The 119643-nt window shown below is 41.9% G+C and overlaps 8 protein-coding genes and 1 pseudogene across 11 annotated transcripts; 5 read left to right on the top strand and 4 right to left on the bottom strand.

Annotated features, from left to right (window-relative positions):
* The first annotated feature begins 2450 nt into the window (after positions 1-2450).
* LOC311499336 (G-protein coupled receptor family C group 6 member A-like) lies at positions 2451-8652 on the top strand. 2 transcript variants are annotated; one of them, XM_084560287.1, is made up of 8 exons: positions 2451-2784; positions 2977-3143; positions 4058-4173; positions 4538-5308; positions 5398-5616; positions 5777-5903; positions 6063-7188; positions 7352-8652. In XM_084560287.1, exons 1-8 carry the CDS (start codon positions 2603-2605, stop codon positions 7380-7382), a joined length of 2739 nt encoding a protein of 912 aa, XP_084416413.1. In that variant the 5' UTR covers positions 2451-2602; the 3' UTR covers positions 7383-8652. The 2 variants fall into 2 exon arrangements, with proteins under 2 accessions (XP_084416413.1, XP_084416414.1); XM_084560288.1 differs by lacking the exon at positions 2451-2784 and having other exon boundaries at positions 2946-3143.
* Positions 8653-39659: 31007 nt separating this feature from the next.
* On the top strand, positions 39660-40841 carry pou3f2a (POU class 3 homeobox 2a; the record flags this gene model as incomplete). The annotated part of the gene is made up of 1 exon (XM_084560042.1): positions 39660-40841. Exon 1 carries the CDS (start codon positions 39675-39677, stop codon positions 40839-40841), a length of 1167 nt encoding a protein of 388 aa, XP_084416168.1. The 5' UTR covers positions 39660-39674.
* A 7800-nt stretch (positions 40842-48641) lies between these two features.
* faxca (failed axon connections homolog, metaxin like GST domain containing a) lies at positions 48642-54091 on the bottom strand. Its single transcript, XM_084559658.1, has 6 exons — positions 53577-54091; positions 51170-51305; positions 50720-50916; positions 50302-50519; positions 49602-49718; positions 48642-49006 (listed from the first exon to the last, which is right to left on the bottom strand). Exons 1-6 carry the CDS (start codon positions 53834-53836, stop codon positions 48690-48692), a joined length of 1245 nt encoding a protein of 414 aa, XP_084415784.1. The 5' UTR covers positions 53837-54091; the 3' UTR covers positions 48642-48689.
* Positions 54092-54841: 750 nt separating this feature from the next.
* ccnc (cyclin C) lies at positions 54842-64182 on the bottom strand. The gene is made up of 12 exons (XM_084559689.1): positions 63898-64182; positions 63428-63534; positions 63161-63245; positions 61555-61624; positions 61322-61373; positions 61151-61206; positions 59336-59371; positions 59157-59248; positions 58975-59042; positions 58781-58860; positions 57787-57905; positions 54842-56763 (listed from the first exon to the last, which is right to left on the bottom strand). Exons 1-12 carry the CDS (start codon positions 63927-63929, stop codon positions 56709-56711), a joined length of 852 nt encoding a protein of 283 aa, XP_084415815.1. The 5' UTR covers positions 63930-64182; the 3' UTR covers positions 54842-56708.
* Positions 64183-64479: 297 nt separating this feature from the next.
* On the top strand, positions 64480-68443 carry ngs (notochord granular surface). The gene is made up of 11 exons (XM_084560504.1): positions 64480-64733; positions 64912-65077; positions 65285-65434; positions 65563-65682; positions 65789-65884; positions 66778-66912; positions 67045-67155; positions 67234-67344; positions 67431-67555; positions 67643-67933; positions 68067-68443. The coding sequence occupies exons 1-11, from the start codon at positions 64543-64545 to the stop codon at positions 68158-68160; spliced, it is 1590 nt and encodes a 529-aa protein (XP_084416630.1). The 5' UTR covers positions 64480-64542; the 3' UTR covers positions 68161-68443.
* A 72-nt stretch (positions 68444-68515) lies between these two features.
* On the bottom strand, positions 68516-73628 carry pgm3 (phosphoglucomutase 3). Its single transcript, XM_084560503.1, has 13 exons — positions 73283-73628; positions 72334-72542; positions 71968-72152; positions 71805-71872; positions 71562-71695; positions 71251-71446; positions 70648-70805; positions 70485-70568; positions 70305-70403; positions 70098-70217; positions 69838-69960; positions 69221-69394; positions 68516-69096 (listed from the first exon to the last, which is right to left on the bottom strand). The coding sequence occupies exons 2-13, from the start codon at positions 72538-72540 to the stop codon at positions 69007-69009; spliced, it is 1638 nt and encodes a 545-aa protein (XP_084416629.1). The 5' UTR covers positions 72541-72542; positions 73283-73628; the 3' UTR covers positions 68516-69006.
* A 203-nt stretch (positions 73629-73831) lies between these two features.
* Positions 73832-96755, top strand: LOC311499335 (clathrin coat assembly protein AP180-like; annotated as a pseudogene). Its single transcript has 22 exons — positions 73832-74924; positions 80803-80945; positions 81278-81353; positions 82201-82303; positions 82472-82565; positions 82663-82774; positions 82865-82971; positions 83292-83333; positions 84212-84285; positions 85059-85071; positions 85181-85314; positions 85808-85881; positions 86048-86062; positions 86650-86820; positions 88586-88678; positions 90243-90823; positions 91163-91249; positions 91827-91898; positions 93770-93856; positions 94924-94985; positions 95991-96074; positions 96175-96755. The product of its transcript is annotated as a clathrin coat assembly protein AP180-like (transcript).
* Positions 96756-98007: 1252 nt separating this feature from the next.
* LOC311499023 (inactive serine protease 35-like) lies at positions 98008-101833 on the bottom strand. 2 transcript variants are annotated; one of them, XM_084559845.1, is made up of 3 exons: positions 101678-101829; positions 101332-101370; positions 98008-101141 (listed from the first exon to the last, which is right to left on the bottom strand). In XM_084559845.1, exon 3 carries the CDS (start codon positions 101135-101137, stop codon positions 99710-99712), a length of 1428 nt encoding a protein of 475 aa, XP_084415971.1. In that variant the 5' UTR covers positions 101138-101141; positions 101332-101370; positions 101678-101829; the 3' UTR covers positions 98008-99709. The 2 variants fall into 2 exon arrangements, with proteins under 2 accessions (XP_084415971.1, XP_084415970.1); XM_084559844.1 differs by lacking the exon at positions 101332-101370 and having other exon boundaries at positions 98009-101141; positions 101678-101833.
* Positions 101834-102016: 183 nt separating this feature from the next.
* On the top strand, positions 102017-108508 carry LOC311499024 (leukotriene B4 receptor 1-like). Its single transcript, XM_084559846.1, has one exon. It carries the CDS (start codon positions 102881-102883, stop codon positions 103859-103861), a length of 981 nt encoding a protein of 326 aa, XP_084415972.1. The 5' UTR covers positions 102017-102880; the 3' UTR covers positions 103862-108508.
* The last annotated feature ends 11135 nt before the right edge of the window (positions 108509-119643 follow it).

Genomic DNA, 119643 nt, shown 5'->3' with positions numbered 1-119643 from the left:
ACAACTCAGCAGCTTTTAAAAAATGTTTCACAACTGCAACTAGAGGATGCTGCCACTTATCACACTTTGCAATCAGATGATCTTGTCTTTGAAGAGAAAGCTGAAACTTTTTCTTGTGGCGGGAATTATTATTATTTAAACAGATGCATTAATGAGTGTGTAAACTGCTTTTCCATACTGCAAAGCTAACTGTGTATGCTGTATGTGGCTGGGTAGTTTGTCCTGTAACAATGTACACTGATTAACATTATGACCACTGATAGGAGAAGTAAATAACATTGATGATCTTGTGACAATACAATGTTCAGATGGGAAACTTTTGGACCTGGGATTCATGTGGGTGTTACTTAGGCATGTACCACCCACCTAGAGCCGAGCAGGCACCCCCACCACACATAAAAACGGTTTAGGGACAACTAAAAAAAAAACAAAAAAAAAAAAACAGGAAGAACAGCACAAGGTGTTGACCTGGCCTTCAAATTCAGATCCCAAACTGATCAAATATCTGTGGGATGATCCACAGGCCCCTCTCAACCCATACAGGACCCATATAATACGATCTAACTTTTGTCTGTAAAAGCTGTCATGAAAACGTATGAGTACAAAAAGTACAGCAGCGCAGAAAATACCCTGCTCTTAGTTTGCACCGAAGCACAAAGCGAAACTAAAGTCTCTTTCTTAAAGAACTTTTTTGTTACTGAACGCGCCATGACAAACAACTAATATTGTCATATCTTTAAGCTGAACGTCAAACAAACGCTTACTATAGTGTAGTGAACAGGCTCACTGAATCAGTGGCTGAAATTGTTATACAGGAGTTTGCTAATGACGTAAACAAAAAGTTTGCTTACCTCTACCAGCTGCCTCGATTCCGCCTCAAGTTATTTAACATTTGCTTGTATAATAACTTGATTTACAGGAAAGAGACTTTTGGCTGCGACGGGTATGCCGTAAGCCTGTCTCTCCTTTTTACCAAGAAGTTGGCCAAACTTCCTCCTACTGTAATTAAGAGTTCGTAATGTCGAGGTCCGTTCCTCCTCTCCTTCCCGTTCACAAACGTTCCGCGTATGCGCAGACGCCTCAGCGCCGCCGTCTCGTGCCAGGGTTCCATCGGCCCTCGGGCCTCCAGAGTGAAGCTCCTGGAATCTCGTCGTGTTAACTTGCTTTCACGCCAGAGCTGGGCGTGAACTGAAGCCGCCACAGTTATGAATGGAATCCAGAACGTAAATAATGACAGTAAAAACCTCACCCAAAATAAATATTAATAAAATAATAATAAAAAATAAAAATAAAAAAACACACAAAAAAGAACTTCCCTTCTCAAACGTCACATACTGGGATTAATTAATTAATTTATTTGTCAGTTCATTAATTAGCTACCTCCGTTTTGCATTTTAAGTTTTTCTGGGAAATCTGCAACTGACTAAACTGGCTAGTACTCTAAAATAATGCGACCATACATGTGTAACTAACAGGTCATGCAGGTCTGACAAATCCAGTAGTTAAAACTACATTACTTTTCAAATATAGTGGAGTAGTGTGTATGAAGACAAAAAACATGTAAAATAATCGAATGAAGTAGTACCTCGATACTATAGTTAGTATGGTACTTCTGTGCACTGGTCAGCCATAACATTATGACTGGTAATAATCACTGGTCAAGTGTATAATACTGATTATTTCCTTGTCATAACACCTGTCAGTGGGTGGGATATGTTATGCAGTACGTGAACATTTTGTCCACAAAGTTGATGTGTTTTAAGCAGAAAAATGGACAAATGGACTTTGACAAGGGCCAAATTGTGATAGCTAGACGACTGGGTCTCTTGTAGGTTTTGCAGAATGGTCAGTATACCTATCAAAAGTTGCCCAAAGAAGGAAAAGCACTGAACCAGCAACAGGGTCATGGGTGCTCCTGGCTCACTGATGCATGTGAGGAGCAAAGGCTGACCTGTGTGGTCCAGTCCAACAGACAAGCTACCATAGCTCAAACTGTTGAAAAAGTTTTTGCTGATTCTGACAAGAAAGGTGTCAGAACAGACAGTGCATCACGGTTTATTTAGTATGGGGCTGCATAGCCACAGACTTGTCAGGTTGCCCATGCTCACCCCTGTCCATTCCCCAAAGCCCCTACAATGGGCAAGGGAGCATCAGAACAGGACCACGGAGCAATGGAAAAAGGTGGCCTGGTCTGATGTGTCACATTTTCTTTTACATCACATAGCTGGCTGCCATAGAGCAGGGTTTCACAAAACTGTCACCAAAGTTGTCTTTCCAGAAAACGGACAGGATCACATCAAGGTACAGGTGGCCAGTTAGTTTAGATACTTTAGTATTGATAAGTCTAACCGCAGTCACCTTATCAAAACAATACCAAAACACCAGGAAGAGAGCCAACATTTTTCACATTTCATGTGAAGGCTAACACGAGTGAAACAAACCACAAGACAATGGAAAATATAAGGAAAATGGTGAGTAGTATTTCAAGTTTAGGAAGTTTATCGGCAATGCTGTCTTGTCTTGTCTCTGAACACACTTGTGAGACGAGATGTAGACAATTGTGCACAAGGCAGAATAGGACGGACAGCAATACGAGAAAGCAATGACGCATTTTTTCAGTTTCTACATATTTTTCTCCGTGTTTTTCTACCTATTTTTTAGTGCAGAATGCACATATGAGGCCATAGCTCCAGGTGACATTATGATTGGTGGTCTTTTCCCAATACATGAAAGTGTTAAGGTTACCTATAATGCGGATGGCAGTGATAACCGGACCTGTGACAGGTAATATTTATTTCTGATGACTGTGGTCATGTGGTCATTCTATTTGGTTTTATGTTTTGATGCATTTTGTCTGTAAAAAGGTTGTACAGTTTCAGTTGTAGCAATAATATGTTTTTCTATTGTACTCTATTCTCTTCTGTGTGTGTTAAAGAAGGGTATTTTTGTGTTTAATTACTGTGACTGGATCATTAGGTTCAGTGTAGCTCGGCTGGTCCAGTCTCTAATAATGGTTCGGGCAGTGGAGGAGATAAACCAGAATCATGAGTTGGGAAACCTCACCATGGGATACCACATAGTGGACTCCTGCTCCGATGTTACCACCGCCCTGAGAAACACCATGGTCTTCACAAAGAGAAATGGTGAGTACTCTCAGGACCATACGTATACCTCATTGATTTAGAAATCTGACAATATAGACATTCATTGGTAATTGTTTTTAAAAGACATTTTTAAGATCAGTGGGAAACATAGTTGCAACACAACATGAGATGGCAATATTTAGCTTGTTTTTTTAAATGTTATGTTTGACTTTTAGTCTTAGAATGTGCATTCACACTGCAAAGACTGACATTTTTAACAGTGCTTTGGTTAAGACCACCCTTACAGTTTGAATGCAAGGAATTGTCAGTGGGTTATGACTACATTATCTAATGTCAAATAGAGATTAAATCACATGCTTTCATTCAAATAGTCTAGTAAACTGTAATAGTATATGCTGAATTCTTGAAATCAAATTTAATCCAGTGTAATACATCTAATTTTTAAGCATGACTTAACCACTGAGAAAAATCTTGTGTGCCAGTTTTATACAGCAGATCTTGTCAACACGTCTAACATGTCACATGATTTCCTGATCTCTTTTGTTGACTTTACCCAGTGACACATGGTTCATTAAATCGCTCTTATTGAAGCTGCAACAGCTTGCTAACTCACCAACTGCAATTAGCTTTGCAGCAAACAGCACTCGTACAGTATTAAAAGGCACATGCATATTGTCTTTTGCAGACTGCCAGTCACCTACCAGGCACTACAATTTATCTTCCACTGAATTATCTTGGATTAAAAAGGTTAAAAAATGCACAGGTCACATGTAGTAGACTTGCAATTTTGCAAGTACTTTGTAGAGTTCTATGAACTAACCTTATTTCAAAACATATAAGACACATTTCTCATTAGACACGATTTATATTTCAGTATTTGCAATATTAACACGTTGAACATTAAAAAAATTGTGTGTGAATTAAATAAAAATAAAATGTAAATAAATTTACAGGTAACTCTACAGGTGGACAGCAATCCTCCCCTTCTGTGCTGGCTGTCGTTGGTGGCTACCACTCAGAAATATCCATAGCTGTTACTAGGCAACTTGACCTGGAGTACATCCCTGAGGTCAGTTTAAAAACTAAAAAGTTTGAAGTGTCACCAGCAGTCATTCAGCTTAAATTCTCATAAAGATTGGAAGGCAGGAGAGATAACTAGACTGGCTTTGTCTGAAAATTAGCGTGGAAAAACGCACCTCATTCTAGACAATCAGAGACAGGAGCGAGTAATTTCCCAGAGTCTGACAGGAAATTGTCTTTATTTTTGCAATTAGGTGGTTACACAGATAACATGGATACTGTTAGCTTTAGACAGTGCCAGGCTACCTGTTCCCCATTTTGCCATATTTAAATCAGTGCAGACAGAATTTGATATATTGCCGCTGTACTGTACATGTCACATGTCTAAGTGATGTTCCGTAATCTTTACACAGATCAGTTATGGTTCAACAGCTGGTTTTCTGAGTGATGAAGTCCGTTTTCCAAGTTTTTTGAGGACAGTACCAGAGGACGATCACCAAGCACGTGCCATTGTCGAGATTCTAAGAAGTTACCAGTGGAACTGGATTGGTGTAGTAACAACTGACAGTGATTATGGTCGCTATGCAGTTGAGCGCCTGCGGTACCATGCAGACAAGAACAACATCTGCTTTGCCTACACCCGTATTCTTTCAGGTGTTCTGAATCACCACTCAATTCATGACAATATTGACTCTACGATCAGAACCATCACTGAAAACAGAAATGTCTCGGTCATCGTGTCCTTCGCCAGATCTTATCATATGATGTATCTTTTTAGAAGTCTTCTAAACAAACCCGAAGGCAGGGGGAAAGTTTGGGTGGCCAGTGATAGCTGGTCGCAATCAACTGATGTCCTGAATCTCACAAAATTCAGTTTGAAGGACGTTGGAAGAATCTTTGGGATCACTCTGAAATCTGGTAACCCAAGCAAGATAAAGCAGTATCTCAATAATCTTGATGTAAACCCTGATCATCACAAGAACAACGCATTCCTGTATGAGTTCTTACAAGAAAACTGGAAGGATGACTCTAGTAATACTTCCAGTGCCACTGAGAAGTTAATAAGCATGATCTATCCATATGCTGTGTTGAGCATTGATTTGGCATTTAAAGCAATAGTCCAGGCCATTGCTGACCTCTGCATGGACAGGGACTGTAGGACAAGAAGGTTACAACCCTTGGAGGTAAACACACACACAGACACATATAGTGTAGCTTTACAGCATCTTTAATTGTTATCATAATCACAGTTTTCGCAACTTTGGAATTTCAGTTACGGGCAGCCTTACGGAAAGCAGTGTTTGTCATGGATGGGAAGAAATATTCCTTTGATGGCCGGGGTGACCTCGACACAGGATACGATGTTATCCTATGGAAGCAGACTTCACCAGATTTTCTGGACATGAGCTACACTGTAGCTCAATATAGTATAGAAGACAAGAAACTGATTTTCACCTCAAAAGAAGCACGAAATGTTGTCCTAGAACAGACGGTAAAGACTATATTTCTGCTACTGCTGAGTTATTTTAATCCTTTATCTAATATTTGTCACTGTTTCATATCTGTGTATTCTCATTCTCTGCTGTCCGTGTTTGTATGTGTAAAAGTAAAACTGACATCACTTGTCTGATGAGGTTATGTTCTCTTCTCAGGAAAATGTGACTTCCAGGTGCTCACGCAGCTGTCCTCCAGGCTACTACAAGAAGTCAGCGGATGGTCAGCCTGTTTGTTGCTATGAGTGCATCCGCTGTCCTGAGAACTACTATACCAATGACACTGGTGTGTATTTGACTAAACTCCAGTCACATTGATTAACTATACAGGTACATATTGGTTTGTCATAAACCAATATGTACCTTAATGCTGATATTGTGATAACTGAAAGATATAAGATAAATACAACAAAGATTATAGTGAGTATTTGTCCTCTGTTTACAGATTCCACTGAGTGTCTAGAGTGTAATACCACCACTGAATACTCCTCCCCAGATAGATCTATGTGTCTCCCTAAAAGAAATCTCTTCATGGACTGGCGTAATACGTATCACATTGTGCTGCTGGCATTAACTGCTCTAGGAATATTGCTTACCCTTGCCGTTAGTATCATCTTCCTTGTGAGCTGGAAAACCCCTGTTGTGCGCTCATCCGTGGGCCCCATTTCCATCTTGCTTCTCCTCTCTCTTATGGGCACATTTGGGAGTGTCATTTTATTTGGTGGTAGACCCAGCAAATGGCAGTGTCAAGCACGACAGGTGGTTTTTGGCTTGACTTTCACCTTGTGCATCTCCTGCATCTTGGTCAAGTCCTTTAAAATCATCTTGGCCTTTGAATTTGACCCCAACACTAAACGTGTCCTGGAGAAACTCTACAAACCGTACGTCATTATTGCAGTGTGCATGGCTTGTCAAGTGCTGATCTGTGCCCTGTGGCTTGCACTCTGGCCTCCAGAGCCCAAATGGCAGTTACAGCCAAATAAAAGTGAACGTGTGATGATGTGCGATGAGAATTTTTTTCCCATATTCGGAACCATGCTGGGCTTTATTGGGCTTTTGGCCCTTATCTGCTTGGTTCTTGCTTTCAAGGGAAGAAAGCTACCTCAGTGTTATAATGAATCAAAGTTCATCACCTTTTCCATGCTGATTTATTTCATCGCCTGGATCATCTTTGCTCCAGTTTATGTCAATGTCACAGGCCCGTACGTCCCAGCAGTGGAGATGGTCGTCATCCTCATCTCAGCTTACGGCATCCTGTTTTGCCAGTACTTGACAAAATGTTACATTATCCTGTTCAGGCGGGAAGAAAACACAGAGAAAGCATTCATCCATGATGTTAGGGAGTATTCCTTGCGTAAAAACAGAAAGGATAGTTCAGAGAGTTCAGAGAGTTCAGAGAGTTCTGACGGAATCGAAAACCCCGCTTTACCCATGGAATCATCGCCAGCTGACCTGTCACCAAAGCCGCTGACTAATCGGAGCCCCTCCATGGAATCAGATGTGTCATCATCCTCTTTTACTCCAGTCCCAACACCACAGCCCACCGTGCTGCAGAACGACCTCAGTAAAATGTAGGTACCAAGATATTTAAGCTTGTTGTCATCAAAATGATTTACAGTAGTTTACAGAATCATTAAAACGTTTACCACTGCTGCACAAAATGGAAACGCGGAAATGTTATTAGAACTGCCACTAACCTTATATATATTTCACCTGACATGATATTCTGTGCAGGGATTCATCACCAGTGGATGAAGTCAGCTGACTTTGGTGATCTTGTGACGCTAGCACCACCGTGAAGTTGGCTCTTTGTATCTGACATCAACTTTATTACATCAATTGGATGGATTGCCATGAATGCTTATACCACTGTAGCATTTATCTTTCTCTCAGGATGTAATCTTTTTGGGTGACCTTAACTTTCGGGATACATTTATATTATGGAGTACAAAACAAATGATATTCCTGTTAGCCTCAGCTGTATGTGGGTTTTTTGTGTGATAAACATGTTACTTATTAAAAACAAAGATGGTGGACGTGCTAAAGATCAACATCCTAGCACTGAGTTATTGTTAGCATATTAGCACTCAAGGCACCATAGAGCCCTATTACATTGTCAGTTTACTGGCTCGTTAAACAAACTGACTTTCAGTTTTAAATGCCAGAGGATTAAAGGTCAGAATGAAAAGACAACCCACAACAAAAGAATAAAATGAGAGTTGAAACACCTGTATGGATAAAACCCACAGTGGAGATACTACACCAGATTGTCCATCAAACAAAATCTGAACTGATGTAGGCATCTTGCTGTCACTGTTAATATATATATATATATATTTTTTTTATCATATTTTTGTAGTTTGTAACATTATGACATTTTTTTGGAACCACTTTGGCTTTCTCTGTCAATTCTTTGTAAGTAAAAGAGCTCTTTGTAGCAGTTGAGATCATGTCACACAAACCTTAGGGAAACCTTCTGAGTTGCAGCCTAACAAGTCAATTTTCCAGTCTCATATAAGACAAAATGATTAATAAATTACAGGCCTTCTGAAATCCATTTTTTATCTCACCCCTTGCTGTAATTACCTTGTGTGTGTGAAAGGTGAAAGGGAAATGTAGGCTGATTATTCAGGGTTTAAAACAAGTGTGTCCTGCTTGGGATCTTCTGATTGTAATAAGGAAACTAATGATGACTCAGCTCCTGATAAACAAATGGAAAAAATATTTCTTCCTCGTTTGTGTCTTTCTGGGTAATGAAGGAAGTACTCGTTTAATTACGGGTGCAAGTGGGTTAGAGTTCCAGGAATCACTCGTGTAGCGGGAACTAAAATATACTGTCACTGTCAGGTTCTATGGACAAAACGCAAGTCACATCATCACATCATCACACATCATTGGCTATAGTTAGGTTTAAGTTCAGGTCTGGGTGAGGCAAGAAATCTTTATATGGTTATGGGTAGTCCGCAAGAAATTCCTGTCAGACTAGTCAAAGTAACGTCCTGAAGTTCTAGATACACGCTAGGGAAGGGAATGCATTATCTTAATGGGTGTGCCTCTTAAAACTTGCACAGCTATTTCTGTGATGTCCATTGTAAAGGGGGCATTTTCTCACACAGGTTTAGGGTGCTAGTGGTCAGGATAAGGTCAGGATGAGAAGCTGGAGATTATGTCCTCACAAATGTAGCCATCACAAAAGTGTTTGTGTGCTTGTAAAAGACAGAAACAGTGCAGATAAGATTGGGGCATGCAAGGTTTAAGCATTCAAAACTGAACGAATGAACAAGAAACAACAAAAACAGACTTTTGTCTCAATGATCACACCCACAGAAGTCAGCTACACTGTCATAAACACCGGAACAGATCGGTGTGTATTCTCCGCCTCCAATCCTGCAAAGAGGAACCAAGAATAGATAGTCTTTGAGACTTCTCCAATTTCTTGTGAACGGTGACTGGTCAGTGCTGCTCTTTACTGATATTTGAACCAGAATTAGCATAACATCAGACACAGCAGAGCGAATCTGGATTGTTCCACATTTGAGACATCACAAGAGATGAGTTGTCGTGGTTTGTAGGACAGAGCGTTCCTAACCAATGTCATGGGCTCCTATCAGATGTGCCAGTGTTCAAATTAACGAATCCAATGCAATTAGTCACTCAATTTGCTGTGAGATTCTGTGGTTGCTCTGAGTCTCTCTTTCTCTCCCTCTCTCTGTTTTCTCTGCTTTTCCATTATGGGATTTTCTGTTTATCTGTCGTGGTCTTGACTGTTCATTTCTGCTTCCTATGTCTTGCTGTGTGTATTTGTGTGGGTTTCTTGACTCAGTGTGAATGTGTACACACACAGAGGTAAGTGTTGTCAGTGTGTGAACACCAACATCTATCTGCTCGTGTGTGTGTCCATGTGTGTGTATGGTGACTGTTCATGCCTCACTGTGGGACGCGTTGATTAGCGCTCACTGCGGCTCAGCTCCCAGCTGTCCTTGCGGCTGGCCGCTGATTGAAACCAATCAGGCTTGCGATGGCCCCATCGCAGTGACCCCTCACCCCACCCACCCCCGGCCTAATCACCTGCTGATTGGCCCACGCAGGGCCCCCTCCCGTCGGCACGGAAGGTTAATTTGACCGGCGGATGAAGGCTCCAGGAGGGAATAGGAACGTGCGCTGGGTGATATTGCATGGATATAGCCCACCTGTCAATCACAGCCACTTAAAGAGGAGCAGCTAGGGAAACACTGACAACCAGGGAGGAAGAGAGAAACAGAAATGTAGGAAGGAAAGGAAAGAAGGATCGGTGACGCTGGTTAAAAACTGTTTAGATAGAGACTGTCTTTCACCTTATACCAGGTGGAGTTTTCTCAGTTGTAAAATGTTAAAGATGGCAGACTGATAGAGGCAGAGAAAAAAAGTATGTGGAGGTTTTGGTCAGGATCAGAGTTAAGTCACTTTAACAATAAATAAATGGATATTAGGTGGTAGTGTTTTTATTTATGAAGGTATGGCAGCCTATAATCTTATTGGAAGACTGTATATGTTTATTCATAAATGGTCTTCAGAAATAGATCAGCTGGAATTCTTAAATAACCCTTTGGTTAATTTAAGTTGTTGTTTTTTTCTTTTTCTTTTCAGCCAAGTCAATATACACCGACCAGCCATAACATTATGGCAGGAGAAATAAATAACATTGACCTTCTTGTGACAATACAATGTTCTGCTGGGAAACTTTTACACCTGGTATTCATGTGGATGTTACTTAGACATGTAGCAGCCACCTAGACTAGACCAGACACCCCCACCCCATAGCAATGACACTCCTTGATGGCAGCAGCCATCCCCAGCAGGATGCAGCCTGACACACACACACACACAAAAACGCTTTAGGAACAACTAAAAAAAAAAAAAAAAACAGGAAGAACAGCACAAGGTGTTGACCTGGCCTCCAAATTCACTAGATCCCAAACTGATCAAGTATCTGTAGGATGATCCACAGAGGGCCCTCCCCTCAAAGGCCCCCACTAACAACATTCTGTTGCCAGACACCACAGGACACCCTCAGAAGGCCCATGTCCATTCTCTGATGAGTCACAGCTGTTTTAGAGACACAAGGGAGACCTACACAATATTAGGAAGGTGGTCATAATGTTATGCCTGATCGGTGTACAGTATTGTATGCAATGTACTGTACAGTGTAGATGTTGTAGTGTGAAAGTTTGTCCAGAGGGTGGCAGTGTTGTATTCAGTGTGGAATGTTGCACACACTGTAGTAAAGAGTCTTCTATGGCCATCTTCCTTACTGTGATGCTTTTATTTCTTTACCACTTCCATGTGTATGTTTATAAATATAAATCATATATATGCATTTATGATAATGATTCTCAACCTTGGAAATTGTAGCCTTGTGAAAACGTACTTCACGATCTTCCAGCATGACTCCTCTTTATAAGTAGCTGCAGGAGTTTTCAGGAGTTGTCGTCGCAGGTAATTAGACTAAAAAGCTGAAAGAAACCTAGTAAATGGACCTTGAGTTAAGATTTGTTTGTGTTCAGTTGCACGGCACTGATTCGTATTCATGCGTTTTGAAAAACCGTGCGCTCCGCAGTCAGTTAGATTACAGCTTAGGGGTAAAGATCTCATGCGTAATTAACAAAGTAGGAGCACACCTGAGACACTTCCTTTCACCATCAACAATTTGACAACATCACACACCTTCCCCCACATTGGTCTAACTCTCCTCAGCCATGTCAGTCCATGGACCTCTCCTTATCCCGTGTCTGTGTCTGTCTGTGCGCATGTGTGTGTGTGTGTGTGTGTGTATGTGTGTGCGCGCGCGTGTTTGTGCGCGCAGTTTGTGGCAGGTTCCTCTCCCTCCTAGTCTCTGGTGGGCAGAATAATGTTGCCAGATTACCATATCATTACCATATCATTTCCATGTCATTATCGCTCTGCTGCCTGCGATATGTTTCTGTGTGTTTGTGTGTGCACGTGTGCGCGCATGCGTGCATGCGTCTGAACTTTTCCATCAGATCTTCAACTGTTTCTCTTTCCGAAGGCTCACAAACATACATGTTCACGCGCGCGCAGACACACACACACACACACACACACACACAACCTCCCAGAGGAATACACACATCCCTCTGACACGCTCCCTCTGTTTTCACTGTCATAGACTCTATCTCTCTATCCGTGTCCCACACCCATGTAAGAACATCATAATCTGCCATTCATAATCCTTGCATGCGTGTTTGTTTGTGTTAATCTAAATGCCAATTAGAGCTAACCTGTTGGTCACATATCAAACAATTATTTTTAGATAAAAATGACCTGTAGGCATAGAAATAACTTATTTTTAAGAAAATGTGTGCCGTCTTATTGATGCTAAGCTACTTCTGAGAACTGAATCTGATTAAGTTATTGATGGAGTTGCCACTTAAACTACTATTTAATATTTTTTTAGGAGGTAATCCTAAAAAAATTAAATGGTTGTGGCCTTGCAAATGTAAACATTCACTGGTATTACTATTTTTTTTATGATTTTAAGTTTTCTATGCATGGATTTTGAACTTTTGGTTCGACAATACAAGTTATTTGCAGACTCTTTAAGTCTTTAACTAACTGAGAAATCAGAAGCGGATTAAAATTACTGAAGAAACCCTCCCACATAGTGTGCAGCTGTTATGATGATCTGACCACCTTTCGGATCCATACTGCATAAAAAAAAAACAATAAATCTAATTAGATTTCACCTTTAAACCATGTTGATTTAATTTTAACAAATAAAAAATAACTGGCTAATTCATTCTGCATTTTAAATAGCTATGAGTTGTGTCCTCTAATCCGACACATTCTAACTTATCTTTCCCATTTGACTGCAGACCGAAGCAAATATCAAATTCAATTTAACCTGACGCCATGTTTCTTCTTGTCGTCAACAATACCCGCGCTGCGAGCGTTGGAGCACTAATCGCAGTGCTATTAACGTATTTTGGAAAAACGTCAACTTCCCATCTTTTGCACAGAGTCAAATGCTGCCGTAATAACGGACAGAACCCCCCTCCCGTGTAAAACAGTCAGTCAGTCATACTGGCTCCAGTTCTCGCCCCACAAAGTCAGCCATTTTGGGGTCTGCAGATGCCAGAATGAGCCCATTTAGTGAGAGGAGCATGTTTGGGGTCGTGCCCTTGTTTACATGGGGAGCCAGAGCTGATGGTTTTAAAATGGCGTCCAGATGGTGACAGAGGCTTGATTGCAGCAGAGGGGGCTTCTGTGTCCCGCCCACTCCTGCTGTCCAGCTACTTTAGCTAAAGCTGCATCTCTCTATCTGCTCCCTCTTCCTCTTATCATCAAGCCACCACTCCTGTTTTATCACTCCCTCCTCTGCCCAGCACTGCTCACAGCCATCATTGTGTGTTTCCTCTGCTCATGTGACTCTATACACTTGTCTTTATGTTATCTCTGCCATTGTTTCCTACCCTTTATCTGTCTGTCACCCCTTCTTTTTTCCTCCCGTGCCGCTTTTGATTCTCACTCATTTAATTTTTTGCCTTTTTCACTCAAACAAACACTGCAGGTGAGGCATGGCAGCAGTGTATGTACATTATCTGCATGATGGATTGGATAACAGTGTCGCCCCCCTCCTCAAATCACAAGCTTAACTAAGGGTGCTCTGTGTTAAGACAGAAAGGAGAGGACAGATAGGACGCGCAGGAGAGTAGACTAAGAAGGGTGTCAGTCTCTAGCTTTTTATCTCAGAGGATTCAATGCCTGCTTGATCATTTCAGAAAGAAAACAAAATGACACAAGAAAGGGACGGGGGAGAAAAGAAGTGGGAACCGAGGATGGGGAGGCAGGGGTGAAAGATGCGAGGGGGAGGAGAGGGGGAGGCGAGCTCACTGGAAGTGCAGTGGAGGAGGAAAGGGGTTTCGGTGGGGAGAGGAATGAGAGGGCGGGCCACAGTAGATACAGATGTTATGATTGTGTTTGTGTCAGTGTGAAATATGATTAGTGTTCTCTCTCATTAGGGAGCTGATCACCCTCGTGCCTGCCACAAACAACCACACACACAGTTACAGGGGGGAAGCAAAGCCGCTAAATGGCTACAGAACAAGCATCAGGGTGTCTTGACTATGACCTGTGTGTGTGTGTGTGTGTGTTTGTGTGCATCCCTGCGTCCAACATAATGCACGTGTGTGGGATTTGTTGCGCTTCGGTGTGTGTGCCGACAAGTGTACCTTCTCTTCCCCCCCCGTCGTGGTGGCTGGTAAGTGATTCCACAGGCTGTTGGCGGAGCTCCAGCCCAGCTCGGAGTGAGTGAGGAAGAGAGAGAGAAGTGAAGGGAGAGGAAAGGAGGACCGAGCAAACAGAAGGAAGAAGGAGAGCGGGAGAGAGAGCGAGCGAGGGAGGCAGCGGCTGTGTAATTAGTAGCAGGTTTTCGCAGCCCTCCGCTTCTGTTTAATTAAAAACTGAAAGAGGGAGAGAGGAGACAGGGAAGGAGAGGGGAATCTGCAAGAGTGAAAGAGAGTTTTGCATAGTTATTCTGTTTTTGCCAGGAGCAGGTGCGACGCTGGCGCTGGGAGAGATGCCCAATAGCTCCAGGCGTCTCCTACCAGAAGAATAGTTAAAGGGATGAAGTCCACCAACAGTTTGATTCATTTAGAAAGTGCTTTAAAAGTGAATATTTAGTATTTCATTGAATGATGCACTTTTATGATGTGTAGTGATAACGACAGGGTGATGTGTGATAACGGAGGTGATAGTGATAGATGCCTTTTTTATTTAATTTTTTTATCCTGCAGCTGTGTATTAGGGGCGATGATGACTCAGCAATATTGGCAGCGGTGAAGATGCTGATGAAGAGTTCTCTCTGTCTTCTCTAACCCAGGGCTATGGATCCATATTGCTGAGCAAGCTCTTTCTCTTCCACAACAAACTCCTTCCTTTGTCTCCACCTCAGCTTTATTGCCAACTTTGTTGCTGTCATTTGTCTCGTCTTGTTGGGGATCACTGCCCTGTTTTTTCTGTTTTGTCAATTTCTGTTTATCCCCTTCTCCTCCCCTCTCTGGTCCCCGCCGCATCTCTCTCTTTATCTTCTCTCCCTCTGGCCCGCCTCATACACAGAAGCTTCCGCTATCGGGATTGTTTTTGTCGCGCACTGTTTTCTCACTTTCACACAATCCTCACCTTAATGAAACGCAGTGCCAGGAGCTGCTGTGGTGTTGGTTTCCCAGCCACACGCTGACGTTGAAATAGATTTATCCGACCCAGCATTTTTCAGTCACTTAAAGCTGCACTAGTTGATTTGCTTAGGCCGCTTAGGGGTAGCGCAAGGAGCTGTCGACGTATAATTGACATAAAGTTGTTTTTTGGTGAGCAGTCCTATTCACGTTTACGGCACAAAGCAGCGGTAGCATTCATTTGAAGTTTGTGTTTCTGTGGATCTGAGAAAGTCAAGTATTAGTAGAAAATAGCTGCTTAGTGAATCTCGAAAAAACTCTAATGAAAGTAGAAAGAATGTTCTGAAACAGTACAAGGTGCACACTATAAAACCACAACAATGAGCTTAAAGATGCTAAAATGCTCCATGCTCCTGTCTGGAAGGCAACTGTGGAGTCATAATAATAGTGTTATAATTAACTATGAGTCTTCCGGTTCACATTGTTAGATTCATCATTAAAGACATAAAGAAATATTGTTTCTGCCTTAGTATGTAAATAAGCACAGGATTGGTTCACTGACTCAAAACAAATTCAAATACTTTTTTAGTCTTGCAAATATCCTTTTGATTTATTTGACGTTCACGCTATAGTGCATATAAGAGGTTGCTGTAGAAAGTCAAACACTGGGAGCTGCACAGTATAACCAGTTTTGAGCTGCTGGCGATGGATTATTACTGTATGTTCGCTGCATCCCAGTGATACAGCCTTGACACACACAAAAAGTGTACAGCTACGAGCACGGCCTTTTATCTGCTCCTCCACCCCGTCCTCACCTCCTATTCCCTCTGTTTTCCTTTTGGTGCATGCAATGCATTTCCTCAACAAACCGTGTTTTTTCTCAGTTCCATACAGTACTTTCTTCTTTTATTTTCTTTCACAAAATGCCTTTGCAGGCAGCCTCTGTGACGTGCGCTGTCTCCCTTTCATTCTCTTTGCTTTTTCTCTTTCATCTTTTGCTAAGTCTTCCTGTCTTGGGGAGTAAATGAGAGAGGGGATGAACTGACATTTGGTCAGGTAGGAAAATAAAGACAGGAGGAAATAGAAATGGCGTGGGGGGGGGGGAGTGGGGGGGGGATAAAAGAGGGGAACAGAGAAAAGGGGTGGGGAGTTTGGGGAGTGAAGAGCAGCTGCCAAAGCCAGTCAGTTGGAGGAGAGCGAGGAGTAGGGAGATAAGGGGACAGCCAGAGAGAGGGAGCTAGCAGGCACCCGAAAGAAAGACACTGATACCCTCTCTCTCTCTCTCTCTCTCTCTCTCTCTCTCTCTCTCTCTCTCTCTCTCTTACTGCCTCACCGCCACCTCCCCCTTCTCTCCCTCCTCCCTTCCTCCCTTCACTCCCAGCCTCCTCTCCTCCTTTGTGCAGTGTCTCAACGGAGCTGCGTTTGAGTGGCAGGCCGTCACAGATCAGCTAGCAGCTAAAGCAGAGGGCTCTCTCTCTCTCTGCGTGTGTGTGTGTGTGTGTCAGCCAAGGCAGGGGGCTGCCAGCCCAGAGCGAACAGATCAGGGAAGAGTCTAAGTGGGTTTATCAGTGCCGCCAAGAGCCAACACACACACACACACACACCCGTACACGCACACACTCCTCACATGTCATAAACATGAACGCACACTGTCGCACACAAACAGAAAGTAAAGAAACAAAGAAGTAAGGAGTACAAGACACACATGGAGTCAGATTTAGGCATATGCTCGCGTGCACACACACTCTCTCTCTCACACACACACATACAGAGAGAGAAAGGGGTATTAGACCCAACCAAAGCAAACCTGTGAGCGTGAAAGCGCCTTACTGCCTGCCTGCTAGCAAGAGATGTGACTGGATTCTTAAGCAGCCAGCTAGAGAGTGAGGGCTGCTAAATACACACACACACACACACACACACACTCACACTGCCTCTATCTCAAGGTTCAGACGAAGGCTGGTGCCTCATTCCTCTTGTAGCTCGGTGCCTCGGAGCCCCACCATGCTTGTTGAGGTAACGATTAGGTGTGTCTGTGATTTCCCAGGGCGTCATATCTTTATTTTGATCGCATTTATTGACTTTTATAGTTATCTTTAAGGCAGTGGCGTTTTTATTAGATGTTGTGGTTTAGGCAGAATGAACACGGGGTGAAGGAGGGAACACTAAGTGAGATGTCAGAAGTGTAAAGTACGCCTTAAGCTCAGGAAACGCAAGGACATACTGGCGGATGCAATATATTGCGGTGGCTAAAAGAGCTAAATTTGCTGAACTTCACATTTGTTTCAATCAATATATTAAGATCTGTACTAGTTGAAATGAGTATGCGTGAAGTGAAAGGGGCAGCTGATGAGATACATCCCATAACTCAACAGATTCTCTCAGCTCTCTGGAGCGTTTTAGCACCTTTCAGCTCATTATTTTGGTTTTTAGGATCTGCAACTTAAATATCTGCTTGGGCTTTACTGCGTCCCTCAGCGTCATTTAAGTACACATTTGCTACCTGCCCAATGCCAAGCAATGACTACAAAACACTATACTGCATTTCCTAACTGTTTTTTAAGGTGATGATAGCTACAAATATATTTTTTGTTTGTTTCTGCTTCCCACAAATGTTAATCTCATGTAAAAAAAAATAAATAATCTAAATAAATAATACGAAGAGATGGTTAAAACTGAAACATCATTGCCTCATTTTCCAACATCAGTGATGCACCTTCATCACATCTGATGTTTCTTTGTCTCGTGTGAAGTTTCTAATTCATATTTTGTGACTTTTTTATTTTTTTTGCATGATTTTATAATTAGAGCACGTCAAGCTCTCTCTGCCGCCCAGACCCACAGCGCACAAAGCAAACCAAACCGTAGCATTTGTTTGCAAATTGTTTGTCATATACGTTGGGTCTGCACAGTTAATATCTTCATTAACATGCATGTGTGTACGCATATTTGCTTGGCCATGTGTGAACCTTCTCTCCCCACCGAGTGCCTTGCTTGGCGTACTGTGTGATATCTCTTTGTGTAGCAATGGAACAAGCGGGCCTAATTACATCTTTAAGTGTGTAATTAGAAGCAAGTTAAATTGGTGGTTTGCACACACAGCACACTCCTGACTGGAAAACACAAATCATGTCTGACACTGTTCCTAACATGGCTATTTACTGCAAAGACGACAGGTGGTGCGGGCACCCTTGAGGAGATTCTATACGAGCACATTCACAGAGTGGTGCACGCAAACATGAAGTATTTATTTCTGTTAAAATAAAATAAAAGCTTTTTCTGGTTGGCAGCATATTGGCATTAATTTGATAGCCGGTAGTATGGAGAAAGAAAGAGGACTGTGGCATGGAGCAATCTTATTTTGTGTCCGAACCACTAAACCACCCAAACTATGAATTTAGGTTAATCTACTTTTTAATTTTTACTTTTTACTCAATTTTTACTTTTGGTTTGAAAGTAATGGTAAATCCTCATCCAAATTTCTATGTCCAAAATGTCTTACAATGCGATAGTGAGGGCTAAGAGTGTTTTCAAGACTGGACATGGAGTGTCACTTATACAGGTTTATGCTGTGTTCATTCTACAGGTAAAAAAGAAATAAGTTATAAGGCATTCTCAGTGGAAGATCCGGCAATTGGCAGACAGACAGACAGACAGATAGATAGATAGATAGATAGATAGATAGATAGATAGATAGATAGATAGATAGATAGATAGATAGATAGATAGATAGATAGATAGATACTTTATTCCATGAGTAATTCTGTATCCAGTAGCATCATTATGCAGACAGGGTAATCACAGTCAATAAAATATATGTGAATGTATAAAATATACTAGAATGTATATTATTTATGCAATGTAATAAACAAGGACATGGAAATATGTGGTAATATAAAATGGACAAACTTTGTACACAATATTTAATGACAGAAAAATACTAGGCAAATGATGTATGTGTGTGTGGTCTATAGAGAGCTTACATCGTTGGGGGCTACACCAGTGAAAGAAATTACACCTATGCACTGGTATGATGGCAATGTTCTGTTATTACGCCACTAAAATGCTAATCCATGTCTTGTCAGCTGTGTTTAGTTTCACTCTGTACTTCACACAGTGGCGAGTGGAACTCATGCAGGGTTTGAGGTTAATAAACATGGATCAACAGTAACGTTCACTGAAATCACTGCAGCACAGGACACAGAGAAGACATCTGAGTAGACGGTGTGTAGGAGGCCGAACGAGGGACGGGCCAGGAAATGCTCTTTGGACCAAACACAGCATTCACGTTCCATTTCTGGGGAGGGTCACGTCAGGTAACGGTGTATGCTATGGCGTAGAAGTGACACGCGACTATAAACCATGCTTTATGCTTGCGGCTACATTATGGGTGTGACTTGTTGCATATCAAAGTCTGATATGTTTGTTTCAGCTCTTCATTTTTAAATGGATGATAATTCAATGAAGGTTTGAGACACTTGGCTGACCGCGCTGTTTGTCGCTCATAGTGTGATCACAGCATTTGAAAATACCAGGTTATGTTTTCCACCTAATTACCCCAAACCCAAATCTAGCAACAAATGTTCATATTTGAGAAACAGTAAACTGTGAACGTTTAGTATTTTTGCTTGAGAAACGCCTCACTAGGCGTTCGGACTAAAAACAGTTGCTTTGGTGGGGGTCTTGTTGTTACAGGTAGTAATGAGACAATGAAATATGAGCCAGACAAGCACCAAAACTGTGCACAGCAGTTTTCCCCGACATGCTAATGCTGTAGTCACTTTTTCATTTACAGCATTCATACACACAACTCACGTACACACACACAGAGACACATAGGGGAGCTAGAGGAGGACAGAGGGAGGCAGAGGAGAGGAGAGGGAGATTGACAGGGCAGGCCTTCAGCCTCTCTCCTGTCCACAGAAGGGCTGTTTGTTTAGAGGAAATGACACGTGCTGCCGAGGAGGAAATGATCTGCTTGGCCCCATGTAAGATTCTCCCTGGCACCAAGACCACTGCACTCAGCTCTTTTCTCTCCTCCAACACACCCTCACACACACACATGCACCCCCAACCCCCCGCCCCCCCTTGTCCCCTTCTTCCCCTTCATCTTCTCAGCTCTCCATCCATCGCTCGTCTGTCACGGCAGGAGTGCAGCCAATCCATCACGGGTCGGAGCTAGGCGAGCCGTTAGGGCGTGTGTGTGTGAATGACTGAATATGTGAGTCGTGTTTGTGTATCAAAGTATCACTGTAGCGCAACACACCGAGCACCCGGCTGTGCTCAAGTCCATTTTGTGTTTGTATGCAAGCTTCTGCAAACACACACACACACACGCACACACCTTTCCTCGCTCTTTCACCTTTAATAAACAGTGTGAGTGCTGTGTGTGTGTTTGTGCGTGACACCAAGGGAAGTGGATTGGCCCTGCCTTCCCTGCTCTCTGCTGACAGATTGTTGGACCACGGCTGGCTGAAAAGAACCACACCACGCTGGGATAGAGACTTGTGATGAAATATCAAATTATGTAGCGGAAGAGTGTGTCTGTGTGGGGGCTTGCCAGCACACACACTCACACTTACGCATGCACAGCAACACACCTAATCGAACTGTTGCCGTATTCAACTAAAAGTCTCCCACTGAGTCATTATGATCTGGTGCTAGCAACAAGCCAGTATTACTGATGGCGTGTTGTTTTATTTACATAATACATCTCCTTTAGTCCGCTGATGTGGTCTCTGTAAAACCACTTTGGATTTATGAGGCCATTTTCATGCTTGTTACCGCAGGAAATATGAGTGTCTATCAGCATGTGTTAGAGAGGAAAAGAGTCCTAGCTACGAGCAGCACTGACAGCTTCACACACACGCACAGGTCGCCGTGCTTTGTTTTTCTGACACTGACTTGTGGCTCTGTGCCGAAAGCCAAATTCAGGCCTATAAAACATACTGAGTGCTGAAGCTGCACAGGTTGCTATAGGAAGCATGTGTCCACATTATGTGTTTCTAAATGTGTGCGTGTGTATATGTGTTGCAGGTTAACCATGGAGTAGGTCTTCAGAGTAGCAAAGCCATGAGGGGCAGCACTGGGATCAAGCTAAGCCCAGCAGGAAGCTCTTGGCTGGGCATCAGTATGCACCACCACAGCCTCTCTGCACTGGCTTTCATCAATTGAATGCGTGTAAGCATGTGTGTGTTGGTAAGTACCTGAGCACAGATCTTAAATTTTTTATTTATTTATTTATTTATTTATTTATTTTTTAAATGGAAAAAACATTAGTCTGTGTTTTTGACTCTCAAAGTGATTTTTGTCTGTTGACTCCGGGCACCGTGTGAGCGTAACAAGGTTGTGAGAGACAGTGATGCTCTTTGTCCAGAGCGGGGATAGTGTTAAGTCGTCAGCTTGGAGCATTCATCGTGTCCAGCAACACAAATCCCATTAAACATTTCATCCGATCACGTGTCACAGTCTCAAAACGATCTAGACAAGAGTGTGACACTTGTGTGCAAGAGGTGACCAAATTTAGTTTTTAAGATCAGAAGGGAAAGTAACATGTTACAGCAGCACACGGGAAGCCTAGGACCAAGGAAAATGGATTAAAACTGAATAATAAATAAATACATACAATCAATTACATATTACCTAAAGAAAAATGATATTTGTGTGAAGAACTGCAGCCATGTTGTGTAAGCTTTAGTATTATAATAGTATTACAATTACAGATAATTACGCAGTATATATTATAAAGTATTATTATAAATAAGACACACTTCCCACTTTATTAGGTACACTAGTGAAAATGAATGTCTTCTATATAGCCCTGCCCTGCATCTTAGCTTCATGAAGATTATGGTGTTCAGTATTTGTTTCAGATAACTCAGAGAGCTGTTGATTCAACTGTGTTTTCATTTTGGAGGCTGTGGTTTGTAGCACTATTGAATTGCATTGCGTTGTACTGACGCATATTTCTATTATTTTGACAACCCCATTTCAGTCCGTGGTGTAGGCTAAATAACAGAAATACCTCGGTGTTTAAATCAATACAGTTTAACAGCGACACAAACTACATCCTCCAAAATGATCATATAATTGAATTATCACTTTTCTGACACTGTTTCAACACAAAGTGAACATTATAGTCATGAAGGGGGTTTTGGTGCAAGACTGTTTTAATAGAACGCATTGGTTTTCATTAATGTACCTAATGTTTTGGCAAGTGAGTGTGCATACTTTAATAATTCATGATATAGGTACAGATTACACACATTCAATAGAAATACAGTTCAAGAACACATGGGTATACTATGAGATATAATATAACAATACAATATTAAATATAATATAATAACACCATAGATTCAAAACCAGATTCTCAAAATGTATCATTAACTGTAAGCTCTTATATTTCAAACAATCAGGAGGGGCTTCCTTCAAACTGAACTGCAAAGATTTTACTTAATAACGTGTACAGTTAGAGTCTTCGATTAGACCCAGTCGTGCCATCGTCGTATTTAAGGGTCGTGCTTAGTGTAGGGAAGGCCCCGAGTCTAGACACTGGTGGTGATGATGACAAGAACCGAATGCTTTTCAAAAACTAGCCAAAAATATTAGATCAATATTTTGTTTAGTACTTTAACCACCCAGATTGCTTAGGTTAGTGTGTCATAAAACCAACCACCACAACACACACACAAAGTCTTGGAAAGAGATAAAGCATTTTGTTTCAGATCAGCTTTAAAAAGTAATACAAAAAACATCAAAATGATTCAAGACCAGCCTAAATATTATTCGACCGCCCAACTCCATTTTTAAATTTCAAAATTTTAAAAATAAAATTCAAAAGCACACAGTTGGGTGTGAAACAGCTCAATCTGGCATCAATGAATGCTCCAGATCTGTATGGGTTGAGGAGTAGACTCTGTTGAGCTGGGCCCTGGAAGTGAAGGCAGGAGGTGAAAGAGGTGGAGGATGGTCACTGTAGTTTGCAACTGAAATGACACCTGACAGCAGCAGAGGAGACCATATTTAGATGTTCACAGCAATAATGCGATTGGCTGACTGAGATTGTGATTGGCTGATGTCTAAGCTGGAAACTCCCATTGTTAGCTGATTAGAGAAGCATGAAGAGAGCGAGAGTTGTGTGTAAGTGAGGATGAATATAGTTTGGGGTTGCTTTCAGTAGCTGTTCTGATCTTACACAATCTGCAAACGGAATTCGTTCAACTGCAGCTTTCGTTTATATAAGTTGTGCGTATGATACTTGTTCAATTTCTCTAATTATCATATACATTTAATGAAGAGCCAGAAGTAATGAAAAGGGGAAGATAGTATGTTAAATGATTAAAGCGCTCTGCAAAGGATGAAATTGGAACATCGAGATTTACATGACATAGTTCAAAGTGTACCTGCTAATAACGTCCATGTGATATGATTGAAAGCTCTAAAATAACGACTAAATGGACTTTAAGGTGTGACAGTTTTGTCTGTTGCTGTTTCTGATGTCAAGAATACTTAAAATCTCAGTTTTGTTCGGTTATTTAATATGAAGGAATGGGTGAATTAGTTACTGAAAATAATTGCACAAGGCCGATAAATAATACCTTTATTAACTCGGTTGATGGAAGTCAAATTCCATTATTTTTTCTTTCAGAATAATAGCTTTTATCGCCGAAACCCGAGCCAATTTATTTTGAAAATATCTGATATTCATTTGTATAAAATGAAACAATTTCTCCAGTATAATCCAGCAGGTGCGGGATTTATTTGTGTGCGCCACCACTGAAATTACAACAACAAGATGACTTAAATGACAATCAGACCAGATCACCGGGGAAACAGACACGCGGGGTCAGAAACCCTGCGAATCAAAAGCAATTTCGGTATCGATGGCTCATGTTTCAATAAAAATCAATGGTGCTTGCCTTGTGTCAGGCAGGGTCAACTCTCCAATTCAATTTCCTCCTGAGGTAGAGCTGCTCACACAGGGGTTAGAGGGAGCAGCGTGTGTGTCTGTGTGTGTGTGGGTTTGGTGTATGAGTATGTGTGATGCTCTGACAACAAACCTGGAATAGCTACAGCTGCGTCACGTGAAACGCTCATTAAAGCTTCAATGGAGCTCTTGGAGTCAGCGGTAAGCCACGCAGTTTTACTCAAATGAACAGTTATACTTTCATCCTCTGTAAGAATCATATATTAAAGTACCCTCAGAGATTTATTATAGCTTATACCTTTTGTTAGGGGTTTAACAACTGAGATAATTGTACAGTACTGCTCTCAGTTTTTTTGCTCCTGGGGCTATAGGACTGATTTCATTTTAAGCAGCATGCACAGAACACGACAGACTTTTCTCTTCTTCACTTGGACATCAACGTCTCATTGGCTGTCGTCACTGGTAATTTGAAAAATGCAGACATTTCTGAAATCAAACTATATTTTTATAAACTTAGTTTCCACATGCTTAACAGGTAAAAATACAGACATGGGGCACACATACACGGATCAGCCACAACGTTATGACCACTGACAGATTAAGTGAATGACATTGACCATCTTGTGACAATTCAGTGTTCTGCTGGGAAACATCTGGACCTTTACATGACTGTAAGTGATTATACCGATAACATAAATACGTCAGTTAGTGTTGAATATGTTGAAATACGTGGACTATGTTAGACATCTTAACTGACGCTAACAAACTTTGCCAGGCAGCTCGCCTAATCATTAGACTTTATCTGAAAAAGCCAAAATCCAGCGTGTTAAGAATTCTGATTACATAGACCTGATTAAAAAAATGGGTCTACTAGAGCAGCTCAACCACTACGCACGAGCCCGTGGGCTTTCCAACCTCAAAACAATGGTTACCCGGTAACAGTGAGTTACAGTGAATTCTGTCTGATTGTTGGTTGATGGTCAGTGCCTGGGAGTTGTAGTTGCGTCCTCATCTGTTGTGTTTCAGACAAGGACTGAGTAAAGAATCCGAGGAGCAGATGCTAATTGCTAGCATAGCAATGCTGCTTTTGCAAGTTGTTAACATTGTATTTATGCACATATAATACTCTAGGGACTAAACAACGTGCGTTTCAAAAGTCGGTGCAAAAATCCTTTTGCAGATAAATAATACAGGTGCTCTTCCAATTACCATTTGCACAAGTCAATGAATTAAATAATACTCAACACTGTCTACACTAATTAGTAACAACACACTAAAGAACATCGTTCCTAATTAGGTCTACACTGAATCTTAAGGTTAAAGCTCAAAAAGCTTTCTTCATTCTAAGATTTAATATTAAAATGTGTTATTGTGAGAAATAGTTTGAGCGAAAGACTGAAGGTTAAGGGTAGAAGTTACAGTTATTATATAGCAATAGGTCACTGAGGGATTAATCATCTAACAACAAATAAAAACAATTAACTGATGTATTCATTGATTGGAAAAATAATAGTTTGGGGCAACCCTAGAACTTTTTCAGTTTTATTTGTGAACACACTCACAAATAGGATGACCACTGTTTTTGATGCATAAAATATCCACAGACTCTTTATTTAGAATGACGATGAGGTTGATTTAAAAAAAGTAAATGTAGTGAAGTAATGATGAGGATAAGATGAAAACTGTTCCTCATCCTTAAAAGCAGCTACTTGGTATGATTTGTACATTATCAAAGCTGTCGGCACACATCTTTAGAACTGCCTGTCAGATGGTTGAACAGCCTTTAAAGCACCTTTGGGGACCATTTCTATAAATTTCTGAAACCAACTATCTCACTTTCACACCCTCTCCGAACCATGATTGGTCAACTGTGCAGAGGTCATGTTTCATGTGAACAACCGTGCGCAGCACTGCGAATGAATTCGAGTGCAGTCTTTCCTGTGTGTAAAGGCTCCAAACAATCGTCACATCTCCGTTCCCTCTATGACAACCTGCTTTTCCCTTTTGCCGACTTTGCCGGGAAGCAACAAACCACATTTATTCATTAATGAGTCTTCCTTTCTGATATTTTTCTTCGAGCTTGAGATTTTGTTTTTACAGACATCCAGGTATAAAATGGAGAGTGGGCTTCACCGTCTCCTCCATCGTTATCTTCAGTAAATCACACATTTTACTGCCTGTCTTTGCTGGATCAGACTGTCGGTGCAGGCGGGTCATCAAAGTAACTTTTGATTTGAGTTGGTTTTGTGGAGTTCTGTGAAGTCACCTTTCTGCAACGTTTATTAAACACAATATCACGAATAATTAGTTGCTGAAACTCTGACATCTTGTAATTAGGTGTGACTGAAATAAATGAAAAAATTTGAGAATTAATCATTTATTGGAGCAAGTCTGGATTTTACCTTTTCATGAGGCTGGAGTGAATAAGTAGCTATTTCCCCTCAAAACCCACGGCTGTATCATGTGTGTGTTGACGGATAAAATGCAGAAACCAAACACAAGGACAAATAATTTTCCCCTTATGAATTTAGGTAATATGAACCGTACCAGTGAAGGACTTTTGTTTTGTTTTTTGCAGCATTGGACACAATCATGAAAGTCAGTATATTCGGGGGTCAAAGTTTAGTTTAAAATCTACGGCAGCGAGCACAGAAACACTTGGCACAGATGGTGCGTCCCCACTCTCTCTCACTGGAAATAACACCCTTGTCCGGCACACTGTTGCTCTTGAATGTTTGGTGTGGACGCCATATACTCGGTTCTCTTTAATTAAATGTAAAATTTGGGGTTTAATTATTTCCACACGTGAGCAAACTAGCAAATGTGGTTCGTTGTCCCCGGGCTCACACTCATGACATGCTGTACAATATTCACGGGCTGTATATTCACATACAAAAGAGATAACAGATGAAATATAGCCCTTCAAAAAGAAGGCAGAAGATCACCTCCCACCTTTACTCGTAGCCCCTTCTCTCTCTCTTCCACACTGGCTACGTGCTGATTGGATGCGGGCAGGGGTTTGCAAACAGAACTGCCAGTGACAGGAACTACACACAGAGAGAGAGATGAGAGGAGCCCCTGCAGTGCTGAGGATTGGTCCGCAGTCCTTCATACTCTTAACGATGAAAACATCAAAAAACAAGACAAGGCACACAGGCGAGGACACAGACAGCAAACGTCTCGACACACACATAAAGAAATACTGTCAGTGGCCTTGAGGCTGGCTTTTTATGGGTTTTTATGTCCACCTTGTAAACTGGCTGCACATCTCTCTGGTCGTGTGAGTTTATGAATGTGGAGGTGCTTTGCAAAAGAAAGAAAAAGAGCAAAGGCAGGGGCGGGTGGCAACAGGAATGTGGATCACTGACCCCCCAAGCTTCCCATTCCATTCAGATTGTGTTGCTATTTCCCGACTGATCTATGCCATCTGGCTGTGGATCTAAATTTTGGCACCCCATCCGTGTGGAATGCCCCGACACACGGCTCAGCTCGCGGTGAAATGAAGGGAAAATGAAAATGAAATGAGCTGAGCTTCTCTCCTGATCCCGGTCTCAGCTCTGTCCTCTGCTCAATCTCATCACCCCCTCCCCTAGTCTTCTCCTATACCCCCCCTCCCCTCCCCTCCTCTCCTCCCCTCCCCTCTGTATCATCGTCCTCCTCCTCCATCCTCTCACCCCTCCTTCACCCACCTCCTCCCCTCCCTCCTGCCACCCCTGGGTAATCAGTGTGCTCTCTCATTCTGTGGCACACGGAGACACATTGATCTGGCAGCGCGCGCTCGCGCTGGTGGACACGCACCTGCGCACACACTCAGCGGGATTGTGTCTCACTCACATAAACACACACACACATGCATTGATCTGGCCCGCAGGTCAAGTTCAATAGGAACAGCCAAGCGGCCTTTTTTTTTTTTTTTTTTTTTTTTTTTTACTGACTAGCTCTGCGGTATACTGCAAGGAGCTCTCACTCCTTATCTATCTTTCTCACACACACACACACACACACTCATGCATGCACCCACATTCTTTCTTTTCTTTTTACACATTCAGACACCTGAATCTAAAATGAAATGCCATTCTCAAGCATCACCTTTAATTTAAACCTTTTCTGTGCCAAAGAATAAACTAATTCTCATGGTCTTACAGCCGACTTCTGCTTAAAGGTTAAAATTAGATACAAATATTTAGTGTACATATAAAAAAAATCCCACCACGGTCGAGCCCTCTTGGTCTCATTCTTTTTGTACACATCAGATACAAAACATGACATAAATGTTAATACAAATAAGCATGAATTTTCCTGTGATATCCAGCTCTCAGAGATGCACAAATACTATAAATACATGCGCTGTACCACCAAAGACACAGAGGGAAACATGCAGAGAGAAAATCAGAGAGACTCTCCTAACACGCTGGAAACACATAATCCAACATGTCAGTGAGCAAAAGCATGCTGGGATTGTTTGAGAGAGGGAATCCCACTTGACTGAAATCTCACTTTTCCTCTCTCGCTGTGTAATTCTTTTTTTTTTTTTACTCTTTTATGATTCTGGAGTAATTTATCCCTCAGAGAGAGAAGGAGACAGACAGACGGTCATACAGAGAGGGAGAGACAGCGGGAGAGATAGTGAAAGAGAGAGAGAGAGTCCCACATTTGGCACTACACTTTGATTTAGCGAAGCAAATTTAATTTTGTTTGCTTTATGCAAAAATGCAGCATCGGCCTCGACTTCTGTTGATTTCCACTGGAAGCAGAAACACCGCTAATGGGAGCTAGCGCCGCACTCACCACAGCTACAGGGCTACGACACTAACCGAATTAGCCTCATGCATATATTTAATACAGACCTGCTACACAAATTAGCCTGGTGGTATGTAGCCTAGCACCTCTCCAGCGAGGCTTTGAGATCTGAGCTGCAAATTAATTGGCTAGGTTGCCTCCAAGAGTAGCTCCTCTGTTTTTCCTCCACCCCGAATTATGCTTTTCAATTGCAGACACATATTTGATATGCACGGGAGGAATGAGCGTGTAAAGCAGTGTTCCTCCACAAAAAGCAATGTTTGCTTTCATTCCTCCACTTTTGGAGACAGACATGTGCATCTGCCACTCATGTAATGAGACTATAGTTGTGTTTGTGTGCGAGTGATTGTCTCAACATATAAGGCAGAAACGTGCAGGCGTACAGCGCTGAATATTACTCCAGTAGAAACATTTCCTTTTGGCACATACTGAACAACATCGATGTTTTATTTGAAGGTGAATTTGTCTCTTCATTACGAGTCACACAAATTCCACATGCTGAGAGACACTGTAATGAACTTGAGCACATCTGTATCCCATGGTAACTAGGGGCTGGAAATACTGGGGGACTATTCCTTTGAAGATCTGATACTCAGAAAAACTGTTACAGCAAAGTAAAGGTACTTTCAGAGAAGGCAGCGAAGAAAACTCCCCTTAAGGAAATGAGATACTCTGTTAGTGCTTGTGTGTTAGAGACAGAAAACAAGTAAGAGAACAAGACAGAGATTAGTTTGATTACCACTCTGAGAACAGCAATTATTGGTCCCTGAAGTCTCTCCCCTATCCATCTTGGTTCGATCCCCGGACATACATCTTGGCTGAGCTTCAGGATGGGATCTTTAAATGTAGTCATAGTGTAAGTCACGCCTCACACCACATCTATCAAGAGGCATTCATTGCATCTTACATTTTGACCTTGAACTTAACCTTGTAAACAGCTTCTTTTTTATATAGAAATAATGCTTTGATTAATGTCTTGAAGAAAGTACACAAATACTTTCAATCATTTATAAACAGGTAGGCCTGCTCACGTTATTCTATAGAAGAATAATGCTACACGGGTTTCCACGTTTTAACACGTGCACGTTTTTAGTGCCCTTATAAATTTGGGGGAACATATGCTCCTTTCTCCAAACGCCAGCCTTTGCATTCGTCAGTAGCCGGCAGTGGGTGCAGCAGCGGAGGGGGGTCTGTGTGTGTTTGGTGGGGTGTTTAAAAAGGGGACACAAAAGTAAAAGGTCCACTGAATAGGCTTCCCTCTGCCCTGCCCCCCAGCCTGTAGGAGTGATGAAGTACGCCAGGGTGGAAGGGAGGTGCTGGGGAGGAACAGCCGGGGCTCTCTGGTGAAGAGATGGAGGAGTCACAAAGCACGGCAAGAAGTGACAATAAAAGCTCACTGATGAATTAAAAAATAAAACTAAGTACATAAGGTTTGGCATGGGCAAGCATTTACTTCATTTATATGCCATATTTTACAGCAATTGCAACTTTTTTCCCAGATAATACTGAAGACCTTTTTGCCTAGCTGTAAAGTATAAACGTTACTATATAAAAGCTGTACGTATACTATATAAAAAATGAAATGCCAAAAATAGAAATGCCTATCTACTCAACAACATGAAGTTCCCAAGACCTTTTCAAAAATGCAGCTTCTTCTATTATATACTATTTTCTTCCTACTCTTCCACTGACTACGCCTCCAGCCATATCTCTGCAGCGTTGCCGTCCATTGATCTCCAAAACAGGAGAACTCACCTTCACCCCCTCTCCTCTGATTTATAATTGACCAATTTAGTAACTAGTGTTTGCACCTGTGAGTCATCACTGCGCCCAACCGATCATAGCTTTTTGAAAGACAATGCTGTCCACACGAACACGAGAGGCCGTGCCAAAGTCGGTCAATTGTGCGTCGTGTATGTGGAAAAGAAAAAAAGTGTGATTTGGAATTGCCATCTGAGTGAAAAGCGACTTTTCATTCACTCTTGTTTTGAACTGGTGTTGAGGGTTTGGGACGCAGTGGTCAGTTTTTTTGTTTGTGAGTGTCAAGTTCAGTTGTTCACATGTAAACAAAAAAAAATTATGAAAGCACCACTAAAAAATTAAATAGTTAAAATCATAGCTTGGTCAAAACAATATCTATATTTACAGACACTTTTTTACAACCTGGACCTTATTTCTGGCATAAAATACGTTTACTCACCCATATAACTTTGGTGTTATTTGAAGTCCTTCGGGAGATATTTAGCTCCAGCAGAGCGCCACATATATCTTTATAATGTGAGTGACTGGGGCACCGAAACGCAGCTCTAAATAACGCATTATCTGGCATGGAACTCGTTCATTTCACCAATATTGCTATGATACGCTAGTGCTATTCCCCGTTGAGTCCGGAGTTACCTGTTATCATCTGTAGATTAATTACTGTTCATATAAATTACAGGTAAATAAGCCGACCGTTGGGGGTGCGCGCAGCGCTTAGAGATGACATCATTCAGGTCGGAGGTTAGTAGATCAATCTACAGACCCCAGATGATGATAACAGGTAACTCCGGACTCAACGGGGAATAGCACAAGCATATCATAACAAATATTATATAGTTTTGCGGCAGATAATGCGTTATTTAGAGGCTGCGTTTCATGCCCCAGTCACTCCCACTACACGGATATATGCGGCGCTCTGCTGGAGCTAAATATCTCCTGAAGGACTTCAAATAACACCAAAGTTATGTGGGTGAGTAAACGATCGTATTTTATGCCAGAAATAAGCTCCAGGTTGTAAAAAAAAATGCTATTTCCCCTTTAAAGCAATGTTTTGTTTTTTGTTTTGTTTTGTTTTTTTATCAGTTCTCTACATTTACAGCTAGCAGCTAGCATGGCTCTGGATGAAGCTAACAAAATTCACGTAACAGCTCTGAATCTCACTATCAAATAACAAGTTGTATATATATATATATTATTTTTTTTCCAAAAAACGTCTTAATAGTTTTTTAATATTAATAGTTACAGTTCTATACAAGGCTAACTTTCCTAAACATCTTTAAGTTACGCTAAGCTAACTGACTGTAGGCCTCAACTTTATGTTTAGACATGAGTGTGAAATCAGTCTTTTTATCTAACTCTTTGTATAAAGATTTTTTTTTAAAAAAAGCTTATTGCTGCTTTCAAATGGAACTCGCGAGCTTGTGATTGCAACATGGGAAGTTGTGAACACAAATTCATGTGGTGCGGAGACACAATTGAGACCAATGGGAGTGACTGATACAGTTGAACATATGTCCAAAAATTTAGGCTACTGCGTGAAAACATCATCTATAACTTTGATTTCTACCACCAAAATCACAGTACTGCTAGTGGGCTTTGAAAGCGGTGACAGCAGGTAGCGCTAGCTCTGTCCATATTTGTTTGGACACAGCAATATTTGTTTGTTCTGTTTGTTTTACTCAAAGATGTTTCTGGTGGGAAATACCATACAATAAGGTTACTTAAGCTGGAATGTCTCCATGTGACCAACTTTCAGCTACACAGTAATGGGCAACAAGCAAAACACTTTATATGTGGACAGGGCAACTGTTTGTTGAGTGGTGTCTAGAAGCCAGAGAGACTAACAGTTAGCAAGCTAACACACATGAAATGTAAAGGCATAGTAAAAAGACGAGCCATTAACCCTCCAAATTTTTCTACTCTCAGTGTTATGAATCCTACAAGATATGGCTTCTTCTGACAAACAAGATTAACGCAACAACTCCATTTGAAGACACCATATTTCCCAAACTACTCGTATTATCCTAACCAGTATCAATTTTATCATTTTTTTTTTTACCTCTGTCTGTTTTGTGGTCAGAAATCTGTCCTTGATGATTACAGAAAACAGATAACCATTTAAGAAAGCGACATAAATCTGCTCTGGAAAAATTAGCTGATTGGAATGTACACGTTCAACAGCTTTTCAATGCTGCTGTCTGTCCTTATAGCGACATTGATCAGTATTGGTAATTGATACGCAGACCCGCGCTTGTAGGATCGATCCGAGCGTTGATGCCGGGTGTGAAGCAGTCAATCATGCATGTCAGCTCTTTGTCTATAAGTTATTCTCTCCTCCATTGCTGCTTTATTGTGTGTGTTTGCACAAACAGAGAAACAAAAAAATGACTGTTTGTTTCTCACTGCTCACACAGCCCGCACCTCCTCAAACACATTTACGAGAGCTTTACTCACTCTGCTCATCTGCATCGATGAATTCAAATTTACTGCCTCGATCTTGTAGCTAGACAGAGTACATTCAAATAGATACAACCAGATATGTTGCTACTGAAGGCTTATACAGCAGTCATTCATATCGACTCCACTCGTGCTGTAACCCATTATGCGTCCATTTGCATGGAAAGCTGTAGATTTATCTGTACTGTAGGCCATAGTGCAGACTTGTGTATGGACATGTATGGAGATTTACTCCTGTTTTAACCCCAGGGTTAGCCATCAGTATTGATTGGAACAGACTTAGCCCAATTTTAATCCCTGCTTGGCCCAAGCCTATCGATCAGGGCGCTGAGCTTTCAAGTGGGTTTAACGACCTACCTGCCCCCTTCTCGCGTCCCTCTCTCCCCTTTTCCTGATGCTCTCTTTTTCTGCTCGAGAAAGAAAGCGAGAGGTGTGTTATCACGCTCCAAACCAGAAGTGACGTGAGGGACCGAGCGTGTACCCGCTAGGCCACACACGCTCCACTAGCACTGCCCTCCAACACCAGACCTATAGAGCGGGATGTGACAGCGAGCTGCCAGTAAAATATGACTGCACTCATGCTTCTCCTATCTGGAGTTTGTGTAGGACATTATAAAGCAGGAGACGAGATGAATCTGTGCACCTCGACAGCAATGTCACGGTAAAAATACCTGCTGGTGAATTATGACCACTCAGCTAGGAGGTAGGAGCGTCCCTTTATGTCTTTATGGGTTCTCTGAAGACATTTATATGGGGCAACATGGGAAGTCTTATAGGAGCCCTGGTGCCTTGGGACTTGGGGAGTGTTGTGAATTTATAGTTCTACAGAATGGTCAGTACTCTGATTGGTCCGGCACAGTAACGCTGGATGTGGAGACCTGGGTTTTAGAGGTATTCGAATATGTGTGTGTTTGTGTGTGTGCGCGTCTATGCAGAAATGTGACTTTGAGTGCATTTCTACTCCTGGAAATGTTTGTCACGATGCGTGTGTGAGTTGGTGTGGGTGTGCGTGTGTGTGTGTGCTGTGGAGGGATAGTTGCTCTGCTTGGCGTTTCTCCTCCATTTGTCCTCCCAGAGGCAGATCAGGCGAAGGGGAAATAAATTGGAGAAAGAGAATAAATCAATGCTAAACTGAGCACCAGCGAGACCTCCTAACCCTGACACTGTCACTCACACGCATACGCACACACCGCACACACACACACACAATGTGAAACGTGTCCAGGGAAATTGGTGTATAGGTCCATATATCTATACAAACCTCATACATATAATCTAAGAGAGGAGAAAGTGACTGGTTAGATGCGCAAAAAAAACCCCAGCTCTACAGGGGGTGATATCATAACTCTTCAATCTTTCCCGCATTCAACGACAACTGGGAACTGGACATTTCTAATATCTGACTGGGAAAAGACAAGGAAAATGCTACCAGAGATTGGATTTCATTTTTAATTTAGGAAATGCTTCTTAACTCCAACTTCCACAGTTTACATCGACCCCTGAAATAGCAGCTTATACAGTAAATGATTTGTAAACTTCTCTGCTTTTCATGAGATTAGTTGATACACATGTACACAAAATCATTAGCTTTCTCTCTATGCCAAAGTTAACAGCTGTTTGTCTATAAAACGCTAGACACGGTAGCTTTTGTGCCTTTTTTAAACTTTGTATTCTTAAGTTAAGTACAGTGGCGATCCTAGGTTCTCAGGGGCCACAGGCAAAAACGTATGTATGCCATGCCCTAAATCCAAATTAACAAAATCTGTCAAAGAGAAGATAGAAGGGGTACCCTCGGGGGGGATTGTGGAGTATTATCAATGCACTGTAGAACCTTCATACGTTTAAGGGATTTATGATTGTCTTTGCGAAATATTACAGGGGAAGCATCAACATTTTTTTTTTTTATACGGTGCCTCAAACAATTGCTTGGTTTGCCTGTCCTGTCCTGTCCTGATGGTGCACTCCTATGTCCTGTGTCAACTGACAGTTCAACAGCCCTCAATGCTAAACTGAACTTAAATTGGAACTACCGTTTTTTACAACCTGGACCTTATTTCTAGCATAAAATACGCTCCAGACTCAACGGGGGAATAGCACTAGCGTATCATAACAAAATATTGGTGAAATGAACAAGTTTTGCGGCAGATAATGCGTTATTTAGAGGCTGCGTTGCGGTGCCCCAGTCACTCCCACTATATGGATATACGCGGATCTAAATATCTGCTCACGTCATCTGTTTTTGTATCGCCTAATTTATCATCTGCCATCTCCTCTATTGTAAATTATGTTATGCTAGTTCCTGTTTATAGTCTACTCACACTTAACGAACAAATCCATCTGTATAATATGTTCATAGTACCTCACTCAGTCGTTATGTATATCTTGCTCATTAACCTGTATATATGGTCTCACCTGTACATAGGTTCTGATCTGTAAATATTGTCCATATGCTGTAAAAAACAACCTGTACCATACTTATTTACCATAATATTTATGCCACGTGCACTTACTGCCTATTGCACTTCTGGTTAGATGCTAAACTGCATTTCGTTGCTCTGTACATGTACATGTGTAATGACAATAAAGTTGAATCTAATCTAATCTAATCTGACGAACGACTCAGAATAACACCAAAGTTATATGGGTGAGTAAACAATCGTATTTTATGCCAGAAATAAGGTCCAGGTTGTAAAAAAACGGTAGTTCCCCTTCAAAATTTCAATACATTTACTCCTTCCATCTCTTAGGCCAGAAATATACTTAGTTTCTAACAGCACATTTTTGCAGCTAGTTGTGCTGTAAACATGATTGTTCACGTATTTGACTATGTAAAATGCATGTTACTGGAGGGTTCCTCACTAGGGATCTCAGCAAGGTAGAACTTTAACATGATTTACTTAGTTTCAGAAGACCAAGCTGACAACATTTCCTACTGTGCATGAACATATAAGTATGGGACTTGAATGTTTATTTTGAATTTTATTTATCGATTTATTTTTCTGTTGTTTTCAAGACAGATTCTAAAATGGTGCTGACAATTACACATTGCACACATGAGGATAATGCAGACTTGGTCTCCAAGCTTGTCTTCAGAACTTTCATATATACTGTTCCCACGTTGCCCCATTCATGTGAGTATTGCATCGTTGGTACACATAGATGAGCAAAACCGATGCTCAAAACAGATGCAGAATATGTGATGCAGCCATGTGAACACTTTAGATCATACACTTTAAATCTTTAAAACTTTCAGTGCTCCAACCTAAAATGCAACTTCAGCATTTCTGACGCAAGCATTCAACAGTTTAAAACATTTCGCCATTTTCATCTCAAGTGAGGAGACACTGATTTAAAGTTTTTCCAGTATGTCTTCAGGAATGTCTCACATCAATCTCTTTCTGTCTTGAACATGCGCACCAATGAAAAAGATATCAGCGTATCAGAACGCGAGGAAACAAGCTGAATGTATTCTCTGGCACAAAACCTGCAGATAGAGTACTAAGGCGTTCTGACATCAACAAGCAGTTTTTACAGACGCTGAGTGCACTGTGCGGCGCTGAGGCTGCCTAGTTCAGGCTGCAGATGGAGTCGAGCACTGGCGGTTGGGGGCCAGAGGGAGTGTATAGATTGGGATTATGGGGGTGCATTGGGGAAAGGCTCTTCACTGTGTTTTCTATTCAACCTAAGTCCTCTAAGACCTCCTCATCTCTTCTGAGAGCAGCAAGCTGAGATCTGATCTAATGCTGAGTGCCACATGTGAGGCTGTGTGAGCGAGAGAGACACAACACTTTGATGAGAGTCTGCTGGGGATGGCAGCAGTGTGTATGAGTAATGAACAAGTCCGGAGTGTGTGTGAGAGAGTTTGTGTGCTTACATCTAGGGGTATTGAATTAGTCCAGGGTTTATATATTTCTGCGTGCGTGTGCCCCGTGTCTGCGCTCTCTCCCTCATCTCTGAAGGGTTGTTTGGGGTATTCTGCGCAGGTTTTTGCTCAGGGGGGAGGTGGGATCTCGGGGTCTTGCATTCAGATGTAATTAGCCCAGACAATGGCCTGGTTAAAGCTGGAATCCTCCGAGCCCCCTCTTCCTTTGATTGTGTGGGCCAGCTGTGGAGGAATGGCCATTATCTCGCTGTGTCCGGCAGCATAAAGAAGCCCCCCCTGCCCCAGTTACCCCAGTGTTAGGGTTCCCACAGGGGGAGGGACATGAGCCGGTCACATACTGGACTGGAGAAAGTGAAAGCGGCAAGAATACTGGTCGCTTGCAAACGTTTAAATGGCTTCACCTCGCACTTGAACCATTCCAGAGCAATGTGGAAGAGTGTTTGGCACTATTTGAACTGGAGCAACAGCTTTTCACATCTGGATTTGAATAGTGGTGATCTTTTATACATGTATACGCTAGAACAATCCTCAACCCTACATGTAAAAAATCTACAGGTGCATTTCTTTTAGAGGTGTTACGTTGTGTGTTTGTTTTCCTTCTCTCGGTGTGTGTTTCAATCATAAATATCTCATACAGCCTTCTTCTTGCGCATAGGGACACTTAGGCCCATTAGACTTGCGAAGAAATTGAATCTTTACAGCACTGGGGCCATATAATTACTGTTAATTTAACGCTCAGAATCTCCGTCATTAACTCTCTCTCTTGAATACAGACAGGGAAACTGAGATGTGTGTGAAGCGGCTGCTGGTGTTGACAGCATACCCAGGCCTTTGACTGAATTAACAGCGACCTCTCCGTCTTGTAAGAACAGGACTCGCATCGTTTATGCGTTATTAAGTCCCGTAATTGGGCAGCCAGTAGTTTGCATATTAGTCTATTAGGGTAATATGTTTTGCTTCTCTCAACACACGGCTTGCCAGAGCCCCTGGCGACACATTTGGTAATTCTCCGAATTACACCCTAATCATAAGGTAGTGTTCTTTCGATCCCAATAATTCAGTGTGCGTCAATTCATGTCTACGCATCCTCAGCTTGATACATCAAAGGATTTATTGATTAACCTATCACTTATGCGTAATTTTATTGTACTATATTTAATAAAAGATCGCCTATAAATGTTATGCTCGTTGTGTGCAGCAAATGCTTTGAATTTGAAAAAAAAAAAATGTAGACACATCACATGCAACATACATTGGTGCCCACGATATTGCATGGCATCCCCGTTTGAAGGTGAAACACTGATATCCTTTTGTCCTTTGAGGTTCTTTTAACCTCCTAATAGCTGCAATGTTTTATTGCCAGTGCCCCACTTTGAGCCAATAAAATCACATCTCCTAAATACCAGTAGTTTCCAAAGTAGGTCCAGGGCCCCCCCAGGGGTGTAAGGGGGTTTCAGGGGGACTCAGCAGAATGAAGAATAGTTTAATTTCAACATTGTTGCATTAATTTAAACACAGGACCAGCAGAAAAGTGCAAAATTAGTGCTTTGATGAATTTTTACAAACTCCACTGCTATTTTCTCACCATTTGTTCTGTCGCCTTTTGTCATCCTGTGCTGCAATGATGGAAGAACTATTGAGAACCTTAAGTTTGGGGAAACTACTGCAGTTTTCATTACAGGCAAAACTCCTTCATTCATGTAAAAGCATGAACTTATTATATGATACACTGAAAAATGTTAATTCCATCTATATTATATACAAACAACAAAGAATTTTTTTTTGTTTCTACCATCTTAAGTAACCTTTAACAGTCAAAAAATGTAGATGAGGAGGAGTGGAAATAAAATTTGCATGTAAAACGCCTGAAGGTGTAATTAACTATGACTTATTTACTTCCACCATGCTGTGTTGTAAGGAGAAACGTGTTTATTGAATGCTTGACGTGGAAAAATTGGACATCCTAGTCAGCTGTTACTATTTTTGCCGAAGTTGGATATATGTTGTTCCTCGTCCAAGTAATAAAATTTAAAGCCTGCTGTTTTGGAAAGAGGTTTGGGGGAACCATGAGCCTCGCGTGCCACTGTGGGTGCATCCATCTCAAAGTTTACCCAACAAGCAGGTGGACTGGGGCTCGGCGTGCGCAGAGCAGCCTGAAGGATCCATTCTTGCAGCCTCTCTCTCTTTGGCCCCGGGTTGCCCTCTCCGCTCGCCCCCCATTATTTGTCCCGGCGGCCGAGCGCGCGGCCCCAATGAGCCCTTTGGAACGGAACGAAAAGAAGGAGCGAATTGCAGCTGTGACGTGGGCGTTGTTGTTCCATTCACCGCGTTCGCCATGGCAACGGGGCAGAAGCTGGAAGCACGCAGCCCCTCTCTCTGGACAGCGTCCTGAGGGCAGAGAGGCAGCTGGAAGTTTCTCCTCCAGATCACTGCTTACTGCTTCACGGAGCAAAGTCTCCTCCAAACATTCAACTGCAAATGGAAATCAGACAAGAATGAGATTGGGCAATTTTGTGTAATTTCACCTCGAAAGTTCTATTCTTGAACGCACAAATGGGGTCACTAGCCTACATCAATTAATGTGTATCAAATGCAACTTTTACGCAGCGTTTTTTACGCACGAAACTAATAAATGTGACACACTAACCCAGATCATGGTTAATAAACTACTTTCAATGAAAAGAAATACGTTCTTTTACTTTTGTCCGAGCTTGTTCTGTCTGTGCTGTGTTTACACTCGGCAGCCCGATCTTTCCCTCCACTTTGTACTCTTGCATGCTGCAGGACTGCTAGTATTGTTGGGCAGAGTGATAGGGGTTTCTGTACAATCTCCCGTGACCAATGAGCGGGGTGCTGTCAGGGGTAACCACATCTGTCAACCATTCTTGGCCAATAAAGAGCGGAGCGAGGCGGACCACAGGTGCGCGCCTCTGCGTCCCCTTGGCACAGCGCCCGGGAGATGCTGGAGAGAGACGCCTAGCTGCCCCGTGGCGCAAAAGAGTTACTGTCAAAGGCAGCCTCCTTTTAACTCCAGCTATCACTCTGGCTCCGATAGTTATGGCGACCGCAACGTCCAACCACTACAGCGTCCTCACCACCCCCAGCAGCGCGCCGCCGCCGCACTCGGAGTCCGGGAGCATGCAGCAGGCGGCAGCGTACAGGGACGCGCACACCCTGCTCCAGAACGACTATAGCACGTTACCGGGCGGTGGACATCCGCTCAGCCACGCGCACCAGTGGTTAACGGCGCTGTCTCACGGTGACAGCGGGGCGCCCTGGCCATCTAGTCCCCTCGGAGAACAGGACGTGAAGCCCGTACTGCATGACAGTGACCGAGAGGAGCTGCAGAACTCCAGCAGTCTGCAGCAGCAGCAGCAGCAACAGCGACACCCTCACCTAGCGCACCAGCAGGCGCATCACGACGCCAGAGCATGGCGAACCAGCACAGCCACCACGCACATCTCCGGTATGGCGACATCTGAGGGCCAGAGCCTGGTGTACTCCCAGTCCGGCTTCGGTCTCATGCCGGGGGGAGAGCAAGGGGGGATGCATCACCATCCCCTGCGGGACGAGGACCACCACAGCCACAGCCCGCACCTCAGTGAACATGGAGGCGGCCCAGGGGCCCACCAGCAGTCTCTTTCACACCATCACCAGCACGGGGGCCATCAGGACCAGTCAGACGAGGACACACCGACCTCCGACGAGTTGGAGCAGTTTGCCAAGCAGTTCAAGCAGCGACGAATCAAGCTGGGCTTCACCCAGGCGGATGTGGGACTGGCTCTTGGGACGCTGTATGGAAACGTTTTTTCTCAGACCACCATTTGCAGGTTTGAGGCGCTTCAACTCAGCTTCAAAAACATGTGTAAACTCAAACCGCTGTTGAACAAGTGGCTGGAGGAGGCGGACTCCACCTCGGGAAGCCCCACCAGCCTGGATAAAATCGCGGCACAAGGAAGGAAAAGGAAAAAGAGAACCTCCATTGAGGTGGGCGTCAAAGGGGCTCTGGAGAGCCATTTTCTCAAATGTCCAAAACCAGGAGCAGCGGAGATCAACTCCCTAGCGGACAGCCTGCAGCTGGAGAAGGAGGTGGTGAGGGTTTGGTTTTGCAACCGGCGGCAGAAGGAGAAGCGGATGACACCCATTGGGGGACAGATACCAGGTGGAGAGGACATGTACGGGGACACCCCTCCTCACCACGGAGGACAAACTCCTGTGCAGTGACCCCAGTCCGTCATTCTGAGCAAAACGCGGACCCCTGAAGGAGGAATAATCCCTCCTATTTGTTTAATTCTCTGTGCTGGAACGCTCGGAACTGGACCTCGGCCAGTTTAGATGTTGGACCCACGGACAGACACGGTGGGGACGCACAGTGGCACCCGAGCACTAAAATAGTCACAGCAGAGCGGCATGGAAAGGTTCCATGCCGCGGAACTGCCGGGCGTGTTGGGCTGGCGTGTGCTAACCAAAAAAAGAAAAAAGAAAAAAAAAAAAAAACGAGAAAAAACGAGAAAAAAAGAAAACAAAAAAAAAAACAGCGACGTTGAAACGCTTTTCTATATCTTTGACCTAGGCGCCGGTGTGTCATTATGTAATGTGTCATTAAAGAAAGGCAGTGTGTGGCAGAGAGGTGTCCGCAGGGGGAAAAATACCTATAAAAACAAGCTTCGGGCATGATGATTTAGTCGCAGTCAGTGTGGGTAAATAAACGCCATCTTTCCATCATAACAAAAGCAACAGGGGTTCTTCGCAGCTTGTGGCAAGGAGAGGGCTGAAATGGCAGACACCTGCTGTACAATGTTAAAAATTAAAGCCAATACCAGCCAACTTATTATTATTATTATTATTATTATTATTATTATAGAATTTGCGTGATTTAATTATTTGAATTTATTATGGGGTATTGGCTGTGAATGGATCTATAATTATATTTAAAAGAAAATAAAAAAAACACACATTATAAATTCATAACAGCAAATCCTAAATTAATATAATATTAGGAATATTAATATTAATAATAACAACAATAATAATAATGTGGCCACAGAGACTGAGTATTGGTTGTCTTTAATGCTTTTCTTTCTGTGCAGACATTTCTGTGCGCCTGTTTACAGTGTGTTTTTGCTGTTTGTTATTTCTGTACTTTTCCAAAAATGCTGTGACGAGAAAGACCGAGACTGTCCGGCTGGAAACACTCAAAGCAATCCAGCCCATTTTGCCTTCCTTTCCTAAGAAGAAAATTTAAAACACACACACACACACAGAGACAGAAACTGAATATATCCTGGTACCAGCTCTGGCCACAGTGGCTACAACTACTACTACTGTATGAGTCATTCATTCACGGAGACGACGATTTGTGGGATGTATCTCCATTCGTTTTTGTATTGCTTCGTTTGTTTGTTTGTTCAGATTTATTTTATTTTTTCCTGTCAGTCTGTGCCAAAGCACTTAACACAAACACGTGTTCTTGTGCCGCTTAAATCCTGTGATTAATAACCTGACCTGATCTGAGGAGTTTGTGTGTTGGAGGTAAATTCTCTGACTAAATTCTAAAGAAAAAAAAAAATACAGAAACTCAAATACAGCTGAGGAACTCAAATGACCCAGGAAGAGCCAATATTTTAATACAACCATAATTTCCAAGAGACTTTTTTTGCATCTCAAAAACTTCCTGGATTTAATAATCACGTCAATAGTACCAATGCTCTCCAAATACGCACATTGTGTGTTCTCGTTATCTGTGGGTTTATTGCATAATAATTCGCCTTTCATTTAAATAAGGCCCGATATGTGTTTAACCTAAAAATCTTACCGTAATTCTGACTACACCATATGTGATCCTCCAGTTGAATTTGAGTTTCTGAGGTGGATGGAGAAAAAAAAAAAAAAAACAACAACAACAAAACCAAAACAAAACAGCATTGACCTGAAATCTGTGATCACACGAAGAGGAAAAAGAAAACAACGATTGCACAATTTCTACATGCTTTTTGTCATTAAATCGTATTTGTTTTCTATAACCCTGCAGTCTCTCACGTTTATTGAGCCCCCAGGAGAAAGTCTCCACACTGGCAACAAGCTGTTTTTTTAGTTAACTATTATTATGGCGCGCGGCCTCGCATTATAATTATGGATTTTATCCATTCGTCTCGGTTGCTTTAAATTGTCCTTCAGCTGCGTCGGTAAAGTGTTTACTACCGCTGATGTGCACTGATCCTCAGATATCCGTGAAGATGCTCAGGCAGGCCACCAATGAGTGGTCTCAAATTAAAATGCAGAGCATCAGTTCATATTTTTATCAGGATAAATATGAAAACTAATTGGCAGCCAGGGCGAGGCCTAATTTAGAATATCAAAACAATTAAAGCAGATTTGTTTGCTCACAGACAAATGGTAGTCATCTCTGTATAGGCTACTGTAGCAAAAATACCACATGATACTGCAGGTTTAACAACAGCTGATGGAACAATAGGTGTGTTATCAACCGGGCCTGTTGCAATCCTTTAACTTATAGGCTAATGAAATGATTCTGCCTCGTGTATAATTTTAACAACTGGTGACATTGAAAAAAAAAAAGGGTGCAAATATGTAAAACAGAAATATTGTGTGAAAATGAAAATTATGAACTATGTTTTTGAATTAGGCTACAAATCTGACGCCTGCGAGCGTAGCGTAGAGTTAGAGTGAGACTCGCTTTAAAGTAACCTCATTGAGGTTTTCACACACTTAGGAGTATTCGTCATCTAGAGAGGTTTTGCCTATTTAAAAAGCAAATATGTCAAACCTCATGGCAAATATACAGTATGTTTTGCTGGATCCCGGTTTATCAATGAGCAAATCAGAAACAGAGTTCTGATGCCACCTAGTGGTTAAAGGCAGCATTGCGTTGAGTGTCAGGTTATCGATTCATGGACTGTGAATATTGCTTAAATCATTAAAAATATATATATATATATTCCATTATTATTATTATTATTATTATTATTATTATTATTATTATTTTGAAACTGCTCCTTAGCATTTAGCAAACTGTATTTCAGTGCAGCTTAATTGATTTCTTTTTCCTTCAAATGTCTTTCGATCCAAAGTTATCTCACCACACTGCAGTTTATATCCTGAACAGTTTAAAAATATATATATATATATTTTACAGCTTTGCAGTTGTTAATGATATATGTATTTTTAATTCATATGAAAGTTTCTGAAAGAACATGTAGCAGATATTATCTATGGAGGAAACCAAGACAACGTTTTGTCAGTTGTGTTGAATTCAATTGTTGGACTTTGAATTTCCATGTAATTACTCCATGTAAATAAATTTAGCTGAATATATATATACATATGTATATATTCAGCTAAATTTAAAACAAACAACCAAAAAACTGCTTATACTGCAGCTTACACGAATCTCTCCAAATAACAAGGCAGGACAAGTTCAGTCGATAAAAATCATCTCACCCAAAATAACAAGGTTGTCCATTGAAGAAATACATGAATAATACATTTAACAACATCAGAAAAAGCATTCCATCTCCAAGTTTTTATTTTCAATCAGCCTCATTGAAGTCTCCACTTTGCTTATTGACAATTGTGTTATTTTATCATCTCAACTATTAATACAAATGCTTTTATTTTGAAATGTCAAATCTGAAAATCTGGCAAAAAAAAAAAAAGAAAGAAAGAAAAGAAAATGTGACAAAAAAGAAAAAGAGAGAAAGAGTGAATATTTTCTGTGTGTGAAAGAGTGCGAGTGTGTGTGTGTGTGTGTGTGTGTGTGTGTGTGTGCATTAAGCCAGGTCTAAACCCAGCTCTCTGGAGGACCCTGTTGCCTGGATTCTGTCCTATCAGCTTGCGACCATCTGCCCTCCTCGCGGCCCTCACGCTCCTACAGGCATCCTCTGCATTATTCATATTTTTACACACACAAACACACACACACACACACACACACACACACACACACACACACTTACTCGCCACCTCACACCTCATGCATACAGCCACGTGTTAGACAGCCACACACATACACACAGCTGCCACCTCTGACACTGTATGCCATCTCTGACTCACCAGAGATGGTTTACACTCTGGTGTCATTGTCGGTCCTGAATTGTCTCTCTGCCTTCTTGTGTGGAGGGGGATCTCTCAGGGATTTTGCACAATGGTCTCAGAAACGCGACCAGCCAAATCCATCAAATATCATTCGTCCGTTCACGACTGTTTGTCTCTTCCCCTTTTCATGCCCTTTCCTCACCCGCACCCACGCTCCGTCTTTACAGTGGTGCTCCCTCAACTTGCCTTTTATCTTCGCCTGTCCTTCTTTTTTCACTCGGTTCCTCCAGAGCTCCAGCACAGGCACAAAGGAAAGGGCAGAGAGCTAATCCGTCAGCATTGTTGGGTGGGCTTAGTATTGTCATATGGTAGCAAGCACAGAGGGAGAGGGATTATGAGACAGATATGTGCCAGAATATACCCACCTCTAAATGTTGATACCCACCAGATTTTATGCAGCAAGATTCACCTTTTTCTAATTTCATGCACAATAACGGAAACAAAACCAGAGGAAAATATCACAGCTATATTTAATGAAATATTCTATCCATCCTCATACAGCTTTTTATCTCTATATGATACATTCATAAGAATTATTTTTTTTTAAACTTACACAGCATTATCTTTTAAGTTTGCACTTTACATCTTTTTTTAGCTCTCTTATTTACAGTCTGATGAAAATCCACAAATGTTTCAGCACAAACAACACCAAGAGACGATGCAATATGGCTTCTAGTCTACAAGCAGGAATCGTGATGGGAGAGTGACACACGAGGGCAGGGCTGAAAACCTGACCCCTGACCTTTAAATGCTGAGGAACATTGAGACGAATGGTCAGTTTTTTGTCCTGGAATGGGTGAACTCACGAAAGAGAGGGAGAGAGAGAGGAGACACCGACGATCAGCTGATCTGCAGGACGCTTCACATGCCTCTGCTGATCTGAGATCTGGTCATCGGTTTGGTACAAAGTCCCTGCTTCTCTTCAGACGGAAGGAACATTTGATGCTCGACGCACCTTAACACGATGATGCTGTCTCCGTGATATGGACATTTATCAAATCTCAAAGGGTGGACGCACATGCAACTACAGCAATGACAATATGCTTGGTGTCACGTCAGCAGAAGTCGGAAGAGAATCTACAGTATTGCACTAATACACAGATCAATAATCAATAACCAGTGATGTTCATTCTCAGCCATAGAACGAAAAAACACCTGTAAACATAAGAAGAAAAGTGCAAAATCATACCATCGCTGCCTTAACTCAAGCACATCAACCGTCAAAATCAACAGAAAATAGATATATAATAAATAAATAAATAAATAAATAGTACATATAAAAAAGCATAAGTCATTTGCTGGCACTGGTATAAAGTAAACAGTTTAGCTTCAGTTCCCATAAGGCTAAATCTGACTGTTGATGAGAGAAGGCAATAGCATGCAGGCTAGGGTTCTGAAGACAAAGAAAATCACAAACACACAAACAAGGCTTCACTTTCTGCTGCCTCCCTCCTGAAGGCCTCGCTCAGACTCTGATTACAGCCCAAGGTATTTTTAGCCTCAAAGTAAAGGAGCCTCACAGCGGTGAACGTTTCCATCACTGACTTGTCACCTTTATCTGTCACACTTTCATTTTGTGGTGCCATATTGTTACTTCTTATTTCACTATGTGCTGCTACATGCTAATGCTACATATTACCAACTCGGTGTAAGCATCTTCATAAAAAGAGCCAGATACATTTCTGGGGCTCGAGTTGGACATTAGAACGTTCCAAAAAAATATATATATATATAACATATAGAAATGATTTTCATAAGGATGTCTTAAAATAGGTTGTTTAAAATTGTGTCCAATGTTCTAGTTGTCAGATATCTCTGGTGAACTAATATCATTGTAATTCAATTGCCTCAAATGTATTTTTAGCATTTCTGTATTAGTTTCGTGGAGCCCACCGGCTGATGTCCGCTACATGTCCACAGAAATATTTCTCCATTAAAGCCTGGTTCCGTTTAAAATGGTAAAAACTTACAGCAACTTCAAATCATTCCAATAAAAGCTTGCTTGTGGGTGCAAAACACCTGAGCTCATTAGCTCCGAAAGGCTTTAGTTTCTCTCTTCTGCAACTTTTTAATCAACAACACCGAGCAGAACCGAGAGAATTTCTGGGAGCTGCTGCGTTTGATGAGCTCTAGTACAGACGACTTGCGATTTAGAAGTTAGCCCACCAGCTGCAGCAGTCCGCCGCCTAGCTCTGCAAGTATTGACATTACTGTATATCACCGAAATGACACGGCGATTGAATTTAGCGAACCATTTCCTGGTGTGACCGGGCCTTTAAACTAAACAGACTTGAGGCTGACACCAGCCAACAAATTCACTGATTGATCAGCCAGTTGGGCGCTGTAAAGATTCCTCTTTATTCCTAACATGATTTCTACTTTAAACTAGATAAAGAATAAGAAGCGCCATCAATATAAACCACCACACTTCCTTTTCTCCGGCCTAAAACTGGAATCATTACTGTGCGTTTGTGTGTATACTAGGAGGAGAGGTTCAGCTGTGAAGCCTCACCAGTGTGCCATCATTCATTCACAGAGGGTGACTCCATGTGCAACAAGAACCAAACCATACACTATACAGTATATATATATGTGTGTACTCCTTGCTTGCATCCATTCTGCATGTGCAGCCTTGACACAGAAAATGTTGTTGGTACGTGCATTTGCTGAACGACAAACACACATAGAAATCTGCCGTCACACGCCCCGTAATAACCCGCAGCCTGGCACACAATCAAAACTGCGTCTTCTCTTATTGCTTCTTTAAGATGCACTTTCAGAGCAATCAATCATGTTGATTATGGGATGTTGGTCACACACATAAAAAAAAAAAAAAAACTATAAGAAAGAAATGAATTGTTCAGATGTTTCCATCGGCTGCGTCTTCATGATTTGGACAGAGGCACCAACATCAAATTTAAATAGAGCTAAGACATGTGGGTAACATTACGATGAGTAAAGGGACGTTTTCCTCGGGCACGTACCAGCCATGCTCTTTTATCCAGACTAAACATCTATTCAGTCTACGTGATTGTTTCACTCGCTCTCAATGCTTTGCATGTCCACACAGGAGGCTGATGATGTGAACTCTACTTTTCTTTTTGGCAAAATAACCGTCTTAATAAGACAAAAGATAGTTTCAAAGTGCTCATGGAAGAATCATTATCTGCTATGAAATTTTACTGCACTACTTAAACATGGGCAGCAGGCATTAATGTAATATCCCTAGTGTAAACGAGGGGCCCTCTTGCTGATCCTAAACCAGCAGAGTGGGTATTCATTGAGACTACTACAAGACAGTTTTTGTGTCCAACACAAGGGCTACAGTATTTACACCTTAAGACAGAGGAGATGCTATCTATACTATTTATACTCATGTATAATCAGATATTCCATCCATTACATCTGAGAATCCAATCAGATTCATTCGTATATTTACACTGAATTGTCTTCATTCACATGAATCCTGTACAGTTCCCTAAGTATCAGTGTCACGAGGTGGTGAAACACACACAAGGCCGGGTGGTGCAAACTGCTACAAGGAACATAGGAGCAGGGTGGGGCATAGTTGCAGAAACAGGACAACATTTAGAAGGTTGTGACTGCAGATGATGTCGACCTCGTGGAGGAGTTTCTCGGCAACGGCGTCATTTACTCCTGGTTTTGATGCTTCTTACTTTTTAACTTTTGCCTGCTTTTTCTTTTTCTTCTTCTTCTCCCTCCACTGCGACTGTTCTGCCTTTCCTTTCCTCTCTCACCCATGTTGTACTCCTTTTCCTTTGACTGCGATATCTCTTCCTCTAAAGTTAACTCTCCGCCACCACAGGCAACACCAGAAATACTCCCCGGTTGTTTTTCTGATCTGAGAGGTAGGGAGCGTGTGCACAGGTAGGGTGCAGCTCCCTCCTGTGGTGTGCGTACGTACATGTGGTGTGCACTGTCTGGGTATGTGTTTTGTCAACACTTGAGCTGGTCCATTTCAGAGCACTCCGTGTCCATGTCAGAGTCGTACAGCGAGTGGCCCGTGGGGTCGCTGACCGGCGACGGTGGGTCTTGTGGCGTGTGAGCGTGCGGCGGCGTGTGGGGGGGGTGTGAGTGTGTGTCGTCCTGGAAAGTGCCCGTTCCGGAGAAGAGGCCCAGGTCGAGGAGTTTGGAGGCCGAGTCGCTGTCCTCTTTGGTGTCGCCGTAGCGGAGGTCCTCCAGGTCCACGAACCACTCGGGCCAGAAACGCCGGCGGATGCGCTCACAGTACATGGCCAGGTTGATCAGCTCACCTGAGGGAGATGAACAACTATCAAGCAACCCCACTGATAATATGTGAAACTCAAGCTGGGTTGAAGTGATGGTATTTTAAAAAAGCATCTCTTCTTCCCTTTTCTTGTCAACCATTAACTGCCTTTATCCTCAGCAGACAATAAAGCTTAACTGAATTACAGTAAAGTAAATTTAATTTCCATTTTGGTTTTGCACAGTTTGATATTTTCAGCCCAATGAACCTCTCCGCAACACACACTTAAAGGACGCAGGTTGGAGTATTTCCCTCTCATGCAGAGCAGAGTTCATAACTTGAACATTGATTCATTCAGTCAGTAAGTGGTAGCACACAAAGGCAACTTTACATGCAAAATTCTTTCATCACTATCAAATTATACCTGTTATTACTCGGGAAGAAAAAGGCTCACATAGTAGTAAAAGATATTGCAATAAATCAACTGAAGTTTTATACATTTAAACAAAAAACAACTCTTCCTGTGATTGTCAAGTATAACAGTCAAATACTGTATAATATTGTGAAACTGAAACAGTATGCAGATCTAGAAATGACAAGACAAATTTGGGACCCTAACGTTGTCTTTCTTGCGAACTCACCTTTGATTAGCTGCTCCGGCCGTGATCCTGGCAGCGTCCACATAGCAGGGGCCAGGTGGCTGAAAACTGCAGCATCTACTGTTGAAAGCTTGGAGCCCATGATGTATTTCTTGTCACCTTAAAGCGGCACAGCAACACAAAAGATCGGTCAAATTACAACACAAAAATACAACAAACATACAAAAACGGTCATGTGATCGTGCACATCCTTTGAAAACGTCTGCAAGCTCTGTTTATGATGGCCAAACAACCCTTCTCAGCATAACTATATCATCCATCATAAACCGCAAGCATTTGAAAGTGATTCTACGCTGCAATGCTCAAAGCAACCACCGGAGGTCAGTGCTGAGTTATCTTACGTTATCCTTTTTCTTTTTTTTGCAGACTCTGCCATCACTTGACAACACAAGCCTGATGTCTCAAGTTTCAGCTCTCTTGGAAAACACTGAAAAACTGAAGTAGTTCTTTTACTTTGCTGATAGACCTACTGATCCACTTCCAGGGTAAGCTATGTGAACAAACAGGTGGTTCGCCACAGATTTTCCACTTAGAAAGTGAAAAACTTCAACTTCAATTGTGCACCACTTGATTCTGACTGAGTTGCTTTGTGTTCTTCTTTGGAAGAATATACATCTCCTCCTTTTATAGATTAAATTTGCCCTACCAAGCATTATAATCTATAATAATAAAAAACCCTCACCTAGCAGAGTGGCCAGAGTGCGCATGTCCTTCTCCATCAGGGCGTAAACCTCCTCTTTGGAGAACCGCCCGATCCCGTGCCCGTACATCTCCCTCTTGACGATCCCACCGGTCAGGTGACTCAGTATCCACTTGAGCAGGTCACTCAGCGGTCCGCTCACCGACAGCATCTTCTGGGTCTCCTCCAGGTTGTCCACCCACTGACAGTAAGCTATAGTCCTGGAACACAAATCGGAAGACTCAACCTTCCAATATTTAATATTTAAGAGTAATAACTGCAGAGTTAAAACTCAATAAAATGGATCTAATGCATTTATTTAGCTTTCTCTGTCCTATTTTCCTCCTTTGAACCCTCCTCTGAATAAGTAATTACTCTCATGGAAAGAAAAGAAGCAGTTTGAACTTCAGTAGTCACCCACCAATAAAAATGTTCCTCCACCATTTTGGTAATGGCGCGAGACATGGCCTTCTCCTGCAGCGTCAGGCTCTTGTTGAGGCTCACACCCAGCCTCTCCTCCAGGAAGTCAATGATGAATTCGGTGCCGCACACCTGCTCCTGGTTGTACTCGATCCATGGCATCTTTCCCTGCGGTGAAAGCTTCCCATCAAAGTAGTTCTGCAAGAGAGGATCAGTGGAAAAGTGGTTGGTGATTTATTAAGGGAACTGGGTCAGACTTCAAGTTCTAAGAATAATGACTCAGAGAGAAAGAAACAACAACAACAGTAAGTTTTTTAGGGACTCATTTAGACATTTGTCAGTCAACAAAATGTAAAGAGGTCTATTAGCTAGTCATGTTTGAAGAACAAAAGAAGAACATTAAGTAATAGTGTGTTTTCTTTCTATTGCAGACACACAGGCGCAGTCATACCTGGTAGGGCAGGTCAACCATACGGAGGTAGGTCTCCAGTTTAAGGCAGAAAGGGGACAGGGACGGGGCGCCAGTTTTGGGCCTGGAGAACTGGTGGAGTATGATGGAATCTTTAGAGTCCAGCTCTTCCTCCTTTCTGGATGGTGCAAAGAGGGACAAAGATGTGTGTCATGCAGAAGATGAAACTTGCAAGAAAAAAAAACTGCGAGTGAGTGTGTACTGTACTGTTTCAGTCTCAGTACTGTTATCAGTCAAATCCTAATTCAGGCTTTAAATTTAGGGTAGTGTTTAAGGTAAGGGTTGTTAGCTGGTGTTGGGCCATCAGTGAGCATCTGTTGCCCTATTTTTGGGTCAAACACCGTTGGCACTGGTTTGACCCCATCAGAGGCTTTTCAACCATTACAATATGTTGAATGTTGTCAACAAAAGTGCAACTTTTTGGTGTAGAAACAGGCAATCTGAGTTTGTTAGTTCTTAGATGTCAGTTTGGTGTGTATGGGCCTTTAGGCTCTATTGCCAACCAGACAAAGCCCCTGCTTCACTGCATGTCAGTCTGGTTCGATAACATGGTTTTCAGCTGTCCCGGTTGTAATTTACTTAAATAAAAATGAATAATTCTCCCTTCAACAATATTGTTCACTGAGATGAAGACACTGATTCTCACATCTGTCCATTAACAGTCTGCTTTGCACTACACTACTGGGCTTATATCACACCTTAGACCAAGGTTAGGTTAAGGTTAGGCTGAGCCAAGTAATGCTTGTGATTGTGGCTGGCATGCATCTGCAGGAAATTAATATGAGTCAATGCAATGTCTCTTATGTAATCCACACACATTGTGATGGGTAAAAGGGTCCCCACAAAGATAGATGTGATGTAAAAATACAATATGTGTGTGAATGATTACCTTTAGGGTGAAGACTCAGTTGCTTAAGTTAGATTACACAAAGAATGACTTATGAAAGTAGTGGCCACGGTTAGGAATGTCCTCAGATGTAAAGCAAGCACGCCTATATTATGTACATGTATGTGTGTGTTTGTGGGATACAGAGAGAGAGCGACTAGTGCGTGGACTACGCTATAAAATGATTGACTGAATAAATCAACTGGCCCTGAGTGACTGTCAGCCCACGGCCATCTCTACTAGCCAAGAAGACTGCAGTGCCAAAGTAGTGAAGCATCCCCTTGTGATACATTCCCATGTATTCGCGTGGATAATGAGGATGGCACCAGGCTACTTCCTGGGTAAACACGGACTTACTAATGGACACTAATTCGCACGGACACGGTGCAGGGTCACAGGGAGCTGTCCACTGTGTGTGGTGCTGAAACGTATCGACCAAACAAGAGCACAGAGGCAGAGGAGCTGTCTATTCCAGTGTGGTGCTGAAATGCCCCTTGACTCCAACGGAGGCTGCTTTTAATAGAACAACCTAAAGGACGCATTATTTGATACAGAGACACAGTGGATGGTAACATGAAGCCGTGCACACAGGCAGGCGGACAGAGAGAGAGAGAGAGAGAGAGAGCTGCAGTGTTGTAACGTCGCGCTGGAAAAAAACAACCGCAGAAGAAGAAAAACATGGAAAGCTGCTCTAGAGACTGTATTTCTGCCCTGAACGTGTATAACTTCAATTCTCTAAACGACAACAACAATGCATCTTGATGGTGAGTGTCCATCCGTGACGTTTGTAGGCCTTTACATGTTTAAGGAGAATACTCCCACTCGAGTCCTACCAATGAATAATAAATGCAAACATATATTCACATCTATCTACGTACAGCAGTCACTCCTGCAGCTGTAAATGCTCACCAAACTGTGTGTGTGTGTGTGTGGAGGGGGGATAAACATGACCCTGTAGGAATTATGTCGCCTCGTCCTTGATATACAAGACAACTGAAAGTGACCCGCAGTCTATAAAGTCAGTTTGTGTGGCGGCAGAGGCCTTCAGGCCGGCCGACTATCTCCAGCATACAGCGTGCCAAATTAGGCGTTTTGTAACCGTTGTTCTTTTGAACGGCCAAGGACAAATTAGAAGCCGTGACCCTCGCTGCGGGTCGCCGGTGTCATTCATCCGTAAAACGCAGAGGAAGATGGAAACCTCCTAATGTGTGTGTTTGTGAGTTGGGGGTGGGGGTTCCGTTACATCACAACCCACCCACTCACGACTCCTTTTTGACTCTCACCCCGCCCAGTCAGACGAGATTAAGTAATATCAGGCGCCAGTGTAAATACAGCAGAGCCTGGAGGGTTTGTTTTTTTTGTTGTTGTTTTTTTTTGGAATGAAGCATATTATATAGATTTAAAGCACTCTGATCGATTATGTTTTGGCCAGGGAGGCCGCGCTGCGGGAGTGTCGAGCTCTGCAGCTTCTCCCGTGACAGCCCCTGTCAGTGTTGTCGGTACCTGATGGCCAGCAGTTCGTGCAGCAAATAGGCAGCAGCAGCGAGCAGAGCCCCTCCGGTCAAATACAGCGTCTTCCGCCACCACGAGTCCGAGCCCAAAGCTGACATGATCCCGCCGTAGTCCTGCAGTGGGTAGGCGATGATGTACCCATAAAACGAGAGCTGCTCATCGGGGCCCACCAGGCCGGAGGAGAAGCTCTGGTTCTGGCCAAGATCAACCACACACGACCGCGTCCAGGCGAACCCGACGCGCCAGTACATGCTCTCTGTCTCCGGCCACTTTCCGCCTCACTCTGGCAGCTCGGGGCTTCATCAGCGGGGGCTTCATGGGTGCCGACGGGCGCTGGTGCGAGGCGACTGGACGAGGAGCAGCCGGCTGGACACAAGCATTCTGCCCGGAGCTTGTCCCCGTAGCGGGGTGGACATCCTCCGAAGCCCGCTCGGAGCTCTCTGCCCTTCTCCACAGACTGTCAAGTCAGACTAATAGACCACACCGCTTCCTGTTATCCCCTTCAAAATAGTGCGTCTGCAGTCATTGTTGTGCAACATTGTTAGTCAGTATCAAACTGCCGAACAAAAAGCTATGAATAAATCTAAAGGTAAATGCATTTACTTGTCACTGCCACAAAGCTCTTACTGCACATTTATGAGTGAAAACTAAACACTACCAGTAGCCTACTGTAGTTAATGAATAGTAGAACACATACACAGATATAATAGACAGAATACATAATGACAGAGGTCAAGGGTCATAACTTATTTTGTTAGGTTCCTTATTGGGTTAAAATGACCAGTACTGAACATAATAGCACCAAAGTAAAGGTCAGAGATACATAATACTATAAATGTTGTTTGAGTAAAATAAAAGGCATGGTCCCAATAAAAATATCCTGCTCTTATTACAAGCAAGAACTTGGTATAATAATATAAATATATAAAAGGGGTCCATCTTTAACCTAATGGCCTGTCGGTTGGACAAACATTGCTACGCTAAGAAATTTGGCTTGTTACATTCCTCTGCATATGCCTGTTGTACCCACACATAAAAGGGTATTTTTTATGAAATATGTTTACTTCAGTTCAACGCTGATAATTCTGATTATACTGCTTTTTTATATATTTTCGTCAGTCGTAACCAGAATTAGTTTCCAAAAAGAGCCAATTAGGAGTTTTATTTTGAAGGAGACATGATGCATCTCGTGGCGCTACTTCCGCTGCCCTCTGTGGGCTTCATGCAGCTAAAGTGACGTCACGAGGACTGACTGTACCCCAAGGCCAGCACTGGTAAACACATCCTCATTCATTACATTAATTACTTTAAAGTTTTTAAATCAGCACAAGCTATCATTTATTTAGTTTACTCTGGCCTCCTTATACTCTCTTTACTTTTAAGGATAAGTGCAGACATCCTTTTTGTCAAAACACTCTGTGGTCGTCACCACCAGGGGTCCTAGCACAGCCACTGCATTGAGCTGACATTGAAGTTAGGTAAAAGGGCTGTGTGGGACTTTTGTAACAAGCTGGACACTTCCTCCATTACATGACCATAACAGCTTGAATAACAGCAAGGAGCCGCTTTGCTCAGCACACCATACATTTTATTATGATAACCGATATTCAAGTAATATTTAACAAAAGTTCAGGAAATGTTATTTTGTCTTTCACCAGGAGTAGGAAGAATATTTGGACGGAATGAAGCCCTTTTGTTCTCACACCCATTCATGTGAATGGCAGCAACAGATGGAGCCTGCCGAAGGGGTGGAAAGTGCCAGAAGGCAAAGCAGAACGAGGCTGCATCCAATTTCTCTCAGAGGACTGACTGTCGATGTCACTCAGTAAGAAAAGGCCATGGGAGACGCCTTGAATATTTTCGTACCTCCTCAGTTATTTTTCCTTTGTGGCCACACAGAAAATAAATCAGATGCATCCAAGTAATGCAACAATACCAACCCCTTAAATACACCTGAATGTGCTTTTATGAAGGGATTTCTCTATAACCAGCAGCTTTTATATCGTAAGGCTGTCAAGCACCTTGTTTAGCCACACACACAACTGTATTACATCACAAAAATAGAGACACATTTCAGCGATTCAATAGATGGCAGTAGGCGGAAAAACATACTAACAATTTATGATCAAAACATTGCAGACAAATCTAGAAGGCCTATGATTTCCATTTACTCAAAGAAAAAGCTCCAAATTAAAAGTTTACATAAAACATAATTACAATAAAATGAGTAAGCTTTGGAACAGGCAAACTGAATTGTGACAGTGAAACAAACAGGGCTACTTTCAACTGAAGCACAAATCTAAACCAGCTACTGATTTCAATCGGTTTCCTTACATGAAAGATAAAAAGAATCATAATGCTATTTACAAAAGGGATGAGGGAATGGGAGGGAGGAGGTGGAGCTGTCATGATTCAAAACAGTAAAATCTTGTATTCAAAGAGCACATTTCTATCTTAAAGAGGATCTTTCCTGCCTCAGTTCTTTGATCAACTGGAACAGACTCTAGAGGGCAGGTGAATCCCAGCACATCACAGTTGCACATCCAACCAGATCCACGCTCTCACAGCACAGAGAAGACTACTGCAATCCCTGAGGAACTGAAACCCGCCCAGACTGGCCGCTCACATGTAGCACATACGCACAAACACACCCACGCCCACAGTACTTGTGATCAAGTTTTGTCGAATCCCACGGAGCCCTAAAGACTTGCTCCGCTGGGCTGTTCAAGGATGTCAGGATCATCACAATGACAGGTTTCTACTGAACCCTCACATCTGTTCTCCCCTCAGTTGTTCTCCCCCCTCCTCCTCCAATGTTCCTCAGTTTTAGTTTATTTCAAGTCTGAAGCCGAGTAGAGAGCCTCATCGAGACAACGTCACAGCCTGTTGTCGCCGATCGGCTGTTCACTCTAGTTTTTTCAGTGGCCTCCTCCGCAATCCATAAACCCACAATGATCAGAGGAGTGAAGATGTGTCTTTGCTGGGGTGTTGGCCAAAGATGAATCTGGAAATGTGTGTTTTTCTTTCAGCTGGCATTGCAAAGGTCGTGCTGTGTGACAGTTTAAAAAGATCCACTCCTCTCTACATTGACATTATGGATTCCCGTAGAATGCAGACACACTGCTAAGACTGGCTGTAGGAGTTGCTCTGGTTCCCGTTGGAGCTCTGGTCATTCTCACTGTAGAAAAAGAGAAAATATTATTACATTCAGCTCATGGTCAAACTGAATTTCTCAGTGCACCATATTGCTGGGAATGCTGGGAAGCACAGATGTGAAACACCTGCAACATATACAACTTTACAGACTTGTACTACACCTACACTCAGAGAGTCTAAGGTTACAATACCTAGAAGACATTCAGGAGCAGCTCAACAAGCCTCAACATCATAATATTGTACATGCTACAATCTCTCAATGATAAGAATTACATTTTGGTCTGAATGTAAGTTCCATACAATCTCAGTTTCTGGGAGAGACCCTTTGTTCTGGGGTTCTGTTTCCAGAAAAGTGAGCTGCTTTGTCATCATTCTTGGTATGGCCAAACTTCAGAGACTATCTTTGTCATCTTCTTCTATTGAATTAATTTGGAGACGTAAATAAAGTTGGGAAAAAATTCTTCCACAAGACTCAACAAATAATAAATGCTACAACGCAAGAAGAACGAGTCTGTGCACGTGAAAAACACAATATTCTGACTGATGTTTTGGGGTTTGTAAATGCGTATCTTATCAGATCATTTCATTTACCATCCATGATACCGCATGGGATAATTCTGACTGGGATGAAGAAATAATGTCCATGTAAACATAGCCATGGTGTGTTTGCTGGCAATGTGTAAGAGATTGATAAAAACTAAGCTTCATCCGTCGATATAAAAACTAACTTTGACCACAATACCATCCATTCCAACCTTGACCGTTATTATTTTCTCTGCTTTAGATAATTATTGCTCAGTGACAGAGCAGGTGCCAGCAGATCCCGAACATCTGATATAAATATGTTTCAAAAATGTTTAGTTAAAACTGTGGAAATGTTTTGAAGTACTTATATCGGTACACCCTGTATCAGTTACTCACTGTGCTCGATATTATACTCCTTAAAAAATAAATAATTTGCAAATCATAATATTAAAATATGTATGTAAAAAATAAATAAATAATAATAAAAAAAAAAAAAAAACATGAACCAGGTCAGACATACCTGTTAGGAGGCGGTTTGGGTTTTGGCATCTTGTTTAAGACAGCAGCTATCTCCTTCCGGTCATCAAAGTTTTTCCACTGGTCGTAGAGTTTCAGAATGACACGGATAATCTCCAGGATCTTAACAGACACATAAATTAAATTTAACATATTGCAAAGCAGCTCAGTTCAAATGAATGTCAAAACAGTAAAAGGCGTTCTCTTCCTGTATATAATGTTCAAAGGTGTTTATGAAATGCAGTTCTGATGTGTCTGTGTGGTACATGGCTTCATTCCTACTGAAACTGGCAGTTTAGTTAATTTTGTCTGACAAGAGGCTTTCCTGCCCTCCTGCCTGAGATGAGCGTCACTTTACCTCCATAATGATTTTAATAATTAGCACAACTTCATGCTGGATGCTACTTAAAGACAGACAAGATGCATCCGATTAGTAGTTTATGAAGTGAGCAGATGAATAAATAAAGAGATAATGGAGGGGCCTTTTGTTTTTGTTACACGGATAGATCTTAATGGGTTTCAATGCAACATCAATGTGATGCTTCTATCACAGTTTTAATGCACAGAAATAAAAAAATGACTGAACAGATTCTTAACTTCCTATAACACCTTAGGCCACATTTCAATTAAAAACTTGGCCTGTGAGCTATTGCAACTCATATTTCCTTATCTCCCTTGAGACAGTAGTCTACCATAATGTCCTGTAAGTGGTCTGAAAATTCAACCAATCAAAAGAATCATTTCTCACTACAAATTAACCGCAATATGGCTTAGTTTGATCCAGACCGAGACCACCTCAGATTAGAAACCTAAACATCCCCCTCTGCCACCTCAAAAGCAAAAACCTGAATAGTGTAACTAAAGACCAAGGGTAGCACAAAAATAATGTATAAGAATATGAAGCCGCTATTTGTGATGAAGATGTGTATTATTATGTCATAAGTTTAGTTAATCCAGGCTCTAAAACACCAAAATGTTTAAACAGATCTTAGTCTAACTTTGTCCATGTCGACTGAGAGCTCTGCAAACCACTGCCTGGCGTCCTTCTGCTGCACCACACAGGCAACGTGTAAACAGGCTGTGGGAGGAAAAGAAGAAGAAGAAGTGATCTGGTTAAATCAAAGAAAACCAAGTTAATGCCAGTAACTACGTTATATAGCTGCAATTAGAAATGCATGGGGACGACTCTTACCCAGGGCAATCATGAAGGGAGGGTAGAGGAGACAGAGATCTGTCCTGTACGTGTCATTCACTATTCGCCTGTTGAAGACAGATCACAGGATAAACAGTGAGAAAACGGTTAATGTTAGAAACTGAAAAAGGCAAAATCATATGTGTTCAAACGAGCACAAATATCTACAGCAGGACTCATACCAGGCCAGAGGCAGCAGCATGTCCTCCTGTCCCATATCCTGTACATACTGCAACAGAGGTCTGTAGGGGTGGTAGACGATCAGGCAGCAGTCCTGAAACACAAATCACATTCATGATAAGTCAGACAAATCAAGTCAAACAAATCCTAGTAACAAGGCCACTATTTGTCGTCTACTCACCATCAACTCCAAAAGGTAGAACTCACATTCTAATATCTGTAAAGACAAACATTAGGACTGTATGAAGTACGCAGCACATCAGACTGAGTTAACCAGAAATCACATACCTTAATTACCTAAACTAAATTGTAAAACTAGATGCCAAAGTTTTTTGTTATAACAAAAACTAGACGTAAAAGAAGAAAGCTGAAACTGTGTACTTACAAACCTGAACTAACTAAAATAAAAACATACAGGCATTGTATTTAATGTTTGTTTTTGTAAGTTTGGTCAATTGTGGCAATGGGAGACATGATATATGTTTGAGGCTGGGATGACTACATGGCTGAATCGTTGTGGTGTGGCACATTACAACCAATAAAAACTATACTGAACATAGCAAACCCACTCTGGAAACTAACAGAAACTAAAGTGCAGTGCAAACAAATATTAATAAGTAAATAACTATAACAACTAAATGAAAATAGAAAACAATAATAACTCGACACAATAATTCGAATTCCATCTTTCGACTCGAATCGACCTTGCCAGCACTAGGGCTATTGTCTTCCCTTTGTTTGTCCTTGTGCCACCATCACTCTCTTTTACTACGTCTATAGAGTGGACTTGAAAAATGATGTTTTGGAGTCGCAGCACCACACTAACTCATTCTCTGAGGTGTGAACCACTCCCTCCTTTTATGGTTCCATGGTCGCCCACTATAAATAATAGTTTACACAGCTTTCTAGACAGGCAGCGTGTCACAACGGCCCTGCTGACGTCCTGGCAACCCGCTGGTGATGCAGGATAAATAAAATGCCGCCGGCACACAGCACTTGCCGCCACAGTGAGAGATGCTGCGCAGAACAAATGTGGGCACCCATGCACATGGCACAAAGCTATCTCTCACAGACGCTCAGTTTTCATCAGAGGGGTGCGAACATTAGCTGAGGAATCTGACATATTCATAGACAGTGATGTGGCAACACTGTGAGACAGTGTAAGGAGTTCTCGGTATTGTGTCATGCAACATGGCAGTGCATAAATGACTGTGTAGAGGAAGCAGGAGAGCAATTATGTTTGACGCATGGCATAGCACATCTACTAGATAGAATGTATTCATCTGTTTAAGTGGAATATACTTTATATACTAGTCTGCATTCCAAGTTAAATCTTTCAAGGAGACAACAACCTCCTTCAACTCCGTGATGCTCCCCGATATGCAGCTGTACTTTACCCAGATATGATGAACTGCCACCTTGAAAACATATGATCTGATCTGCCAACTTTAAATATCACACTGACATTAATTGGCTCCCAGTTCAATCTCGCATCCAATTTAAAGTCCTCCTGCTTACTTTCAAGGCCATTCACAACCTCACTCCCCCATATTTGTCTGATCTCCTCCATGTTCCCACTCCCTCCCGCTCTCTACGATCATCTTCCTCCGTACATCTGTCTGTCCCTACTGCCCGTCTTACCACCACGGGGAGCAGAGCATTCAGCCGCTCTGCTCCCCGTCTCTGGAATTCACTACCACCCCAACTCAGAAATACTGATTCATTTCCCCATTTCAAATCTCAACTCAAAACATATCTGTTTAAAACTGCCTACTCCACTTGATGACAATTACTCTGCCCCCCCCCCCATATTTTATTCTCTGCTGTTTCTTTTATGAATTGCTGTTTCGTTTTATGAATTGCTGTTTCTTTTATGAATTACTGTTTCTTTTATGAATGTATGTACGGTGTCCTTGAGTGCCAAGAAAGGCGCCTATAAATAAAATGCATTATTATTATTATTATTATTAAATACTTAAGAAGAAGTTTTACTCACATGATTCATTCTATAAGGGAACTCCTTTGGGAAAGCATAGGAAAATCTGGTCTTCACTGTTTTAGGAAAGCAAAACATGATTATAATATAGTCTCCACCGCAGGAGAAAAAACATTTAAGAAAGTTCTATGACACTTAAATATAGGGAATATGTTCCTGAACTTCACTTACACACTGATGTTGCTGCAGAGATCAGCCTGGTATTGGAAACAACTCCAAATTCCTGAAAGAACATGAACTGTCAGGCTCTGACAAATGTATTACAACCAAGGCTATTAAAAAAAAAAAAAGATACACAAAAACAGTATAGAAAAAACAAAATGTACATTTTGCTCATTGATAACCTTAAGATGAGACGCTGGAATGTGCCAGTATAAGATTCTCGCCAAGAGAAACAGACATACCTCAACTTTAGAAGCCAGGAAAACACAAGTAGGAGCCATGAGCACCGGATCTATACTTTTCAGTGAATACCTGCAAACATGTGGAGATAAATAATATGAAAATAGTGTCTGGTGAACTTTAAGCACAAAATAAAATATGGAGTGGAAGCACACTGTTCCAAAAGTTTTCCTCTGGAGAGGTGAAAAAAAAGAGAGGCTTAGACTGCAGTAACCGAGGCAGTGAATGCAATGTAGCAAACTACACACTCTGTGAGCGCACACCTTGTTCATTCGGTTTAAATCCGAAATGTTCCCACACTGGGGCTGTGGCATTCTTCTTTGAAATCATCCCTTTTATTCCTACAAATTTCTACTCGCGTTACTCTTTAGTCCTACCGAGGCTCACCTGCTGCACTCTCTGTGTATGCTAGCGGCCCCGCCTCCCCCCCCACTGAGACAAAGACTGGATGACTGACAGGAGGGTTCACTCCATTCATTATCCTATGGAACCAACGAGACCGATGCATAGAGTGAACCCTCTTGTCATCCAGCCTGTTTGGTAGAGAGGGACGAGGAAAACAAACACGTGTGCACATGGCAATATATCGAGGCCGGCAAAAATGATCGAGTTTGTTTTCATTTATCGTACGATTAATTGATTTATTGATTATCGCGACAGGCCTAGCTGTGGACTTCGGCTGAGGTAAATTAGAAATGTTTCTTCATTAAAAATGACACAAACATTGTGAAATAGGCCATAGAGAAACATGGAAACTGGTGGAAGACAAGAAAAATCTGGTTTTGAGTCCAAGATGAGAGATATGGGCAAACATCCACAAGTGGAATACTTCAAATAAATGAATGAGATCACTTTCCACCGATAAGTAATTTCATTTTGTCAAATGATCTTACCAACACTTGTGTTTTTTGACGAGCCAGATGAAACCAGAGTAACATTTCTATTTTAATTCAAGGACAATAGCAACGGTGACAATTTTTATAGTTGACTATATTAAAAACGATAACTCTCTTTTCTGTCTGTACCCGGCTGGCCTTAGGCAGATGGGTCCCTCCATATGAGCTGGGTTCTGCTCAAGGTTTCTTCCTGTTAAAAGGGAGTTTTTCCTTGCCACCGTCGCCTTCAGGCTTGCTCTGGGGGTTTCAGGCCGGGTTTTGTAAAGCGCCTTGAGACGATTTGTATTGTTATTGTCGCTACATAAAAAAATAAAATTAAAATAACTATTACAACAAATAGTTTGAAGTATGCTATTTTAATACGCTCTGTACACAGTTTACACCTGTGTGTTTACATTTTCTAACCCAGCTGGAGCTTCCTCATTGGTGTGTATGCATGGACCATTCAGAGTGCAAATAAATTCAGGAAAGAAACAGAATCCCTGATTTGTTCATATAATGTTTTTACCGCAGACTATACATTTTTATGTATAGTCTGTGGTTTGACTGCACGTTTAATGACGGTTTGAATGAGGCACAATAAAGTTCCTACCAGACTTTAGGTAAAATGTCTGTAAGTAGCTAAAGGTTCACATTTGTTTATGTATACATACATGTAGCTAATAATGTATTTAATTTAAGCTAATTCAGCTTTATGCTGACATTTTCTTACCTGGCGTAGAAGCGTTTAAAGTATACAGTTGCAGTAGCAATGACCTGCTGCCGAAGCTTCAGGTGTTCACCCAAAGCCTGGATCACTGAAATACAGAATCAAAAAAACTAAATAACTTAAAAGTGACCTACGACTGACTTTAATATCTAGTTTAACTTAGATGGCTAGTGAATATTTATAGTACTCACAATTTAAAAAAGGCAAACACTGCAAAAATATTAGTTTACATGGTGAGAAATACAATTAAACAAAATGAACTATCATTACCATTGGCAAAGAAAATCTGCAGCTTCCAATACTCCTCTTCTGTGAGGAACTTCAGGTCCTTCTGGCGCTCTTTCATCAGATCCTGTTTGTCCAGGACCCACTGCAGACTTTGATGTACAAAATAAATGTTATTTCAACACACTCATGAGAGTTGATTTGTCAAACTGCGAGCAACCAAGCTAGCGGGAAGCAAAACAGTAACAACACAAAGCGCTGCGTTAGCCACCTACATTTCGGTCGTCGAAAACATATAAGGAGGCATACATAATTAAGTTTTTATTAGCTTTTATTTTAAACTGTTTTGTTCCCTATGTGTATTCATATAGCTGTTTTATATCGTAGCAACAGTTAAGTAGAAACTGTTAGCGCTGTCGTACAATTCAGCCGTAAAGACTCGGCTAGGCCTCACAACAAAGACGGCGAAATGCAAAATAAACACGTATCACGTCGAAATATTCATGTTAACTTACTAATGAGAGCTCTGCCAGAAGTTCCCCGCCATGTCGAAGCCGCTGAGGTAGAGAAATATACTTTAAATTGATATTTATAGCCTACTCAGAAGTGGTTATCGCAAGAAAGTAGTTGTGCTAATGAGACGCTGGAGTAACGTTAAAAGCCTTCCGAGGAACTCGGTTGATGGTTCCGGATTTTTTGTTCCACCTCTGAAACTTCAAAACAGATTTGCTCTTTCTCTTCAGCAACTTTACTTCTATAGAAAAGCTGCTACTCATTTTAATACAAGAGAAAAAAGTGTGCTTCACTGACTAATTTGATATAACATTAAAACACATTGAGGAAACAGAAATGTATAGTAATATGTGGATTCATTGTTGATGTCCATATGACATTACTTTAACTCATGCATTAAATTTTATCATCAGAGTCTTAAAAGCAATATTCTTTCAACAGCCAATAGGCCTAATAAATTACTTGGCGTAACCTTGACAGATGTTTGAGGAGACATTCATGCTTGGGTTGGGAAGGTTCAACATTCCTCTGTAGTGTTAAGGGAAGGGCTGAGGAGGATATAAACACCTCATCACAGGCTGAGAGACAAAGTGAGTGACCGGTTTCCAGTCTTCAGCTGAAGTTGCGCCAGTTTTAGGACCGTCAACATGAGCCGCAGTCCAGAGAGGATGTCTTCATACCGCCGTCATTTTGAGGGCACTTTGGCAGCTGGTTGCCAGCTTCGGGTGTCCAGTCCATCTCCAACCCGCAGGGAGACCCGCCACCGGTCTGTCAGCTTCACCCGAAGTGGTGGGACGATGGGGCGCAGGGCAGGTGCCTCCAAGACTCGCATGACCAGGTGGGCCACCTGTACTCAATATAAAAATTGTCAAACCAAATTAAACCATATATTAATAACAGAATTTCAGTTTTAATAAGAAAAATCAAAGTGTAATTATATCAGAGAATGGCAGATCAGTAAATCTTTTCCAAGACTGCAAAAAATCTTCACTGAATATACTTTTCTTCTCAAGCAGCAGCGCCAGTATGGGAGCGTTGTGCTTTGGTATGTCCATGGGTCTTGGGCCAAAACTGGACTTGGATGCGGCCGCTGCAGAGAACCAGGCCTTTATGTTGACTCGCACCAATGAAAGGCAGGAGATGGTTGCCCTCAATGACCGCCTGGCATTGTATATTGAAAAGGCAAGAAGAAATCTAGCCATGCACACATAGACACAGATTAATATAAACTCATAAATTAAAAATAAAAGTTCAGACACATATACATGAACCCTTCATCTCTCAATAATTCTCTAGGTTTGAATGGACAAACATAATGACTACTGAGTTTTTTTCTTTTTCACTTTCACCTTGTGAGAATCAAGCACATCCTGTGCTCCATCCTTGTAGGTGCGAACTCTGGAGTCTGAAAACAAGCTGCTGGAGGCTGAGATTGAGACCCTGAAAAGCCGCCATGTAAGACCATCGGGCCTCAGGCAGCTATACGAGTCTCAGCTAAGGGAACTCAACAGAGAAGCTGAACAAATGAGTGTGCAGAGGGTGAGAGTGATAGGTTATTGCTCATGAACCTCTAATACATTAAGATGTTAGCATCTAAATGTGGCAAGTTGAGAGACCGGATGTAGGTCATTATTCCACTTTGACTATATCACCCCTGCTCTGTACAGAATTTGTCTCTGGCAGCCAAAGAGGCGATGCTGGGCCAGCTGGACATGGTGAAGGCCAAATATGATGAAGCTGTGGAGGCCAGGAAAAAGACGGAGCTTGACATTGAGGCTTTACGTCCGGTAAAACACAATGAAAAGTCTTGAAAAAAATCTGAAGCTGTAATTTACTCTTAAGAACAAAAATAACATTTATTTCACCTAACCATCCAAGCCCTGTGTATTTCAGGACGTGGACAAAGCCACCTCAGCCCGGATTGCACTGGAGAAGCAGTTGGAAAACCTGGAAGCCGAACTGATCTTCTTGCAGAGAGTTCACAAGGAGGTGACATATGTTAACGCATACTGTATATATGAGTCAGTGGCTTGTGGCTGGCATGCTCCTCATTTTATCATTAGTGGTTTAATGGGCTGGTAATTACAGAAGCACATTGCTGCCACTCCAAAAAAAAAAAAAAAAAAAGGATCAGTATCACTTTATAATGTGACAAGTTTCACATTTTAACGTGATAAGTTTCACGTTAAAACACAATAACTTGCTATCACAGTTAAGTTTTGTCATATTGTAGGGATGCAATGGCCCCAGACTGAGAGAGTGAAACCACTGAGGGGTTGCCTGATATGAGATGAGCTTGTCTGAACCAAACAACAGATAAATGTATCACTTCATAATGGGTCCACTAAAGAATATGAGACAAGTTGTTTGCCATGGTACTGTATTTCAAAATGTACAAGTGTGTGTTGGTGTAGTTTTCATTCACCAATACCAAATCGTTTTATTTCTTGGGCCATTGTGATGCCACCAAACTCAAAGTCCACCTCGGCCCAAGACCAACTTATCCACCAATATAAGTTGTCACGTTATAATGTGACATCAAGTTATCATGTTGTTACGTGATAGCAAGTTATCACGATATAATGTGATATGGATCTGTTATTCTTTCTAGTGTGGCAGCAATGAGCTTCCATAGGTAATTATCACTGTCACTGGTTTTAGTCGAGTCCTTGTTGATGGATGGAGTGAGTAAGACCGTTGACGTGGCTGTTATCAGTCAGGTGTGAGGGAAGCTGAAGGGGCAGCATAGTGGAGTGAATATAATATAAAATATGACTTCATCTACATACCAGTTGTTTCCATTTAACAAGAAAAGTGTGTTTTTGTTTTTTTGCATCTTATTTAGCATTTTGTTTCTGTGACCGTTTGTGATCCAATAAAAGGAAGTCGAGGACCTGATGCAGCACATCTTCTCATCGGCCGCGAAAGTGGACATGACCTTTGGCCTCCCGGACCTCTCCTCTGCTCTGAGACAGATTCAGTCTCAGTACGACAGCATTGCTGCCAAAAACCTACAGGTACAGTATGATGATGAAGCTGAAGTATGCTCTGACCTCACCCTGAAGGACCCTGATGACATTAATTGTGTTGATTTAACATCAAGGCAACAAGAAAAAGATATGTAAGGCGATATGTTTGTTCTCCTCCAGGAAATGGATGCTTGGTACAAAACTAAATTTCAGGACCTGAACAACGCCTCAACCAAACACACCCATAGTGTTCGGAGTCTGAGAGAGGAAATTGCCAGTTATAAAAAAGATGTGAGTATGATTTTCTTTTCTTGTTGTGTGGTTGCTTCTACTATTTCTGCCTGAAAACTACTTTGTGTTTATGTTTAGATCCTTAACAAGGAACGCGAACTGGACTCACTGAAGACAAGGAATGAGTATTTGGAGGCTCAGATTCGTGATTTAGTGGAGAAATACAAGAAGGAAGAAGAAGACATGCAGGTAATTGACTGAGTCATTTTCAAAACTGTCTAGACTATTTCTAGTCATCCAGAACCTCCTCAAAATGTTCTGGTCTACTGTAACAGGAGCGTGTAGAGGCGATTAAGCTCGATTTGAAGGTTACCAAGGAGAAGATTGCTCTGCTGCTGAGGGAATATCAGGACCTACTGAATGTTAAGATGGCTCTGGAGCTTGAGATCACCACCTACAGGTGCACTGACTATATTTAAGTTTGACTTGTGTTTTGTACATGACATGTTTTCATTTTAACATCATTCCCTTCTGTTTACTTTGTTAGGAAGCTGATCGAAGGGGAAGACAGTCGTCTGAGCACCATGGTCCAAAACCTGTCCCTGACTGGAGGCCTGCATCTGACTTCAAGTGTCAGCATGAGCGCCTCTTCAGTTTCAGCTTCATCCCCTGCAGCGACTTCCAAGCTGGATGGGCCCCCCAGTGAAAAGAGCAGCAGCAAGACCGAGAAAGCTCCAGGAGAGGGTCGAGTGGAGATGGCCTCATCGGACACCCAGACTGATGGTAACTTGGAGGAGCAGGCAACTGAGACATCTGAGAGGAAGACGCTCCTCATCAGGTAGAGGGTGACACTGGCGCAGGATGTGGACTACATGAGATCTGAAATAGTTTTCAGTCATATCAGTAAGCGGCCAACAAAGACAGTAAATTTTCTCACTCGTATTCTTTTACCTGTCCTCCCTTTGTCCCAGAACAGTTAAGACAGACGTCGACACTTATGAGAGCAACACACAGGAGTGCACCATCATTATTTCTGGAGCAGCTGAAGACATGGATGAAGAATGAACCCTTTACCAAGCAACATTACAGACTATGTACAGTATACACTGTACACCAGAAGTTCTGTCATGTTCGTCAGATTGTTAAATCCTGAAAGTCTGAATACAATTTCAGAGAAACCACACAACTCTCATTTATAAGGATAGTGATTATCTTTCATAAAGACTTTAGACTATGTCCTGTCACTCTGCTCTGCTTGCTCCTGTCAGCCTTCCTGCTTATTTAATCCTTCTGTGCGCCAGGAACGTGTCTTTAAAAGCAACAAAATAAACATTAAGCAAGCATAGTTGTGGTTTTCATTTAAATCAACAGATGGCATCATTGTTACTTCACTGTTATACTAAAAAGACTCAGACACTCATTTCATTTTCACCTTTTCCATTATTTAATTAAAATGAGGACAGTCTTTCAGCTGACATGTAAACTTATGATTTCACCTTTTCAAAAAGAAAAATAATTACTTACAATTAAAAAAGGTTCAATTTAATGGGAAGTTCCATTAACACGTAGTTAATTAGAACTTTCATTAAAAAAGTATTGGATGTTTTAATCATGACCGACATAATAACATGATAGTAGCTTATTTATATCACATAGAAGCCCAATTAGGAATATGGAAACCTCATTGAGATATAATAACATCCCTTGATTGTCTCCCCCAGAGTGTCCCATCATCACAGTGATAGAAAAGTACAGAGAAAAAAAACAAGATTGAGTACCAAGTGTACCGACTAGCCAAAATAAATTGGCACTTCTTAGCAAATTCATACATAGCAACCTCAACAAATTATCTTATCAACCTCGGATTGACCTCAAAAGACTGATGGGTCAATATTGTGTGCTTCTGCGCTTCTAGTGCAACGGTTTGGGTTCACCCCCGACTCCCCCAGCAAGCTGATAAACCGCAAGGCTGACTTCATGTGCCAGGGCATCAGCACTCTCCTAAAACAGACAACAGAGAGCGTTACGCACAACGCAACCCCATACATATGTTTTTTTGCACAGTGATGCCGGAATAAAATAACAGAAAAATCTCCCAGAGGGCAGGTAAAGAAAGATGTCTCACCTGCGTGTCTGCCTCTGCATAAACTCTCACCACATCCTCGGTGCCGGAAGGCCTCACAAAGGAGCGTGCCTGTCTGTACTTCTTCACTAAACTGTCGATGGCGTCCTGCAGTCCTGCTGGGCTCACCGCCCGTCTCTCTGCGTCTGTTGTGTCTATCACTCTGCGGTCTGACACCTATAGAATAAAACATGAATCAATCTCAAGTAGAGCTTCCTGTAACTGCTTGTGTGGAACATATTTGTGTGTCCTGAAAACACACGACACTATGCTCTCCTAAAGTGTTTGAAAGAGAGCCAAACACAGAAACCCAGTCAGGTCTAATATTACTGTTGTCACAAGATGGTCAGTAAAAACTGAAGCACTACTTATTGACCATGGAGATTGTTCACAATCATGTCAGTTCAAGTGAAAGTAACCTTGTAAAATGTCAAACATAGAGAAGTAAAAGTATGCATCTGGTGTGATTCAGCATGGAGAGAATGGAAGAGAAATATTAATTTCTAAAGAATTAAGTCTATCTTTTCAACACCGGTCATTGAATTGAATATTTTTAAGGTCAGCCTATTTTAGTAGCTGTTCCTGCAGTGTCTGACTTGTAATGCAGTACATATGTGTACCTTGACTTTGAGCTGCCTGTTTGGCAGGTCGCTGTAGATGGCATCCCACTGCTGGACTGTCAGCCCTTTGATGGCCAATATGGCTTCAATCAGCAGCATGTCAGAAATGGCATCTCCCACAGTCTTTAAAGGAAACAAAGGTGGAAATATCAACATACACTAACTAATGCCAGCATATTTGTCTCTTCAGCATCTAGTGTTTGCATAACCTTTCATTACATGCCTCTCTTCAACATGGGAGTGTGTGTGTGATTGTGTACTTGGTTAATGACGTTGACGGTGCTCTGCAGCAGGAGAGCGGCTCTCTTCCTATCATCGTTGGCGCCGGCATCCTCAGCTAACTGCTGGACTTTCTCTTCAGCTGCTTTACTGAACAACACCTGAACACAACACAAACACACTATGACATAGGTCTAGGTAACGGAAAGGTTTTTTTGTTTGTTTTATTAACACTCTTGTTTACTCACCGTTCCATGGCCATTGGCCTCGAAGTACACGCCAATATCAAACTCCTGGGCTGCATGGTGAAGGTGCTTTACTCCAGTTTTAGTGCACCTCACTATTACCTAAGTGGCATCAAATATGTGAGAACTAACATCACATAATTATATAAATAATAGGACTGAAATCTGTGTGTGTTTTCTCACCTTCATTGTGTCCTCCAGATAGTGTGTTGAGCTTCCGTTAGCATAAGCAGTTTGCACCACTGCTATCTTCAAGTCTAGTCCAGCCTGTGTGTCCAAAGAGGAACTATTTGGCAAATGTGTGTGTCTCTTATTGTCGTTTAGATGCTTGTTTGTAGGGGTATACCTGTGTGAGCAGCTCTTTAAGAAAGGTGCTGATGAGAGTAGCGATCTTGTCCCCATCCAGCAGGTGAAAGTGTCCTTCACAGTCGGTGTAGTAATAAACTATTCGGTCGGCATCACCGTCAAAGGAACAGCAACGCTCTCCTGAGTTAATCTCAACGCCTTCACACGGAAGGGAATGAGATGCAAGACAGAGGGAGCGCATTAAAAACAACACCCATCTTTAAAATGCCCATCTTTTATTTTCCAGACACATTTCTATGTATGAGCGATACTTAAAGCCAAATAAACTTACTGAATTTGTATTTGATCACTGCACCTCAGTCTAGATGCAAACCTCAGAAAAAGGCTCACACTTAAATACTGTGGACGTATTTGTCTTTATTTGTCTATGTGTATCTGTGCAAAGTCTCCATCTTGTGGTGAAGCTCTGCACTGTTTTGTGTTTTTGTGATTTATGACATTTATGACACACACTTGATACACACTTGATTTATGATACACACTTATCTCTTCTTATCGACCTACATTGTCTGATCATTGCTCCACACTTAGTGTACTGTATTAGTGTTGCTTCTACCAAATGGTATATTAAGTAAAGTCTCACCCGTTGGAGGTTTTTGTTGCACTTTAACAAAGTCAGCTCCACACTGGTGGTTTAGCTTTCCTTTGCTGCCGTCATTGAAGAGGGAAATCTGCAGCTCCTTCTTCAGGTGACTCTCCATCTCACGCACCTTCAGGGCCCCAATACCATTAGCTCCATCTACACAGAGGTGCTTCTGGTCATCTGTGCGGTTGGTTGCCTACAAGAGAGAGAGAGAGAGAGAGGAGAAGACAGAAACGATTTCTAAATTGACGATAACAAATACTGCAAAAACAGACTCACATAGGCCCAGGTAAACATATACATTTACTTACATTCTTGGTGAGCTGAATGAAAGCTTGACAGAGTTTGTTGTAGTATCCTTCCACTGTGGCAACTCCATATTTACCCTGTGTGTTTTGACAGCAAACCATGTAGTGGAGCTGAGGAGTCGTCACCAAGCCGTAATCTGACAGGACCGGTGGAGAGAATAAGAAGGCAGATAAAGAGTGAGAAGAGGAGGGAAGGCAAACAAACAAACACTCTTTATATGGGGATATACTTTAAATTAACCCTACCTTTGCTTCGACCGCCCAGAGCAGAAACTCCATCCAGTACTGCTTGTGAAAGGCTGGCACTGCTGCTTCTACAGGCAGAGGGTACAATGCGAAGGATCAATGACAGCACTGCGGCAGGTTTCTGTTTGATCTCTTTGTGTAAACAGTAATCAAAGTCATATACCTGGTATCTTTTCCCACAAACACGTTAGCTTCTTGGCTCATGTTTATGGCCTCCTTTTCTATAATGTCCTTCAGAGCTGAGAGCAAATCTTCCTGCTCTGCATTGGCCAGCTGAGTGGCATAGCCCTCCCATGCCACTGTCACCATCTCCCCCATTGGGTCAATCAGTTTCACCCCATTGTCCTCCTGTGCAGATATAAAGAGAGAGATGGGAGTGTTAAAACTGTTATGGTGTGGACACACCCAGGACGCATTGAGAATGCATTTGAAAGATCCGATCTCAGACCACATTTGGAGGTGGTCTGGGACATGTTTGACTGCATTCCTTTGGTGGTGTGATTCAGATTTCTGTGAATCACTGTCTCACCTCAGGGTTGTGTGATGCGGTCACCATGACTCCGATTGTAGCTTTAGTCTTTTTGGAGCGGAGTGTGGCCAGTAAACCCATCCTGAACATGATGTGGTCCAGCTGTTTGGCATTGGTCCTGAAGCCAGCGGTGCCATACTGTAAAACCAACCCTGCAGGCTTAGGGTGCAAACTGGACTGCTTTGATACTTCTTGAAACTGGGCCATCGCTGAAAAACGTCATAAAACCATAACAGAGAGAATAGTCAGTGGAGGAGGAATTTCCTTTAATAAGGAAAAATAGCAATACAACAATGTACGATACTTTATTATAAGTAAAAGCCTTGCAGTCATAATTAAACTTAAAAATTGCACCAGTTACATTACTAGATTAAGGTTAAAAACTATTGATGCATGTGTAAAGATGCTGATAGTGTAGCTAGTGGGCTGTATTTTGCAGCAACAATGCTGGACAACAGCTTGAGTGGAAGTGAAATAAAATGCTTACTAAAAAATTCATATTTGCACCAGTTTTACTAAATGCATTTAAATGCATTCTACTGCTGTTTAGGTATTTTAAGTCTTTAAGTGATCACGAGAAAAAAAAAAAAATCAGGACTCTATATGATTACTATATATAACAATATTGATGTTTATTGAAATATAGTTAAAAAACAAAGAAAATGGTAATTAAAAACACCACAATAACTTAACTTTTCAAGCGCTAGAAGACGGCAACATATGCGGTCAACCACCGCAGTCAGTGATTCGTCGTCTGCTTAAAGCTCAATATACTGAATCATGGAAACTGAATGACTGACCAACTTACTTAGACCTTCCTACAAGTTACCCGAATTTCTATCAAACCACAGCACAAATCCTGTTTCCGGCGCTAAACATTAAGGGCGCCACGTTAAATATAAAGGAGAAAAAACATATTAGTGCATTATGTATCTTTTTATTCACTTACTGTTTTATTTTCTTCAGTACCAGTGTTGTCAATGAACGCTTCCTGTTTCCCCGGTTCCGCCTTCTCGTTTGACGACGTGGCCAAACTTCCGCGTACGTCACGTGACGTAAGTACGCCGAGCGTGCCTGTCAGAGCGTCTTTCTTCGTGGATGAATGTCTAATGCTTTACTCTGATGCAGGGACACCGCAAACACCAAAGCACCATTTGGAATTCGATGTATTTAAAACTGCAGTTCTTAAAAATAAAAGGTTACTTTATTTAAGACTCGTTTATCATCCCGAACAAAAGCATTAAAACGACATTTTAGTTCCAAATATTAAGCCAGGACCTGATAAAAGACTGTTTGTCGGTATAAAAATATTATTCAGGCTCATCATTTTATATTAAGTTACCTTAGCTGATCACACATCTCAACTGTGCAACCCATACTACAATTCGAGGGTGTGCTTAGATCTGTGTTTCACCTTCATCATCTGTCATCTGCATGCTGTGCGTGCAAACCTGTGTGATGCACAGCCTGCATGTAGCGGCGCAGTCACGCTCATATACTATTAACCCTTTGGTGCATAGTGATAACCGTTTCTGTACATTGGCCCCACGTCGACACCCCTTTAAGAGACGTGAGATGCGACGTGTGTCGTCCAACCCTGTCCAAGAACTCGCTGGGGGAGGAGGAGAGTCTAGATGGGCATATAGATAGGCCAAATAAATAAACAAACGGTAGGGGGAAGGAGAAGAGGAAATTCCCCTCTGTCTTTTCCTGTTCCCGAGCACCTTGCGCTGCGCAGTGCTGGCGACACCACCGGAGAGCGGTGCGCATTTTCTGTCGGTGTGAAGGAGAGGATCGCAAGCGGCCTTTCTTAACCGATCACAGAGGAAAGAAAACCCGCAGTCTAACAGGACATTGCGGCTTCTTCTCTTATTTTGAAAGCTTCTTTTAACGCACTGACGCGGGAGGAAAGGCGGCCAAACCTGATGCCCCCTCCAACCGGAATATTTGACCGACCTATGGAGTGTTGATTCACGTTCCGTCATTTTCTAAAAATATTATCTGTCCATCAGAGGAGCCGTGCTTTTTTATTCTGCCTATCTTTTTTAAATAATTGCATCGCTGTGAGAAAATAGCTTTCATTGCCAGCTGAGTGTTACATAAGCGAGTGGCTTTAGCTGTCCAAGGTGCTGAACCGAACTGGTCGGAGCCTATAACGGGACGAGCCGTGGGGGAATTCACAAACCTTGCGTAAGTCCACTCATGTCACAGTGCATATTATCAACGTGACCGCACGACTGAATGCGATAATTACATTCATGTAGTGGTTTGAGCTAATTTTGTGTGCCTTTCTTTCCGCCCACACAGAAGGTCACAGGCCTATCAGTCGGGAAGAGGAAAGCGCTGGATCCCTTCTCACCGAAGCACCTGGAAGCCGCTGGGTTATACACATACTATATATTTCTTTTTGCATCGCCGCGGTGAAATAAATTCCTGAGGTGGTCGATTGATAAGAGAGAAAATGTCGGGGCAAACGCTCACGGATCGCATTGCCGCTGCGCAATACCAGCTAACGGGATCGGATATGGCCCGGGCTGTCTGCAAAGCCACCACTCATGAAGTGATGGCGCCCAAGAAAAAGCACCTGGAATGTGAGTGTGGCCCCTTCTTCCCCTTTTCCTGTAGTAGCAGCCCTCTCACACACACATATACAGTTAAAGACACACGGGCCACATGCCATCACCACCATTATGTGCAGTCACTTGTTAATTCCTTTTGCTTAAATGGGTGTGGTGCCATAATGAATTGATGTAGCCATGGTGATGACCCCTCTGGTGACCCTTTCTGTCAGCCTCCAGTGAAAATGATGGAAATCCTGAAAGAGAGAGTAGGAGAGGGGCAGAGGAAGGGAGAAGAAGCCATATTTTGTGGCAGACTAACAGTTTAATTTCCCTTCCATGTGCCAGTGAAAAGCCACTTCCCTTGACTTCACACCATGAAATGTGGAAAACTACAGGAACTGTGCACATAAACTATATGAACAACATGCAATATGGGTTCCTCAGTCAGTATATATGGGACCATAAAGTCCAAACTGACTGAAAAGATCAAACCTCACAGCTTTATAGACACATCTACATTTGACAGCAGGGGCCACCTGCTGACAAATCATGATTACTCACTAGACATGTACCACAAATACTGAGTCAAACCAAAGCAGTGGTGTGGCACTGAATACAGATGAGGGCTAGTTTGGTTGGATATACTGTAAGCTTCTTTTTCTGCCAGTCTGCCTGTTTCGGTCCGTGTGTGGTCACTGGGCAGCTCTGGCTCTGCGTCTTCTTCTAGGACCTTATATCTTGTGATCCGCTCCCCTGCTGAATAATTCAATAATCAGCCAATGACTGCCTTGCATTATTTACACAGCCAAAGGTGACAATTCTAAAGCTAGAGCGCACCAGAGACCGTCACTTCCTCATTCTCTGCTGTGTCCGCGTGTTTGTTTTCTTTGGCTTTCAGCAGATATGGAGCAAACCCCCCAGCTATGTTAAATCATGATAAGACAACAACTGCACACATGTGCAGATATCCCCATATATTTATAGAGATTTTGCGAGACACCCAATACAGAAATGTTTTCCCATGAGGATTTTGCTCATTGAGGTTATGTTGTGTTTCTAGTTTCTAGGGCAGTTCAACAGGCTTCTAGTATGTGGGCCACTGTGCTTCTCTTGCAGCCTTGGCTGCAGCCTTGACTGGAGGAAATTCCTCACCTCAAAACACTGAAAACATTTCAAGAAACCTTGAAAATAGAAGAATAACTGGCCGAAAATAGCCACAAATGAGTCAGATAATTAGCCACCTTTCAGCATGTTTGATGCACAATATTTGATGCACAACCGGATAGATTACAATTATTGCTTCCTGACAGTTGCACAGTGACCATTGGGCCGGATGTGCACGTGTGCTGTCAGTGGCCGTGGCACAGTGCAGTTGCCATGGCAACAGATTGAGATTGTCAGGGTACTGCACTGTAATGACAGAGGGGGGCTGTGAGAAGGAAGAGGGCAAATGACAGGCCTGTCATCTCTAGAGTGCAGGGATAATCACAATAGATGTGCAGTTCTTTAACTAGTGCATTGAATGGCTGGTAAAACAATATGTTCCAGTGTTGACGGTGCATTTTTAGGAGGAAATAGTAACTGATCTGACTGTAAAGTAAGTTGTACAACATAACTGATAACCAGCCTAATGGAGAATCAGTTGTTGATGTGTAAATATGGATGATTCAACTTTGATTGACTTGGAAGTCTGCATTTGATTTATTATAAAACAAGGATTTCAGCACTGGAATAAAACTGTGAAATGGATGTTTTCCTCTGCATTGATATTATATTCTGGTTTATTCATGTATAGACACAGCTGATGTATTGAACAAGGCACCGGAGGGCATGTGTTACAAATTTCTAGAGAACATGTGTACACACAAGGTCGACTAAATGAGCAGAGTTCATTCAACGCCGAAGGCAATAGGTTAGAATACATCTGAGGTCATGTTGAGAGTGTACTCTGTGTAAAGATTATGCTGTTGTGAAGAGTGGATTTAGCGTACGGACCCGAACAAGAAGCTGATGACCACATGGACATGAATGTATAGTAGATATGTCACATGACATGTCAATAGTATGAGTCACAGGTTGCCTGGCTCTGTCCAGGTGTAAAACACCTGCCTACCAGCACCCTCAAATCTCACAAAATTGGCATGCTGTTTATAATTTATTTTAGCATAAAAACAGCATGTTGGTGTTTTTGTGGCAGGGGGATTATATGTGTCTTGTTGTTACTGTGAGGTATAATAATTGAGCTTGAAAGGTTGCGGCTAGTGGATGTTGTCTTGACAAAGCCAGGCTAATATGTTTGTCCTCCTGTTTTCATGTCCTGTTTCCGGTGTTCATGCTAAGCTATGCTAACCCCCTGCAAACGCGAGAGTGGTGGTGTTGACTATTGCTTTAATATGTTTAACCATGAATCCATTCCGCTTGCCTGAGAAACATTGAGGTTGCATGTGAGATGTTAGGGTCACTACAGTTAAGAGTTGCGTCTTTAATCACTCCCACAGAGAGACTCAGTCCAGTAATCAATCACAACCTGTGTTATGCCATGAATTAAAAGATAATTTCAGAAAGAAAGTATTAACAAAGGTGAAAATCGTTACTACAGTCTGTCTGTCTATCGTGGTCTTCAGCAGTTCACCTGTCTCTACACCTGTTCACCGGTGTAGAGAGACAGTAACTATGTATCTTCACAGTCTCTACAGCAAAGTGAATTGCAATGTAAATTTTTAAACTGACAGACATCATATTTCAGCATTCAAATGGGATCAGAAATATTATATTTCTCTCACCACTGATTATTTGTACATGATTTTCCTTCCATTATAAGCGAGGGGACTTCACCTCTCAGTTTACTTTAAAGAGCGCTATACTCAGTGTTTGCCATTTTACGAAATTAGGGCTCTGAGACTCATGCAATACATACGGTATATAGTGTCCTTAAAAATTCTCATCAACACTTATGTGACTCTACTTTTGTTTAAGTGTCAATTTACTGTTCACGACATGACATGGGGAGTAGTGAAGGAGTAGTGAAAGATTGCAGTGATTTTGGACACCCACCTGAAAAGCCAAAACAACACATCAACCAAACACACATAGAATCTGGAGTATCCTGGCTAATAGTAGAGTAATTTGTTGTGTAACTGTGAAACATAATTACCGAGCACAGAGTCGGAAAAAAAAAAAAAAACCCACACTTAACCACACAGACATCCACTTGCACAGCATGAGGTCTCACAGTTCATTCTTAGAAGCCTCCTCTGGGCCATGGATTACCGTAAGAGTCTTTATTTAGCTCGGCCAATCCTCATTAGCACACACACTCATACATACCACTTGTATGTCAGCGTGTGTTTGTACCAGGTTATTATACCACAACAGAAAACGTGGATTATGGCCTGTGATATGACCCATGTGGCAACACATTTAATACCTGTAAGCTGATAAAATTCTACAGTTTCAGCCTGTGGATAGAGCAGTGTTCGTGATATTAGATATTAGCTTGTTGCTGGGCCACTGACATGATAATGTTACATAATCACATTTCAGCCATTGTGGTGCATGTCTTTGTGTGTGTGTGTCATTTGAAAGGGCCGCGGGGAGTAGTAGTCTTTGGCCATTTCACAGAGAAGTGAGGCTAAATGAATCAAAGTCAGGGTAGAGACGATGCATGGAAATGATCGAATACGAGAGAGCATACGTATGGGATAGAGGTGCTGTAGAAATTAATATCTAAACCCAGAGAGTGGAATATGGGTAGATGTCGCCGCAGCGTTCATTAAACATAAAAACATCATTAGAGCAGTCAGAGTGTGGCTGTCACCATCTGGTCAAGCTGTACAGATGGATGGGAGCATAATTAATTCCACAAAGATCAGAGGAAGATTCGTGACAACGCTTTCAACTTAAAGCACATTCACACGGCTTCATATTCATCTCCCATTTATCTTCATTACGAGAGGAAGCTGATAATGGAGACGTGTCTGATGACAAAGAGGGTGTCAAACAAGTTGTGTGAGATGTGTTATGTGTTTGGAAAGACCAGGATCAGTGATTAATCTGTTTACTACGCCCCAACTGTCAAAATACCCCCAACCCCCCAAACCCCCAACCCCCCATCCAACCTGCTGCCCCGTGATGACCTTGAACAGCAACACCGCTCTAACTCCCATGTCATTTCATTTCATCTGACTCCCTGCTGTCCTCTTTCTATTCCCTCCCTGCTCATCACCTTGCCTGTATTTTAATTCTGGCATAGTCTGGTATAGTCTGTCCGAGGTGAGTCCAAGGCTCAGTCGATGCAGCGGCCTTCCTCTTGTTCCATTAACGGAGATGCCTGTCAATATTTGCTGCATTCCTTTCTCCATGGATACATTCGGCCCTGCGCATCTCATTTAGGTGTCAATGTCAGCAAGAGGGCTAAAAAAGTAGATGTCAACTTTTAGGTTTCAAGAATCCAAAAATAAATTCAATTCTTACTCTGCTACTTCTTCTCTGAGTACAACAAATGCAATGTCTGCCCCTCGTAGACTTCCATACCTTCCTCTGAGTCACCTGCTCTTCTTGCTCTCTAACTTTAATATCGCAGCAGTGTGTCTGCCTGACAAACAGAACGAATAAGAGGAAACAGAATAAATAAAATGGACACAGACATAGACAATGGTTAATTAAAAATGTTGCAGCCGCTACAAAGCTGTTACAGTTCATGTCATCACACCACAATCAATGGCCGGTTTCACAAAAGCAGCCCGTGAGCACAGACATTACAAATAATGGCTTGTGATTGTGGATTTTTTTTTTTTGATGTAGATTAGAGAATGTTTGAGAAATCTGACAAGATAAATCAGAGAAACTGACAGAAAATGTAACAAATCACAGCTCCGGTGTGCAGCTTTGGCAAAATGTGCCCCAGGATGTACACAGAGCTACACACTTTGGCCACTTTTAGTCAAAAATACTATTCAGGTTTCTTCTTCACAGGTTCACCAGTGAGATGATTTCTGTGTATTGCATATAGTAAACAGAATATATTTGACATTTCTAATGAAAATTGTAATTTCAGTGAATATTTTCAATCCATTCCTTGACATATTTCTCTATGCCTCTGCCTTTTATACCTTACATATTCTCAATAGAAAAATAATCGTCATTCGTTAATTGTTTCTTGAATTGTTAGCTCATGACAGAGAATTAGATGATAGAGAATTAGGTATTCTTAGTATTCTGTTCTTCAGAGTAAGAAGACAGTTCATAATAAAATACTGCAGGTACATGCGTAAGTGTGTACCAAAGGAAAATGTGCCTGAAATAGACTGAAAAATCTTCTGTCATCACAAAAATGTGTGTGGGCCACACTCTGCACATTTGCCTGTATCCTTATTGACCAATTAATGCAACATAGCATGAGTTATGTGCCCACACTTAATGCTGCGCCTTTGAATTTCATTCTGGGTTGATGCAGCAGTCTGGATCTACTTTTGGAGACCTCTCTGTCTGTCTGAGTCTCTGAACTGGCAGCCAGGAAAAGGAGATGACAAAGCATAATTCTCTCGCTCTGTCTGCATTGCCAGTGTGGGTCTGCATGCATGTCTGTGCGTGTGTTTGCGTGCGTGGGTGGGCTCCTGCACCAACATCATTTTGTATGAGCATCAGGTCTTCCTTCTGGCTCAATATTCTCACGGGTGTCTGGGGCAGCTCTACAGCGAGCTCTTTGCCTTCTTACTTAATCAAGGTTTAATCACAGCAGTTGAATCAAGGCTGCAAATTATGTGGACATTTGTGTAAGGATAAACCAACTATGACTTCCCCCTTTAATGACATAAAGTTAACCATTTCATGCAATCAAACCTCCGAGCGACAATAATTTTTGAGAAGCTTTGACAGATAAAGAAGTTTCTTTGTTGCTGTGTTGCAGACCTGGTGTCAGCCACCAATACCACCAACGTGAACATCCCTCAGATGGCTGACACACTGTTTGAGCGAGCCACCAATGCCAGCTGGGTGGTCGTCTTCAAGGCCCTCGTCACAACTCATCACATGTGTGTCCACGGCAACGAGGTTAGTCAGACCCAGGCAGACCAGTCGCATATGGAATGATTCATTTAGGATTTAATCAGTCCCATATTTATTCATCAATGTGCAATAAAGCTAACCGCTCCCTGTTTGTGTTGATGCTCAAACGTGTTAAGTTACAACTTTAGATTGCTCAAATTGGTCTTTTGAGGTCAATTTTCAATGTGTGTAAGATGTGTAAAAGCTGGTGCATGATATAAAGGGTCGGAAAAAGACAACAAAACTAATCCTAATTAAAGGTCTTAAAGTATTGGTTTAGTCGTATTGTTCTTCGACAATTAAAAAGACTGTTTATTGTGTTTCTGTCTCATTCGCAGAGGTTCATTCAGTACTTGGCTTCCAGGACCTCTCTGTTCAACCTCAGCAATTTCATTGACAAAACCGGCTCTCACGGTAAGAATACAAAGTCTAATCCTTTGTTATGTGCATTTGTTTGTACTTTATTGTATACACATAGTAGGTAACCTTGATAGTCTTCTGGATGAGAATAATGGCACATTCGTTCAGCTGTACTAAAAGAAACCAGATGAGACAGACACAGACAGAGCAGCATCTGGCAAATAGACAGAACAACAGACAATGCAATGGAGACTGGACATGTATTACCCACATGTTTGCATTTCTATCACTAATGTCTAATAGCTCTAGTTAACATATGACCAAGGCATGTATTGAACACTAGATCAACAATGCCCAATTTGTGTTTCTTGGTGTATACTATGTCTGTTTCTTGGTGTATACTATGTCTGTGCTAAGCTAATCTGTACCTACTGCCTCGTCACAAAATGTTTCGTATAGTTATGGGAGACATGACAATGATGTTGAGGTAACCTTAGGAAGTATAGAGTATATAGTTAAGGTTATCACCAACAAGTCGGATTTGATATTCTAAATAAATAAAAAAAAAGAAGAAAAAGTCGTTGTATCTCGCATTGCAAGAATCCACTGTTTGCTGCAGGCAATAGAAAAACACTTCCTGTCTGGGAAAAGTAAAGCTCGCAATATGCATCCCCTAATAGTGATATACGTATATAGGAAACAGAAAATTAAGCTGATGTGAACATAATAATAAAGACTAATACATACTGTATGAGGAGTTAGTAAATGTTTTGAGGACCTAGTAACCACAGAAACAAAGGGTTCCGTGGCTGAGTGCCAGTTCTTAAAATAAATCGCAAAAGTAATGAAGCCTGTCAGCTTTCATTTGAGAATTTCCTGACGCCAATGTCTTTCTGTTTAGGCTATGACATGTCTACATTCATCAGGCGGTATGGCCGATACCTGAACGAGAAAGCCTTTGCTTACCGCCAGATGGCATTTGACTTCACCAGGGTCAAGAAAGGGTATGTTAAACATGGTCAGCAAACGTATGTCTTCCCCCTTTCCTCCAGATGGCTACCTTTTAAAGCTCCTGTCATCGAGCAAAGTCCAGATTTTTAAATCTTTCTTACCATGTGCCTCATCTGTCAGCTGTTCCTATGTGTAAAATGCTCTGCGTGTTGTGTTGCCAGTGCCGAGGGAGTGATGAGAACCATGACCACTGAGAAGTTGCTGAAAGGCATGCCTGTTCTGCAGACTCAGATTGACACACTCCTGGAGTTTGATGTGCGTGTTTTATACACTTACAGCTTTTTTCAAAAGTCTTCATTTTGATGACCTGAACATGGACAGCCCCTCTTATCCCTATTCCGTCTCCTCTCAGGTTCATCCCAAGGAGCTGAACAACGGGATCATCAATGCTGCATTCCTGCTTCTCTTCAAGGACCTGGTCAAACTGTTTGCATCGTACAATGACGGAGTCATCAACCTACTAGGTCAGTAGTCCACGGACATTTTACTACAGATTTTCCTCATGATTGAAAAATAGGCCGAGGTGTCTACAAACCTCTTGTTTGTGTCCACAGAGAAATTCTTCAAAATGAAGAAAAGTGATTGTAAGGAGGCACTGGAAATCTACAAGAGGTTCCTGACCAGGGTGACAAAGATTGGGGAATTCATGAAGCTGGCTGAGGTAGGGTTCAACTCACTCAAAACGTCTGTATGTAGCTGTCTTTCCACTGCAGGAACTTTCAAGGACAGGGAACCTTTGAGGTACTCATTGCGTTTTCATTTCTCAGCGGACTAATGAGCCTAATTGTTACGTGTCTTTAGACCGCAGTGGAAACGTAGACACTTAATATTCTAAATGAACCCTTTCAGTTCTTTGAAAAAAGTTCCTGGGACTAAAAGCTCCCGGTACTTCTTGTGGAAAAGCAACATTTGTCATGACAGAGCAGTTTTGAGTCTCTACAGTGAGGTAATTGTGATTTTATAATTTCTTTTCTTTAACAGACAGTTGGAGTTGACAAAAACGACATTCCTGACATCAACTATGTAAGTTACATATCACAGCTTTCACATCTTTTGTTGTGTTTTTATTCCTCAGAATGTTTGGGACCAAGAGTATAATGCACATGAATGCCCTCAATCCCAACTCACACACACATGCACACACAGAACCCCATGTCTTACCAACCATCATCTCCCCACTCAGTGTCTCCACCCAGGGGTAGTGGTGGATCTAGCAGATTCAGATGACGAGGACTGTCCCTTTAAACCACTTGAGGAGCCGGTAACCACAGAAACAAAGGGTGCCCTGGCTGAGTGCCTGTTTGCAGGATGAAGTGTTGGCATGTTGATCCTAATTAAATTTGACAAACACCTCGGACAAATCATGTCTGTGTGTGTATACATGCATGTGGGTATTGCAGTGACATTTTCCTAAGCTCTTATCTTTTTTTCCTGGAAGCAGAAATGTGAACTTGTATAATGCAGGACTTTTAAATAAAAATGAATGTCAGTCATTTAAATTCTTTCCAAAGTAGTTCACACCAAGGGTTACAAATGTAACTTGGGTTCTATGAATTTACCATCTCTGGCAGAAGAATGAAACAGAATCCAGAAAATGTTCAAGAAAAGTTTCTGTTTCTGAACATAAAAAAAAATTCAAAGAAAGATTACAAATACGAGAAAGTGAGGAAAAACACAGATTACTGTGAGTGTGGATTTTTCTTATTGGAGAGCACTGAAAGAAGAAAAGGGACAGTAGATTGTAGGCATACGTCATACACATTTGTGTACTTATTTTCACAGAAGCTAGAAGGTGGGTACAAATGTTACGCTTTAACTTTAATGTACCTGAGAAGATTATCCAAGAGTCCTGAGGAATGGATCATTTATTGTTTACTCGAGTTTTGATTTTTTTCTGTCAGGCTCCCAGCAGTATCCTGGAGTCTCTGGAAACACACATGAATGGCCTGGAGGATGTAAAAGGTGGAAAGAAGGGGTGAGAAAATGTGTTATTACATTTCTGTTCATTTCAGATAGAAAAAGACAATAAGGCTGAAATCTATGGAACTTAGTTTTTCTCCCTTGTCCATTTTCATGAGTTGTGTTTTTTTTTTTTAATATAAGGAACCAAGGAGAAATGTTGGTAAAAACAAGTCTAAACTATAATTTCCTTTAACTCCTCCTCTCTTTTATTCTTCTTTATGTTGATTTGGAAACACCAGTGAAGGGTGAGCATATTGTATATGTTTTGTTTGGAATTGACTAATTAGAAAACTACGTAGATGTACAGAATTTACTGTCACCCCCACCTCACTCCCAGGGAAACTGACACATTGTTTACATGTGAATTACAGGTGCACGTTATGCACAGCAACTAACTTGATTCACATGTGGAAATGTGTGTGTTGGTGTGTTTACATGTGTGATCTGTGAGAGAGACACATGCTTTGATGACCAGAAAGTCACCACATGAGTACTGTCATATCCTGGTATGCAATGTGATTAGTATATGAAGGGTTCTGTTCCTTGTGAAATGAATTATTAGTACCAATCTGATGCTTTGGATTTTGTCATTTTTGTATATTATACATATTTGTTAAAAAATACAGTTAATTTGGAAATGAACTCTTCATATGATCACATGTGATGCTATCTATCTTGTGTATTTGTATGATTCTTAACTTCAGATATATTAACCTTAAAAATGACCCATCACACTGTCTATTTTAAGCTAATTACTTATAATCTCTCCTCCTCTTCCACTTTCAGGTCTCCAACAAAGGTGAGATGCACATTTCTATAGAAGTTATATAAATAGTCTATATTTTTTTACAGAGCTTGTCTTCCAGCTTATGCGTCACTTAAATTGGGTTTGCCTGTCTACATTCCAGGGGTCTCCAACAAACAACGTGTCTCCAACATCAACTCCTGCCAAATCTTCAAACGCTGTTCCCGCACTTCAGCCCCCTCCTGGGGAAAGTGCTGCCGGTGCGGCTGCTTCAGCTGCCCCCGAACCAGCCGAAGAGTAAGTTCCTGTTTCCAGTAATTGTCATCTTCTTCTTCTTCTACTTCTTCACATATTTGCCAAACAAGGTTCCCTGCAACCTTGAATTGCTACAGTGATTTGTGGTCCCTACATGATGAACTGAAACAACTGTGGCGAGTTCATTATCTGCTCACGCTTTGGAATTGACATCATGTCTCATCAAGCGCAATCACCACATCTGAATTTTAGTGGCTCCAAAATCTGTTGTTCTTTGTGTTCTTGGTGCTAATTAGCAAATGTTAGAACGCTAGCACGCTGAACTAAATTAACACGCCTCACACAAGCTTCACACAATTCCTAGCACGAAAGACGACTTATTTTAGTAATTTATTGGCTGTTATTGTACATTCAGTTGAGAATTTTTACCCTTACCAGAAACTGGATGTTCAGAACGATAAAAGGTAAAGTATGACTCCTTGCAAAGGATGATGATGATGATGATGATGATGACCTGTATGTTGTCGTTCTCCAGTTCTTTGTTGGACCTGGATCCACTGTCTTCTTCTGGGCCCTCCGCACCGTCAGCTGCCCCCACATCTTGGGGAGGTAAGTGGTCCTCCTCACTGTCAAATCAGCTGACTCATCATTGCTGTGGCAAGAAAACCATGGTAGTGCATTTATGAGAGTCAACTGACTTAGGAACTGGTGACCATGAATTTATAGCTGAATAAAACACGTGTTTTGCTTGCTCCCTTGTTTTGTGCTTCCATAGATCTTCTTGGATCAGGTGAGTGTCACTCCCCTCTTTGCTTCACTTCCAGGCTCTGGCCCAGATTAGTGTAGTCTAGTGTAACCATCCTCCAGATCACCTTGATGTTAACATCTTGGTTTTCTCACAAACTCAAATATAAAATCAAGGTGACCTGGAAACAATATCAGTGTTTTAATTCAAATTAAATATAGAAAAGTAGGACCAATGTCACATGGTAAACTCCCTGTTTGTCTCCTCAAGCTGTTCTCTTTAGTCTGAGTGCTCTCTTTGTTTCTCTCTGCCTTCCCTCTCCCCTCCCTCCACATACTCCATTGTCTGGTTTTGGTTTAACGGGGGCAATTTTGGTTGTTTTTTTATTTCTTGGTTATGACCGAATGGTGCTGGATCCTTTTCCGACTTTAATTTATTTAAAATATGGAATTTGTTTTTGACGGTCAATTCTGAATAATCTTAAATGGGTTTGCTTTGAATTGGACTTTTGTTTTGGCTTTGGTTTTTACTTGGCACACTGGTGACTCCACTGGTTATTTTGGTTGCTCTTTTGTGGTTTACTTTGGTGCCTTCCTTTGGGGATTTCAAAAACGCCCCATTGGTGCTCGCAGAAATGGGCGATTCCTTGCTATCTGAACCCACCCTCACAGCAGAGCCCACCTCCTCCCCTGCAGCAGCAACGCCCACTCCTGCAGCGGCAGAACCCGGCGTCTCTCTAGCTCCTCCCACTAGCACAGCAGCCGCCACCTCCCCTGGCGCCGCCAATATGGATCTGTTGGGAGGTCAGTGGGCTTCCAGAAAATTCTCTACGACGGAATCACTCTGGGAAGCTCAGTCCTAAAACCCATCACACAATATGATAATACAGACGACTGCATGCTCAAACACACACAGTATGTAGACAGAACTTTGCTGATTTACCGCAGATATTGTCTGTGCACTGCAAGCAAAGTTGTATCGTCAAATACAGTCATTTCTTACTGCTCTGATGCATCATTTTCTGCTTATTTTGAGGTATTTTCAATTGCCTCAAAATTATGGAGCCCCAAATTATTTAGGTATATGTAAATAGATAAAGAATCATGGAATATAATATCATATATAAAACCACTATGCTCATATATTTTGCTATAATCTATTTACAGCAAAACTCTGAATTTGCTTTTTATTTCATAGTGCCATGTGGCAGGACAGTGTCAAGGAGTCACCTAACAAGCTCCCAGATTTTTGCCATTCTCATTGCAATTCTGAATGAATAAAGACAAACCCAGACTACTAACTAGTAAGACTGATCTTGGCAACACCTTCATGATGCTATTTCAGGCTAACAAGACCGGGCCCTATCAAAATGAGCCATAACAAAAACGGCATAGAATGAGAATAGAACAGCCCAAAAATAAAGTTTAAAAAGAAGATGTGCAAGGTTTCGCAACACCAGCTTCATTCACGGCTCAGTCCTGAGTGCCGTGATGCAACCACAGTCTCTTGCTTCCCAGCACTAGAACAAGTGTTTTGCTAATTCACGTTAATTCATGTTGCCTTGATATGTTTCCCAATTCGACTCTTATAAATCAGACGATTGGCTTTAGGTGGGAAGGGTGTCCACTATCTGTGGCATTATGGAATTGTAGATTTCCATTCAGGATTTCCTGTAGGGATTTGTCTCTCCCTTATGATGTTTCAAGAGAGACAGCCTTACTTTTTACTCTTTAGAGTCAAATGTCCTTCAGTGAGGAACATCTTTGTTCAAAACGTTAACAAGGAACCAACTCAATTAGCTGCTGCCATTAACAATAGTAACATGAGCATCCAGCCAAGAGCTAGCTGCCTAACATGTTTAAAGGAAAAGTGGACAGACAGTTGCTCATTGGTTGCTTTTTAATCATTTCTTTAATAATTACACAGATCATTGGTTCATTTATAGATTTCTATTCATTTTTATATATTAAATAATTACCAATTTGGGGCTCCATACCAAATAGATCCTGCAAAATTATAAATGTACAATCTCATGTTTCTTTTTCACAAGCATACAGTCTAAATATGAGATATAACAAACACTCACTCTCGTTTGGCTTGCACATAAACATGCTACAGTCATTCTCCTCCTGTTTGATAGGCCGGCATGCTTTTCTTTGACCACAGTGAAAAGCAGTTCTATCAAACCCTGTCACGTGGCTACAGTCACAGCTACAGATGGCAGCTGTAACATGTGTAGACTTCTGGCTTACTCTGCTCTCTGCGCAGTAGATTAGTCCTCGCTGTAGTGCCTCCTGTCTGTACTGCCATTTGTCAATTCACCTGTCAGTCACTGACGTCACATAACAATGCTGTAAACTATAGTTTTTAATGCTTGAATGCTCAGTTTAGCAAATAGTGCTCAGATTCTTCACACCTAAATGTTCTAATCCTACCTTCATTATCCTGATAATCTCTTTTCCTCCTCATGTTTCTCACTTCTTCTTTTCTCTCTTCATCTTTATTTCTTCATGTATCCCTTTCCCTCTGGGTGCTTCTGTCCTCTCCTGGGGTTCGTGTGAACTTCAGATGCCTTTGCAACACCTGCTCCTGCCACTGAGGCCCCTGCAGCTGATGGTGGGGCTGCCGCCACGTCTACCCCAGCCGCCAACGCTGGAGCTGGTGGGTGACTGTAAACCTGTCTGTGTGTGTGTGTATCTGTGCGCAAGTGAGTTCGTATGTGTTACTGGTACACATGTGTACACCTGCAGTACCGCTGCAATGCAAGGACACTGCTGCGTCTGCATTCCTATCTTTTCTAGATGGTGAGGACTTCTTGCTTGGGCCACTTAAGCCTCAAACTTTAGGCATGATACCATACCATGCAACCATTAAGTGCATATTTAGTGCATTTAAGACATTTTTACAGGGTTATTTTGTTAGAGTTTGTAGTTAAGCTTTAACTTTTATAAATTGGTAAAATAAATCTACATGACTGGATTTGTTTTGTATAAAAAACTGACCAAGTATTAATTTACTGAGACACTACTAACCCCTTTGATACTATTTAATTGTAAACTGTGCGAAAGCAGGTAAACTTAACAGGCGTTCGTACAATAGGGGATCCTTTGCGAATGGTTAGTCCATTTTTAGTTTCATACACTTTTACTCCACCACAAGTTACATGTAAGTTAATTCATTTATGTCAGTTAATCTGTAATAAGAATCTACCGTGGTCTTTTTTTCCCTAGTAAATATTTTGACTGGCTAACTGTTTTCCTTGTTTAAGCTTCGGTTAGTATACATTCCAATTAACAGAAATTACATCAAATTGAAGCCAATACTCTCATGCAACTCTTACCAAGAAAGACAGCATATAATTTCCACTTAAGCGAGACTTAAAAAGCAGTACTTTTCTTGAATCCTTGGTATTTTTGCATAGTTTCATAGTTTGAGTGTCATGGCTGCGACTGAAAAGATGCTTCTTACAGAAAAGGTTGCGTGGGAAGGTGTGTATGCTTGTGTGTGTGAAAGTGTGCATTTATTGTTGGTCCCGAGTTTCAAACAAGGGTTTCATCACAGGTGTTTGTGCAGGAGTAGTAGGCGGTGCAGAGTCACGCCTCGTCACTGCTTGTGTCTGGAAGAGCTGTTATCATGGCAGTCATGGACAATAGTCTCTTGTGTTTTGGTATCAGAAGCAAATTTTGTTATGGACTCATTTTTTTTTTTTTGTGGCAGTCATTTGGTTTTATTTGCGGTTTGTTTGGTGTGCAGACTGTTTTGACTGACATCAGGAGTGTGTTGGAGCTCTGCACATTTCCTCTTCCCACCGCTTTCCTCAGATGTTTTTCACTACTCTCTAATCCTTCCTTGGTTATTTTATCACCATTAAATAAAACGTAACAGTACAAAACCGTTCGAAATAAACTGAGAGTTCTTCAATAAATCATCCTTATACAAAGAACAGTAAAAATTACACACACACTTTGCAGCACCAGTGTGTTTCTTTGGAGGTAGGTTCCTCCACAGTTGAAAGACTGTCTCTAAGTTTCTGATATTGATGTTGGGGACCAATCAGACGCACCCTGATAGTATTGCAAGATGAATATCAATCTGAAGTGCCTTAAACTTATGCTCAGTTCTGTATGTCCGCTCTGTTTTGTCTCAGAATCATTGTCTAACATCCCCCTTCCTTCCTTTCCATGTGTTACATTTTTCTTTCCCACCCACCTTTGTCCCCCAAAAGACCCGTTTGCTCCTTCGGATGGTGGCACCAACGCAGCATCGTCAGGTCTAGACCTTTTCGGCATGATGACAGTGGAGAATAATGACCCGGCTAGTTCGCTGGATGCCTGTTTTAGCTCTGTGGTGTCCCAGCCCTCCCCTTCCCCTTCCCCTTCACCGCTCTTCACCTCCTCATCCAGTACCATCACCACCACTGCAACCATTTCAGCTCCCATAGCCTCCGGGGCTGCCAACCCTGCAACTGACCTTTTCAGCGGTAAACGTTAGAGATGTGTGTGGTCTGCTATTAATCTCAATGTCATGTCATACTGATGTGCATCATCTTGGATCCTTGGTCTGATGCTGCTTGCAATCCTCTGTCATCTCATCTCTTCCTCTCACCCCAGTTTCATTTTTCCTTTGTTTCCTTGGGGATAAATTGCACATATTAACGTTTGAGTTGATCTCTCATCACCATTTTAAAGTGTCTGAGCATTTTCTTGTCTTCCGGTGCACCTGTGTTTGTAGATATCTTTGACTCCATGCCAGACTCAACCTTCTCCAAAGCAGACCCCGCCCCCAGTGCTGACTTGTTTTCAGCAGGTACCCTTTTGCACTCAATCTGCCGTCACGATTGCGCTCCTCCTCTCATATCCTGTCTTGCCGTGTCTGTTTTTCAGCTTTGTCCTTGGCTTTTATCAGGAATGAAAAAAAAGGATATGAGATTGCTCTCTTATAGGTCAGCTAAAAGCTATTGAGCTGTCTGAAGCGTTTACTAAATGACTCTTACCTCCTTTCCCATTCCAGCATGCCCTGCGTGCACTGCAGCTTCAATTGATAATGCACTGTGCATTGTAATGAATCGCGGGGGGAATAGTGCGCGTGTGTGTGCAAGTGTGTGTTTGGAGTCTTAACATCGTCTCCACCTTGCCTTCTTCTCAGCGGATGTGTTCAGCTCCCCTGCCCCCATCCTCTCCTCAGCACCCCCACCCAAAATTGACACAGGAGCCATCATGAACCTGTTTGGTGGTGGGTAACTTGCACCTGCCCTCACTCTGTCTCCGTTGCTCTCGAACACACCGTCAAAGAAGAGTAGGACAGCCTTCACAAAAAAAAGCTCATTATAGGCATAAAACCGCTTTATACTGGATTTTCAACAAATGTTTTTATTTTATTTTGGTCAGATTCATTATATTAAGCGGATAACTGAAGGGTTTGTTGCTGCAGCATATAGTACTCTGTCTTCTGTAGGAGTAGATTGATAAATTATTACAGGCTGATACCTGAGAGCTTGGTCTTGTTGAAAAAGGCAATTTATCATTATTATTTTTATTTTTTGGTCGTTTTTCTTGCAAGTGTGTATTTAAAATGCTGTGGATGATATACCCTAAGACGTGTGAGTGTGCGTGCTACCAGTTACTGAAAAATAATGTTTATTATTGTGCATTTGATTTTCAGCCCTCCTTTCTAACACTAAACGTTTTGTCTGGCATTACTAGTGTGAAGCCGAAGGCTGATTATTACTTCTTTGCCCTCATGCTGCGATGGAAATGGCTCAACCTACCTGAACCTGGCGTGGAAATGGTTTGGTTATTTTTGGGTTCAGAGTCCACAGGAGGAGACGCCCCGGCTGCTGCTGCTGCTGCTGCTCCCGCCCCCGGTGCTGAGCTGATGTCAGGTAAATCCTCAGGATGTGTGCAGCGCTAACCTGCATGAGAACAGTGGAGGGCATACTAACACTTTACTGAAATATTTCTATTTCACGGACTATACAGTAGCCATGGATGGATTTCCCAACAAGCATTATAGGTGCAGGTCAAGAGGTCAGAGAGCTCCTGACCCAGAGCTTCTTAAAGTGGCTGATTAACACTGAACAGTAACATTTTATTAAAATATAGTACTATCACTAAAGCAGTTTAAATCATTACAAAACACTGTCTTTATTTGTTTATGATATCCAGTATGATATAATGACTGGGAGGACGTTTTGTAAGGGCCGTCAGATTGCCTCTCTTCATCTCCAGTGTGAACTAAACACTGAAGCTCAAAAGTCACTGTGAGCTCTGAGGCCTATTGCCTCACAATCCGTCCATGGTTGTATCCATTAATCTCCTCAGTAACTGCATGATGACTCACCATTACCTTCTACTGGTTAACTGTATCATCACTAATTTATTCTTAGTTTTATAATCTCAACAGTACTGTCTGACTGCCACACTGGCTGTTTTTGTGGATTTATCACTGTTTGTATTAACTGTGGAAATAGTTCCATCATTTTATTTATTCAACCATAAACACACCAAAAACTACACTTCTTATTCTTTGCATAGAAATTCTGAATGTGCGTCTTTGCTTGTTGTCAACTAAAGTCACTGGATTTACACTGCATCCATATCAGGCCATGTTGACGTCACGGTCGCATCAGCTCATTGCATATCACTGCTGGGTTTATTAGTCTTTGGGGGATTCCTCCAATCTTCCCCACCTTTCATGACTGTGCAACTGGTAACTGTAGTAACCGTTACCATGGCAACATGGACCCCTGCTCACCTGGTCATCTCCTCCTGTGCTCATATATTATATAACTGATGATCTGCAATACTACTGCTCTAAGGCTTAACTCTTTCTCTTCTCCTTTCTTTCCATCATTCATGCAATAACCTGTAACGGTCTCATTGTCACCAACTCCTTTAAAACCTCATTGCCTTTTTTTCTCCTCTCTCTGGCATCTGTGCTTTTTACTCTCCTCTCTTTCTGTCCCCCTCGCTCTCTTTCTCCATCTGGCTCTTGGGCTGGCTCATTTCTTGCTTCCTGCCATTTGATTGGGTGAGTTTCCTTGCTCTTTAACACGCTAATTTCCCACAGTGCACTGCATTGCGGTGGTGCAAGGCAAGTCTCAGCTGCACTGTCCCCTTCGCCACCAGATGCTTGGTGGTTACGAGGAGTGTGTGAAGTAGCACTATTATTTAGCGCTTCTTTAGCAATTAACCCGCCTTCATTCGGGCTGCAGTGCTTCTTTTGCCCTCATCGCAGTTTCTGCAGAAATCACCAACATGCAATGACAAAATCAAAATAAAAATAAAAAATCTAATTTAACACCAGACACTGAAAATGTATTGAAGACATAGTGGTTGATGTTACAGAAATGTTTGTTTATGTTTGTCACGTATATGGTAGCAAATCCAGGTTTATAATCGTTCCACACACATATTAAGGATTTTCAATGGTCTTATTGTAAACGATCAAGACAGATGTCTCCTGACAAAAATATGACCATATGTTGTTATTTTATTTTATTTAAACTGAAATTCACCATTTGTTATTGATGACACATAATGTCTTATTTCATATTAATCTTCACAATAGATCAAATTCCTCTTCTCTGTTGTCATGGAGACATCCATTGGTTGTCATGGTAATCCCCAGTAGTAAGAAGACCTGCCAGCTACTGAGTTGTTGGTAGAGTGTGAGGATGCATTGAAGGATGCTAATATCACCCTCCCTTTTAAATCCTTTCCCTTCCCTGTCTCTGTCCCGCCCCTGCTGTAGTATTTGATGGCCTAGGGGATGTAATGAAGCCCACTGTGACCCCTCAGGCGGGGGATGTTGACACCTCCATGGCTAACATGGCAAGTAGTAAGTAGCCGTTTAGATGAATAGATTTCTGAAATGGCGTTTTGAGAAATATGCTTATTTTCTCTTTGGTGGAGAATCAGATGAGAAGACTGACACTAAACCTATGTTATTTCGATAAATATGAAGATACAGAAGTTAGTTAACCTTTTGTCCAACTCTAATAAAATTTCTGATAGCAATGAACGCAGTGACAGCAATTTAATCTGTATAAAGATCTGGAGGTTAAAAATATTTTTTGAAATTCTGTGGGTGGCTTTGTGCTTTAAACTGGTAACTGACTGTGAAATATTAAGTTGTAGATTTGACATTTGACAAATGAGATACCAGGGTACTGAAGAACATTAGGTTTGCATGTAAGCAGAGTTTATTTCCAGACTCTGTGCTAAAATGAGCTAACCTTAACACACAGACATGAATGTAGTATTGATCTTCTCATCTCTCTGCCGGAAGAAATAAGAATATTTTCCAAAATAAAACTAAAAAAATGTTTCCTAAAAGTATGGGGCAAAGGAAAGGAGGTGATTAGGTTAGCTTATCCAAGCTTAGCTGTAAAAACTGGAAGCAATTGTAAAGGCCTACTTGGCTCTCTTCAAATTCTGCCAGAAGAACTGGTAGCAACATTTAATGTAATGCTACGTTCACACCATGAGCAGCAATCGTTGCAGAGAGCCAAGGGTGTGCAAGTGTTGCTCAAGCATCCATTGACGTTGTTGGCAATGTGATGCATTTAAAAGTATACTGCTGGAACAAATGCATATGAACTTGACTTACATTAAACCACAAATCTTGCATTGCTGTTTACTGGTGATACAAAAGAACATGATCATGACATTTAGAGGCTGGTTTTAGACACGTTAGCCAACTGTTTGTACTCTTTCTTCCTTTATGCAAAGCTAAACTAATCACTTCCTAGCTATTGCTCTATACTTTGCATGACATTAGACTCTCAATCTCTGCACCTTTGAGCAACAAAGCAAAGCATCTCTTAGAATGTTATTGCATGTGGTCATTACAATGTAAATGAAAATAGTTTTTGCAGTATCTCTCTCTTTCTCCCTTTGTCTCAGATCTCACAATGGGAACCCCAGCGGCCCCTCAGGTAGCTCCCCCCAGTTGGGGTGCTCCCATGGTAAATGTTGTCTGTGTCTTATAGCATGGAGTGGAGCTGCATGGCAGCGAGAAGCAGGCTTTCCTGTAGCAGCAATCACAGGCATTGCCTTCATCTGGCTCTCCAGGTCCCAAGCGCTACCATAAAGCTAGGAAAGTCTTGGCAGCGAGGAAAGCAAGGAAACGAGACAAGAGCATTTTTAAATCTATAACACTGCCCAGTACAAGGGCCAAGGCAGGGTCAGAAATTCTGTCAGTTTTAACGTAGTCTGGTTCAAGAGAGTTTTTATATATCTCTGGGATTCATACTGGAGAGAGATGAAGTAGTGAATGATACTGCCAAATTAAGAAGCTGTTGCTTGGAAACAGCTCTCTTAACTTTATTTATTTATTTTTTTCAAGCCTGTTAGTGCCTAGACAAGCCGTCACATCGTTCTCCTCATGGCTGAACGCTCCCTTTCATTGACACAATTGCATTTTTGGTGACAACTGATTTGTTACCTCCAGCTCGAGGCTACGTGCACCAAGTTTCTCCTCCGCTCTCTAAAGATCCCTGTGCATGTGTAAACATAGTCAACTCATAGGTGAAGTTAGGGTGTCTGTTGTGGCGTGTCCTCGTTTTTTGTGTGCCAGACTTTTTTTGTTGTCCAGCATTGGCGTGTGGGTCTGTCTCCAGCTTTTCTTTTGTGCATTACTAGACAACATTCATGCGTTACCTTTTCTTTTTGTTTGCATTTGTTGTGCAGTACCTTTGTGTGTCCTATATGTAGTGTAGTAACATACAGACTCCTCCTCTCCATCCCCTCCCCTCCACACCTTTAGACCATACCAATGGGTGTCGCTCCTTTTATGGGGACTCACCCCAGCTTCACCATGGTAAGACCACCAGTCCAGTCCGGTAATGTCCAGTGTGGACATTACTGGATGCTGATGGACAATGTCCCCCTTAGGCGGCCCTCACACATTCATCAGAAGGCAGACTTTTTGGCTTACACTCTTTTTTTCCTCCCATCTGTCTCTTTGGAAGACTGGGGCACCAGGCGCCGGAGCTCCCATGATGCCCATGACGAGGCCAGGCTTCCCTGCCACCGGAGTGACCCCCGGAGCACCGGTAATGCACTCATTCTTTACACCTGTAACAGTTTCATACATAAAGATGACAATTGCTCAGTAAGTAGGAGTGTGTGTGCTAAAACAAGACGTGTCCGCAGATGTCTCCTGGAGTGGCCCAGAGCCCCAGAAAGCCTCCACCGCCCAGGAACGCTCTGGATGACCTCAATATTAAGGACTTCATGTAGACTGACTGACCCATTAACCCACAAGGTACAATAGTAACAATAAATCTTTTCTTTTCCTCATCTGTAATACTGTCCAGACTGTAATGCAACCGAACAGTCTGGATTTCAACATTACAGGGACCCACCATATTATTTGCATCACAAAATAGACAGCTGCAAGGTATAATGTTAACAACTGACATGTACAGTAGTCTTTTCGTATGTCATGAAACAGCAAAAGAGACAAAGATTCCAGACAACATTAACCTCATGTCAGGTATGTTTCATGCTGCATTTGTGGCCAGCCAATGGGGTTAAAGCGTCTTATTTTCTTAATGCAAGTTTTTAATAAAGCAACAATATAAAGGTTTCAGATTGAGCTGCACAAAATCTGCAGTTAGTGTCAGTTCAGCAGAAGACTACAAGCTCGAATATGAAAAACATCTGGAGGTTTGGATCTTTCCAGAGCCATGTAGCCATTCTACTTCTTTCTGCAGGAGGACTGAGTACTAGCATAACACACATCCAAAAACTTCAGCAAAGTTTCACTGGCCTAATTGCATTATGGGTAATGTAGGCAGATGTAAAGTCCAGGTTTCAAAATCTGCTGAGATGTGGTTTAAATGAAGATCACAGATTTTGTGAAAGCATCTGCCTGAATTTTGCTTCTTTTTTGACCAGTGAATCTAATTTTCTGACTCTCCATTGCGATTCGTCCTTGGACCGTACAGATAGTTATCAGAGTTACTTGCACCTATTTCTACCCAGAGCCTTTTTCAATCAACATTCTCCCCTCTGCAGGTTTGTCATTGTGTCTGGAGCTCTGTGGATGTGGATGTCTGCACTCCTCCCTGCCCCTTCAGCCAACCAGCCATCGACTCTTGGATCTTTGCCCTCCGCCCCCCTCCCAGCCCCGACCCCGAAGAAAAAGAAACCTGCCCTCCTTATCTAATGTTGTAGCACAACTGTGAATGTGAACCCTAGATACAATTTACGTGTGTGTGGGTGTGCGTGTAATTCAGTGTTAACCTTTACTTAATATACTATGGAAAAACTGACAAAAAAAATAAATAAATGTGTATTTAGATTCAGTCTGGATTTTGGCGTATCGGCTGACTTGGAATGGTGGATATATGTTGGTTTCTTTGCGCATCTCCCAGATGAGGACTGTGTTGTTAAATGTGGACTGTGTTCAGTGTAACTTCACTGGCCAACCCCCTCCCCCCCCCCCACTCCTCTATCCCTGTTGTCCAAACTAATACTGAGCTATGTTTAATGTCGCTGAAGACTCGGTTGTACCTTTATCTGCTTGGCCATCCACCCTCCCACCTGTCTACTTCGAGTTTTTGCAATTCTCAATATCAAAATGTACTTTAACACAACTTGCACTGCGAATCTGGACTTATCATTGAACGCGACAAAAAGTGTTCAGTTTTATTTTTACTTTATCTTACTTTTTAAGGATGGTACGAAACATGCAAAAATGTGAACGATGTTCAAATTGACATATGCATTTTAGACTATTTTAAATGATAGATTATACATATTTTCTTTATTTCAAGCGGAAAAAAAGTGTATCATATATTTTTAGTTACATTCAATTATGTGGTTGGAAAAAAAAGGCAAGTAGACAACGATGTTTCCCGCTTTCTTTGTACATACCTGTACCTCTCAATCTGTATTAAGAGACTGTATTGGATGGCAGTGTTGCCCAGAGTGTGTACTCTTGCGCCCTTTGCTGGTGGTGGATGACACTGCATCATAACATGCAGCACAGGTCAATCAGGGAGGCATTCGAAACCTCTCAGAGCTCCTTTCCTTGTCTCCTCACAAGATGAGATAACGTCAGAGGCGAAATTCAAATATTTGGGTATTGTGATTGAAACAGGGCCTCGGCTCTTTTTGTGATGCAGCAGCGGTCGGTGCATTTGTTCTTGTACCGCCCCTGAAGTCTAAGAGACTCACTGTAAAGCACTCAAGTATACGCTGGATGTTCTGTGTGTTGTTTATTTCCAAAAAGTGACTGTATCTTACTCCATTGTGGCATTAACAAAGTGTTGACAGAAAAATAAAGATGACTATGACACGGAAGAACAAAAACAACGTGGATAAATATTGTTTGCTAAGTATTCATGAGGATGTCTTTTATGTTTTTTTTTTATTATTATTATAATTATGGATGGCATCGTTCTCCCCCCCTCAGCCCCACCTGCATGTGAGTCCAAATGAGATGCAATAAAAGACAAATACACGGATCCAAATGACCCTCGTGGCTCATCACTTATCTCTGCTCTAGTTTTGTCATTGAGATTTCAACATTATTTATTAATTATCAGCAAGAATTACATATTTCTGAGGACAGAATAAACGTATCGACACAACCTAAGGTCCATGACAAACAAAGTTACAATACAAAAGATTTTTACTCTTATTTTAAACATAAGAGAAATATACATAACGTTTTCTTACAAATAAAGTGGAATGACAACCAAGATCTTTAAATGACCAGATAAGATGCAGAAGAGGCCACACATCCAGAATCAGGGACAACTGCAGGAACCGGTCACTGAAAATGTGAGCTCTATTTCCTCTATTTTTTACAGTTCAATAAATCTATTGTAATGCAATACAATGTAAATGTTAGTTTGAGTGATCCCCTTCTTTATATCAATAACAGAAATCACAAATTAAGAAGATTTAATGTACATGAGTTTGCCGGTAAATCTTTTAAAGAACTCCACTGTTTCCACACCAAATCCGTGGTGTAGCTCCAACTACATATGGAAAACAGTTGCACAAAGCCTTTTTATGTTCCAGAAGGAGCTACTAATGACTACAAGTTTAAAAACATCTGGAGGTGCTAAACACGTGGGATTACGAGACCTCTGAAGCCCACTCCTCTTCTCCGCTTGATGTAAGTGGAGTTTAAGGCTACATCACCTGCTAGTAGCATAATACTAAACCCTATCTGTGGTCACTGGTTGAATTGCATTGTGGGTAAAGAAGGCAGTATATCTTAGCAAGAGAGAAGGATGTCTGAATAGGTGGTGTTCTTGTTCTTCATCTTAATCTTTTTTAGTTGTCAGGGAACCTCCATCTCTTGCTTTTGAGCAAGTTGAGTTGTGGGTCATTTTTAGGAATAGCATCCAAAATAGGTGGATATTGTCATGGTAACTGTAGGGCACAAGTCTTCAATACACTTTCTAGCATGCAATAAATCATAGGTAGTCTGAACAAGGTGCACTCCAGAGATGTTCTGCTGGCTGTTTCAGTGCTTGAGGAAGGATGATTGCAGTAGTTGTTTTACCACAATCCTGACCTAAGAATTCAACTTTTCCTTTTTTTACCAAGACTATGCTAAGTCAATGACCAACTTTTAATACCAATCCTCAGAAGTTTCATACATAGCGGCCATGATCTTTGAGTCTCTCAGATATTTTTTCCCTTGTAAAACCTTTATTCTCTGAGTTCAAACCTCTTTACAAAGACTTGGATCTCCACGGATCCAGAGACATAGCTGAATATATTTGGGAGGAGTGATCCTCACTGCAACATTAAAGTCCCTCTGCTCACCCCCCTCCACCTCCACCCACTGATGGCCTGAAAACACCCCAATCACCTTCCTCTGCAGCTTCCCTCTCCTGCCGGCGTTTCCCGCTTTCTGCCTCAGCCGGATGTAAACGCCCGCACCGGTCGCACCACGCTGCGCGTCGCAGTGCTGATACATCAAATCGTCAGACGCCTTTGCAACTGAGCAAAAACGATAAATCACGTTCTCATCTCCACGCTCGCCCAGCTGGCTTTTGTCAGCGTCGTAGCCTGAGAAGTGGATCCGTGTCAGGGTCGCAGCAGAGGGTGCCACCCCGAGCTCCATGTGCTTCTGCCTGACGGGGCGTTTCAGCTCCAGAAGGGCGTAGTCGTAGTCGGGGGATACAGAATTGTCGGAGCTCTTGGTGTGGATCCATCCTTGAGGGATTTTGGTTTGTTTAACCCGAGCCCAACGAAAGACAGGCTGCTTTACGGGTTCAGCATTGCGCCGTATACGATTCAGGCTTCTTTGTTTCCCTCCTCGTCTTCTCTCAGACTTGTGGTTTCCACCATCAGCTGCTCCCTCTTTACCCCCTTTTCTTTCTCTGGGCCTTCTACCTTCATCTCCCTTTCTCCCTCTCATTACTTCTCTATCTATGCTATTCTTCCCTTCACCTTCCCCCTGCAGCTGCTCCTCTCCGTTCTCCTCATCCATGTCCCCCTCTCTTCTCCTCCCGACCCTTCGTCGCCCTCCTCTCTTCCTCATTCGTTTAGCCAGGAGCTGTAAGACTCCTACTCTAAGGTTTCTGGCACCTTCTAAGTAGTCCCTGCCATCATGGATGCAGTGTGCTGCTGTTAACACATGTTTTGGAGAGACGAGGACTCCAGAACAACCTGTGGAGAGGCGGACTGCAGCAGAGAACGGGTAGTTGGTGATGAAGTCGGGGTCAGAGATGACAAAGCGTCCATCTGGCCCGAATACTTGTCTTTTCCTGCGGCTACGACCTGACGAGTGTTTTCCTGTAGATGTCTTGTTGAACCCTTGCAATCTGACATCTGTATGTGTGCAAGTCCCATTTTCATACATTGTCTCATATCCCAGAATCCTCTCCTGCTCAGTCTGGTCTATTGGTGGCAGGTTGCTTTGACACTCTATCCCACAAAGGATCTTTGTCACTTCTCTCTCCTCGTTCTCCTCCCGTCCTCGGAACGAAGGTGGGTTTAAAGGTGTTGTGTGTGTGACCAGCAGCTCTGGAAGGCTCTGCTTGGTCCACTCAGCCACATCACTGCTCTCATCCTGGCCAAAAGCCCCAGAAACGGTCAGGGCAGCTGCACAGAGCAGCACACACTCGAAGTGTTTGAAGCCCATCCCGCTGAAAATAGATGAAACACGTAAGATAATAAAATAATAATAGAGGTAGAAATGATTGATACAAAGGTTAAAAAAAAATAAATTACTTTTTATACCATTGTCAGTCTGAGAGATAAATGGCCAGCAGATGGCGCACAATCTTATTTCAATATCTGAGCCGCAAAGTGCAACTTGTATTTGAAATATTTTACCGTAAAGTGAGGTGATGTGTCTGAAGTTATAATAAAAGACTGCGGATTAAAAGACAGGGAATATGTCAATACTCACATGCAACACACTATTTTAATTGTCAGTTACAGACTAAATAACATTTTGGCTTTATTGGGCTATATCCTAAAATTAACAGAGTCGAATAAAAGTCTGACATTATTCTTCTGCAGTTTAAACATAAAAAAACTGTATCCTAGGATAATTAGGATGTATTACTAGTAAAAGCAGACACATAATAATATGAAGAAAACTGACGATGTGGTTTTATTTATTACTCCTATCAGCCTGAAGAGGATGTAAACATTACAAAATCAGAAATGTTCCTACCTGCAGACATTCAGAAACACCTCCAAGATGTCCAGTTAGTGCACTCCTTCTCATTAGTTAAAAAATGAGAAGGAGTCCATCATTTCCTGGGCTCAAAAAAACACTGGAGCGCAAGGAGAGGCTGCTGCAAGGTCCCCCGGTCTGATGAAGAGGGGGAAAAAAGACTGCCCGATAGGCAGAAGGGGGAGCCAGCCCAGAAGCATGAATGAAGTTTTTGATCATGTGACAACACTGAACCTAAGGTTTAAAAGTGGAGCCATGTGCAGACAAATGTTGGTATTTTTCTCGGATTCCGCAAATATTCCTGTTGCGCAGGAAATACGCGCAGACCGGGGATGATTTCAAGTGAAACGAAATTCATTTAGATGCAAATCTGTTTACAGGGGGATCTGCCAACGAAATTGCCTTTGAGTGAGTGTTTATCCTGTGCTTTTGCGGTCAGAAAGTATGAGGTTAAAATTATGCCCAGCGGCGTTTGAAGCTTGTCCAGATACGCAGGAAAACGCGCGCACACCGAACTCCGTGAGAACCTGTATTTTAACCCTTGTTGGTTTTGACCACTGCTTTGCTAGTCGGTGCAACAACAGCTCATGCAGTGCAGGAGCTTCTCCTTTCTCCTTTATCAGATGCTTACTTTTTTACTTTTCTGCCGAAATCACCCTAAAGATTCTGTTGAACGACATCATCACCACAAGACCCATTTTAGAAGCTGCCCTCTGTCTTGTCTGATCAGCAGATGTAGTCACCATTTTGGTTTCATTTTTGACTTTTAAAGTTTGTTAGACTACTAGTATCGTAGTCTTGTAAGTCTTAAAAGTCAAAAATGAAACCAAAATGGTTGTCACATTTTAAAAAATGAGACATCTGCAATCACGTCTCTAAACAGGGAAATAAACGCTCAGGGTTCATAAATATTGAATTTTTAGTTTCGTGGAGGTGTTGTGATGATGATCCTGATGATAAAACATATAGAAATGCAAAGATGTATCATATAAGGCTGCCCTGTCATGGAAAATCATGCAGCTATGACGGAACACCTTATATTTGAGTATGAATAAGTTCATTTGCCTGTGCCTTCTTTGTTATTCGTTCCTCTTTCATTGCATCATATAGGAACATCTTGTTCCTCTGACTGGCTGCACATTTACCATCAGCACTTGCTCAGGGCACAACATTGAGCTCCTCTGCCGTTAAGCTTGCAACATGGAACAACCCAACTCCACTGTGGTCACTCCTAACATGTCCTCCTCTCCTGGACATTCATCCTCTCCTTTCTGGCACGCCGCCGGTCTGGCCCCTGCTGTGGTTCTGTCCCTCTGCTTCCTGCTGGGAGTTCCTGGAAACATCGCTGTGATCATTCTCAGACCAAACTGGCAGCATCTGTCCATTCTGAGCCAGAGTTTGATGCTGAATCTGGCTGTGTCAGACCTGCTCTGTCTGCTGACACTTCCACTGTGGATTTACACTTTGATCTACAACTGGACCTTCAGCGTGGCGTCCTGTAAGCTCCTAGCATACATTGTGTACTGCAGCATTTATGGCAGCCTGCTGACCGTGACAGTGCAGAGTGTCCAGCGCTATCTACTCGTGGTGCATCTGCAGAAGTACTTACAAAATGCAGGTAGAAAAAGGCTGATGATTCTTGTCTGGCTGGTTGCTATGATCCTGTCCACCCCAGCTTTAGTGGTTCGACAGCCGGTCTCAGTTCAGCACTGGACACTCTGCGAAGCTCGATACTCCTCCAACGCACAATGGATAGCTGCGCTGCTGACAGAGACCGTGGTGGGATGTGTTTCATTTTGTGTCTTGGCATTTGCATACATAAACATCAGCAGAAAGGTGAAAAAGTCGCCCTTTTTCAGCAATCCACAGACAACCAGACTGGTCACCAGTATCACCGTGACCTATTTCGTCCTGTGGGTGCCGTATCATACCATAAATGTGCTGGGTGTGGCGGCCATTTCGCTCAAGGATGAAGTCCTGTTGAATGTTTGTATGAACTTGTGGAACATTACTGGAGCAGTGACTTTTGTGAATAGCTGTGTGAATCCAATCCTTTATGCATTTACTTCTCACAACATGTGTTCTATGTGCAAAAGATCTGAACTCTCAACGCAGACGCAACAAAATCCCCAAAGTCTGTGTACGTCACCAACTATCATTGCAGATGCAGGACGTCCATAGGTTTTAGAAATCGGTTTTGCTCCTGCAGCACTGAACAGTGTTTTCAGTCAAAAGACATCTTCTTCCCTGCTGTTACGCATTGGGCGTGGTACTCTATGTTTGTCAGAGCAAGCTGTTGATGATTTGTGGCTTAATGATGAATTTTGAGGTTAGGCAACATCTCCCTTGAAATCAACTGTGTGCTGATTACGTCTGGTCCTCAGCCAGAGCCGTGGAAATGGAAGTTTGTTGATAAGAAATCAGCCAATGCTAAATTGATATCCAGTTGCATACTTTGTTTTTTAAGCTAGGTTATAAAAATATCTCTTTTCTCGCACAAATTTTAGAATTTTTTCAGTTGTGTGTTTGCACATGATAATGAGAATGTAACTGAGTGAAATAATAATCGTGTGTCTTAACATCCTAGCTTTTATGAGAGAGATCCGCTCAGAGGAAATGACAATTAACGAAAAGACTGAATAAATGTTTGCACTAGGGTTCATCCAGTGACAGGAATGTCTCCACTGTTTAACAACAGAAGGGTCAAGAGAGAGGAAGGGTTTGCTGCACTGGCAATCCAAACAGATGTGTGAACTCAGTTATCCAATCTGTTGTATTATCTACACATGTCTTGCACATAGTTTTATGCAATTTAAACGAATTATGTGATGTGCTGTCTTTGATATTGAATGCTAAAAAGGCCTTTGTACTTGCACTGATAAAGTCTTACTATCGCAGGTGGAAGAGGCAGTAAAAGTAGGAAGATGACTTGATAAAAAAATACTTCTGCATTCAAAATGTCACGTAGAGGTAAAGTTTGACATTTTAGATAACATGTGTCAAACTGATCTGTGAAAGGGCCACTGTGGCTGCAGGTTTTCATTCGAACCATGCAGCAGCACACCTGACTTGGCTTAATCAATCAACTGAACTGCCTTCACACAGTCATTTCAGGTGTCCTCTTGCTTGATTGGAAAAAAACTTGCCAGCCACACCCACTGCATGGATGCTGCATGGGTGGAATGAAAACCTGCAGCCACAGTGGCCCTTTCACGGATCAGTTTGACACCCCTGTTTTAGATAATATGTATATTCCCTTTGTACGTGAGTTTTTTTGGGGTTTTTTTTCATAAACACATGGTTATGTGTGGTTGTTTGTTAGCTAGTGTATATAAACAAGCTTTAGAGGTGCGTTGTCACCTCCAGTCCCTTTTCCAGTCTTTAAGCTAAGCTTAACCAGCGGCTGAATGTAGCATCATATTTAACTGCTAAACAGGCACAAGAGTGGTAACGCTCTTCTCATCTAACAACAACAATAAAAATACACACAATTCATAAACTGTGCTAATATTTGAGCAAAAAATATCAGTGCAAAGATATATCAGTGTATAGTGTATATCAGAAATATCAGTGTTAATGTATTAATTAATTAAACTGTTTTGCAGATGGCAGGTTTCCATCGTGGGTTTCCCTAGTGTAGTGGTTATCACGTTCGCCTAACATGCGAAAGGTCCTCGGTTTGAGACCGGGCGGAAACATATCTTTGACATTGTAAAGCACTTTGAGTACCAATTGGTAGAAAGGCGCTATATAAAAACACAGCCATTTACCATAACATCTTAACTATTTGTATAGTGTATACTCAGTATGTATATTATTGGTCAATTTTATTGATTTGTATAGAAGCAGTGAAAGTCCAAAGATCACTTCCAGATAACTCCTCTGTCTCTGTCAAAGGTTTCACCACACAGCCTCTGTGACCACGCTTATTATCTGTACAAATAATGTTCAATAAAGACCCAGATTGCTCATCCCCTGATGTGTCTCGTGATATTTGGTTCATCCACATCTGCATCTTTTCATTTTCTTTTTGATCTTTCTCTCACTGTGTTATCTTTTCATTAATGTGCTGAGAGACTGGGGGTCCGGGTGTTCTTCCTCCGTGTGTGGCAGAGAAGAGGAGCCTTTTCTTGGAGTAACTCTGTTGTTGTTGTTGCCCTCAGAGGCAGAGGAAATATGATGCATGTCCTCTCCCCAGGCTTTGTGGACAGCAAGTCTGGGTCAGCTCGTTGTTTTTTTGTTGCTTGTATTGATCTCGGTCTAGACATCACTGTTAATAAAGCCAACCCCCCAAAGGGTCAAAACTACTGCAGAAGTGTTCGTGTGTGTGCGAGAGATCTGTGTGTGACTCAGTATTTCCCCCAGCTGTTCCTTTGGGCCCAGGCAGGGTTTTCTCTGGCCTGTTCTCTGCAACAACAAAAAAAAAAAAAAGAAGAAAGAATTACTTTCCCATGAAGGGATAACTTCTCCTCCACATCTCTGCGTGCACTCCTGCCAAGCTGCTCATTTACATTTTCATGAAGTCTAACTCACACTTTTGGTCACCAAAACCAAAGATGAGTCACTTTAGAGTATCTAAGTACAGAATATTTATTGTCCTTGTGTGTGAGACAGCATGAACATTATGTCAGTTGTATTTGTTTTATCATTCCTCTGTCAATCCAGTAGATGAAGCTTGGTGAAAGGATGCAGGAGCTCTGAAACATAAATTACTGTGTAATTATGGCTATGCCTATAAATCACTATAAATCACAGACAGTTATTGTGCAAATCACAATAAGATTTTCGTTGCTTAAACTACACGAGGAAAAACAAACATAGACCTAAATCCATTTAATCAGGGAGCACTTACAATAACACAAAGAGTGTTCCTGTTTTCGCTCAGCACTCCGGTGGTAAATTAATAGCATTTCATTTCAGGAAATTTTGTTTTCTTGCCATGAGTTGGAAAGAGAAGACCGATATCACCTTCACACATACATAAACTGTACACAAAAGATGCATGGAGCCACCGACGCTGAAGAGTGAAACCAATGCTTAAGTAGCTTAAAGTGCAATACCACAGATTGTCACTAGGTGCTGACCCTTATTATGACCTTATTATCTGAAAGCATCGCTTGTGATCAGTATGTTAACATGATTATATTACGTCTCAAAAATAGGCTTAGTTCTTAGATCCTCAGTCTGAGTAATTGCTGTCAGATTTAGTTAGGTTTCTTTGTAATTTTATAATATTTCTGGGGACGTGTTAGTCGCTTCATGTTCAGCAGCTTCCACTGAGAATAGATTGTAACCTGTTGCTCTGTCACCACTAGTGTGTATGTAGCATTAACCTTTGTGGCTTTTGGATACCAACAGTTTACTTGCACCGGTGTTCTCATGATTTACAGCTGATGTCACCACTTGAATGATAAGCGGTTCTTGAACTCGACTCGAGCCACACTGTAACCAGGTTCCATCTGAAGAGAAGCAGACTAAAGGGCTGCAGTGCGAGAGTAGTATTGACCTTCTCTTAGTAAGAACGTGCATTTGCCAAGACAACAGTTCCTTTAATTGAGGATGTGAATTTTGACCTTCAACATCAGTATGATGAACTGAAATAAAATGTGCTATTTCCATACTTGTTAATTCAATTACTGTAAATGTGGGAAGCGCGAAGTGGAAATGAGTTCACTGTGACGAATGAAACTTTTTAGTAAGCTGAGTCGAGTCTGGAGAACTAGAGATAACATTAACATTACTGCCCTGGGATGGTAGATGACTCATTGTTGCCTGCTCATTCCTCTCTTCTCACGCATATAAGCTTTGCTGTACTTTTCTCCTCTCCCTATCCTCCAAGAACTAATCAGCCCTTTGCTGACCCCTTAATTAAACTATTATATTCCTTATTGTTTTTCTTCCCATACACTGTCTCTATAGTCAACAAAACAAAAACAAAACAACCTTCTTATTTGGGATGGAATTGGCTCCAGCTGGCAGTTTTCCTACAGGCCAGGTGCAAAAAGATCCGAACATAAAGCAGGGAGGTGAAGAGGAGGTTTACTTTGGCCCACTAGACTAAAGCCTTTCTGATTCCCATTTGATCGTAAGTTTTATTTTAATGGGGTTCTGCAGTTAAATGGAATCCCCCACATCACATCATCTGAACTTAATAGTCAGGCTCAGTGTGACCTGCCGAGTCCGGGTTGATATCCGAGTGATATATTTCTGATAACGTGGCCATGGCATGATCTAAGACCCCGAGTTGCAAGCGCAAAGATTTATGTGAGGAGAAATGTCTGTGGGATGAATTATTCAGGAAAATGTCTGGAGATGACTTGTGTGATGAGGGTGTGTGTGTTTGGTTAGTTCTTCATGTGTGCACACGTCGCAGGGTGAGATGTTTTATGTGGACAGAATTCCTGGTGATTTGATAAGAGCTATTAAAGTGCATACACTGAAAGCTGTAATTATGAAATAACACGCAGCATACACCGTAAGGTTGGTCAAGACACAACAACAATATGCTTGCATATTTTTTTTTTTATATAGCACGAGTATCATTCTGATTGCTTCTGAAAAAGCCCCGAGGGAGAGATTTGTGGTTGACGTGTGGCTTCTTCTTTACTTTCCTTCAGGGGCATGCAGGATGCAAAGTCATGTGACCAGAGAAGCGCTAACACGTTGAAGATATCCGACACTGCGAGCATGGTGTATTCAGACATAATGCACGCACATGTTGCACTCATCAGTGCAGCAGGTGGTGGCCTCAAGAAGGTGCCAATGCAAGCGACCGCAGTAATGGTGGGATGTGAAAGTTCTCTGGACACGTATGCAGCAACAGCATACACAGACGTGAATTTTGACAAAATCTGGACATGAATAGAATAAGTTTGCAATGCCAGCGGTGAGCAGGCCTAGATCCACACCTTTGCCAGCTGCACAGCTTACACAACACTTGATCCCAGTACTTTATTCTAGTGTGGTGGGACGTGCTGCAGGATGTGATATGATATACTGTATACCTCGACTGACCTGGGAAAACCTTGGGATACCCCAGGAGGAAATGGAATGCGTTGCTGGAGAAAGAGACATCTGGAGTTCCTTGCTTACCCCGTTTCCACTGTGACTCAGTCTCAGATAAGCGGAGGATAATACATTCATAGACACACCACTTTCAGCTGGAAACACAAGCTCTTTAGATTTGCGAATTCCTACTTTGAAACTATAAGTTGGAAGTCACCCAGCATGCATCCTAAATGTAAAGGCTACAGCCTCCTGATTGGACTAGACTCTATTGAATCATGTATGAGCAAATGACATGATTAGTCTTTTATTTTCCCTTCCATTGCAGTGAAGATGTAGATCGTTACTCCTTTGTATGTAAAAGCGAAAATCCCCTAAATCCTGGATAAAAATCAAGTATGCAATAGACTGAAAGAACAGAGGAGTGTACTGTAGGACAGATTTCCTACTCTTGTTTTCTTTTAAATGAGTTCTGGCTTTTCTCAAACATCAGTTCACAGCTTGATTGCCTGTGTAATAACAAGAGATTTTCCAACAGGACCCTATGAATGGACGCAATTTCAGAGAGAGATAAATAAATCACTTGGAATGAAATAAAAGAACTTTGGTGCAGTGGATAAATTAAGCTCCATTTGTTGCTGTCTGCAGTCTCAGTGGAAGGTTCATGCCAGTTCTGTAGAAATCGGTGTGTACTTTCCTGACACAACTGTAACAACACAAAGTTGAACTGATGACCAAAGTAGGGTGGAGCAGACGCTGTCAATCCAGTTCTTAAGAACATTTAATGTTCCGTAATATGGAAAGATCTTAATGTAATTATAATGTTATCAAAAGCAGTGGGCTGACCACTACAGTAGATGCTACTGTACTATTATCATTTATCCTCATCGGGTTGAGAGCTGAAGCCCTTTCCGGCTGTAAATGGACGAGAGGTGAGGTCCACTCTGGACAGGTTTTTACTAAACTAGACCAACACAGACAGACAAACAACCATTCACGTCAGTTAATCTAACCTAACATGCATGGTGCATGTGGGAGGATGCTGGAATACCTTACCCTAACCTGGAGAAAATGCTAACTCTGCCAGCAGTTTTGAACATAGAGCCTTCTTGATGCGAGGCAACAGCTTAACCATTGCACCACCGTGACAACACACCATTGAACTCTGTTGTGTTTAACATAAATTTAAGGTGTGTAGGAGGGTTTTGCATACTTGCAGTTTCAGCATTTGGATACTTGGGTACTACTACTCACAGAGAGCTTACAAAGTCCGTGACACACCAAGCCTATAGTCAGTTGTTTGTTAGTGACCCCAGTTTTGTGTCCTGCACAGTTGCCACACTCAGACCTCTGATGGTGGCACTTTAGCCACTTGAGCTGACTCAGCAGCGAAGCATTCTGGTGAGAGATCAGTCTGATTAAGTTCAGCACACCGTGGTACGAGACACCATGAACGAGGACTTGACGCTTTTTCTAGTTTCCTAGCTTCCCAGCCAGTCTTCCGGTTCCCATGTGACATGTGTTCCCCCTTTGATGACAAACACACACAACTGCCACTTGCTGATATAGAAAATTATTTTCTCTCACGCATTCGCAGATGTTGGCCCTAAAGTTTCCAAATGCAACCTTTTGTCTAGACATGGGTGATGTGAGTCAAAGTCTGCCTTCATTGCCAGTAGTTTGATGTCTGTTTGATTTCTCCAGGACTTGAAATGTACAAAGAAGATAAATACCGCCAGGAATTCTTCCAATGCTCACACAAACAAAGCAAAGAGATGGTGATTACGACACCTGCACAGCGGGCAACATAGCTCCTATAATGAGAAAAAATACCATAGGTATGCTTCTATCCTATAAAGTCAAAGAACAAGTAGTACTTACTGTAGTAATTCAGTATCAGCTCCAGTTCTTATTTGGTGCCCACATGGCAGCATTCACACTTGTGGGCTGCACTGAAGCTTGTTTTAATCAAACCAAAGCTACCAAGTATTGTAGCTGCAGCGTTGCAAGTACTCTCATCTTCAGCTGATCAGAGGGACCCAAGCTACAGTAGATGGATGCCAACATGACAATCTGCAAAGTTTTCATTAACGCCAAATATCTTCTAAAGTGGCTTAAAGTCAAAACAACTGTGACACTATGTGAAGACATTTATTTCAGAAGACATGTGTGAAGCCTTCCTGTCAGTGTCTTGTTTCTGGAATAAACAAAGTTCAGATAAACGAGCTGACGTGTGCAGTGACTGTCTTCATGTTATCTCTCCAACAGCAGGAGGAGGAGGACTTTGTTGTTCTGTTATACCAAATCAAAACAGATGTTTGTGGAGGCGTGTGTTAGGAAGTTAGTAAGTAAATTGTTGGTATGTGTGTTTTTCTCTGTTCCAGTACAACAAGTGTGTGGTCTGTACATACAGTATAGTATATATTGTTCACAGTCTCCCTGCCGTGGTATGGTTCACTTTTTTGTGGTGTTGTGGTATTCATTTCTGTCACTAAGCATTAAGCATGAGAAATCTGAGCACCATGTGTTTACCAGTCGGGCAGATCTGCAGGGATGTGATCCTCAGATGAACCTGGACAATGAAGAACAGTCGGTATTCTTCAACCCACAGGTTAGGGCTGGTGCTGCACTGACTTGCCCATATTTACAGAAAGTTATTTGGCTTGTTACCCTGTTTATCTAAGCATTGCCTTCTGCCCAGCTCCCGGAGGGGTGCATTTCAAACCCATTGTGCTAGTCAGCTCCGTGAACAAAAACTAGAGGCATCTGAATTATGTATCTTAGACTGACTGAAAAGCTAAAAGGCTGAAATTTGTCACATATTTCTTTTACTCGGTCAAAAGCTTTAAAGTTGACAACAGGGAAACTTCTCAGTGATGTGTTTTAGATTAAAAGCGTCCGGTGTTCAACAGTGTCATCGTACCGTGAATGTATATTATTCTTGTCATTTGCTGTATTCTACTCTGTGTATGGAAGAAGAATCAAGGAGAGTCGTCTGTATGCCCTTTGAACGTCACTGTTTAGTTTACTGTCATCAAGTCTGTTTTACGTCTCGTGCACCACTAAGCTGATCAGCCAATCAGATTGATCTCTCTTACCGAAGCGCTCTGCCAATGATTCAACGTGCTGAATCAGCGGAAAATTAGACTAGTGGCAATGGTGCAGACGTACCTTAAAACAAGGACCACAGCTGATCAGTCATGAGTCGACACTGGATATAATTTGTAACGTAAAATGTGTTGAGACATAAACATTTACATCTACACTATATGGTCAAATAGATACACCTCTCCATACTTGTATTTTTTCATGGTTTGTGCCACACCCTTTACTAACAAATCTGAAAAATTGTGCTTGGCTAAGACCCCCACTAATTCCCTGTGACTACAAAGCAGGGTCGCTAAAGAAATACATTTCTGGTTCTGGTTTCCTTACTGACCACCTTTCTGATGCACTGGAACATGTGCTGTATGAGTCAGGGCCTTTCACCCCAAATCAGCACATAACCTCACTAATTGTACTGTGGCTGTACTGTTGGTTTTGGACTGATTAATTCCATGTGGGTGTAATATTTTGCATTTGTTGGAAAAATAAAAGTTTTTCAACTTTTTCCCTAACAGCATTTGTATAATTTTGGCCATTACACAGCCTTCTTTGGAACAACAGCTCTGCATGTGTTTACTGAAAGCGGAGAAAATTGATTATGTCCTAATTATTGTATAAAAAATGAGGACTGGCGTCACGGACAGTGCAACTGAAGAAATGCAAAGTTAAATCTGTATCCGCCTGTAGCTACAGTTCATCATCCGAGGGGTTGTAGTCTTGGTGCAATTATAATCTCTCACATCTTGGAAAATAAAGTCATACATTAATACCAGATGCACTCATTTTATTTCATAAGGGGAAAAAAAAATGTCCATCTGAGGGGAAACTATGAATGAAAACCAGGTACAGTTGGAATCTCCCAACAGACCGATATTATAGTTGGATTTATAATGTGCAGAAGACAGACTAAACAGCAGTTTTTTCTTTAGGGTGTGGTTCTAAATGACAAGCTATGATGGAAATTATGAGGATTTAGTACCTTGACAAGTGATGCCGCCTGACTTCATCTATGCTATCAGTGTAAAGCACAGATAATTCTGTTGCACTACAATCTTGCTTCCACCGCACCCTTTGGCAGGCGCAGCTGTCAGATAAGGAAGCAATTTAGCACAAGACTCTTCACATTTCCATCTAATGTTGCTTCTGTTTCAGCTGTAACAAACAGCAGACAAATCTCCAGTATTTCCAACTTCTGCGGAAACTTTGCAATTCAAATTTAATTTGAATGTTTTAACCATTGCCACATGTCTCTTTTATACGTCTGTTAACAAGCTAAGCTGGGTTGAGTTGGCACGCCTAATGGCTGCCATGGGTTGTGTAGACCAGCTCACATAGTGTGCAAGTTGAATCCATGGTAGAGAGTTTGACAGCTGGTAGATTTAGGCTCAGTTTTATGTCCTTATGTGAAGGTTATCAGTCATCCAGGTCATGCTATATCCAAAAACGCTCTTGGATACTCAGCATTCAAATGTATTCAAAGGCAACATATCTGGCCTCAGATATAACCGCCACCACGCAGGTTTACCCTTTAAAAAGTCAGTGTCTTTTAAAACCGTGTCTTCTGGCATTTCCCCAGTCTTTGTGTGTCCAGTGGTGTTGTCAGACCATGCTATAGGCTTTGGCATCCTTCCACTTGTTAAAAAGCTGGATTCATTGTTTTGGACAATACGAGAGAAAACTCCACTCAGTCATGTGAGATAGTGGGAGACGGTCTGGCCAGGCTAACACTTCATGCTGAATGCATAATGACACATGGATAAATCATTCACCTCCCAGCTGTATATTTTTCTCCTCTGTCTGTGTCATTTTTATCCCAGTTTGGATCCATCAGTATGGAAAATATAGCCACTTGATCCAAGTTATTCACCGCGGCAAACAATTGGATCTACAGCCAGAGATTATGTCATTTAGCCCTCAATTTTTATTTGCAGCCTGTCTGTCTTTGTATGACCTGTTTTCATCCTTCCTCTCCTTCTCTCAGTTGCCTTAGTTCATAATCCTGACATTAATTTTCTTACTTCCTAACTACCACGGGCTGTGGACACCAAAAGGATGCTATTCCAGGTCTAGGTTTCTGGTTTGGATACAGACAGTTTCTCTCTTTACTTAATTTCCTAGCTAACAACAAACACACAACCCCAACAGCACCTTTAAAGGGACAGTGTCCCACCAACACGCATATGCATAGTACATAACAGAGTGTAGTGTGTATGCCAGACCACTGATAATGGTTCTGCAGGGGGGTATTATGGGGCATTATGGCAGCACTGGGGCTGGAGGAGTCATTGTTATGTGGAGGCATTGGAAGATAAGGGGTCGCCCCCTCCACAGGGGCTGAGTCAGTGATATTGATATTCCAGATCCAGGTGAGCCAGCTTACGGCCTGTCAACAGAAGTGTGCTCAGGTTTGTCGCCAATGTCAACAACTAAGTGATTATCCCAGGCTCCAGGACAAGGAACAGGCCATCATTGTAAGATGACAGTGGCCCACAGACTGTGAGAAGCCAGCAACACTGCTTGGTTTCATAATGCAAACTGGCCTTCTGTCGGGCTGAACCAAGACAAAACTGAAGACATTCAGAACGACAGCCCAAGACAAACTGCATTACTTATCATGAATCCTGACGCACAAATGGGGGGTCAATGACATATAGATTCTCAGATGTGGGGAAGTTTCTTTACTTTGTTTTCCTTGCTAACAACAAACATTCAATCTTACAGCTGCAAAACCTTCATGCCATACAGAGTGTAGAATGCACAGCAAACCACTCATTATGGTAAATTATGGCCCTAGAGTCTGCTGCTGTACATTACCATCACTTTATGTTCATTCATTCAGTCATCTTCTGCAACCACTTGTCCTGTGAAGGGTCGAGGGGGGGCTGGAGCCTATCCCAGCTGTCATAGGGCGAGAGGCGGGGTACACCGCTGCCTGTTGCTCTAACCAGTCCATCACAGGTCTTTGGACAGTGGGAGGAAGCTGGAGTACCTGGAGAGAACCCACGCAGACACAGGGAGAACATGCAAACTCCACACACAAAGGCCTCAGAACCTTCTTGCTGTGAGGCATCAGTGCTAACCACCACACCACTGTGCCACCTGTCACTTTATGTTGTCATCACAAAAAAATGTAAATGAATTATATTCCAAAATTTCTATTAAGGTTCCACTTTTAGACAAAAGTAACAGATTCAAAAACTCTCTAATGCTTTCTGCCATCAAATCAAACAGTGAAGAACAGAACAGCACGTTTTTACACTGCTGACATTGATACGTAAACTCTAGCTAGCTGAAGCTTTTAGATCGGAATAATGATGAAATTAAATTACATGCAGCTGTTGATATTAATCCGGCCTTTTGCACGTTCTCATGATTGAGTTCCACAAAGCCGCCATCTGGCTGGAAATGTTGATTGATTCAATTGTGAAATGTGGATATGCTTCGGAGTGACCCGTACTCCCACCAGTGAATGGACTGTGTTGCCTGTTGCTCTAATCGTTCTGTTAGCCGTCAGCCGTAATGACCTAATTGCACTGAGTGATACTAAAAATACAGATAAAATGGCTTTTAAATCAGCTGTTGGAACAGACAGCGAAGGTACTGATCCAACCCAGCTTGCACAGGCCGTAAGCCAAAGTTATCCCATTATTTTTTTTTTACGAAAGATACTTGAAACTCTCTTACATGCCACATATTCAAACACACACATGCCAAAAGAAGCGTTTCTTGAAGTGCCTTGAAGTGTCTTTTCTCTCTGCTCCAAACAGGAAAACCTCTGATTATAAACACGCTGCAGCTATTTATGAGGCCACAGTGAAGAATCCCTTCTAATAAATATTTCATTTAACGCACGGTCCAGGACTCAGTGTTTCTACCAGCGGAGAACTATTTAAAGTGTTCATCGCAAAATACAACTGATCACTGAAGATTGTTAACGTTTCCCTTGGCCATGTCACATTTTGGCAATTATTGGAATGTATGAAAAATACAATTCACACAGTTGCAATCATACACACACAGAAGCACACACAGTTTAAAATGAAGGACATTAACCTGCTGAGAAACGTACCTTTTAACAAAGTATAAAGTTATGTCATAAAGCTCCAGGTTATATCTATTACATTCAGTTAAAACTTAGAAGGGGGTTATATACTTGTTAGTGTTCTGAAGGTAATCTTCAGAATCTCTTTAAACAATGTGGAAGTAAATATATCTGGTTTGCCACATATCAACACAGGCCGCATCCTCGATCTAAAAAAAAAAAAAAGATAACATGGTGTCAGCGATGATGTCATTCACAGTTAGGGAATAGAAAACAACAAGCGACTCAACATTTGAACTGCTTGAATTACAAAAGTAATCTGAAGAAGGAAACGCCCAAGTTAGCTGAGAAGAATTAGTCACCAGCATTTAGCCCTCTGCTCTGAGCCTTGAATATCAATAAGGAGTCAGGTACTGTCCACAGAACCAGCTCACACTGTTACTGGGCATTTTATGGCTAGTAAAAAGAATTGTGCAACTGTTAGGCTCTGTGATCATTGCTTTTGTATTGACTGCAGACTGCAGTAACGTCTAGTATGACATTAATATGTGTGCCAGATTCATACATATTAACTAACACAATGGGGAATCTTAACTTGTGCAGCCATCAAAAACACAGAAGTTCATTTATGCAAATGTTATCTTTTTTAAAGCTAATCTTACACAAAGGGGACTTTTGGATTATTTTTGTTTAGACCTAATTTCATGCAGTTTTTTCAGTGCTACCAGCTGAATACTGAAAGAAGCCAGCGCCGAGATGTCAAACTGCCAAAGTTTCTTGCGACAAAATAATTCCTACATGCTTTCTGTACGCACATCAACAATACAGATAATAAACCTCTGTTCAACATCAACCGGCCTTTCTGTGAGAGTCTCTGGCCTGGAGCTGTGTGTTCCTGATCTGTGAAGCTGCTTGTTTCTAATCTGCAGTCACCAACATGTCCAGTACTGCTCACAGTAATTAACTCCTACCTAACTGTTATGCATGATTCACCAATCTGCTTCATGATCAGATCAGACAGTACACCAGCCTACTCATTCATTCATTCATTCATCTTCTGTAACCGCTTGTCCTGTGGGGGTGCTGGAGCCTATCCCAGCTGTCATCGGGCGAGAAGCGGGGTACACCCTGGACAGGTCGCCAGTCCATCGCTGTAATGTTTTCTGCTTTGCCGCTCCCGTGTGTTACTTTACAATGCAATGCAGTTTGTGTAGCATGTGTGTGTTATCCAGATGCATGCATAAATCTATCTGCTTGCTTCTTTTTTCCCTTCTCTGTCCCACCTCCCTCCTTTTTTTCAGTCTATTTAACAGGCTGTAATCACATGTGTCCCCGCATATGAGCTGGGTTCTGCTCAAGGTTTGCGCTTGTTAAATGGAAATCTTCCCATACCACCATCGCCTTAGCGCTTGCTCTGGCGGTTCAGGGCTCTGGGCCTAAACAATTTTATATTTGTTATTGACGCTATATAAATCGCATAATGAGCCTAAGGTGTCGTTAAAGAGCATTCTGGAATTATTATGTTTGTAACATCGGATGGTAAAATGTGAGGCACAAAGTGAGGCTATATGCCATATGTTTGTTATATAGCTTATTAAACCCACATCAGATCCTTTGGGTGTTTTAGATGTTCCTTTAATTACATTGTTTTATGATTCAGTAAATACCTTTCCAAAGCAATAAGCGACATGAGCAAAAGAGGAGAATGCAGGCAGGCTGGAGCTAAAAGTTTTTAAGAAGATGGAGAAACTGAAGTCAAGATAAGAGAAATAGGCCATGGAGAGAAAGGAAGCTGCTTGACAGTATGTGACACCAGTCATAAATTAGACAATCTGGCTGGATGCTGCATACGAGGTGGTGACGTGGTCCTCTGAGGCTTGGGTTAGCAGTTTTATTTCAAGCTCTTCATCGTGCATCCACCTCTGCTCCTAATGTTTTGTTTGTATGCGTTCCAACCCCCTCCTCGCCTTCCCCACCCTACCCTGATGTCCAATTCCTTACCGCTTCACACAGTCTTTATTCTCCTCTCTACTCCACTCTTCTGTCCCTTCATCCGAGACCTCAATTATACACCAGGGAGCATTTTTCTCTTTTCAGCTCTCAGACACGCTCTTCTTTCCTCCCATTGCCCACCGCTGTTCTGGTGGTGGGTGTGAGAAAACTACACCTCGCCCTAAATCAAAATTCACTAAGTTTGTTCTCTTAAAGACTCTCAGACAGAAGAGAAGGAGGGGAGCTCCACCCTAGACTTTTTATAATAGAGCAAAGTGCCAAATGACTGACCACAGTGCAAAATTACTGTCACATCACCTGCAGCTGCAGCTCGAGCAGGCTTTAACTAAAACCAAGCCAGGGTGGATTTCTTTCAAGATCTTACCACTACGATCTTCTTTGTTCCCTACGGGCCAGGAAAAAAAAAAAAAAAACAGCCTCAACCTGGTGTGAGCTTTAAATTGTCATATGTCGAGCCTAAAGCAGATTGATCGCTATTATCAGGAGGGTGTGGCTGCACGTGCTGTTTGGTCGTGCCCATATTTTCTGAGCCATTTCAACACAGTGTGTGACTAAGGCCAGATAATATGCCTTTTCACTCATCATGGTAGCTAACAGGTTACAGATGCTACACAGGAAGCACGGTGGACACATATGTACACGTGCAGAAAATCCAGACTGAAAGACGATGTCAAAATCCAAAGGCCCTGACAGCGTTCTCAGAAATGGGCCCTCACTCGCGCTAACATATACAGTTTAAGTTCTACAGATGTCTCAAAGGTATAAGTTTCTGCTTTTGCACCGCTCGTGGCCGTAAATCACTCTGCAGAGTCAAAACAAAAAGCCAAAGCATCGCCTCTGCAACATGCATCTGAGTCATCCGTCCCACAGAGAAGGAACAGGCAAAGTTGTGAGCGGTTGCTAGACAATAACGCTGACACTGGTCTTGACAGAAAAAAAAAAATAAAGAAAAAAATAAATAAAAAAAATAAAAGCAGCTAAATGCTGACACACAACAGCTCACAGTCCTGTCAAATAGTTCCCACAGCAGATAACCTGCAATATCTCTAACGTCAGCATTATTTTAAATCAAACAACGACACCCTAAATCATTCCACACATGATTTGATACATACAAATAGAGATATGGTAACTCACATGTGTGAGTATGTCATAGCTGCATGTGTTTAATTAGTGCACTTTACTCATCCAGCTTCTAATAACAAAATCACAAGACACCACATTAAAGGATAAAATGACCTAACTTGGCTGTTGAATGACACTGTTTACCCAACACAGCTGTACGTATGCATGCGTTCACATTTCTTGTGTATACTGAAGTGTGGGAAACTGAGCTTAAAAGAAAACGAGAGAACGCGCACGCTGAAAACCAACGACTGTGAAAAGAGCGCCATCTAGGGAGACACGACTGAGCCTATGACCGGTTGACTTCAACCTGGGCTGTTCACGGTGAGTCCAGCAGATGGCGCTGCGGTGCCTTAACGCTGCGTGTGTGTGGCCAGGGTCTGGACTGGAGGCAGGGGTTTTCCAGTTTCCCAGTGAAACTAGAAGAACAGGTGGGGAAAGTAAATGTGTCCAACTAAAAATAAGTTGTTCGTCTTTTGACTGTAAATTGTCCAGTTCATTTCGATTTCTAAGTAAGAGTCAGAAAAGTTGGTTACACTGTTGAACCTTTAAAACTGACCATTGTCTGCATGTCATTTTCCCTATTACTTGTATTCAAGGCTGTATTAACCAAGGAGAAAAACTTCCTATGCCTCCCTCTGAAACAAAATACAGTATATATATATTTATATAC

The sequence above is a fragment of the Chelon labrosus genome (assembly GCF_963514085.1).
Source record: "Chelon labrosus genome assembly, chromosome: 14".
NCBI classification, from domain to species: domain Eukaryota; kingdom Metazoa; phylum Chordata; class Actinopteri; order Mugiliformes; family Mugilidae; genus Chelon; species Chelon labrosus.
Note: the sequence above shows the minus strand (reverse complement) of the source record. Positions and strands in the feature narration are given on the sequence as shown.

Excerpts from the sequence above, each read along its gene's own strand:
- LOC311499336 (XM_084560287.1), top strand. The coding sequence starts at position 2,603 with ATGACGCATTTTTTCAGTTTCTACATATTTTTCTCCGTGTTTTTCTAC. Across the intron at positions 3,144-4,057 it reads GGTCTTCACAAAGAGAAATG|GTAACTCTACAGGTGGACAG; the intron begins GTGAGTACTCTC and ends ATAAATTTACAG. Across the intron at positions 5,617-5,776 it reads ATGTTGTCCTAGAACAGACG|GAAAATGTGACTTCCAGGTG; the intron begins GTAAAGACTATA and ends TTCTCTTCTCAG.
- faxca (XM_084559658.1), bottom strand. The coding sequence starts at position 53,836 with ATGTACTGGCGCGTCGGGTTCGCCTGGACGCGGTCGTGTGTGGTTGAT. Across the intron at positions 51,306-53,576 it reads CACGAACTGCTGGCCATCAG|AAAGGAGGAAGAGCTGGACT; the intron begins GTACCGACAACA and ends TGCACCATCCAG. Across the intron at positions 49,719-50,301 it reads CACTCTGGCCACTCTGCTAG|GTGACAAGAAATACATCATG; the intron begins GTGAGGGTTTTT and ends TGCCGCTTTAAG.
- ccnc (XM_084559689.1), bottom strand. The coding sequence starts at position 63,929 with ATGGCGGGGAACTTCTGGCAGAGCTCTCATTA. Across the intron at positions 63,246-63,427 it reads GCAGATTTTCTTTGCCAATG|TGATCCAGGCTTTGGGTGAA; the intron begins GTAATGATAGTT and ends TCTGTATTTCAG. Across the intron at positions 61,207-61,321 it reads CTCTGCAGCAACATCAGTGT|TGAAGACCAGATTTTCCTAT; the intron begins GTAAGTGAAGTT and ends TTCCTAAAACAG.
- ngs (XM_084560504.1), top strand. The coding sequence starts at position 64,543 with ATGAGCCGCAGTCCAGAGAGGATGTCTTCATACCGCCGTCATTTTGAG. Across the intron at positions 65,885-66,777 it reads TGCAGAGAGTTCACAAGGAG|GAAGTCGAGGACCTGATGCA; the intron begins GTGACATATGTT and ends ATCCAATAAAAG. Across the intron at positions 67,345-67,430 it reads AGGAAGAAGAAGACATGCAG|GAGCGTGTAGAGGCGATTAA; the intron begins GTAATTGACTGA and ends CTACTGTAACAG.
- pgm3 (XM_084560503.1), bottom strand. The coding sequence starts at position 72,540 with ATGGCCCAGTTTCAAGAAGTATCAAAGCAGTCCAGTTTGCACCCTAAG. Across the intron at positions 72,153-72,333 it reads CCGCATCACACAACCCTGAG|GAGGACAATGGGGTGAAACT; the intron begins GTGAGACAGTGA and ends ATATCTGCACAG. Across the intron at positions 71,873-71,967 it reads TTTGTGGGAAAAGATACCAG|AAGCAGCAGTGCCAGCCTTT; the intron begins GTATATGACTTT and ends CTCTGCCTGTAG.
- LOC311499023 (XM_084559844.1), bottom strand. The coding sequence starts at position 101,137 with ATGGGCTTCAAACACTTCGAGTGTGTGCTGCTCTGTGCAGCTGCCCTG.
- LOC311499024 (XM_084559846.1), top strand. The coding sequence starts at position 102,881 with ATGGAACAACCCAACTCCACTGTGGTCACTCCTAACATGTCCTCCTCT.